Source organism: Sinohyriopsis cumingii, chromosome 1 (genome assembly GCF_028554795.1).
Source record: "Sinohyriopsis cumingii isolate HCF-2022 chromosome 1, ASM2855479v2, whole genome shotgun sequence".
In the NCBI taxonomy this organism is placed as follows: Eukaryota; Metazoa; Mollusca; class Bivalvia; order Unionida; family Unionidae; genus Sinohyriopsis; species Sinohyriopsis cumingii.
This window is the reverse complement of record NC_142961.1, coordinates 184,189,942-184,334,120: the sequence shown is the minus strand read 5'-3', so window position 1 is coordinate 184,334,120 and position 144,179 is coordinate 184,189,942. Positions and strand designations below refer to the sequence as shown.

General features: G+C 37.3%; 2 protein-coding genes and 1 pseudogene across 3 annotated transcripts; 1 reads left to right on the top strand and 2 right to left on the bottom strand.

Moving 5' to 3' along the window:
• Positions 1-28,014: 28,014 nt before the first annotated feature.
• Positions 28,015-127,277, bottom strand: LOC149808519 (uncharacterized). The gene is made up of 9 exons (XM_089978388.1): positions 126,957-127,277; positions 85,696-85,781; positions 81,971-82,279; positions 68,550-68,668; positions 61,527-61,650; positions 53,633-53,773; positions 45,267-45,341; positions 42,639-42,716; positions 28,015-36,290 (listed from the first exon to the last, which is right to left on the bottom strand). Exons 1-9 carry the CDS (start codon positions 126,968-126,970, stop codon positions 33,439-33,441), a joined length of 3,798 nt encoding a protein of 1,265 aa, XP_089834514.1. The 5' UTR covers positions 126,971-127,277; the 3' UTR covers positions 28,015-33,438.
• LOC149808521 (uncharacterized) lies at positions 101,002-104,386 on the top strand. Its single transcript, XM_089978384.1, has 3 exons — positions 101,002-102,492; positions 102,728-102,871; positions 103,108-104,386. The coding sequence occupies exons 1-3, from the start codon at positions 102,153-102,155 to the stop codon at positions 103,197-103,199; spliced, it is 576 nt and encodes a 191-aa protein (XP_089834510.1). The 5' UTR covers positions 101,002-102,152; the 3' UTR covers positions 103,200-104,386.
• On the bottom strand, positions 104,233-105,393 carry LOC149808520 (uncharacterized; annotated as a pseudogene). Its single transcript, XR_016425314.1, has 2 exons — positions 105,186-105,393; positions 104,233-104,926 (listed from the first exon to the last, which is right to left on the bottom strand). The product of XR_016425314.1 is annotated as an uncharacterized LOC149808520 (transcript).
• Positions 127,278-144,179: the final 16,902 nt, after the last annotated feature.

Here is a 144,179-nt window from a genome sequence, read left to right as displayed (position 1 = left end):
GTATCATCACCATTTCCCCGAGTTTGATGCTTGCCCATAATGATGCAGTTATCGTTGGATTTATCCTGAATAAATTCAGGGATAACTCTGTCGTAGTTGAGACATCTTCGTAACTCTTGATACTGCTAAATAAACTAAATTTGATCATTCGATAATCCAAATCATAGTATCAGATCTAGTTAATCCCTGGGATGAACAGATAGTTATAGCATAACCTAGGGTCCAGCATGATGCTGCAGCCGATAGTGCTTTCTCATCCACAGCCACATCGTCGACAACAATATCATTCATTACAAGTTTTTGTTATTCGTCGGTTCCAGGTATCGAAACATCAATAATTGTTTTACGTATATATGGTGGGCGGTAACACAATTGGACATGTAGACTAGATATTTCTCTCGATGAAGCAGAAATAATCCCTGCTGGAGTGAATGACGAACAAATTTCCGTGATGCAACTAGCAGGTCACTAGTATGCCAAAACATCCAAAACACCTCATTTGTTGTTTAGGCTGCAGTCGTATTAAAGTTTTAAATTCTTTCAACGATTCAGCCATTGACTTCTGGTCCTCGAGCATTTCCTCATAACCATCGACAGAGTCTTTTAACCAGCGATGTGGGAATTGGCCAACAAAAGGTTGGGGTTGGCCGTGATCGCCCTACATAACCACATTTGTATTTTTCGTCAACAACCATTGAATAAACAGTTTTAACACGTCTAAGGATACAGTGCAAATCTCATCCCAGATAATAATTTTAAGGATATATTTCTCACCCATTCGCTCTGGGTACCATGAATCTCCCTTCCATCGAAAGAAACTGTAATAGGTATGTGACTTAAACCCTGTAATATTCTGTGAACGCAAGCATGCATTTGCACCTGGTGTCTTTGATTATAAAATCAAGTTCAGCCTCGTCGATAATTAATCGATAATTAATCGTGTACAACTTCGTAGATGATGCGATGAGGCTCCTTGTGTAAATTTAACAATGATTTTCTTACCCAAATCCTTTGCAAGTGAAATCTCAATACCGCTATTGTCACTTCCAGTTGCTAGCAATTGGGCTTCTGGAATCCAAACTTGTTTTTGTGGTCGATACGAAATTATTGCCTCACTCACTCTCACCGATAACAATATTTCCGCATCAAGCATATATCGTAATAATACAATTAGAACCCAACCACAGTAAACGTTGGGATTTATCGCCTGATTGGGTATATTAAAATGTCTTTCAAACCAAGCAACAATAACAGGATGAATCCCCTTAGCAAATTCAAATGGCTTAACGAATGTAAATCCGTTCAACACGAAATCAGGTAGGGGTCCATTTTTGATACCTTAGTCATCTCATGGGTAGGATACCCAAATCGTTTAAAATACGGTGCACACTCACCAATCACAAGAAAACTTCCAGGGTAACATGCAACCATATTAACGGAGATAACTTCGATGAAATTATATTTCGTATTCCACAACCCAACATGCCCAAACTCGATATACGCTTGCTGAATATTTTCGAAAAATCCTTTTGACGTTGGTCTCCATGATTTTTATCTGAGCTAAATGTGCGACCACATACGGAACAGCAAAACAATTACACAGTAATCGTTTTATCTGTTTGTTGTCGTCGATATATTTTAGTGCTACTTCAGTCATCGTTGTATGAAGAGATTCAGCACGATAAAGATCACCTTATGGTCGCACAAATCGGTCAAATCGCCGATCCTCGTCATCACTCTGGAACAATCACACAGACAGTGGATAGGTTTTACTGATCGCATGAATATTTTCAAATATATCATCACCTGTATTAGCACTATCACTGCAAGCATTGGGAACATATCTAACTCGTTCATCTCGTGGAAATATTGTTAGATTTGACGTTCAGACGTGTGCGTTACGGTAAATTATTGTGATCGGAGCTCTTTTTCAAGTATGTAGCGCTGTACAAAACCGTGTCTGTTTTTGTTTTAACCGTTATTGGAAATCTTAAGGTCATTTCTAACTCAGCAATATCGCTAAGTGTGGCCCCATTTGATCGCCTTCCATTGATTTATTTTATCATATCGTAACGCTGTCATACCCTTGAATCGTAACGCTTTCGAAAAGTGTTTTTTTGTGCCTCTCTAGTCGACACAATCTAAAATTCTCCCCGGGGTCATTAGCGACACAAGCAGCAGTGCAAACACGTTGACATCAGGCTATTTTAATGGTTAAATAGCACAAATGACTGCAGTCGTCGGTTCTGCTTTCTCGAAGTAAGATTTGTCAGACCCAGTTAACATTCCAGGTCTAGAATTTCTATCTAACGTAGCAAACCTGCCCCCCACACACACACCTCTGGTGCTCGTACCAATGCGGTTTCTGAATCGCAGTGTCACATTTATCACGGATAATCCAAGTTACATAGTCATTGTCGTCAACGGCAGCGATAAATTTTATTCTAAACTTCTAGCTATCAATGTTGACCATACATGAATTTCCCCATCACGTCTCAACTCGTTATTGGCCCCCCACCCCACCCTCGGATGCGAGCAAGTAAGTTTCGATGACCCCCATTTGCTAGCACACTACGGTCCACGTCTTCTGGACCCGCTGTTGGGGGAGTTATGGTAAATTTGTAAAGATCAAATCGCCCGCTCCGAGGGCCGAGGGCCCCCGGTCCCGACCGCAGATAAACGTATAAATTCCTCTATTGTATGACTAAGGAAAATGTATATCTTTAAATTAAAATTCAATTTAATAAACAAATGGCTCAACCGAAGAATAGTGGTAAATGGTTGCCAATTGGAACTACCACCCTGTGTGCAAAGCACTTATTGTGAGTATCACATGCGAAGTGTGCGAAGGGAGAGGACCAAAACCGTGTTTGAAATGTAACAGGGGGATCCTGGGGCGACGGCTTTGTGCTTGGCGTGTGGGGCTAGAAAATACAGAGCGCTAAAATGGTATTATGTAAAGAAAAATGATGGCAGAGCCATTAATGACTCCAACAAAAACATCCCAATCAAAGATGCTGGCATCAAGGAGGCTTGCGATTATCTCGCTAGATTTTCGGGCTCATCCATTGCGACCTACACTTATATATATATATATATATATATATATATATATATATATATATATATATATATATATATATATATATATATATCTATTTTTGCACCCCCTTGTGCAAGAACAAGGACACGACGAGTATCGTTACACGACCCTATCTCGCAAATAAAGACTGATCTATAGTATTTCATTTCTAGTGTCCAATAGATAACTATTTTGTAATGTGAGGCAAAAGTGTGTACGGGAATACACTGGATTTACGGAAACTAGATTAATCAGGTGGCCGGGTAAGCCTCTGGTATAAAGGAATAAAGAATATATCTTTGTGCTGCTTGTTTCGAATTTTCAAGGTCTACGTGATATCTTCCATCGACAAAATCAGCGACTAAGTTAACAGAAATCGTGAAAGTGATTGCGACAACGCCAAGGTATATAGGTCGTCCACCCTCACCATCTCCGGCGATGACGTTATTGTGTTTGAGTATCAATTGGGGGTAATACCATGTTGTATGAGGCGACGTTTTTCGGAAATTATTCATCGAGGATATCGTCGTACGTCATCGAGTCCATGTCTAGTCTCGGGATTTGGTAATTCACCCTCACGGGTTTCCGATTGTCCTAAAATGATCAATAAATAATTGTTGATAGTCATCAACACCACCTTTGTGCACCGATAACAATAACATCCCAAATTAACGCACCACATCAGCGACCTGCTTTTGAAAATATCCTGCATGCACTCTTAGTTGGTTTAGATGATATATCGTCACCATTTTTGTTTCTTTGAGATTAGCATTTGGATACTCAAACTCATACTGTCGGAATAAATTTCTTAAATTATCACGTCAGTTTTTGAATTCGCGCATTATTAGCTCGATAAATACCATACTCGAAAAAGTTTTGTCGTCGCTAATTCCAATCTCATCCTTGTATAACCATTAATCCTACGTTCCATCCACTTCCTTCAGCTAATATATCAAATCTATCCACTCCACGTTCTTATTCATCTCCTCTATCTTCGTTCTCCGTGTATCACGATCATCATTCTCAATAAAAACCGCATACAGATCTCCTCCCCACTGACGATGAGATATGTATGCGGGGGTCTTGATGAACTGGTATATATATATATATATATATATATATATATATATATATATATATATATATATATATATATATATATATATATATATACCTTTGAAAATCAGAATAATGTGTTTGTGGCAGCCCCTGATGAACCGGTTGGGTTTCTGGCCATCCCAGCACAGCTCGAATCGTGATTGATTTATATCAACGGCATAATCAGGGATGGATATGTCTATGGCAACACTCAACGTTCGCTGGTAAACACGTGTTGCAATTTTAGATTCTGTGATTGGTTTAATTCTACGTTGAAATTCATCATTGATTTGTTCGATTTGATAAGTGCCCATGGGAATGCCGACCACTTGCCAATCGGGGGTTCCATCAGATTTATATTTATACGCAAATACCAGTGGGTTATTGGCTGTTAATCAACCTAATGATTTTGATCTAATATTGGGCCAACTATTATACACACGCAATTGTGCCAGTGCTATTTCAAAAGACCAACCGTTCGGTGTTCGAATCTGTGTAGGAAAACTAATATCTCATTATGGTTGCTTTGAAGCCTCTGATATCATTACAGTTGTGGATGGTGCTGTATTAGCAGCTTTTTGTTCTAGTAATACTCGAATTTCGCGGTCTGCCATCAACATTTATTATTTTATATCCTTGATTATAATTGTGATCTTACCGAGGCCAGCTGTGGAGGCACTAAGGGGTGTATCCACAATTGCGTCATAGTAAATTTTATTCACCGTATTAGATACACAATCGGTAATTATACATACGATATCAGTGATGATAATCTGGCGTACGCAGGCGTTGCCGTTGATAGCAATTCTGTGTACTCATGTAATATATCAGTCGCGCATGTCGATAATTTCTTGACTATGATACTAGCGATGTCAGCAATACCTGTTATTACAACCATACCGATTACCACCACTGGGCCTATCACGTAACTGGCGGATAATGTATCGATTCACGACATCGTTTCAGCGACTACGGCCGAAGAATCGTATAGAACAACGTCAACAACTACAATACGTGTCCCGTATTTTTTCTCTTTATTTTTGTTTGTTTGTTTTGTTACATACTCGTCGATGATATCGCTCAGCGATTTTTGCCAATCACAGGCTTCGTCGAGTCTATCAGTGGAGCCGTAGTTCATTGACTTGGGTGAAAAGATGGACATTATACTAAAATATTAATACTTTAAGTGATCAATTGAAGCACTGATTCTATAAATTGCAGACACCACCAGTAGGCGGCTGCGTTTAATTTTTCATTATCGGGGTCCAGTATAAATGTTTCTTCGGTACCTTGATTTAATACGATTGACACAGTTCAAGAAAAACGATCGGTTGAATGGTGCCACGGACAACTTGTACACACTAGTGACCTAAGCGGTATGTTTGAGGGTGTTAATATCTTTTGACCATGTTGTGAGTCCTGATGCTACTGTGTATACAACGTTGATGGGCGGAGCCGCGTGTGGAACACTAATCGCTTTTATCTATTCTTCGATTTATACAAGTCTAATGTTGGTCACCATCGGATTTCCAAAGAACACAACAGCGACTATATTGATGTTTCTGCGAAAATTTGTAAACGCGGTAGTATGGCCAGTATAATCTGATCTAAAATCATCTGATTCGTCATTAAAAATCATCAACGTAGTCCTCATCGCATTACCGCTGTTGTCGACATAATATTTTTTGCAGGGTCGTCGCCAGAGTCTGGTTCTCTCACATTAGCAATATTATTCCCACTCGTGTCGAGTTCGCTAGCCATCGTGTCACCGGTTGATCGCAGTCGATTAGCAACACTTTTTATAATCTTGTTTTTGATAGATAAGATTGATACACTGGACTCTCTGATTTTCTCATCATCAGTAAATACTGGAATATTATCCGATGTGGCACCAAGAACTCATCAGCGAGTTCAACGTTGGATGTCATTAACCTGCCGTGCTGGTCCTGAAAAATAACTTCATCTCGATCAACCCCAACAAGGCTTGTAAGATCAGAAACATCATCTTTCCTTGCATATTTTTCACAAATCAGCACCACCGAGACTAGGGTTTTAACCCTACTTCTAGCGCTAGAAGAATATCTCTCATAAATATGTACCATATTATAAATTTTTAACCCGTTTGAAACGACCAGCTGTATACTTGTGCCCAGCTTGGGGGTGGGGGGCAGTTGGGGCAATCTTGATACAGCATCAAGTACAGCAAGTACTTCTAGATCACATACAGGCGGATATGTTATTGTTTATGTTGGCAACATGGAATACCACATATGTGAGTCGCTCTTCATTCTACTGATAAAGTCCATACGAATCAAAATAAAAATACCACTTGGGTCAACAGCATATGCAACCCAGTGAGTGACAGTACCGGTTTGTGAGTCCAGATTAATGGTACCAGTTTTCACACGGTTTGATTTGTCAGATAAATGATCGTGCATAAAAACGCCTCGAAAGTTTTTAATGTTTAATCGACGAGCAGCTTAAAAAAAATCAAAATTAGACATAGGAAACTTTGTTTGTTGAAGTTTCATGTACCTTACAATCTGAGACCCCGACCGTACCACGACGTTGGATTTCCAGGCAGTCTTAGACCACGCCCGCTCTTTTTCGCCCCCCCCCCCCCCCCCCCTTTGGGAAGAAGAATGTTTTAATCTGTACCCATTAGCTTTCTTTAATGTCATTCCAGCCGCAGTTTTAACAGCACCAAGTTCAGCTGCTTTTGCAATAGCTGATGGGGCCCCGAGTGGCCGAGTGGTCTAAAGCCCTCTCCGTTACGGATCACTGCCTCTGTCTGCGCCGGTTCTAGTCTCGGATTCAACCAATGTGGGTATGTGAGAAAGCTTGCCAGTAGCTTCTCTTGGGTCGGTAGTTCTTCCCGGGGTTTTCCCCGGTTCTTTCTCCAAGCAGCAGAGAGGGTGAACAGACCACTTAAGGGAATGGTCACCCTTGTGTTTAGACCAAAAAAATGGTGACCCTTCATAGAGGTCAATACCACGTCTACGATTATTGTTTGTCCCAAACAGAGTTGTAGACGAACCCCCTCTGCTGCTCAATAATCTTGGGAATCTTCATCTGAATCATGGGAATCTTTTGTTTTGTTCTTCAAGTAATATTCAAGTTCTGATGGCGGTTTTTCTATTTTGGGATTTATGTTCTTTCTTTTTCTGTAATAGTTCATCAATCTTCTGTATCGATCTCCACCGCAATTTTTGCAAATCTGATATAATCCTCTAACGCCGTTGTTACATCCAACACAACTTCGTGAACCAGCATGAAGATTTTTCTTTAAAATATAATTATGTTTTTTGCAATATTCTCCACGACACCTTTTGTTGCATTTATCTGTTGTTCCTTGAATTAACCACGCACAGTTGTTCATTATATTAATGATATCTGTTTAATTAAATTTACACCCCTTCTGCTGATATCAATTAAAAAATTGTTATATTTAAAATAACGGTATATCCAGAATCTCATACTGCAAGAATAGCACGAGAACGATTAGAAGCAATTAAAAAATTTCTTCCTGTCAGAGACTCATTTAGAAAAAATCTACAAGCGCAGCAAGAAGCACAAGTTGAGTACAAAGAAGAAACTAAAAAACTGTTTAAACCCGTCACTGCAGCTACTGAAAAAGTTACAACTGTCATCAAAGAGGATCTTCTTCCGGTATCAAAACAAACAGCAGAACAAACTGAAAAAATAGCAAGAAGAAATAAACAGACAAAGAAGATTTTACGAGATCTTCCACCTGGCATAGCCAGGGAAATAGCTGCGGCTCAACCTCCACCTGTTGGTGAGGAAATACTTGAAAGTATTGGAAAACTTCGTACTGAAGTCGCCGACATGCAAAAAGAACATGCACCTGAACCCGAACTAGTAGAACAAAAACTTAGAATTGATTGCAAAATTTTGGAAGGGGGTTGTTGAAGAAATTAGAAATACTAGAAGAGAAAAATTACCCGAAGCAATATTAAATATTATATTTAATAAATCTAGTATTTTAAAACCCCATTATGAAAAAGTAAATGATGATAATCTTATTAAATATATATATCGCGTATATTACAACAAAAAACAAGCTAGAGGTCAAGAATATGAAATTATTAATGAAGAAGTAAAAAGACTTTATAGAGAGAGACTGAAACAACTAAAACAAGAACAACTCGCCCAGTATCAACTTCCTCCAACTTTACAACAAATAGAACAACAGCAATTGATGTTAAAACCATCTAGAGAGAAAAGGAAGCAGATGGCAAAGGAAATGAAGCGAAAAGCAGAAGAAAAATGGAAACAAGAAGAAGAAATATTTAGAGATATAGAAACTAAACAACAGGAGAAATTACGTTCACTGGGTAAAGAAAGAGATCCTGACGATGATCCTCCAAGCGCTGTAGGAAGTGGGTTCCTGACTACATCAGAAGGAAATAATTTTATTTGTCCTGATAATATCCTCAATGACGTGTCACGGTTAAAAGTTCTCGTAGGAGGAAAACGTGCCGCAAATAATTCACCAGAAATAATTAATGAAGCAGCTGATATTTGTCGGCGATTATTTCAAGGTGGTATCATGGATATCGGAGTTTACCGAGAACTTATCGATGAACTTGTTGATGACTAGTTGTTAAATAAATGGTAAATTAAAAAAGATGATCATACATAATATTCATCGTAAACCCGTACAGGTCAGAGCGGTGAACTCACGATTACCAATCTACAGAGCTACTTACGGAGATGGACTTGATGATGTTGTGCGAGGATTATTCACAAGGATAGCTCCAAAAGCAGCACCCGCTGCAAAACAAATATCGATGAAAGCTATCGGTATTGTTCGTGAAAAAGCTCCTGGAGCAATTGTCAATGTTGCTGGTAAGGCGTTTTCGGCAATCAAAGAAAGACTAGCACGATTATTGCGACGAAAACAACAACCACCAGTGAAACTAGCAAGTACTGAAATTATGCCCGCAGACGTAAGTAAAATAATAAATCAGGCTGCAAATGAAAAACTAGCGGAATTATCTGAAGAGGCAGAAAGAAATATAACATCAAATTTGATAGATCAAAGACTCAGTGAATCAGGAAATAGTATTTCAAGCATGATATCAGGAAGTGGAGTTTCCAAACACGGTTTTCGTGTTAGACGAAAATAATTATAATAAGATGTTTAAACGTGAATCCGATGAAGCATTTGATATGGAGGCACCTGTTCTTAAAGATGAATCGGTACGTGATTATCAGTTTTATTCTTATGAGGCACGAATACCAGATCAACGTGGAAGAATTGAACTACAAGTTCATGATACAAGTAGATACTTTTTACCCGCTGTGGCTTTTCTTGAGGTAGATTGTACAGTTGTAAAAACGGATGATACTAATTACGGAGGTGCAGTAAAAGTTGGTTTTGTCAACAATGGGATTATGGCGTTGTTTGATAGCGCCACTTATATGATCGATGGAACAAATATTGAATCGATTCAGAAAGATGTAGACGTTGCTACAACAATAATAGGATTAGCAAGATATTCTGATGATTATACAAGATCAGCAGGTCCTACAATGATATTTGTGAAAGATAACTCCAATAACCCTGAAAGCGATCCGTATAATATAAGACGACCAAGAAATTTTGCCAATAACGCTGATGCTGATGTGTGGCCAGTGGTTCATGGTTCTAGCGAAAATTTCAACTTGGGATTTGCAGCACGTAAAAATATGTTACTAGGAGACAATAGAAGATTTTCATGTGCAATTCCACTATCGCATATTTTTGGATTTTGTAGAAATTTTAGAAAGGTTATTTTTGGAGCTAGACACACGGTTGTTCTTGTGCGAAAAGGTGATGATAACGATGCTCTGTGGAGACCTGTTGGTGATGCTGGTAAAGTAATATTGTCTAAACTTTCACTATGGATGCCGGTAATGACTCCAACGATCGCAGTAGAACAAAAATTAATTTCTTTCATGGACACTGGTGGTAAATCCTTGTTGTCATGGTTAACAACAAGCACAGATAGTATGCAAACTAACGTTAACGGTCAGTTTACATGGCATATAGCATCACAACAGGGTGTTTCTGCACCGCGACATATTTTTGTTGCGTTTCAGGAAACTAATCGATTAGGCTCACAAACTCACTCTCATATGATATTTGTTGAACTAGGTATCACAGATATTTCTTTACGGATAAATGGACAACAAGAACCAGCAGAAAATATACAGCTAAATTATGAGCAGAATCGTATAGGACGTGCATATCATCGTTTAATGTCATTCATGGGACGTGATCAAAATGTTGATACTGGATTGCAAATATCACAATATGATTTCAGAACTTTGTATCCGATTTATCATTTTTCACTGGAACATCTTGATCTATCAAAACAATCTGTCGTTGATGTACATCTTAAAGCAACATTGAATACAGGTGGTCCTAATTATAGAGCAATCGCGGTCATACTCAGCGATAAAGCCATGTTACTTGAAGGTGGCAGTGGTCGAATGAGAGTCGTTGATGCACCAGTGGAAAATCTCTAATTATTCAGAAAAATATTATTTATATAAAAATGTCGTATAGTCATGTTAATGTTACTCTGACTCCCGGTCAGGTCAAAAAGCTTCAATCAAAAACCACCAGCAAATGCGGAACTAAAATATCACTAAAACCAGGTCAGATGGGTGGTGGTCCAAACAAATTATCGTTGACAAATAATCAGATTAAACCTTTCAATAAAGCCCTAGAAACAAAAAGTGGAGTTCAATTACGTCTTTCTCCGAGCGCCATCAAAGACATGGTTAAAACGGGTGGTATATTTCCACTTCTTGCGGCTATTCCAGCGTTAATAGGTGCTGCCGCTCCAGCCGTAGCAAAAGCAGCCGCGTTAGGTGCTGTTGGAATAGCTGCTGGAATGACTCTAAAGAAAGCAACAGGAAATGGGTACAAAAAAAGGGACGCGGTCTAAGATTACCGGGATCTCGCTGGGGAAGCGGTCTGAGGCTCCTACGTTAGATGTTTCAGCATCAAATTTTGATTTACTTGATGCTGCTAAACGATTAAAAATAAAAGCCTTTAGAGGTGTTTTTATGCGACATCAATTACCAAAACAACCGAATAAACTCGAAACAGCTATTATTAATCTCGACGAACGTTCCGGACCTGGTACTCATTGGGTATCATACGCGGTTGATCCACGTGGAATCGTTTATTTTGATTCATACGGGTTAGCTCCACCTGCTGAATTTATCAAGTATGTCGCACCACTCCACGCAAGAACCTCTGCTTGTAAAGTTTGGTATTCAACGCTACCCACACAAACAATGACAGATCCGCCAATATGCGGCCGTGAGGTAATTAATGTACTCGACGCTATATCAAAATCATCCAAACCGCCACATAAAGTTGTGCATGATTATACAAGCAACCGATTCGTTGCGCGTACAGCGTTTTAAATAGATCTTTGATCTTAATCGCGTGAAAAATACCGGTGACACAATGACAGGTGAACTCAGCATGAACGGAAATAAAATAGTAGTTTTAAGAGATCCAACATCCGACGAAGATGCAGCAACAAAAATATACGTCGACACCGTAGATGGTAAATTATCCACGTTGCAGGCTGAGTATGACGTTCACGTGGGCGCTTTTGCAAGATTTCGCACAAACCATCAAAGAACCGCAGAAGAATTCTTCGGCATTCCGCACTCCGTTGACATGAAACTTTCTGATATCAAGACGAACATCGACACGATCAAACAAACACAGCAAAACATCGTAGCGGGGATTCCTGATATCGTTAATAAAACCAATTTTATTAAAATTCCGGCCGGAATAACTCCTGGGCATATCACAAACATCGTATGTACTGTATCATCGGGATTCGTAACATGGTCGCAGCAAAATAAAACCATAAAATATACCGCAACAGTCACTGGCGTGTACAGGTTGTCTGTGTTCAGTGGTGCCCGATTTGAGATATTTACAACGTATCCATGGCGTCATTCAACGGATAGGTTTTCCGGAGTTGTATCTGTTATATTAAATAGCAGAACCGAAGAAATTTTTATCCTGGAAGCAGATGATAAGAAATTAACCGCAACATCTTACTGGTGGTGTTTGGAATTTGTAGCTGAAACACCTCAATTGGTTACTGCATAAAAATATATGGACGGTGCACAATACAGATACAATCAAGCGCGTGAATGGCAGGCGGCGCTAAAAGATCTAGTCGAACAATATACAGTAAAAGTATAAAAATATCGACGACGATTTGTTACCGTGGACGTGATTGTTTATTCAGTATCCGATGTTGTTGCTGGAACCTGTGTTATATTACCAGCGGTGACAATGATGGCACCAGCAGCCGTAATTATTTGTATTTCAGCAGCAACAACGATTGCAGGTGTGCTTAATATCATCACAAAAAAATATGCACCTGCATGAATGAAAAATTATCCGATTACATGATAAGATTGCATACAGCGACGGTCGCATACTCGAAGTTATCCTCGTTGTTATGAGCGAGTCTCAGTGATGGAATTATATCTGATGTCGCGTTTTCTATCATGACTAAAATATACGACGAAGGTATCGGTATTAAAGACATAAATACTAATAATGACAGAATTACTCCAGCAGATCGTGACTAACACAACTCCGCCAAAGATAACGATGATCTCGGTAAGTTCAACTAATCCTGAATTTAGTATTAATTTTCCTACTGTAATTCCAGTAAAAGAAATAGCATTAGCTCAATTGCGGGTACATTACAGCTGGCCAAATATCAGATCAAAATCATTTAATGGTACACCAGCAAATAATTTGCTTGTATTTGCTAACAAGAACAAACCAGATGGTACTCCTGACTGGATAGATGTTGGAATACCCACTGGTAGTTATGAGATCGAACAAATCAATGAAGAATTTCAACGTAGAATAAAATCAGTAACCGGAAAAGAAGCAAAAATATCAATTAACGTTCATGAACCGACGCTGTCCTCGACGGTTGAGATACATTCTCCTGATTATGCCGTTGATATCTATCAATCCACGATAAGATCCGTACTAGGTTGGCCGGATGTTCCCCCGGTGTATGAAGGACCACCAGAACCGAGAAAATCTGATTTTACGTCAACAAGTAGCTCTCGTCACAAAGTTACAATGACAGGTATTTGGTGGTGGTGGCGTGGAGTTCACACTTGGGATATTAGTTTGGATGATTTACTTGGTTATGGTGGTGGCTTATTTTCAGGTTTACCAGAAAGTACATTCCGTAACCATAATAATGAAGAAGAAATTAAAAGAACTATTGACAGTTCCAATCTTGATCATAAAGATCAACTAAATAAACTGCGTGAACACCTCAATGAGTATCTTTTCGATATAACATCTCACGAGTCACGAGGGGAAATTATCAAACAAATAGAAATTCTGAATTATATCGCAGAAGCTATGGAATGCACTCACAACAAAATTATAGACATAATTTTAAAATCATCTCCTGCTCCAAAAAGTTTTTAATTGATAAATATAAAATCAAGGAATCTGATATACCGACGTTCAAATTTCCCGATTATGACCCGGACGCTCGGAGAAAATCTGTCAATGATGTCATTGATGAATATTTTCCTAAAATACTCGATGCGTGGAAAAAACTAACACTACCTCCAACTGTTCTCAGATATAATAATGATCGACATGGCGGCGGCAGGCAGGTTTCTCCGGGAATCGTTAATATAACCAGCACGATTGTGGTCAATCTGGTTTGTGACGTAGTCGATGGCAGCTATCAAATAGACCTCGGAAAATCAAATCAGGCTCAACAAGGATACACTATATACATTTACACCACAAGTTCCCCCTGGAAGTTTAATCGTGCAAGAACCAACTAATCCTCTGTATCTGCGGTGTCACAATAATATGTTAACACGAATAAATTTTAAGCTCACAGACCACCTTAATCGCTTAATTGACATGCGTGGAGAAGAGCTTGTGATAAATCTGTATGTAAAATCTTAATTAATCCAGTAAATGTTATATAATGTACCAGCACGTGATTGTCTTTATACATGACAAAGAAGCACTTGAAAACGCCATCAGAACAGTGTTTTCAAAACACAGAGCAATTTAGCGTTAATTTAGTTATTGATGAATACGGAAGGGAGAACAGTTAGATGAGCTCCGCCGAGAACATATTATCGAGATCATCTGTAGAGAGATCAGATTCTAAATTATACACACTCCTATATTAAACTCGATCAATTTAAAAAAGATAATATTTCAGAATAAATAAATATAATCACTGATGGGATAAATTACACAAATTAATCAATTTTGTACAATCTGAAATGAATCAATCCGATGGGGTGGTTGGTACTGAAAATTACAAAAATCAATCAGTTTGTTAATTCTGATGGGGTAATTGGTACTGAAAATTATACAAATCAATCAGTTTTCCAAAAAATACTACAAAAAAAATATTCTATTATTATTCTGAAATATTTTTATCATTATTCTGAAATATTTTATTTTTTATGAACCAATCTGATGGGGTGGTTGCTACTCAAAAGTATACAAATTAATCAGTTTTCCAAAAAGTATTTTATTATTATTCTGAAATATTTTTTTTTATGTAAATTAATTCTGATGTGATATACAGTGAGGGAAATTATACTACTACTCAGTCGTTACCCGCTGACATAATTTTTTTAAGTATCTTATGCGGGTACTGATTGTTTCTTTTGTTTCGTATTCGCTAGATAATCCCGACCTGATCTTTTCTACTGCAACAGAAAGAGGAATAAATTCATTTACTTGATCATCGTTCACCATAGCCAGTGACTGAAACATAGCTGCCTGAATCCGCTTTATGAACTTATTTTGAGATGATAGAACATACTTATTTTCATTTTTAAGTTCTTCTAACGTTTCAAAATCAAATATTATTTTTTCAGGATTTAGTTCATCAGATATATTAATTCCGTTTCCTTCTAGTTTTTTAATAGCAGAAATAATGTCTTTGATATTTTCATGGTTCATTATATAATATATAAATCTTTAAAATAAAAAAAAAATTATCCCTAGAACCCCTATCGAGTCTTTAGCGAGTTCAAGGTACAGGTACACGAAACACTACCCCGCTATGAGAGCCCCTAACCCGTCAAACAACAAGATATACAATGAAATGGATATATACAATGAAATGGATATATACAATGAAATGGATATATACAATGAATGAATGACGGCACAAACATATATTATGAAACGAGTTTTTTTAGCAAGTTCATTAAGTATCAATGAAATGGGTATGTACAATGAAATGGGTATGTACAATGAAATGGGTATGTACAATGAATGAAGGACAGTACAAACATATAATGAATGAAGGACATACGCTCAGAAAAAACCCACCCACAATAATCAAGCCCGTGGGTGATACGAAAATATGTATCAACCACCGGTTGATACGTGGTTGAGTTTTGCTGATGGGGGGATTTGGCCGAGCCCCCAATTATTATAAAAATCGCAATTATGCGCAAACCACCGACATGTTGTCAGCCATGGGGATTCGATCCTGGACCGCGAGCGTCACAGTCCAATACGATACCGATTGAGCTATCAAATCTTGTTACAAACATATGTTTCGGAAGTTAATATATAGCTAATAATCATTGAAAAGGAACTAGTTTCGAATATATTTACTCAAAATACAATTCTGAATTCAAGAAATACGTTTATATGATATATTTTCACCAAACAAAGCTAAATTAAGGAATTTCCTATTTACTATACCACGCCATGTATAATAGAACATCCGGTCTAGATCATCTAATTGCTAGATTTTTTTATCCTTTCTATGACTGGTCAACGGGAGTTTACTCGATAAATAAATAATCACACATACATACACAGTCTCGCATTATATTTCTGCACTGAACAAGGAAAATGCAACTGATTTTTAATTCCAAACGCTATCGTGGACCTACGAGTCAGTACGTTGTACATTGGATCTAAAATTAACCCACCACACGATACAGACTAGACGCGGGATTCTACACTCAGTAGGCTGGAATATACATGTCGGTTTTCTGTAGGTTAGATGAAATATACATGTATTCTATGTGTTGCGCTGTTCTAATAGGGCAGAAAAATACACGAACTGTATATTTTTGTAAGTTAGAAATCATAAATCCTTTCTGTAATGCATAGTGTTCAACTTGCTCCACCAGACATCACAGACCTTGGATGTTGTATATGATTATAACCATAAATTACCTCCCTTTCATGAGTCAAAAAATAAGTAGTTTAACAATGACAATTTCTGACCCCCAAAAATAAATATAATTCGAGTTGGTGATGATAGTTAACAGTACTGAAAGGTGATTTTCTGCTTATATTTTTTGAGAAAGCAGATCTGGTTATATTTTCTGCTACTCTTTGTACTGAAGACGGATTAATATCAAAGTATTTCGCAGCAGAACGTATCGAACGAAATATAATTACTTCGCCAGTTTCTGTGTTTGTAGAATTTACCGCCCTCTTTCCGATTGTTTTACATCTTCCAGTATTACCACATGCAGAGTTCACGCTTTGTGTGACAACACGAAGGTTGGATAAGGAGTTCTTCTGAGGATCCCCGTCAACATGATCAATAACAAGATCATCTTTGATCACTCCGAAGAAACACTCATACGTGAATCTATGACACAGATATCTTTTCTTCCCAACTGTAAATCTAAGATAGCCAGTATTAGAAACAACGCCAACCGGTCTCTTCAACCTACAGTGTCTGATCATGTCATTACCATCTGATTCATAGTTTGTTATTGTGGGATGTGCGACAAATATATTTTGCTCCATATATGCAATAATATTATTTGTTTAAATCATTGTTTGTCTGAAATCTTGATATATAATCCTCCACGGATTTTATAGCGTTTTCACTATTATTAATTTTTTTGTCATAATATCTTTTAAGTTCTCTGAACCGTTTTCCACCGCACTTTCCACATAATCCTGTTTTTCTTCGCACCCCAACACCACATCGCAGACACGGTATTGGTCCTAGACTTCCTCGTCGTATGCTTTGTAAGTGCATCCAATAAAATTCCTTTCTGCAGGATTTGTTGCATTGATTTACTAAACCGATCATCAACCATCTGCATTCAGACATTGTATATATATAATTTTCTTTATTTAAATATTTGTTTTAATTATACGAATGAGTTTGAGAGATTATCCCAAACTAGGCCTGTTAAATATAAATTCAACCTCGACAGACTATCTTCTGATTTACCAGTACGAGATTTGGTTGATCCGAAAAATAAAAGTTTGATCAATAAAATTCACGACGCCAAGAAAGAATTTTACACGGATGGTGCATCTCATGCATGGTCAACGTTCAAGATTATACGCAATACTGTCAAGGACGCCACAATGAATGACAAGCGAGCGGCAACTATCATTAACTACATCGCTGAGTATGAGGGCAATCAAAAATATTTCTTCAGAGTAAAATTTATTGTATTAACAGAAACAAGTAGTTGGATTATCCGTGACAAATGTGATCCTGTCCTTGGCAATAATAAAATTGCCATATTAAGTAAAAATTCCAGACCGGGTCTATTGACGGGTATTGACAAACCGTATTATGAGCGAGCATATCCTGTAACAGCGGTTATTTATGGAATCTATGAGATAAATACAAAACCCAACGTTGATAAACTGACACCCATGAAATTTTCAAGGTTAAATTGTGTAGCCGAGCGAGTAATAGAACACTTTACAAACGCGGTGCGTGGAAATGGATTAACTGATTTAAGACGTAAAAAAATAAACTCGTGGGCTGATTCAGTTAAGTTTACCGATGCTACAATAAAAGATGTTGCTGAGTTAGGAAAAATATTAAAATTTCCAATAACCGTAGCGACAATAACGGGAGAAGTACAGTATATATCAAAATATAAATCGAAAGGAGCTTCAATAAATATTATTGATCATAACGCGCACGAATGGACCACCGCAGTAATAATATTTCCACGTGATCGAACTATTAGATTTTACCCACCAGATAATTCTGGGGCAGATATGTTTGATTTTATCAGCGAAATAAGTAAAAACGATCCTGTATCGGTATGGTTATTTAAAAGTAATGAGGAAGGTGAATTTGATCAGTTTGTTAGCCCAAACGGTGAAATATATCGCACAGAATATCTCCACGACGAGATGAAAAATCTTGCGGAGCAGTTTTCCAAGTACAAACACGCGGAAAATACTGACAAATTACTAACTAAGTGTTTTACCGTTCCATCTGTTGCGGCTCATTTCGCTAGAGAAAGAAATTCATGGAAACCAAAACGATTTGATTTACTCGAGGACGTACGCGCAAGTTGCGTCGAATACGGACACGGCGGATTGGGGAATACCAAATATAATTACAACGATGTTATTTCGGTTGATATCGTTTCATGTTATCCGGGAAGTTTTCTAGGATACGGAGATTGTTCTGTATACTTTAAAAGATTCGGTCACCCTACAAACGAGATGACGCGAGTGGCAATTAATGGACCATTACCTGATTTTGATCTGACTGGATTCGCTTGTGTTGAATCATTCGAGCTTAAGGAAAATCTTCACAAGATTTGTTATGTTTGGTTTGGCAGACATTTTTGTGAAAAACGTGGGGCACTTATAGTTTTATTACGATATATGCTAGATTGTGCGGTACTGACATCGTTGGTGGTCAGTGAGGCAATTATATCATATCACGCGCAGACCGAAGTTTGGTTGCCCATGTCAGATTCTATCAGTGGTGATGAAGTTATTAGCGAGTTTAAGGAAAAATGTCCTGATGTTTCCGAAGATGATATTATCAAAGAAGCTCCTAAGATTCTCGAGATTAAACTCAAAACGGCAAAAGATCTCGGTAGAAAAATTATAGGTAAATTTACTCAAGGTGGTGCATATGATCATAAAAGACATCACACACGATTAATTTTAGATGATGCCGAGTACGATTTTATAATCGCTGATACAACAACGAAAAATATATTTGTAAATCGAGAAAATGTTTATTTATCCGACGGAACAAAATTGGGTACGATCGGTAGTTACATAAATGATATCTCCCCACAGAATAATCATCTAAGATCTTCCATGTTGGCTTATGTTTCTATAAATTTATTATCGATGATTAATAGATTTCCTGAGACCGCAGTCAGAGTCGCAACAGATTCGTTTTATATTTCGAGTAAATATTTAGAGTCTGTTATGAAAGTTACAAGTAATGATGAACGATGGAGTTCGTGGAGAATAAAAAAGGAAATATTACACAATTATACAGAATCAGCAGATGTTCCAATGAGACATTTTTATCGTAAGTGTAATAAAATATCAGAAATGTCGAAAGCGCCATCGTTGAGTAATCCAATAACTAGATATAAGACAGTATATCTCAATGGACCTGGTGGATGCGGCAAAACGACTCGAGCGATTAATGTTTTTAGAAATTCAGATATGATCGTGCTGACACCCACACATAGACTTGCACGCGAGATGAAACAACGGCAAGTACAATCGTGTACGTATCATAGTTTCTTTCGGTGGCGCGGAGGTACATGGACTCCTGAACGAATGGGAGAAAAGTATATACCTAAAATAATTATTTGGGACGAGATATGTACGGTGTCATTGGATACATTAAAAATGTTTCTTGATTGGTTGTTGACGAAAAATACCGCTATAATAATGTGTGGCGATCATGGTCAACCGCCGCCTTTTGTTGGACCATCTGCACATGATTGGTTAAAAAAAATTCGTCGATTATTACGAAGAAATAGATGATGATCATAGAGCTCTCGATGCAAATTAAAAGGAATTTAAAAAATTAATCAGATTACAATCAAACAAAATTCAGTGTGAAATAATACGCGGAGTAATCTCACAGACCTCAATGAGTGATTTTTTTGAAATTATGGAGACCCACCGATTTGATCGTAGCAAGTAGAAAAATAATCAGAGACGACTTACAACAGCAGTTATTTCAGCTGCATAAAGAAAAATATTCAGAATTACCCGTACCGTTGTGTTATAGACCATCAGATACACGAAAACAGAATATTAATGTTGATATTCCAGGACAGACTGAGAATCAAAATCTCGTATTAAATGATATTGTCGGTGTTGATATCAGTGTAGTCGAAGTTGCATTACACGCTGACAAATCTCCATGGGTGTTGCAATACGCTATGACGATCCACTCGTCTCAGGGATTAACTATTTCTGACACACGAGTCTGGATTGTAGACGATCACATCGAGTGGTCAAATTTAGTTTATTTAGCGGTATCGAGGGTGAGAAATATATCTCAATTACGTAGAATTATAATTCCTGAAATAGTTAATAAATTCAACGTCATTGATGATTATATAATAAGAAAAAAATTAATCGGATACAAACAATCTGATAAAAAAAATAAACGCGACTTTGATCTTGATGTTGAATTTATTATTGAGTTAAAACATCAGCAGAATAATCATTGCACAAGTTGCAATTGTATAATGCTGTGGAGGTATTCGAGTAATGATTCAAGACAATTTACCGTAGACAGAAAAGATAATACTCGCGGTCATACACGAGAAAATACCATGTTGACCTGTCTTGAGTGTAATCGACGTCGGGGTGCTGGCACCCTTGGCACTAGTGCTAGTTAAGTGATCGCGGTGGTAATTGTGTATCCGTGGGGATTATTTGTAGTTGCTCACGTACAAATCCACGTTGAGGAGCAGCCGAATCTAATCTGTAGATTGCAGGTCTACCTGGCGATCTTGTCACGGTGGATATTTTGTGTGTGTTAACACTCCAAATAGGATCAGTCGCTCTCGCGCTACCACCTTCAAGTTCACCCGGTTCATATAAATATCTAACTGTAACATCACCCAATATTTTTTTTGTTTTTCAGTACCTTTTCGTTGTGTTGGTATATTTTTTTGTGACTGCGCTAATGGGTTTCGTGTTGGTTGTTCGTGTGATTTCGCTATTTAATGCAGCTATCACGCTTGGTAATCTTGCAACCCATTCGCGAGATCTCGTATCCTGAATAAATTCCTTAGCATATTGATATCCAAATAACCGCTCAGCAAGTGTTCGATTAAATCGCTCAAGAATTGCCTTATCACGGTGAATTGCAGTATGACCTCGTCGTATTTTGGTATTATGTCGTTTCATCAACGATGATACTGGACCAAGAAATTCCTTACCAGGATCAACCTGTAGCAGCTGTGGCCATCGCAGACCACCTTGTGGTCCACCACCTCGTTGATAAATTCGTTCAAACGCATCGACTACTTCAGATGATGTTTTCGTTGATAGCGGCTCTGCCTCTTTATATCTACTTGCAACATCAACTACAGTTAACGCGTACTTGTACGTTTTTCCACGCACAGTATCATGTGGTAAAAACAGAATATCAGCTAATTGAACTTCATTAGGAAGACTAACATCGAAATACGCATACTGAATTCGTTTCGGTGGTGGTAGATAAATTTGCCATATTGCCTGTTTGGATAACCACGCGCTAGCAGTAGAATGTTTAACCGCTGCTGCATCAGCGAGTTTACCAATTGCTGCTTTGCCTCTCCAATATCCTCTTGGTGAATAATAAATTCATTCCATTATATATTACCAGACCCAAACGCTAATTTACTTTTCATCACAGATCTTACTAACCAATTAGCTAATGATTCTCTGATATTTTTTTTTATGGAATTTAACGCTTGAATTAATTTCACATCTGCAATATGTCTTTCTTGTAGATTTTTACTCTTATATGCAACATCATGAATATGACAAGCTCGATCAATAGCGTTTACTGGTTCCTCGCCTGGTTTTGGTTGATCCTGATTATCGAGCCTGATATCGAGTCGAGTACCAGGACCGCAATACTTATGTCCTGGTAGATGTTTTTCTCCTGGGTGTTTAGCCCATGGAGCACCTGGAAACTTTGACATCAAATTAGCAACATCACCACCGCGCTTATTAGGCAAAAATGAAAATTTCTTTCTACCGCACACAGAACATTTTCCACCATACGCTATTTTTTTTATTTTTTTTTTTTATAACTGTAGCTAAATCAGTAGTCGGAGTTTTAACTCTACAGCGTAAACAATATAAATTCATGTTATAATATATATGGATATAATTGATTTCTCTGCAACTCGGCAGCGAGAACCTGTTAAGCATCATCCTGCGCTACCTAATTCCATCAGAATGATTATCATAGGACCATCTGCATCGGGTAAGACGCAGTTATTACTTAATCTGATAATGAGATGGTTGAAATGGGATAAGTTGTATTTGGTAGCACCATCCGCTGATGATCAACGATGTTATGAAGTATTAAAAGATTTTAACGAAAATGCAAGATTACTGGACGAAGATAATGATGTTATAGAGCTTATAACAGATATTGATGAAGCACCGTCCGTTGATGTTTTAGACGGATTTATTAATAATTTAGTTGTGTATGATGATGTGATGCTGGATAAACAATCAAATCCAGCCAGGATATTTTCTCGCGGCAGACATAAAAATACAGATGTTATCTATGTTACTCAACGATATACACAAATACCAAAAGTAATCAGGGACAATTGTAATATTACACGCTGCGAAATATTCATCAAACTTGGTGCAGCGGTGACATGGATATAATTAAATTCAGAAATTTCTTTTCACGAGCGCAAGCTACTCCGCATGGATTTATAACAATAAATTTACATGATCCTAGAACAAGATATCGTGTGGGTCTTGATAAAATATTTGGATAAATTAATAAATTTAATTAAACAGATATCATTAATATAATGAACAACTGTGCGTGGTTAATTCAAGGAACAACACATAAATGCAACAAAAGGTGTCGTGGAGAATATTGTGAAAAACATAATTATATTTTAAAGAAAAATCCTCATGCTGGTTCACGAAGTTGTTTTGGATGTAATAACGGCGTTAGAGGATTATATCAGATTTGCAAAAATTGCGGTGGAGATCGATACAGAAGTTTAATGAACTATTACAGAAAAAGAAAGAACATAAATCCAAACATAGAAAAACCGCCATCAGAACTTGAATATTGCTTGAAGAACAAAACAAAAGATTCCCATGATTCAGATGAAGATTCCCAAGATTATTGAGCAGCAGAGGGGGTTCGTCTACAACTCTGTTTGGGACAAACAATAATCGTAGACGTGGTATTGACCTCTATGAAGGGTCACTATTTTTTTTGGGGCTAAACACAAGGGTGACCATTCCCTTAAGTGGTCTGTTCACCCTCTCTGCTGCTCTCCACCATTAATAATGGCCGCCATGTATAGCCTATCATGTGGTGAAAAATGAGTTAAACCCCACAACAACAACAACAACAACAATAACTGAAACTACAATGCCTAATAACGCAAAAAAGTGCAAATATGCCCCCCAGTTCATTCCGAGTCTTTAATAGCAGCTGAAGAATCACTGAGTAATACACCAATCGCTTTATCGTTTGGTGTCATTAAAGTGTTTGAGTAGACGTTCGGTCAGTGTTAGTTTATTAGGGCCGTGTAATGCCGATGATTTCAGCGTTATTTTTTTTCCAGAAGTTTTAGGTTGCCTATCGTAGCTTTTTAATCTGACCAAGAGTCAGAGTAATATTTACGGGATTATGACATTATAAATATCAACGGCGATTTAATTACTGATCGAATGGGATCAAAAATGATCAGATTTCGCCGGCGAAATTTGTTTACATTTTTTCCACTGGGACATCAATGACTCTCATTCGCCCACCCACCCACTCAAACAGAATTGTTTTGTCGGACAGAATACCAACCATGGCTTTGTAAACACCTCCTACCAACGCACCACATACACGAGCTCGAAATTGTATATGAACAACAGATTCCCTAAATAAATCTAGGTGTTCCTATGAGAAGTAATAGTACCGCATTGTGGCATTTGTAGACCAGAATCTACATTTTGATCACGTCCCATGAAAGTTATCAAACGATGATATATGCACGTGCAACATGGATATGTTCAAAATTCAATAATATGTCCTCGGAGGCTTCTTGATGCCAGTGTAAAATATCATTGTACTGCGTTCTTGTGAGTTTACTCATGCAGTATCTTGGAAAGCAATACATATATGTTGCGGGGCACAGACACCTTGCTGTGATATTTGCAGCGTGAATAAACCCTTAATTGTACTTTGAACACTATCTGTGGTCATCATCAACCACGTCAACGTTGATTTACAACCTTGGTCCATAAATGATAGCAATTGTTGCTCTTTGGTCAGCGACGGTGTCATTGTTGGCATCCACAGTATGAGTTTTATCAGTAATACTTTACAAGTATCACCCCCACCAGGGCGTCAAATTGCATCATCATCTATAGCTTTTCTTACAAGTACAACTGTATGCTTGGCTCCGAAATGTATCTTTCTTGACACTTCTGCAAAATTCAAAAATGTGGGACAGTGGAATTGGACATGACAATGTTCTACTGACACCTTCCTGCATTGCTAATCGTGCAGTAAATCCAAAGTTGAATTGTCTATCTATTAGTACCATGAACCACCGGAGCCACATCGGCGTCATCAGCCGCGGCTGTATGTTTTGGGAGTCATCTTATATCATACTGTATATCATTAGGATGATCACTGGTGTCCTTGACAAACATCACTGACAGACCGGCTGACCTTGAATAATCATGGTAATATCTTGCTAGCCCCAAAATTGTCGTGGCAACGTCGACGTTTTTCAGGCATCATTCACTGTTTCTTCCGTCAATGCTATACGTGGCACTGTTGAACAACGTCATGATGCTATTATTAACAAAACCAACTTTAACATACTTCACATATTCAGTATCATCTGTTCCTAAAAGGTCGCCATCAACTTCAATAAATGCTTCAGCGGGCAAGAAATAGCTACTTGCATCCTGTACTTGCAGTTTAATTCGTCCACGCTGATTTGGCATACGAAAAATATTGATAATCACGTATCGAATTATCTTTAAGGATACATCCTTGAACATTTTATTATTAATTCACGGTGGGTCAACCCAATTTCCGCTACTAGACTTGCGTCTTTATTTTTCTCACCTACATTTTTCTCTCTTTTATTCCAACAGTGGTAAGGGTAAACCATCTAACGCTGCTAGCCGCGCATTTGCAGCTTGATTTATTACTCTACTGATGTTTGCGGGCATCACATCTAAGTGTAACTGACCATAGTTTTCGTCTGCCTATTAATCATGTTAGTCGTTCCTTGATAGCTGAAAATGCTTTACTAGCAACACCGAAGACTGTTATAATACCTTTATCACGAACAACATCAGTAGCTTTAATTACTAGTTGCTTTGCATTCGGTGTCAATTTTGGGGCCATCCTTCCAAATAAACCTTGAACAACATCACCGAATCCATCTCCTACGATAGATTTATATACAGGCAATCGTGAATGTATCCCTCTGACCATGGTAGGTCTACACTGAGTATTATGTATGATCATGTTATTGTTCTGTCAGTCATCTAATTGTGATCAATCAATGTAACACTTGTCTGCAATTTAATCGCTAAGTGACCGATAAACACTAATATTTATGGCACGACCGGTGAATAATCGCTGACAAATAGCATTTGCTTCATTGATGATTTCTGGGGAAATCGCCCACCAATCAAAATTTCTAGTCGTTCTACATCAGCAAGGACATTGCTCTTCGCCCAACAAGCAGAATGTCTAGTCGTTCAACATCAGCAAGGACAAAGTTGATCGTGGTTTCCTAGCAAATCATTCACTGGATTATTACGGACGACCAACCCACTACCTAAGGGTGGTGGTGATGGTTGTCTCTTTTGTCGAGATTGCCGCTTGGGGGGGGGGGGGGAATCGATGTTTTAGCAATCTCTTGCATTTCATTAACTTCAACAAAATCTTTTTCTTATATTTTCCACTCATTGCTGAAATATCCTTGTACTCACGAAATACCCTAGCAACCCACTCTTGTTCTGGGTGTTATGAAATTCTGGTTTTAGAAGCTGATGCCGGAGCTGATATCTCGTCTCAGCAATTGCAACTGGATCACCAATAACCTGTATATAGCCTTCCGGTGTAAAATATCTAGTTTATATTTGTGACTCGACAATATTTTTTACATCCCGAATTTCAGTACGTGTTTGTTTCACAGAAACAGAATCTATAGCTTCTCTAATCTGTTCTGGTAATGTTTCAATATCTCTTAATGCTGTAATCAACTCAATCATCTTTTTAGTTGGCTCTACAGTTGGTTTAAATAATTCTGCTGCAGTTTCTGCAAATGCCTATCTTGCTTCCTGTCTCGCCTGTAATTGTTTCTTCACAGAATCACGGACAGGGAGATATTTATTAATCACATGTAATTCACCAATGAGTTAGTCTGGGTGTACAGGATTCAATAGTTAGTGCAGAATCACTCATTGCTATCAAAATTTATTGACTTAATTTCAGACCATACTCACTCCACACACACACACACGCACTCACACGTGCACTTACTCAATGTTGCTATGGCCGGATGGACTAAATCCCAAAATCACACTTTACGGTCAAAGGATTTACTTTCCCTAGCAACAACAACAAATTCGGACATCTGCAATAACTAAAAATGTCCCTCGGTCAATGAGCTCGCTAGGCAGGAAATATTTTACCTATACCTGTACACAATACCAGGGCCTCAGGCAATATGTTAGTGCTGCAGCGAACTGCCTTGTTTAGCTTGCTGTACAGGCATTTGATTTCACTTACAATAGGAGGATTTGGGTTCCCATAGTAGTAGTGAGGATGGACTGATGGTATGACTGTATCAAGTTCAATAAACGGTCTAAAGAAATGAAAATACCCAGTAGCGCAGCACAATAGTGGACAGATTAGCATAGAAACAGTGATTTTACAAAATAAATACCAAAACGAGGCTGTAGGGTCTGACCTCCCTACTGCTACTCAAAAGACACAATTCAATGACAACAGCGAAATACATTAGCCTATACTATCGTTTTACTCACCAATAACTCAACACACAATTTTTCTAGCTCTAAACATAATGCGAAGAAAACATAATTTGCTTGATAAATGAATACGATATTGAGTCAATTTATTGTAATAACTACTTAACTAAAACATGTATATGTGTCTCATTGTTTTTGACTTTGAGTTTAGTTTGCTCTGGTTAATTTGCTGTCTCATGTTTCATATTCAAAGTGCAATTCCTCCAAACTGGTTTCCTTCCTTCAAAAATCTAAATGTCAAAGTTAACTTAATTTCCCAGAGTGATCTGCAATATTTCAGTGCGAAGATTATTAAATCTGTAAGGTAAGGTTTGCATGTTCGATATCCACCAAGACCACCCAGGTTGACTTTCTCAGTGTGTGCTTTTCTAAGGTTCCTTAACTGCCATTTCCTAAGCGTAATGTGTCCAGAATGTTGTTAAAAGCAAACCCCCCTTCCCCAAAACAATAATAAATTAAAGGAAATTAACCATGGTCATCAGAAATCTTCAACATAAAGTACAGCAATTATCATGATGTAGTGCCTGGCAACTGAATTATCTCCCTTCTACCACGGTACAATATACTTGTGAGTTCATTTCAAGACTTAAAAACAATAATACATGCTTTGATATCTCTGCAGTATTAAATCCAGTTATTATTAAGCTGATAATTGTTCCTATGGATCAGTTGTTTTCATTTTAAAGAGTGACGCAAATCGAACTAACCTTTGTGACACTGTGTTAAGGCCAAAATACAAAGAACGCAGCTGTCACATTATTTATTAAGGTTTATTACTTGAATTACAATTTGTATCTAATAGTTGGGACAGTAAAACAAAATGCTTTATGGTGTAGACAACAATATCAAAGAAATCACCCTAGCTCAGCTATGTGCAGATTCCTCCGAGTATGGTACAGATATCAAACAGTATGATATACAATCGATAAAGGCATGTCTTATGCAACCTGTGGGCTGAACATGCCTGCCCTAACATGTTCACCGTATGGAACTGCCAGTTAAGAGAACAACCATTTCATTTTCGCTGGGAAGGACATGGAATTATTTGGACAAAACATTTCTGCCTCGCATAATTGTCACATTATTAGAATTGTAGTATAATTGTCATTTATAAGAAATAAAAAATAAATGCCATGGGTGAACACACTCAACTTATTGGAAATTCTACACGTAACTCCGTGAATGACATTTTCTCATTGTAATGATTGCTGTACAGTAGAATTACAGTAAAATAATAATGTACCAATATCAACAACACAATACAAATATGTCATGATTAGTCTTCAAATGACACATTTGATGTGTGCAATCAACCAGATATGATGACATTTTCCTATCATTTTTCCACCATTTGATAATAAAGACACAAATATAGACAAAATAATTTTTGAAAACTTTATTTACAAAACAGGTAGTCAAATTATTATTATTTTATCAATGGCTAATACCTCTCTCTCTACAAAACTCTAAAGCAGAAACTATAACTATCCAACCATGTCAGCAACCTAATTAAATACAATAGCTTGACCTAAACACAAAAGGCAAACATTAAACAACATGTATCAAGCAAAAAGAATGTATCTGAATTACTTTGCATGATGCATTTATGCAATATATTTCAACACAATCAAAACCTATACTGATGAAGTGTGCACCATTTTGAGTAAAAATGATGAAAATGGGGAAAATAAATATCTTTTCCAAAATCAATATTTACAAAATGAGAAAATGGTACCAAAAAGAAACAACATTACTACAGCTACTTAGTTTCACACCTGCTACTGTCTGCATGAAAATTAAATGATTTGCATCTTGAGTTATGGGTATAGTTTGTCAAAATACAGCTAAAAGGACAAACAAATGACAGAACATTTCATCTCTACAAACAACAAAATAATCTAAAAATGACAGCCTAAGAAAACTAACAGAGATTTATACAAGATACAAACCAAATGTACAGTTGGGGCATTTTTAAACAGAAAATGGCATATGCTTATAAAATACAATATTTTTTATCATACATGAAAGGCAGTGACTCTTTTGTTACAAAATAAAATTTGCCTTCCAATATGGTTCAGTCCTCACATTTTTTCTACACTGTGATTTTGAAGATGTTTGTGCTTTACGCAAAGAATCAAACTATCTTACTCAGCTAAACAAAGTTCATCTGTACTTAATAAATGCACTAAAATTCTTCAGAATCAAGCTATATATGTATGATAAACTACATATTTCAAGAGATGTCATCTTTAAAAATAAGAGCAAAAGAAAATAAACAAATGCTCCTAGTTCAGCTGAAATTTGTTTAACAAAATGGCAACCTTCTTTTAAAAAATGCCTACATTGTCATGATTACATTGTCAGGATTACATTGCATACTTTACAAAAAAGATATGGGGAACACTTGATTGTGAGACACGAAAAACTTTAAATATCAATGAATCGTAAAGTAAAACATGAGGTTAATAAAATTTAAAGCTCTCATGATACATGTTTTATTGAGGGATTATATTTTTCTACCTAAAACAGTTTCTTAAACTAACATCTGCCCAGTCTTTTGTACCATGGATAACTTACCCAAGGTACAAGGATTTAGGAAACCGAAGGCAAATTTGAAAATATTTTCTGTTTATTATAGTATTTCTGTTTTGAATTGTGCTTAGCCTTTGCTACAAACATTTATAACATTTTTTTAAGGCTTCCCATGTATAGTTTATCTTTATTAATTATTATTTATTTCTATTTTTGTGTTTTGATTCACTGCTTTCAAAAATGTAAACATCCACAACTTTTTGGGTTCTTTCTCAAACAACCTTCTGTAAATCCTGTAACTGTTGCCTCATGTGTATTTTCCTCCTTTCAGTTTTCGAATTGCCATAGACATAAAAGACAGTTACAAACTGAATTGTCAATATATATATATATATATATATATATATATATATATATATATATATATATATATATAGTGAAATGATTAATGCAACCTCTGAAGTAGAAGTACATGAAGTTAACAAAGTTTTACCAGAGGATATCTATTTAAAGCTGTAAAAAATAAAAAGCTGCATCTTAACAGCAATCAGTGCAATTACAGATTTTATTCCCTTGGCAAGCACATAACTTTGCTATTTTGGGTGATATACAGGGCATTATTTATTGATATGATGTGTTCAGCTTATACCTAATACCGTACAATTTAAATAATGGGGTGGAGGGAGAGGCAAGAAGTATTATGGAGAAAAAGAAACTCCACTTAGTTTGGACCATACAACCTTACAAAACATGGGGTTATTGTACATATGATATTATCCTATCTACCGCAGATACCCATTTCACAACTAAATTTGCATAATAGTAGGCATTTCTGCCGAATTGCAAAGGAAGTTGACATGATGGATGTCTGAAAAAATTAACTGTGGCAACAAGGGGGAATAAAGCTATTTATCTCACATAATAGTACAAAATTTGTTCATGTGACTCGAATCTTAGTCTTGGTTCCCATACGTACAGTGCCATTTGGGCAATTATGGGCATAATTTTTATTAATTTCACATTGTATGGTTAATTGCTAAATCCTGTATAAATACACACTTGTTCATATTTTGTTGGATTAACCAATACAGTAAAATGTATAGCTATGTGAACAAGTGTTTACATGCTACTCTTTTATGAAGACTGTGTTAAAAGGTGTTTAAAATTAGCTTTCTTGAGAAAAGAGCCATGAACAATATATACTGAAATATTGGGGGTCATCTCAATATAACCTGCTGTCTGAATTGTGCTATCCACCAACATACTAACAACACTCGTTGCACTTATGACTGTATGGAATTTGCCATAAATTACAAATAAATCTAAAGAAAACTTATGAAAAAAGCATACATAATTCTTGCTACAGAACAATTATAATCACATACAAAGTTGTACATAAAATATTAGGGAAATCTCTGGTGAATGTTGTCTTGTGAAACAGTGCCCAAGACTTTTGGGACTCAAGCTGAATTTTTATAGCAAATATCAGGTTAATGTATTCTTCAGAACTTTCTCAGTATCATGGACACATCTCGTATACATTTTGTATATATTACTTCAAAAAAAGTTCAAATATAACTGCTTGCATGGACTTGAAATATTATCAGGTTATTAAACTGGGATATAATGGAACTCTCATTAAAATGTCTCTTAACGCTGAGAACACATGCATTATACAAAAGGTATCCATAACCCCATATATATTATATACAAAGATGTGTATATATTTGGTTAGACAGAACAGTAGTATTATAACTCTTCTGACTTGAGTGTAATGTTTCATTCAGGCCTGATATTGTTTATCTGGTGTGGAAGAGCTGAGTACTTTAGAAGTGAAGCAAACGTGTAAATATAAACTCAGTGGATACCATCTTTTTCTATTCACTAAAATGGCAGCAAAATGGTGATTAGATCCCTCAACCAGCAAATCCTGGTTGAAACCCTATCCAATAATGTGTGATGTCAAACTGAACCTAAATCGATTAATTGCTTTTAAAAACAAATTATTTTTATCTACATTTATCACTCAGCCAAATTAGGATAACTTTATTTGATAGTCATATACAAAACATCTGATGCAGTTTCTTGGATCTTATTTAATGCTTAATGATGTTTTTACTTGTAAGAACCATAAATACTTTCACATCAGCCTTCATAGTGTAAATCTGAATAGTAAATGAAAGGTCCATATCTACCAAAGTTGAATTTTGGGTCAGGGATTTTAAATAAATGAAATGGTGGCAACACCAGTGTTTTAAAAAATCACCCTTTGCACAATTTTTATGGAGCATGTCCTTAGATACATTTCACCCAAGAATTATCAATACTGCTTTAGACAATCTTAAAAAGTAAAAAATTTATTTTACTTCTTATTGCTATGTAGGCCATTTAGTTGCTAGAAGTTAGGGAAGTGTACTTGAACGTTTGGTATAATATTTTCAAAGAAAGACTCAAATAAATAAATTGGTCCCACAATTTTACAGAATACTAAAATGGGTTCTCCATCTGGTCACTGTAGACAAACAATTGTACGACTGACACGGCACCAAGTCATTAAGCTCATATGATTTAGTCAGGTTTGTGAATTAGTTGGCTGTAAAAATATGCATAATGTAACATGGTCCACAGTTCTTTTCTTAGAACAAACTGCTTGACATATATAGTTCGTCTATCACGTCGATGAGGACCACTTTATTCATCCAGTGTTTTAGTGGGAACAAATATTATGTGGGTGTGTAGGTGAACCTTGAATGTTCTTTGGCATTGTGGACATGGGATGGTAGCAACGTTGATCGTGGGTTACTGGCTCAGGATTTCCGGGCATGCCTCCATTGCTCTGCCGCAGCTGTACTGTTGGCCTTGCAAGCTGCAGCACCTTTAGTGATTGACGAGTGCCAAACGACCCCATCCTGGGCAGTCTGCTGCCACGTGTCACAGCTTCCTTATATCATTTTCTCTGTTCTCCTTTATTGAATTTACCTTGTTCAAGCTTGCCACAAAAGATCTTTTTTGGAAGCTGGTGGTCTGGCATGTGAGCTACATGGCCTGCCCATCGCAACCGTGATTGCATTAAGATGGAGTAGATACTGGGCAGGGTTGCTTAGGCAAGAACCTCAGTATCCAGAATCCTGTCTTGATACTCGATGATGATGAGTCTTCTGAGGCAAGTTGTGTGGAAAAGTTCAACTGGCGCTGGTACACTGCCCAAGTTTCACAGGCGTATAATAGCATAGGGAGTACTATCACTCTGTACACCTTCAACTTTGTAGACTAATGCCTCTTCTGTTCCAGACCTTCGCATGTCGTCTACCAAAGGCTGCGCTAGTCTTTGCAATGCTGGCATTAACTTCATCACTGATTATGATGTTTTGGGACTGAGTACTGACAAGATAGGTGAACTAGACAGAGTGTTGCTTGGCGTACATTTCATTCAATACACTGCAATGTCTGGAAAACAATTTCATTAAGTGACATTTGTGGATCCCAACTTTTATCCAAGACCTGTGAAGTAAATTCTTCAGGCAATATTGTTGGCACATCTCTATACATCATAAAAAGTATGGTTATATATATGCACAGAGACTGCAAATCAATTGTTTGTGACAGCTATTTTGAAACACATTTCTGTTTTTTGGAAATTCTCTATTCAACTTGCAGAGACATCTTTTGATGTTGCAACCATATCCAAGGAAAGCATACTACCTTCCCCAATATTTGATGCCTGTGTATTCATCACATGAAGGGAAGAATGTTTCAATGCATCAAAGAAATGTGAAAATCCATTCCTGGATATTTTACAAGAGATCAATTGCAACTTTTTCAGTTTGGGCAATGACATGATTTTGTTTGCTAACTTTGTCCACAATTCTTCTTCCAGTTCTATTTCTATCATCTCAAGAAGCATCAGTTTTGATAACTTTTGTACCTTGATAAAACAAGTCTTCATCTCCAAATGAGCCAGTGATATTTCTTTTAATTTGGTTAGCTTGCCAATTATTTTGCACAGTTCCTTCCAAGATGAATCTGGTAATGTAATTTTGCATATGGTCAATTTCCTAAGCTTGTGTAGAGCTTTAAAGCCAGAGAATTCCACTGAATCATTTCCAGCATGAATGCAACAAATGGACAGAATAGTTAGGTTTTTACACCTGCCAATTCCTTGGAAGAGGTCATTCAGGACCAGACCTGATTGATACACCTGATCTACATGTAAAATATTGGGAGACAAAGTCTCTAACTGCTTACTAAGTACTAACCAAGACTTTTCAGACATTGTATTCTTTGTGAGCAGTACTGTCTTGGGGATATTACAACTTTTTATGGAACTCTTCACTCTGTGGTGCATACAGTCACACAATATTCTATCACTGGTATTAATTGTTGGTATCTCTTCCATGTCTGTCTCTTTCAAATTCAAGAGATCTAAAATTTCCAGCTTTGGACACTTGCATAGACTATTAATTAATGTAGATAAATGCTTTCCAATTGTAAGATTATACAAGCGGACTGTGCCTAGTTTTGTCATATGCGCAATACCATTTGCTAGACTTTCCCAGGAGAGAAATGCCTTCCAGTCATCCACTGTAAGTATTTGTTCATCAGCATCATCTTTGGGGCAAAGTTCAAGCGTAAGGAGATCCTTGCAAGAGCCAAGTGCCTCCACAATGTATCCTGTTGTTCTTACGTCAATCTTTACAGACTTTAGCACAAATTTACGTAGTTCAGAAAAAATTCCTTTGCTCCATTCCTGTTCTTCATGTAGCAATAATGTACAATTTTCTACATCTACTAGAAGAGCTTGTAACTTGGGCAATATGGGCAGTCGGAATATGCATTCATTTCTATTTTCATTATCCTGCAGAAGAAAGACTGTAAGTTCTTTTGTGAATTTCAACCCCTCAGTAAGAATTGAAAGTTTTGCACTGCTTAGCTCATCTGTGTACATTAATGTCTGAAGCCATTTGACTGGCGTCCCACCCTGTAACAGGGGGTCCTTACATTCTATATTGCATATTACTTTTTGGTCTATCAACATACGTTCTGTATCCATATCTTTCTTATTATTTTCATTAAAAAGCTTAAGCTCACTTATACCCTTTATGACTTCCTGTCCAATATTTGGTGCAAGTTGACACAGCATGTGAATCATATAACTATTTTCGACAACAGCCTTTGTCGAGGTCATATATTTTGTACATGAATCTTGCTTTTCCAATGCTATCGATGAAGCTACAAAAAAATCAAAGAACAGAGGATGACTGAATGTAATGTGGGCTCTTTTTCTTTCCATTTGTTCCCTAAATGTTTTTTTCAAAATTCCCATTTCAACACACAACTCAACATCAATCCCATTGTCCATTGTGTTGGGTTGATTTTCTGCAATGTTCTTGTCAGCACTGACCTGCATCTGCGAATACCAGAGCTTTTCAGCTTCACTACTGACAACCTTCAACAGATAGCCATGATCTCTCAGGTATTGCTTATGCTTTGTTTTTGCAATATATTTGGATATATCAAAGTGCTGCTGCTCCAAAACTTTGTAAATATTCGTCTTGTACTTTTCCCTGGTCATAGCACGTCGCAGGTAATATTCAATAATAGAAAGAAGGACATCTGTTAGGTCAACTGAAAGAGCTTTACTCTCAATCCAAAACATTATCAAAGACAAGCACAGTAGAGGGAGATGACACATGTTGAGTACTTGGATATTTTTTGCAAACTTCCAAAAGAGATCCACTTTTAGTTTTTCGACACGTCGTTCACTGAGAATGTGTAAAACTTTCTTTGCATATTCCTTATATCTACTGGGACTCATTCCCTGTATCTGGAATATTCGTAGTGGTTTCATTTGCAAACAATCTAAACCACTGGACCTGGATGTAACAACTATCGAACATTGTATGTTCTCCCTTAATAAGTTCAAACTCTGCTCGTGATCGCATGTCACCTCATCAAAACCGTCAATCAAAAGAAGAATGGATGCCATAGGTTGCGAACTACAACTAATGATGTATTCAAAGTAATCAGCGGCATTAACAAATAAAGTATTCCTTACGTATTCCAGGAAGGATAAACCTTCTCCTTTATTTTGTAATGTGATATACAAAAGAATGTCGAACTTTGCAAGCTCTGGAACACCCAAGTCGCTTTCTTTAAAATTCATTTCATTATTGTCATGATACTCACACCACTTGTTAACTAGATTCTTGCACCAACTAGATTTTCCACTTCCACATTCACCAAGAATCATGGCCGGTATTGGCCAAACACTGTCTGCAGTACCTACAGTCTTATCATCACTACCCAGTATTTCCTTGCACGATGCAACTGTTGGATTGATATATTCCATACCTTCAACATTTTCTCCCAGGCTAATGATATCCAAGTCACAGTACACGTTTGAAACATCTTCAAAGTTCTCTTCATAGCAAGGAGAAAGGGATACAGCTGTCATAGTTCTATATTGGTTAATTAAATGTCTTTTTATGGCTTGCACACCTGTAAAATTAAAAAACTCTGATCATTTCTAACTCATTTATACAGACATTAGTGGTGTCAACCTTAAAATATCCTCAACTGATTGACCATTGGAAATTCTTTTCATTTTAGCATGAAATTGGAATAGAAAATGCATTGTGGGGGTTACTACCAGATGCTCAGGTGTATAAAAGACAGTGTTTTTTATTGGCTTTTTCCTAGGTGTGTATGCAGAAGGGTGAACATTTTACTTCTTTGTTTTTATGTGGCATGCTGTGTACCCAGGATTATCATGTCCTGGCCACTTTATACTCCAAATCTGAAACTTATAATACTTATTGTGATGCGTCATCTGTCACTGTACAGTCTAAACTGGTCTACTTTAAATCTAAGGCCAGAAAGTCTAAAATACAATCACAAAATCTGGTTCCAAACCAGACAATTTGTGAACGCAACAAAAATCGGTTTAAAAAATTACATTTCTTTTGCTGTATTATTTACTGTGACTAGAAAGTCTACATTATTTGGTGTCAGTGCTGAATTACATCTTTCTCCTTTTCTGTACTACTACCTTCTTTGATGTAATGTAAATGATGTTAATGTTACAGAGCCTGGAAGAAGGGTACAATCTCTGGATACATAAAAGTGGCATGTGGGGTTAAGGAATTAAATGTTTCATGTTATTTAAATCATGCTACTGACATATATGTGCCATCTAAAGAGGAGATACAAGTATTTTATCAATTGACATTTATGCTCTTTATTTAACACCAGATACATTTTCTCAAGAACAGAAATTATATGAAACTGCTAGAAAGCCTCATTTTCACCATGTACAGGTAACAGGTCAAGTTATTCACATGTATCTTAGACATGTATATAAATGATAAATTATTAAATCAAGCTACATAATAATGCCAAACACGACACACACACTCACACAAATAAGACATGGACATTGTCAACGGATTTTATTTTTAAAAAATATCATGAATATTTTAGCTGCCAATTGCTGGTCTTTTGTCCTATAATGTAAAACTCTTTCTATGACACAAACTGCCATCTCAGTCTCTGCTAATTAGATTATTATTATATTAAGTAAAAACTATCATGTCTTCTCGAAGATCCTAGAACATTCATGCTGCTTATTTTGCTTTTCACAAATATATCAATGCACATGAAGCAATTTATTTTGTATTGTATAGAAAAAAGCTTGTGAAAATATTCATCCACCACTGCACAATAATATTCACCTTATTTACTTTACAAAGAGATCATGAAAAAGGAAATATATTTATCCAATTCACATAGCACAACCAAGTTTGTAAAGTTCATTGATTTAATTTGGAGGCCAATGGTAACAGTCCAAACCATTATTATACAAGAAACCTAATTTGTAGTGCTTAGAAGTATCACACCATGATTGCCATTCACCTTTTCTTCAAGAAATGAAATTATCTTTGCTTTGATGTAGATAGAGATGTCAAAATTTTCAGAAATTTCTACCGGGTACCCATCAATCCTAATGATCAGCTACCCAGGTACCCAATCAATAAGAAATTGTATTACATGTGAACTTGAACAGATTTCTTGTAAGTTCACACATGCCAAGAGAGGTATAAGCGTAATTTACTACTAATATATGTGGCAAAAAGCTTAATCTGAGCATGAAAAGAACAATCTAAAAATTTTGTCACATATCGGCTAAATCCATGTGGGTTAGTAGTTAAAACAAAAGTATAAACACAAAAGAAATGGATAAATTATTTATGCACATTTTTTTCAGTAAATTAGGAAACTCCAATAATACTTGCCCCATCACATTAACTAACCTAACCCTAAAACTGCTTCGTCCTGAATCCAGCCCTGATAAAAAAAGATGCAAACTCGTCTTTTGTGTCTGTATCATATAAACTAGGGGCAATAACTCTTGCCCATTACCTCCTCTTCCCACCACAAGGCAGTTTTAGTTTCTAAGCTTAGTGATATACCAGTGAGGATGTGTGTGTAGCAGGGTATTTGAGAGAGTTTTCAAGTAATGTGATTAGGTATGTATTCTCGAAGAAATATAATTTACTTAAAATTGCTTTATCCTTCAAATATGTTCCATGATCACTTTGGCATGAGGAATGGAATTGAAACAAAGTAATTAAAAAAAATTTGGGATGAGTGAATTTACAAAACAGTTTGAACATAATACACCTCTCCCTCGATAATTCGCGCCTGGATAACTCGCGATCCTGCTTATAACGTGGTGTCCATCTTGGCTCCTGATTTTTTTCCAGAGAAAATATATTTAAAATCTTTAAAATATGCTGAACATGATAAGAATTGGTAAATTAAACCTTGATACATTGCTCGTTTTATCATCGAAAATGGTGATTAATGCCCGTAAAAATAGCATCCATATTTTGAAATTTGCAAGTTCTAAAAAAGAATTAATTTCAGAGATCTCGAAAAACATTTAATTACGTGTATTCGGAGGCCAATTTTTGATCTGGGATGCAGAAAATCACTGAGACGGGAGTCCTCCATACGCATGTAATTGGTGCGCGGGGAAAATTCAAAGATTTGCCAGTCCTGCTTCAGCCACCTGCTTTATGGGAAAATGTTTTGATCAGTTAGCTGTGCTGATATTTACAATGACAGAATTTAGTGACTGAAAGACTCCTTGATGTACACACATGTTGCCATTTTATAAGAGTACATAAAAAAAAGAACATGATGCAATAGCTAGGCGGCTAATTCAAAGGCTTTGACTGGTGGCCGGGTGAGAAAATGTACTGATATTTAGTGATTGAATACAGAGGCAGAAAGACCAAGTTTTAAAATCCTAGCGAAACCTCTGTTTAAAGATGTAATATATTATGTAAGTTTTTTATGATAAATAGTTGTGAGTATACTGTAAATAAACAGTCTAGTGAAATAGCGATCAATGAAAACTTCTGGTAAATGCTAACAGGTGGCAACAGAAAATGAAATAAACACCAATTAAACGTCTTCCTCTGTGAAAGCCATGTTCTAATCCTGTAATTCCGTTTCAGTGTAAACATTATAATCGCAACATATTCTGTTCATTGAAAACATGAAAAGAGTCAATCGACCATCACATCGAAACCCCTGAGTACATACTTTTGTGAGAACCTAATTACATGCCAGCTTTGTTTTGATCAACAACTTGGGGAAGTGTTTGTTGCATTATAAAATCGATTACAAGAGACCTGTGTTGTTGTATCACTTCGTATATGTCTTTTGTATCAAATAAAGCAAGGTCGGCACAAAGAAAAAATTCAAAGGCATGCAAATCGGAGCATAAGGTCTTGTGGTCACTACCATTATCAAAATTCATTTTATTTGACCAATCGAAAATGGTTTCACATTTTTTATGTACTTAACATCATTAAAGTATATATTATCAATCCATCATTCGTAAATGTGACCATGAAGAGTAAAGGAATCAAGCGAAAGGCGTACTCAGTGACTGAAAAGCTGTGCATTATAGATAGGGTTCATAATGGTGAAGCGAAAGCCAAAGTTTGCAATGAACTACAAATTTCTGAGTCGACACTTCGAGGTTGGCTTAAAGATGAGCAGAAACTTCAGGATTACATATATGTTGTTGATACAGATGATGGGAAAAAAAGAAAACGAGCACAGACTCCACAAGATACCGAATTAGATGGTGCTGTGTACACGTGGTTCACACAGCAACGTGAACAAGGTGTTCCCATCTCTGGAACAATTCTAAAGGCTCAAGCAGAGAAAATGGCAAAAATTATGGACAATGAATCACATTTTAGGGCAAGCCAAGGATGGCTTTGGAGATTTCAGCGCCGACATGAAATTAAACAGAATTCGTTGTTGGGAGAGATACGCTCAGCGAATCAGGAAGCTGCGTGTAATTATCCAAACCAGCCCAGAGAGATAATCATCAGTAAACAATACGCAGAAGATCAAATTTACAACTGTGATAAGGCTGGTCTTTGCTACAGAATGATGCCAGACAAAACTCTTGCTTCCAAAGATGACCCGCACAAAAAGGAGGGCTTCAAGCTCAACAAAGAGAGATTAACACTTTTGTTTTGTGTGAACAAAACTGGTACACACAAGATTAAACCGTTATGTATTGGCAAATACAAGTCCCCTCGTTGTTTCCGTCATATGAACATGGACAGTCTTCCATTTGTATACAGAAACAGTGGAAATGCGTGGATGACTGCGATCATATTTACGGAGTGGTTTTTCAAGATGTTTGTACCAGCCGTCAGAAACCACCAGCGATCCAGGGACATAGAGGAGAAAGCTATACTTTTATTGGATAATTGCCTAGCCCACCCCCCTGCTGATTCACTCATAACAAGTGATGGAAAGATCCGGGTGGAATACCTCCCAAAAAATACAACATCTATAATTCAGCCACTGGATCAAGGAATTATTAGCACTTTTAAACAGAATTACTGTCGGCTGTTAATACAGTCAATGCTGGACAGTGGAGAAAGTGTTACAACCTTTCTCAAAAGTGTGAATTTAAAAGAGGCTATATTCATGGGTGGTCAGGCTTGGAAAGCAATCACTCCTAAGACCATAGAGGGGTGCTGGATTAAGGGTCTTGGAGCTGCCTTCGACGTAAAGCAAAACAGTAACAGAGACAGCGACGATGTTAGTGACTTTGAAGGTTACAGTGAAACTGATGTCATTAATGCCGAGGCTGTTTGGGAGAAATTCATACAGACTCATAGTCCTGAGATGCGCATTTCTCTTGATGATATGGAGGAGTGGATTTGTGCTGACGACGATTGCCCCACAGCTGAATACATGTCAGATGAAGCAATAGTTAATTCAATAACGAACAAATTTGCAGCAGAAGACGATTCTAACGGGAGTACCACAAGTGTTGAAAGTGATGCAGATGCAGATGGAGATGTTGCACCACCTCCCCCCTCTGCACAAGAAGCAATCAAATATTTTGATATTGCCATAAGGTGGCTGGAGACCCAAACTCATGACTACGTAAAACTCATGCAGTTGAGAAATCTGAGGGATTTTGCTCGGCGGCAGAGAAACCAAGGAGTAACACAAAAAAAATTAACTGATTTTGTCAAAAAGTGAATTGATATTTGTCAAGCATGGCACAAATGGCAAGTATTAACTTGTTCTAATTTATGTTGTTTTAAATTTGTAGACTCATTAAATTCATGTTAGTACTGATTAACCCTTGTTTTTTGTTTTCCCTTTTACTTCTATCGCAATCAAATCTATCTATCGTTCGATCGAAAACAATTTCTCGAAAAGAGTCGATCTTTTGTATATAAAAAAGTGTCTAATTTGGATCAAACAATAAAACTAGAATGTATCCAATTCAACATAAAAATCAGTGACATAGTACACAATGTGTGAAGTGGTACATATGTTAAACGAACGGAAACATGGAATAATGTTTTCAATGATCGCCTCAATATACTGTAATTTATCCTGAAATTAATGTTGCTCTATAACTTAATAATAAAGAAAGTACACCGTTACGAAGAGATATTTATTCACAGTTAATCTCAGCAGGATTATAAGGTGAGTATTCAACACTATAATATGCCTACCCCCCCCCCTTATTTTTCCTTTATGTCATCGATCACTTTATTGGTTTTGGGCTTATTTTATAGGTCCCTCAATAACTCATGCCTCACTTATAGTGCGGTCAATATTTCTGGACCCCGATGTGCGTGAGTTATTGAGGGAGTGGTGTACATACACTGGCAAGCTGGTTATTTTGGTTTCTCCTTCGTTTATAATTAACAGAGTTTGCTTTTGTTTTCCGACAACAATCCAAGCCAGTTATCGTATGCGTTTAAACCTTGAAACTGGCTTAAAAGGGAAATTTGTCTTGCGACCAAGCACTTTGATGTTTTATTTCCTTGTACTCCATAACATTAGCATGATTACCATATCTGTATAAATGGTAATGGTTTTTATCATCAAAGCAAACTAAGACGAGTTTTCACAATATTACAATTATTTTCAAAACATTATTTCTAAAACGTCTTCTTTGAATTTTATACATCAATTGATTAGAAGGCAACAAAATGTTGAAGGTGTCCAAAGACTTATAAAACAAAATCAATTCTTATAATTTTGTGTCCCTACATAAGGTCAGAAAAATAATTTAGAAAATAAATGTAGGCGTCCTAAGACTTATAGTGTTCCATGATATATGATCATTTTGGTAATGTCAGATTTTAAAATATTTTTGTTTATTTCTGCATAAAAAAATTTGTTAGTAAAATCAGAGTTTGACTTAAAAGTGAGTATATATGGTATGTAACTCAACCTCATGAAAGAAAATAGATAGTCATATTACAATATACTTCAGATTACCTTTCGGTGAGGTGTCCTCTCCCACTACGGCATCTTTTACATTGGCATTACACATTGCAGCCTTTGCTTCTGCTGGTGCTAAGAAAGAAATTAATATCACTTACTAGCTTTTCTTCTAAATATATTATAGGCAAATTTAGTGACCAGATATATATGTCAAGGTTTCTTTTGTTGTGCATTTTTATAGTTGTTTAATAAATCTGCATCCACTGCATTACACAAGTATCTGGAAGAATGAGAATAAATAAGTCCTACAAGACCCATGACGATCCAGAAACACGGTTCTAATAGCTATTCCAACATGCTTTCATTTATTTCTATAAAATCACAAACATTGATAGGATACTTAAAATAGCATTACTGTAGTATCATCAATTTTCATGGGGGACCAATTTTTCGTGGTTTTAGTTGTTGCCCCAAACCCACGAATTTAAATCTCCAACGAAAAATGAGGCACATAGGATGATGACCCCCCCCAATGTTGTCTTACAGTGTTTCATTCCTAGAGAGCTACTAGTATCAAGGTCAATACTGTAATCTGATAACTAAATATTAGCTTTTTTATTTGTTTGTTTTATTTTTTATTTTTACCTTTTGAAACAAGAATTATAAATGATTTTATATGGTTTCAATGTATCTGAAAGCCATAATTTTACACTCACTTCCTTAAATCGATAAGTGCGGTAGGGATAGAGAGAAAACAGAGAAAAAGCATAAGGTATTCAAACAATAGCAATACTGAAAATGAAAGAAAATATAATACAAAATGACAGCATATGAAAATTAAATTTAATACTTATTCAAATCGATCCTTCATTCCAGCACAATTGTAGTTGAAACATTTAAATCCTTTTAAAAGCATTTTATCCGGCATGCATTTTTAATCCAAAAGAACAACAATCCTGCAAAATACTATAACTAATTTTTGAAACACTATTAGTAATGAAACACTATGTATATACACTAATTACAGCAGAGTATTAAAGCTAGCACTTCACATATTTTTGGACAAAGCCACTGTATCAACATCGTGTCAATAAAATCTCACGGTACTCACAAATGCTACTCAGGTAAATAGTCCCCAAATTGCTGAATTAAATAAGTCCAGCTTTCTCAAAACTAGTGAAAATTAGGTCCGATCTTTTACTCATTGTCACATAAGGTGCAATTATCCATTATCCATTCAGCGGGGGGGGGGGGGGTCTTAGTTGAATTTTACCATTTTACCACCTTAAGCCACTGTGTTAATGCCTTGATCGTCAGAAAGTACTGATGGTGCAGCTTGATGGACAGTGGTTTAAGTAAGAGATCATTCATATGTACTTTAATAACTGACTGGCCTAGTGTTGTTGGCTGTACACTAATAAACAATTGACCTAGTGATGTTAGCTGCATTGGCTTCCATCGATGTAAGAACTCAAACGAAAATGTGGCAAAAGTGATTAGTCTTGACAGATGTTTTATTTCTGCTCATTAAGATGGAAGTATTGTTTTAGTGTTGTTGGCTGTGTCGCTTCGACATGTTATTCACTTGGTCAAAAACATGGTGTAAGTTTTGAACTTGAGAGGTCTTTGATTTGTGCTCATACAGTTGTAGTATTGTTTTAAACATTAAAGTGAATGCCGTTTGCGTCAGCATAGTTTTATTCTTTTGTATTCTTTAATTTGGGTATTTTGAGGTTAAACCATAAAATTAAATACCTACTAATATGCAAATTTGGCAGGCCAAACCACAAATTATAGTACCCATGAAAATTACTTTTATTTACAGTATTTTCATCAGCCTATGCACAAGAGTACATCCAAGAGTATCACCATCTGCTACCTGTCGTTTTTCTTTTTTCAGTCATGGCTACTTAGACTGTAACTTTTGATCACCCAACTGCCAAGTCTTTTATATCATTAAGGGACAAATAACCTGTAAGTTTGGTGAAGACAAGTTTACAAAAATCAAGTCATCATACAAAAATGAAATTGCCCAACTTTGGTTCACGTCAGCTCCAAAATAAAATTACTTCTTTCACTCTTAAAGATGATATGTATACATGCATTGTTTAGTCGAGTAACATACAATAAAATCATCCAACCAGATATAAACCCATATTACGTCATCCGATGACAGTAACCATGTCATCTAACATTCATTCTAAATTTCAAGATGGCTCCCTTACGCTTTTTCAATAGGAAATGACCTCTTTTGAGACATAACAAACATAATAAAAGCAATATTTATAGATGTGTTTCAACATTACAAATCACAGATAAAGAAAAACAATTTCTGATGAAAACATACTCAACATTTTTATTGTCACAAAAATGAACTATGAGCACATTCTCAAAAGCACAAGATAAGAATTTGGGAATGAATGCAAACAAGTCTTGTAATGAACACTGACCAAGGATTTGGAATAATCAGCTCTTGTTATCTTAACAGACAAAGAACAACAACATGAAACAGAGGCTACAAGTTATAAGGTCTATTTAAACTGTATGAATAGATTATTTACTATTTCATTCCTTTTATAAGGAAAAGGATCATTAACTAAAATAAGGCATTCCTCTGTGTAACTTAACTTTAAATAAGAAAATGCATATGGCACAACCATCTTATAATATACTTCTGATTACCTTCAGCTGAGGTCTCCTGTACTATCAAGGCAGTTATTTCAGGATTGTACTCTATAGTCATTTCTCTTGTTGACACTAAAAAAAGAAATTAATTTAATTTACAACTTATTCTTACTGAAATGTTATAAGCAAATTTAGAGACTAGATATTTGTAAGGGGTATTTTACTGTGAATTTTGTATGGTTGTTTAATGCACTATATTCCCACTGTGCAAGTATCTGCAAGAATGGGGGGTCTATATGTACTTTACGAGTCAAGATGATCTAGAAACAACATTCTGATAGCCACACCAACTACATGTATGTAATGCAAGTAAACATGTTCTTGGCATCTGATGTCAACAAGCTGTAGAAATACAATTCATGGAGTCAATATGATGTATAGAAGACATGTTTAATATCAGAAATGTATTTATCATTTGTCATGTGACTTCAACATTAGTGCTGACCCTTGTTTTGTCAACGTTCTCTTTCCTTCAGTATTAAAAGTCTACATTATATATCCTCTAACACTTTCTTTTGGGTGTTATGATAATCATCAGCAGGAGAGAAATTAATAATATACTGAACTACATTCATACAATTTTAAATCATTAAAGGAAATGCTAATCTTTTATTTGTGGGATGTAAAGATGGTTCTCAAAGAATTCATTATTAAAGAAAATTCCCAAGTGTCTGGCATTTATGTTGAAATTTTAGCACTATATACAAAGCTGTAAGAAAAAGTTAAATATCTGCATTAAAAATGGAACTGAATGAAACTAGCAACATTAAAGATTACACATCAAGTCATCTTTGGACAAATGAAACAACATAAGGAAATGTCTCAATCAATGCAGATCTGTATAAAGTCAGACCTGTCTACATGATTCATCCATGGGAAATGGCAAATGTGGCCTTTGTAATTAGGTGACCTCAAAAGGAAAGCCTAACACACAAGCGTCATTCAAAACAAATTTATGTACTATGAACCAAATAGCATTATCATTATTATTAGTAGTTTATTATTATTAGTAGTTTATCATTATTATTATTATTTCACAGGAATATTTATTAGCAGTAATAGTATGCTACCTAGATACATGTAGTTTTAGCTATTTGGCAAAAAAAAAAAAAAAAAAAAACTCAATAAATTCCACACAAGGATACTGCCTCTTCACTTGGTATTTATTTTACATGCTAATCACAAGAGTCATTGTCTTCTCCCTTGTAGAGAAATAACTGAACATTTATCAGTACCAGACTCTGCTTGTCATTTATTGTCTCATACAAAAGCAATCTCATAGTTTAAATGCATCCCCATCAAATCAAGAAAACTGCAGCTATGTACATGAACTAATACACGTATATATATATGCACACATGTGCAAACATTTATCTCATTATCAGTTGAAATGGCTCCTAAATAAATTATTAATTTACAGCTTACATGTAATTGTGAAACACACAACTGACTTTTTGTTAGGGCAGTTGGAATAATTAGGCATGAAAACAGGTATTCACACATTAAGCAATTGACAGATTAGGCAGTTGCTCAAACTCACTGAGATTAAAAGACAGTCCGATTTGTTTGCTACCTTTCCCACTCATTTTTATACTTCATCATTTATATTAGTGTTTAGGGTCAGAGTCAACTACCAATCAGAAAGGTGAAATTCACTGATCCCATGCATTGGCAGCATACAGTAGTCAGCTACCAGAAGGCATAGCAAACGTAAATGATGCTACTGTTATGTATATTTAATTTAATTGTTTGTTTGTTAGGTTTTATTTTAAAACTATGTTTCATTACATGCTATTCTAATGTTACATTGTATGATGGCCTTGACCTTGTCCAAAATTGGGTTCATTTCTGCTTGACCTGATTGACAATTGTTTCTACTTAATACCTAATAAACAACTAATATATAGCTAAATTCTTCTCTCTATGTATGGGTTTAATACCAGGATCATTATTAACAGAAGAGGTAAATATGTTTATTTGGGTCAAAGTGTTTTGGAGTTTCCTAACTGAATTTTACATGATCTAGTTTACTGTGTTGTGTTAGATCATTAAGAAGGTTATTTTCCATTAGGTAATGGTCTTTTTATATAGAAAATACTAATTGTGACCTAAGTTCAAGCAGAGAATTATATAATCTTGTGATTGTGAGGATTGGGTCATTTGTGCTTTAACATCTAGCACTTTTAATTTGTATTATGTTGTGACCAGTGTTTTTATTTTCTTCAAATTATTGAATTCAAGTGATTATTTTCTTTGGAAATACAAAAGTGCTCTGATAAAATTCTTGGATAAAGATGTCCACTGGAATTTATACTGAATTCATGCATGGAATTTTATATTCCTTTTATTCAACAAAAGACTTGACACATCAACACTCCATAAGCTATTAAAAACACATCATCACCTTCAGTTTTGGATTTATTTGGGACTTGTGTTTTGTTTTATTCAGGACTCTAAATTGTTAGGACTTGTGTCTGTAATTCTTGGATTATTCTGGGATTTAATTTGCAATAATGTAAGTTCTTTTTTCTCATTTTCACTTTGTATTCTAGGGAAATAAATTATTTTTTAAATTTTACAAAGCTTGTTGTCTTTCAGTCTTTTCTGTTACTTATTTTACAAGCATAAGCTTGTAACATTACACTGAGTCATACCTGCATGAAATCGAAAGGAAAATGATTTATTCTTTATGTCTTTCATCTGCTCTCAGATGAGACGAAACTGCAGCACTGATGAAATATAACACGGTACTCACCATTTACACTTAACTGCATATATCTCACAATCCACATGTCAGGGTTCCAACAATCCCATGACATTAGCAATAAACCCCTTTCCCATGTTGTGGTACATAAGTATCATTATTTTAAATGAAAGTTACATACTGTTTTTGAAAGAACAAAATGATGCATAGTTCTCAACATATGATTTCAAGAATGACCAGAAACCTGGTGCTTTTGCAGCCACTTGGAGAAAATTTGATTCATCAAGAATAGGGCATATCTACGATGGTTTTGTTGTATCACATGATTATTGTATATACATATGCTCTCTGCTTGAAAATTAGGGCTTCGTCAGACACCTAAGAGTTTCACTGGATTACAGTTAGTGTAATCAAAACCTGAAATATTTAAACATCAATTCACATAATATGCCTTTATATATACAATGCTTTTCTCATCAATCAAAAGAAGTTTAATTTGCATATTTGGTGCATTCACTGCTGATACATTCCAGGGATGACGGAGGGCAAGTTGAAACCACTGCTTGTTTGAGAAACACATGGCTTCTGGCTGCCATAGACAGGTGACTGCTGCTAACATGACATTTATATAGGAAATTTGTCTGAGGGGAGGGGATCAGAATGGACGCTGTGACCAGATGACCACTCAATACAGGTGACTGTTCAGACAGGTTTGACTGTGTGTGTGTGTATATATATATATATATATATATATATATATATATATATATATATATATATATATGTATATATATATATATATATATATATATATATATATATATATATATATATATATATATATATATACACACACACATATAAAACAAAAAAATATATATGGAATTGGTTTTTTTTGTTGAAGGCTTTCATGACAGCAATTAAAAGCATGGCAATAATATCATTTCCTGTAATAATCAGCATTTGAATTACTACAAACCGGAACGACCACTGTGTGCTATCAGATATTACTACCCAGGTAGTAATAAGTGAACCACCAACAAAACTACATGCCCCCTCAAATGCAAGCATCTGCATAGTGTTCATGTCTTTGTCGGTAAACAGTTATGTTTTTAACTTCTTGAAAGCAAAAAAATATAACTCAGAAAGAAACACAGATGAAAATGAAGATGTACGGATGTTCACTGAAGACATTGGATTAACACCTGCCAAATGTAAGGCCTTCTATTCTGCACAGTAACTTGAGTAGGTACTTGACACAAAATGTTTTCCCTCCGTAAAAATCAGGACCTTGATGTGGTATGTGTATTCAATAACCTGTCTAAAGAATGTAATATGCTTTTTGCTCATCTAATAATGACCTTATTTAAAGAGGGTAACACAATTAGCTAAAAACTAATCTACCTTGAGGCCCTCATACAAAGGAATTCATTTATTTAAGCTGCATCTCTGAAGCCACTGGATATATTGGGTTTGGAAGAAGGAAATAGAGTGGGCATTTCTAATCTCTGCTGGAATACTATTCCAGAGCAGAGTTCCAGAGTATTGGAAACTTTTTTTAAATAACTCCTTATTTGGTTTGAGAATTTTATACTGTTTGGTAGACATGGATCGCAGGTGGGGAGTATTAAAAGGTAGCCTATACTGGAATAGTGATTGTAAATATTCAGGAGCACTATTCTGAGATATCCTGTACATTAATTTGGCTTCTCTCAAACAGATTCGGTCTTTAATAGGTAATATTTTTAACCTACCAGCTAAACTTTCCTTGCTTTCTTTCTGGATTGATATTAGCCCAAATGCTCTTTTTTGAAGATGTGCCAGCTTTGCTATGTTTTTATCATTTGAATTACCCCATACTGTACTACAGTAGTCCAAATAGGGTTGTATGTAACTGTTATAAAATAGTTTCCTGTGCCTTTCAGGGAGAAAATGTCTTATCCTACTGAGAAGCCATAAACTTGAATTGACGTTTTTACTGGTATGTTTGATATGTTCAGTCCATGATAGGTTATTATCTACCAGAACACCAAGTAGCCTATCATGACAGACTATTTGCAGATTTGTATCCTTCCATGTCAGACATAGTTCATCACTATCAAGATTTGTCCTTCTTTGCCATGTTGAGATAAGTAATATTTTAGTTTTACCAGTATTTACCACCATGCCATTACATGTGCACCAGTTTTCCAGTCTGTTTAGTGCATTCTGTAAAGAAATTTCGAGCTCATGCTTTGTGTTTTGGATGTCTGACAATGTTGTGTCATCTGCATAGAGATCTGTAGATGATATTGAGTCTCTTAGTAAAAGTGGTAGGTCATTAATAAATAAAATGAATAGTAGTGGACCTAGAATTGAGCCTTGTGGTACTCCATATCTAACTGTTTCAGGTTCAGACAGAACATTATTTATGTAAACATGTTGTGTTCTCTCATTTAAGTACGAAGTAAACCATCTAATTGTTCTTTCATCACACTGGTAGATTTTCAGTTTCTTCAAAAGGATTTCATGATCCACCATGTCAAAAGCTTTCCTGAAATCTACAAATACAGTTCCTATTATTCTACCTTGGTCAAGTGCTTGAAGCCATTTATCAGTTAGGGAGATCAAGGCAGTCTCACAGGAATGGTTCTGTCTAAAGCCTGATTGATTAGGGTGTAACAGCAAGTATTTGGTTAAATATGACATGAACGAGTCACATGCTATCAATGGATCAATTATAAAATTGGATGTGCACTTGAATAACTGGCTGAGACTGTGTGTGTGCTGTACTCAACAGAACATAAATGACCTATTGTCACCATACTCAACCCATAGCCAAGACTTTTTCAGCGAATCTGGAAAGCCCAAATTGTTTATTTTTATTTTTGGACCTGGAACATTTAAAGCCCTGCTGTGCAACTTGTTTTGTCACATATGAATTCCCTGTGAACCTTGTTTCTCGTCTTCAACCATCCTTAAACTCATAACCTTTAGAAAATATGGTAATTGAATAATATTGATGCTTAGTTTTAGCTATGGTTGAGTGAGAACAGTCAAATGTTTGATTGACAAAGTGCAAGTTTAGACTGGTGATCTGCATACTGCATACTCGGACCACCCACATGGGCTGATATCATTGCTTAAAATGTATCTTTCGTAATGTACTATATAACAATATAATATAATTATTATATAGTATATGTATGACTGATAGTTAAATTCAAAGGAACAACATGAGCCCCTGTGGGACCACCATAATTTTCAGGTCCTGATTAAAGTGTGACATTACAATAACATCTCACGCAGCAGTAATGACGTGATGCTAAATAAACTTTCAGCTGTTGAAGAACTGAAAATGCTATAAGACACCTTTTGCCATCAAAAATAAGGCTTCTTTTTTTTTCTCTAACAGACGCTGTGGTCACATATCACAGCCATGTTGACATTGTGCCATCCTGGTCTCCATTACAGCTACATTTAAAAATGAATATTGATATGGTGCAGACCAAGAGATAATGAGTCAACATGACAGATCCAATTACTTCAGGACTTGCATTGACAATACATTAAAAGGATTCCCATCTTGGCAATGTATTGTGTCTTTTGTCAAGTTAGTATATACAGGATGGGATGAGGTGAGTAATCATTCACTCCTGTTTTAAGTTCAACCTTTGGAATCATTTACTGTTGTTTTCTGATATGATCTGCGAGGAATCTTTACTTAAATATTCAGTGGAATTACAAAGTACTCATTGACGTTTTGGACTAAAACACTACTCTGGGATTATTGTTAATTCATTCAGAGACATTCTGGATTACATCAATGTGATACATCAACCAATTCAATATTATTGGAATTCATTTGGAATACTCTTTACCTTTGGAGTTGTGATAGAACATTTAGTGTGTATCTTTGGATTTTTAACTCAGCTTTAACAATTTGAGACATATCGCTATGATGTCTGCAGTGTCGCAGTTTATAGTGATCTCTAGCACTAGAACATCATGCATCAGGCATGTAGCATCATGTCCCACCTAGTCATATTAATCTAACACCAGGCCAATCAGTCCTAACACTAACCTCTTAATGCTGAGTGCCAAGCAAGGCAGCTGTTAGTACCATTTTTATATGTCTTTGATATGACGCAGCAGGGGTTCAAGCCAGCAATCTGAGGCAGATGCTCTAACCACTTAGGTCACAAGAGCAGTCATTAGGACATTTAGGATTATTTTGGATTTAATAAACAATACTTAAGTTTCTCTCAAATGTTCACTGTGTAACTTTGAGAAATTAATTGTAAATTTAATAAACTTTATGGTTTTGGCTACTTTCTGTTTCTAAATTTAAGACCACAGAGTCATAAAACAATTATATTATTAAGTGGACTAAATCACAAATAAACTTTTGAATCCATTAAAATCCATAATGCTTGACATTTTAAATCCATGATAAATTCATGAATTCAAGTACAGGTCACATCCCAATAAAAATTGTTCAGAATGATCCAATTCACAATGTCCCACAATATCTTAAATTCGATACATCTTATTAAAAACAATGAAAGTTAAGTCCACATTTTTGTTATTCACAAGTTCCTATAAACATCACTACCTAATGTCATCTGGTACAAAGTCCAGGAAGTCTTCCACATTCAAGTTTTGAAATCCTCCATCTTATGTTGTCAGTGTAAATCGCCATCATCCAGTCAAAAATATCATCCAACTAGGCTTACAAAGTTACAAACTCTACTATTCACTAAAACCTTTGAAAATATCAGTTGTGAATTAATTCTAACTTATGGTAATGGAAAATATAAATCAATCAAAGTTTCTGTTGCATCAAAAATAGTGTTTTACAGCAAAACATGAAATATAATAGAAGTACAGGTTGTTCAGACATGAAGGAAACTGGAAGCAATATACTTACTAGTAGACAATCACAGTAAACAACAGATACCTCACGTTATGTAATATTTAATTATTAAGTAATATTTTCAAATTATTACAATCCAGATAGCTGCAGCTACAAGCACTGTCTAATGAATATGTCATGAAACTGATCAACACAGTGTATACCATAAACAAATTTCTGAATGGGTATGAACAATTAAAATTATCTGAATTGACAGTATTTCTGTGTACTACAAACCTCTCTTGAATTACAAAATTACACCTGGATTTATCAAAGTTTTGTATATGTTGTAACATGACCACTACTTTGCAAGAATAAAAATTTCAGCATAAAAACCTGACCTATAAGCAAATATATAGGGTAGTTCATGTTAATTAAAAGAAGAACAGCAACTGTTACAACAGAAAACTGATTTAATTCTTAGATTAAGAAGGTTTATATCAACCTAGATATATTGTTTTCTATATCAAACCTTTTAGTATATTTAAATTTATTCCTTTTATTGGGAACTGGACCATTTCTTAGAAATAAATGATCTTACAAATCTTGAAAAATGCTTTGTTCAGTTTGCTGAACTTTGAAACTTTCTCACATAACTTTAATAAATATATCCTCAAAGCTACTTACAAAACGTGGTTTTCTGAATTTGAAAAAATTACTAATTGGATGCAATACTATGGAACAATACAGAAAACTTTTCCATATATTGTTTAGCATGGTTGGTTTAGTCTGATTTAGTAATTCGAAAATTATCAATATACTTACTGCATGATTTCCTTCTGATGTATTCCTTCTTCCTAAAACACACCAACACAATGGCTGTGAACACAATCAATACAACAGAGATAGTAATGGCTGCTGTTGTCCCATCAGGCATAGAACTGCTTTGATTTTGAGGCTGTATTTCTGAAAATTTAAATACAGTATCCAGTAAGAACAGCAGTGTTGACAGTAAAACGGACTGACAGGTTATTTATATATGATAGGTAGGTAGGCAACAGGTGGTAGGAAGATATAAAGTGCAGCATTTGCCTGATTTAATAAATAATTACATGCATAAAAAGAGAGATTTGCCAGTTCCAATAAATGACTGCATCAATACAATTCTACATATACCTAATATGTCATACTGATCTGCATGGTAACAGAGTTATGTCAAATCTCATCCAGAAAAGCTGCTGCCATCTCCTGCTTTATACCAGAGAGATCTATCTTTCTTGGTTACATTAAATAAACTGGATTTTTGATTGACTGAAGCAAATGTCTCCTGAAGTTAAAAACTCCTCTGTTTCTCTCTGTCAAGATCTCCTTGTCTACAAATCAAACTCTTTTAATAACAGAAAACAGATTGACATTTATAGAGACCATTCTAGTTGATTTACCTTGTCCATTACATCCTCCTCAATTAATCTTTCCATCACAAACAAATATACATTAGAAAAATCTGAAATCTATTACTGATGAATATTTCAATAACTTTTTTGAAGAGGTGTAAATAAGTATTTAGAACAGCTTGTTGTGCTATGTATTTAAGTGTGGATAAGTCACAATTGATTCTCTGACAAAGGTCAAATGGAGAAATGCTATGGGCAAGATTGCATTATCTTTAGCAAATGATCCAGTAGTTACAGATAAAGATATAAGTAAGTCTGGTAAAAGGTCAGCCAAAAATACTGTGCAATATGATGTCCCCCAGAAAATGCGTTTCTTGTCTTAGTTTTGTTTCTACCATTCCATCACTGCACATTATGAAATCCTTTTAAAGATACTAAAAATTTGCCAGTGACGAAAGTACAATCAGTTGGTTTACTTCATACTTAAGTGAGAGAACACAACATGTTTATATAAATAATGTTCTATATGAACATGGAACAATCGGATATGGAGTACTACAAGGATCAATTCTAGGTCAATTACTACTGTTACGTATATCTGATTTAATATATATATATTTTAATTTAATTGTTTGTTTGTCAATTTTAAATTTTTATTTTTCTTACATGCTATCGTAATGTAAATTTATTCACTAGAGATGATACGTTTTCAGAAAAATGTTTGACCTTGACTGTTAGTTTGTAAACAACATGTGTTGATCTAAATTCTGACCTGGATTCAGAATTAGTAAACAAAGTTCTATTTTATTTTAAAATGATTGGTTGTTGTCAAGGTCATGATGGGACTGTGTGGGTTAAGAAGTAAACACTTCTTTTATATTTTTATTTTGGGAATAAAATCATTGGTTTAATCAAGGCCATATACTGTGTATGTGCAATTCTGGTTTTTCCATAACTACGCATTTGTTAGTTACAAGTTATGTGTAGAGAGAGATTTCTCAGTTTTCGGGCTTTTACACTTGGTATCAAGTTGTTTTCTTTGTTGTAGCCAGATTTTGACTTAATTATCTTCAAATCATTTGGATTCCAAAAGGATTCATTCTTTATTCTCTGGAAATATTTTAAGAGTGCTTACACAGATTTTGGAAAGACACTGTTTACAAGTTTAATTTGGATTTCCAATACTGGAGTGCCATTATTTGTATTTCTACAAAAAACTGTAGATAAGCACAGTACTGACTACAGTATATATCGTCATCCATCTTGGATTTTACATCAGGATTCGAATTTTAAATTATTAGAACATTTATTCCTAGGACTTTTGCAATATAATTCATGGATTATTCTTAGATTATTTTTGGATTTGATTCTTGAAATGCGTAAGTTCTTCTCTTTTTTTTATCTTTTACAGAAAAATAAATTATTTGTTACATTTTAGAAACTTGCTGTTTTCACTTATTCTGCTTTACTGTTTACTCGAGCCTAAACAAATAACAAAGTAACTGGGCACTCGTCCTTGGTTATTTGTATTTTGGCTAAAATATTTCAGAAAACTTTGTGTTTTTGAAATTTGAATTCCCCATGTTTTTTAAATCTTTAATGAGATTGACAAGCTTTTTCTAAAATGGAATCAAAAGTGAAAATCTTTCTTTCAAATCCTACCCAGGAACAATTAGATCTTTTCAAAAAAGATGATTTGATTCAACTTGCCAGAAAATACGATCTTTCTGGAGTAAAGGCTTCCTAAAGGAAACAGGAAATAAGAAATATTTTGGTTCAGTATTTGGTAGAAAAGGGTTTTTTTCGGATAAAAGTGCTTTGGTTTCAGTTAGTATGTCTGTATCAGACTGACACAAAAATGAAGGAATTAGAATTAAAATACCAGATTGAATTGGAGTTGAGGCAGCTGGAGCTTCAGAAAGATAAAGAAGAAAAACAAATAATAATAATAATAATAATAATAATAATAATAATGACCTTATTTAAAGAGGGTAACACAATTAGCTAAAAACTAATCTACCTTGAGGCCCTCATACAAAGGAATTTATTTATTTAAGCTGCATCTCTGAAGCTAATGCAGTTACAGTTGGAGAAAGAGAACAAACAAATGAAATTACAAGCAGAAGAAAAAGAAAAAGAAAGACAAATGCAAGAAGAAAAACAAATTGCAGTTACAATATGAAAAAGAGGAGAGAGAAAAACAGGAAAGAGAGAAAGAAAAACAAATGCATTTGCAAGCAGAAGAAAAAAAGAAAGAAAGACAAATGCAATTACAAGAAAACAAATGCTGTTACAAGAAAAACAAATGTGATTAGATAAGGAAGAAAGAGAGAAAAAGAGGAAATATTAATGTAAAATGAAAGAAATGGAACTGGCAAGTGAAAAACAATTCATACTTCAAATTTAAATTTAAGTTTGGATCTTGCAAAGAACATTAGGTTAGTGATCCCTTTCAGAGAAAGAGAAGTAGACAAATATTTTATTCGTTTTGAAAATGTTGCTGAAAATTTGAAACAGCCAAGGCAGCACCGGACTTAGTTACTACAATGTGTATTCATTGGTAAAGCTAGTGATATTTATAATTCACTGTCAGTTCACAAAAGTGAGACTATGATGTGGTTAAAGAATGTATCCTAAGGGGTTATGAGTTAGTCCTGAAGCTTATCGGCAAAAACTCAGAAACTATAGAAAAGAAGCTGGACAAACTCATGTCGAATTTGCATGAGAAAAAGAGCAATTATTTGATAGATGGTGCTTAGCCAAGAAAGTTGAGCGAGATTATGAAAGTCTCAAACAACTTGTATTACCTGAAGATTTCAAAAACTGTCCATAGTGACATTAAGTCTTGTCTTGATGAACATCAGATTGAAATCTTGGAAAATGCTGCTCGTGCTGCTGATGAGTATTCTTCAACTCATAAAGTTCCTTTTGTAAATACGACTTCTACTCTATAGTCTTTTGGCAGAAAGGTATTTCAGCCTAATACAAGCCCCTCTAAACCTCAAACTGGCACAACTTCTAGAAATCAAACTTCAGAGAAGCTTTATTCAAGATCCTTGTCTCTTCCTATGTGTTCTTATTGCAAGAAAAAAGAACATGTAATTTCTGATTGCTACAAACTGAAAAATAGGCATCAGAATCAAGACAAACCTATTCCAAACGCTCTTATTTCTAAGAGGTCAAGGTCACAGTCATGTAATCAAAGCAAGACATTTGTTGGGTCTAACAAACCCCAGTCTGATCTGATTATGGAGAATTATGAACCATTCATATCGATGGGTTCTATATCACTCTTGGGTGATTCTGCCAATCCTATCCCTATTAAAAGTTTAAGGGACTTGGGAACTTCTCAGGTCTTTTATTGTCGGATACTTTGCCTTTTTCTGAGAAGTGTTCTTCTAATGAGAGTGTTCTTATTCAGGGAGTAGAGTGCAACTTTGTTAATGTTCCTCTCCATTGTGTAAAGTTGTTATCAGACTTAGTTTCAGGACCTGTGACAGTCAGAATGGTCTCTGTTTTACCCGTTCAGTGCATTCATTTATTACGAGGCAACGACCTAGCTGGAGACAAGGTTGTGGTTATTCCACTTGTAACTGACAAGCCTTGCTTGGATCAGAAAGTCGATCCAATTGAAAAAGAATTCCCTGATGTATTTACAGATTGTGCAGTTACCAGAGCTATGGCAAAGAAAGTTCTTGAGAATGATGTTGATAAGGGCAGTATTCCTTTAGCAGACAATGTATTGGTCAGGCTTTTGATGAGGTCACTTTCACTCCTTGTTTGGATCAATCAAAAGGTATTGATCACAGTGATCCTCTTTTAACGACTCACTCTCTTTATTCTAATCAGGGTGTTAAACGACAATCACTTGTTGTCGAAAAGGAAAAAGATCCTGTTTGTTTCAGAAGGCCATTAGTGAAACTGAAGCTAATGGAGTTCCTGTCTGCTATTTCATTAAAAATGGAATTCTTATGAGAAAATGGAGACCTCCCGAGGTACCTGCTGATGATGAATGGTCAGTGAACTATCAGATTCCAGTTCCAAAACCTTACAGACAGGAAATACTAAGTATGGCCCATGAAACTCAATTGGCTGATATTTAGGAATCAATAAAACTTATCACAAGATCTTAACTCATTTCTATTGGCCAAAAATCAAAAGTGATGTTGCCAAATACTGTAGATCTTGTCATACTTGTCAAATGGTAGGAAAACCAAATCAAAAAATACCCAAGGCTCATCTACAACCTATTCTTGCCTTTGACAAACCATTTAGTATAATTATGGTAGATTGTGTTGGTCCCCTACCTAAGACCAAGTCAGGTAACCAATACCTGTTGACCATTATGTATGCGTCAACAAGATTTCAAGAGGCAATTCCCTTGAGAAATATAAAATCTAAAATAAGAGTAAAAGCATTGATAAGGTCTTTTACTCAATTTGGCCTTTTGAACTCTATCCAATCAGGTCAAGGGTCAAATTGCAGGTCTGGAACTTTCCAGCCTATTGTGCTTGAATTTGACATTCAGCAATTCAAGTCAGAAGTGCATTTATGAATTGACAGAACTAAAATGGAGAGAGCTTTTGAGTTTTGTAATAGTGGAGTTCTGTTTCTCTTGCTCATTTTTCAAATCTTTTTCAGATTAGATATTACGGCCCATAAAAGGTTAGGAAGAAAATGAATGAGTGAAATTATATCATTAGTGCTCCTGGGATCTAAATAAATTACAGGAGTACCAGTATATTGAAAGAGATAGCCAAGTTAAACATGCAATTAATTAGTTGGACCTGTCCCAATCAGTGAAGATTTAAGTGAAGGAATATCATCAGATTCTACTGACACTGGAGTGACAAATCTTCAGAATTCAGAAATTATGAAAGATCTGGACCAGAAACTTTCACATTTGCAAGAGCAAGAAAGAAATGAACTTAAACAGTTATTATTTGAATATGAACACTTATTTCCAGATATTCATACAAGGACAAACAAAATTTACCATGACGATGAAATTATAAATTCTAAACCTGTCAAACAACACCCGTACAGGATGAACCCTCTCAAACAGGAAGGCTTGAAAAAGGAAATTCGATATTTGCTGGAGAATGATTTTATAGAGCCCAGTAAAAGTGACTGGAATTCACCATGAATACTTGTTCCAAACCAGATAAAACTTTCTGTATGTGAAATGATAATAGGAAAGTGAATAGTGTGACAAAAACAGATTCATTCCCATTACCAAGAATCAATGACTGTATTGATAAGATTGGGTATGCCAAGTATGTCACCAAATTTGACCTTCTGAAAGGATTTTGGCAGATTCCACTAACAGAAAGAGCAAAGGAAATTTCGGCATTCATGACTCCAGATGGACTTTATCAATATAAAGTAATGCCGTTTGTGATGAAAGGGTTGCCGAGTACATTTCAATGCCTCATGAATATGATCACCTCTGGTCTAGACAATTGTGATGCTTACATCGATGATGTCATCATCTACAATGACACCTTGAAAGAACATTTAGCAGCGATTCGGGAATTCTTTGACAGACTCACAGATGCATGTTTGACAATTATTTTATCCAACAGTGAGTTCTGCCATGCTAGTGTATCTTTTCTAGGACATATTGTGGGACATGGATAAGTTAAACCTATAGATGCTAAGTTCGAGGGTATCTCTGAATTTCCCATGTATAGAAATGTATTATTTCATATACACTTTTTGTAATTCATAAGATTACTTCGTATGTTTTTCTTAAAACTCATGTATTAATCTATGGTAAAAAGAAAGCTTTATCATATAAATCGGTTTTTTTATGGGGGAAGAGGTTACGTATATCTGATTTAATATATATATATTTTAATTTAATTGTTTGTTTGTCAGTTTTAAATTTTTATTTTTCTTACTTGCTATTGTAATGTAAATTTATTCACTAGAGATTTTACCTTTTCAGAAAATTGTTTAATCTTGACTGTCAGTTTATAAACAACAGGTTTTTGATCTAAATTCTGACCTGAATTCAGAATTAGTAAACATCTTCTTTTATGGGGGAAGATGTAAGGTATATCTGATGTGTAGAGAGAGATTTCTCAGTTTTTGGGCTTTTACACTTGGTATCAAGTTGTTTTCTTTGTTGTTGCCCGATTTTGGATTTCAAAAGGATTAATTCTTTATAAACTCTTTCTGTGTTACTGTTTATTTGAGCCTAAACATGTAACACTATTTATATTATTTATTAATGACCTGTCACTTTTTCTAGGGGACTCAATTTCATCAAATGATCTCTATGCAGATGACATAACATTGTCAGACACCCAAAACACAAAACGTGAACTTGAAATTTCTTTAAAGGATGCCCTAAACAAACTGGACAACTTGTGTACATGCAATGGCTTGGTGGTAAATACTGGGAAAACTAAAATATTACTTATCTCAACACTGCAAAAATGAACCAATCTTGATAGTGATGAACTATGTCTGACTTGGTGTTTTGGTTGATAATAAAATATCATAGACTAAACATATCAAACATGTCAGTAAAAAAGTTAAGTCAAGTTTATGGCTTCTCAGTAGGATAACACATTTTCTCCCAGAATGGCACAGAAAACTATTATAACAGTTACATACAACCCCATTTCGATTGCTGTAATACAGTATTGGGTAATTCAAATGACAAAAATATAGCAAAGTTAGTACATCCTCAAAGAAGAGCATTTGGGCTAATATCAATCCAAGAAGAAAGCAAGGAAAATTTAGCTGATAAGTTAAAAATATTGCCTATTAAAGACCTAATCTGTTTGAGAAAAGCCAAATTAATGTACATGATATCCAAAAATAGTGCTCCTGAATATTTACAATCACTGTTCCAGTATAGGCTACCTGGTAATACTCCCCACCTAGGAGCCATGTCTACCAAAGAGTAAAAAATTCCCAAACCAAATAAGGAATTATTCAAAATAAGTTTCCAATACTCTGTAACTTTGTTTTAGGATAGTAATCCAGTTGAAATTAGAAATACCCACTCTATTTCCTTCCTCCAAACCCATATATCCAATGGCTTCAATGATGTACTTCAATGAAAATGAAAACAACTGTGTTTGTATTCATTAACTGCATTATATTGACTATATGGTTTCACTATGAATGGGTTGAGTATCCATTTGGTGAAGGTAAAGAAAGTAAATATATTGTCTATGTCTGTTCATACCTGTGCATTTGTATCTAAATATCTTCCTTTGCATGAGGGCCTCAAGGTAGATTGGCTCTTCATCTGTGTTACTCTCTTTAAATAAAGTCATTATTGTTATTATTATTATTATTATTATTACCTGTGTGATTTGAACACAGACTGTCAACATCCCCCTTGAAACACCGTACTGATTTTCCATCAGCACAAACAGTATAGATTCCTGGAATGGGTCTTGATTCGAAATAGATGACACTGGTGTTGCCCTGAAAGGAGATACAAAATAAAGTGTAATGAAAGATACATAAAACTTGTTCCAGTTTGTGATTGTCTTTAGTATGGACCAGACAAGATGAAGCTAAATTTGCAAATATACCTACTAAGTAAATCCATATTAGAGTAGAGACTTGAGATCAACAGCACATGTTCTGATTCAGCAAATAAGATACGAAAACACAGAAAACCATTACACATACTACAGCTATCCAAAATGTGGAGTGGAGTGGGTGGGGTTAAAATAAATTTTAACAATGTAATACTTACCTGCCCCTACTGTCTTAATTACCATTTTCAGAAAGAATCACCCTCATTCAAATTTAAAAATTTCATCCTAAATCAGAAAATTCCAGAGCATACAGAACTATAGGAAACAAAGACCCAGTCTGAGCCCACAACATAGGCCCATAGGTATAACAAAGACCCAGTCTGAGCCCACATCATATTCAGTAGTTATGCTCTTTTCACTTGGACTCTGGTTACTTTTATGGGACATCAGAGTGGAGGTGCAAGTAAGAAATCTTGAAACAGCAACTGTTAGGTATTACAGTTATAAAATTAGTTTTACTCCTCCTCAAAAAAACTACATTAAAATGGGAGTAGTACAATGTCTATTGTCTTGCTCAATTTGTCAGGGTAGCTGGAAGCTGATGTCCTCAACTAAACGGGTATGAAAATGATGTTCATACACTTATGGTAGGGGTTTCCACTACAGTAACTGTAAGTTGGCTGTAGCTTTGGCCACTTTTTATGTCTCATCTATTGGGCAAGGAAAAACTGCCTTCACTTTGTAGTAGAAGGATAAAGTAGTACATAACCAGCAATGTGTAGCTTTCATGACATCCTATCATAAATGACCCTGACAGGTCCATGAAGCAGCAATAGCCTGACTTCAATTCTCACAAAGGAAAGGTCCCTGTCACTGGTGGACTGTTAAGTATCTTGATAGTGAAAACAATCCATTCATAAATGGTGGATGCAAACAATACCAGTGGAACCCTTAATAGGTAGAAACTTACATTTCCTACCTTCTCTTCTCCCTATAAGAGCAGCCAAACAGAACTGTAAAGCCTAACTGGGAATGGCTTGTCTATCTTGATCATTCCCCATGCAGACACAACTGAGACTGGTGATCTAAACTGGAAGTTAAGCTATGGAAGGCATTTGGTTCTTTGCAAAAACCCATGCTTCGCAAAGAAGAGAAATGCACTCATAATTACCACTGAACCATAAACTACTTTTCCATACAGACAAGGTATGAAGTTCACTCTTCTCAGATGCTATGGAGAGCAGAGAGTTTTAAGGGTCTTGAAAGAAGAGCTTCACTCATTGGTTCATTAGGGAAATTAAACAAAGCCCATAAAACAAATGAAAGATTCCATCTAGGCACCTGATGATTTCTTTCATAATATGGATAATATTTAACATAAATTTATTAAAACTACATAATGAATCAGCATTATTATCAGCAACTGTATGTTTTTAAATGTTAGTGACCATTTGCATTTATCACAAAACAACAAAAGATACATCATTGTTTCATGTTCCATTAAACTGGTATTAAAACATTAGGGTAGAAAATGTAACTTGTAAAACAATGACAGACAAACAAAACTTTATTTTCATAAAATATTCAGGAGCCTGCAATTAAAAGGTTAGGCACTGGAAGCAAACTACGCCACATCTTTTAATAATATTTTGCATACACAGAGTGTTGTGTCAAAAGAGGAATTCTGAAACGTGGCATTGGTGCTTGATCTGTGATTTGTTGTAACATCTAGACAAGCTCTCTGAGAAAATTATCCCAGATAAGTATTTAAATGTCAAAGACGATATAAAATCATGCTTGTCTCTAGCATCCAAAGTTGCACTAACAACTGATAGTTATTTAGTCTCTGGGGTTGAAACCAACAAAGGTTTGGAATGACTGGCATTAATAAACGTGTACTATATTATTCATCCATCTTTCAAATCAAAGCAAGATATCTGTGTACAATTTTGATTACATGCATTTTTTATTATTTTTGTTCCTTGTCATGAACTTTTAACCAATTTAGTTTGCTGACCAAAAGACGTTTCTGATCAGGCAAAATAATGCAAGTACTATAACTCTTATGCAAATTTTTATTTCCTACTCAGAGAAGTTTTTACTCATGCTGATGAATTTTTATTAAAGTGAGTGTTTTGGTGTAATAAAAAGCAACATGATTTTATTTTCTTGTTCAGTATTATTACTTGGAACCAAATTGCACATTATTACAGTACAAAATAAGCAAAATCAACATTAGAATTGTAAATGCTGTCAATGACCAATATATATTGATACGTATTGCAATACAAACATACATAAAATAATGCAATATATTACAGTACATTTTTCCTGGCAATAACCACTATTAATTGTAACATAGGTATAAGGCGAATGGTATTTGAACTTTTCCAAGTAAGATATTGATCAACAACCTTAGTGTAGGTGTGGAACATGGAGGTTTTAGTTATATAGTTATAATATTTTTAATTTATTCGTACTTTTGTTGACTGTTCATGTTATATGATACTTTTAACAGTTCTGGTCAATTTGTGCTGGGGAAAACAGGAGTAAAGTATCTGTCGCTGAAATACATTGATGCCAACTACCGGATCTGACATGGATGAGGTTCAAACCCAAGATCCACAATTATGAGAGAAATGCCATGACTACTCAGCTACCAAAGTACCCTGTTAATATTTTTTTAAAAATATATACCAACTTTTGAAGGAAATGCATAAGTTGAACAAACATGCAGAAGGCAGGCCTGACATTAACAATGGTCTAATTTTACCATCATCAAAAACTTGTGATCTTTATCTGTGTGCTTAAACACATCTTTGGTTCACCATACTGTTAGATATTAATTGTTAATGTCAAACTATCCAGAAAACTTGTGATAAAAACAAGGATCTATGCAAATACTTCAAAGAATAACAAATAAACAAAAAATCAACATAACTAGAAACAAATCTGAATGCCTTACAATCACAGGCAAGTTTTATTTCATGTATTTAACTAACACTGGTCTTCAACAGAAAGTTTCATGCTGAAATGAATCCAATAATATTTGTAAGTAAGTACTAAAACTAAATAATTTCAGAGTACACTTTCTTAAGGATAACCATTACTGTGGCTGTAGACTTACTGGGAAAATGTTGCATGAGGGGTACATGTTTTTCTCTGGTCGAGATGTCTGAGGGACAATTCTGTGTGCCTTTGTCCCCTTATAATAATCAATATACAGTAATACCTCGTGCATTCGCGTTTCCGGATTCGCAAAATTTTCATTGGTACCCTCTACGTACAAGTTTTCTTTTTTTTATTGAATTGTACCTTCGTTATATGACTTCTGTGACATATGAAGTTTACCTAGTTTACCTTCCTGACAATGACAAAGAAAACGTCAGTCATTAAGTTTACAGTCCCATTTGTTACTTGGTTTTACCTTACTGTGAGTGCAAAAGAAAACAGCAGCCAATGAATTAGTATAGGGGTAATATTAGTACATGTATACATGTACCGTACTGTAAATGCGTTAGTGTGGCAAATACCCATTAGGCAATACTGTACTCTATTTTTATGTCAACCATTTATTTCTCTTTTTAAGGGTAATGTATTAAGCTAACTTTTAAATGAAATTAAAGTGCTTTGGGAGCATGATTTGGGTCATATTTAGGGTTTAAACCCTAGAAATAAGCATTTATTAGCATTTTTCGTGACTTGTACCAAACATTCGCGATTCCTCCTGATCCGCGACTGGTTCTGGAACCTAACCTTGTGAATGTTCAAGGTATTACTGTATGGGGATTTATTTAACTGTTGGGGACACTAGCTGTCTGGAGTGGGGGAATATACCCTGGGCTCACTCAAGGTGTAACAGTGATGATTTTATAATCAAAGAAAGCTACTGTGGTAAAATGTATGTGAACATTGAACAGTTAAAATGACAACAAAACACTATATACTGTAAAGGCAGCTTAATTATTACAAATAACTCTAACAAGTAAAACTAAAATTCTGTGCTATCCTCTTAAAATACTAATGAACAAGAATCATGTTACTACAACTGCCAATTCTGTTCCATAAATGTTACGCAAGATGCACATGTTAATTAGAAGTAATTAGATTATATACAATCAGTATTTATTTTAATTTGATCAGGTATTTGTACAGAAAAAATTGAAGTGAGTTCTGTCCTCTTAAAAAACACAGAAATCACTTAAAATAATTAAGTTTCATGACTGCCATTTTGGTTCTATGAATGTTACATGAGATGCAAACAGGCTGGTCAGAAGGTTTGATTGTACTGCAAGAAGACCAAATGGCAATATTAAGGCTGATTACAGGTTTGTACATTATTATATATTAGTACAGAATCTCCATTATGTTTCTTAACATTACGGCTCTTTAATGAAGACACACAACAATGTAACATGGACGGACACTTCTGTTCCATAAATGTTTTGTGAGTCTGGTTTTGAGGTCAGTCATAAACAATTCTCTCAAGAGAGTGCCTAAAAAGTACTGGTGTTTCCTCAAAGAATTCTTTCCTTCTTATGATCATTTATTTGTAATTAAAGATAAACGATTTATGTTAAGTCTATTGCTACCCATTTAAAGAATTCTCTTATTTGTCAAATATTATGTACCTTACCAGTTCACATATTAAGAGTCATGTGACATCCTTATGGACATCCTCAGCATGTATCCTGATCAACTGTAAATAAATCTGATGGATCCTGACAACAGGAGAGCAAGTGTGCCATGTGTAAAGTGAACATACACAAGCATTTGATAGTAGACTGTGCACACAGCCAGAGACCAGAGAAGAAAGTCTGCCACTGAGCATGGAGATGAACAGCTAGGATCAAGGTTTTGTTATAATGCTCCAAACAGAAGATTATTCACTTTGCATTATACACCCTGGACAGAGACTGTCTCTTAGCCTGGATATGAAGAACAGGCCTTCTGGACTGCAATACCACATCCCTCTTCTGAGGTAATGTCCTGAGTAGGTAGGTCTTCCAACAGTCTAAGTATATTACTGAACCATGATCACTGGGATGACTGACGGGCTATCAAACTGAGCTGTGCATTGGAAGTCTTGAATATTTATGGAGCTGTTGTGGAATCATCATTAGGGGTGAGAAGGCATACATGTATAGACAATCCCACACAGTCTGAGGATGTCCAATATACAGGCCCTCTGACATGGTAATGGGGAGATAAACGAGGAGAGCTTGTTGTTCAGTTTCTCTAGTAGCAAGTCCAATAAGGATTTACCCACCACTACCCCCATCTGAACAGGGATCCGATAGAAACTAGTGCAAAGACCACTCCATCAGGAATACATAGCTTCTCCTGGACTGCCTGACAGAAAATTTATCTTTCCAAAAATAATGCATACCCAGAGGATCATGCCCTTCAATGCTTCCCTGGAAGGAAAGTTCTAAACCTCTACACAATGGAAATGAACATGTGTACCCCCCAGTCCTGAAGTCTGCTACTACCAAAGTGTTGACAGAAGCAGCCAGCACACAATGACTCTTAAAAAGGTTTTTCCCACCCCTGTAGGGATAAGAAGACTCATTTTCAAATTGTTTGTGTGAAGATCAGCAATCTTTCCTTGGACAACGAACCCTAGGAACTAACCTATCTAGCTCAAAGTGAGCACTCCAACCTGAATCTAACACATCAATGTAGAGATAGGAGTGGGATTTAGGGGAGGGCATTGGGACTTTGTACAGTCTCAATTGGTCAACTAACTCAAGTGGTTATTAATATCTGGTCCTAGAGAAACCTGAGCTGAAAAGCGACACATGTGCCATCTCCTGATCACACAAAGGAAAAAGCAGATAAAGCTCTAGCACATACTCCCAAGGTGAATCACGTCTGTCATGGAGTTAAAGGTCTTCAGGGGGACAGATACAGGTGAGTCAATTAGGCCTTGGCATAAGAGTCACCAAAAGAGCCAGGATTCTGTCTATCCTGTCCAGTGAAATACAAACTCACCCTAACCTGGTTAGAAAGTTAAATACTACATAAATGAAAGTGAAAGGGATTAGTTTCAATCTGCCTAGGTTTGGAATAAATCCAAGACAGGTCACTGTGTACCAGCAACTGAACAGATCTTGCAAAATAAACTCTTTGCAGGCTCTTGTACAATGACCAGTCATTAAATACTAAAGGATGGGGATCCACAGAACCCTAAGATAAGAGGCTACTCCCATCACCCTGGTTAAACCCCTGGGTTTAGAGGCTGGAATGAATGAAAGGACATGAAATTGGAAAACCTCTCAATCCAGGCAAAAACCCAAAGATATTTTCTGTGAGGAGGAATAAGTGGGATGTGATGATGTGCATCCTGAAGGTCAATGGAGACACTCCAATTGCTGTACTTTACAGTGTTCTGATGGAAGTGCTAATCTCCATGTGGAATAGTTCATCATGAAAAAATTTGTTTAGGTAATGCAGAAAGACTGATGAAAAGCCAAATCTTTCTGGTGTTTCTGGATACTGGAAAAAATCATGGAACAGATGACTGGAAACTAGTCATTTTCTATCCTCATTAGTGTGTCGATCTACTGAAAGGTATCTACTTCTTTCCATTTTGAACCAGATTTTACTAGTGAAAATGAATAGAGAGTGTTCCAAAAATGAGATGGCAGCCCTCCTTTAAAATAGCAAGAACCCACGTATCTTATTTGATGCTCAACCAAACCTCATTTGGGAAATTGAGAGGGTCCTGCAAATATCCTCCCTTGTGTTCCAAATGTATATTTGAGGTCCTTTCCAGTCATTTCATGTTAATGATAGCTTAAGAACATATACACAACAAATGCAACCCAAAGGACCTACCGGTATATTTTTCCATTTTGATGTTGCCATTGGGATCCCACAAACATCTGGAGGTAACTTTGGCCTCAAAGCATTGCTTTCTCGAATTATGTTAGGGATACACTGGTTTGTTGGTGGAACTGAAATTAAAATTACAGACTGTAACTAGAAAAAATGTTTTTAACTTTCATGATACATCAGTCAAATTTGGCAGGTAATTTGGACACAGGTGTGTAGCTTCTGCAGTAAATTTTCTTTTCTAACTATGGAAGGGGTTAAAGGTTAAAATAATGCATCAAATGCTCTTTCTTCTCACAGTCTATTATGTTCTTTATTTTCATTTGAATACAATTACAACCATGATGCCATGGGAATTAAATTAAAGACTTTTTAGATCTCATCACTGCAAAAGTTTTTATTCTGCTTTTGATAATAGCATTCAACCTCAGCAGTGACTTCCTTATGCGACAATCATGGGACATAAATTGGCTACAAGTTTCCCAACTTTAGTGCAACCCCCATTAACCTGCAATCTCTCTGAGCACTGAAACAGAATTTTAACATAAAAAGATACATCTCAACCTTTATCTTCGGAATGATTTTTTTCCCCCTTTTGTTACAGTTCTAAGATAACTCAAGATGTATCATGGGCTGGGAGTGGTGGATAAGGGTAAAAAAATGTAAGACTTTTGCTGTACCAATATACATATCGATACAAGAAGTGGAAACTAGATGCACACTATACTTACTACATGCCAGTTATTTAATCTTCAACAGTCATGAATAATTAGTCTGTTGCTTTGTTATTCTTTAAATTGATAATTCCTCTGAGACAGCTGTTCATTTTTGTTAGTAAAAACTTAAACTGACTTATGAAAACACTCACTTGCCTTCTACAAATTAACAAAAAATAACGTAGTTCATAAGAACCCTTCCTGCCAGTTCAGCAGAAAGGAGGCATTCCAAATGTATAATGAAGTACTTTTCTCATAATTTATTAACCACATTTATGCAAACTTTTATCAACAATCAGAAATTACATTAATTCACCTTATTCCCTTCATGAATATACACATTAGTAGAGCAGTATTGTGTGTCTTCACATGAAAAACATTTGTTTAAAGCTGTACATATTGTAGTGATGCAAAAACTTTTAGAGATAATTTCATAGTACATTCTGTCATGGTCAGCATGTCACGTAACCATTATGACTGATGTACAGACTCACCATTTCCTGGCAACTTAACCTCCCCTGTTCGTAAGCATGAGTGGATTTTAATATGGACCCACTCAGTTAACAATCAGAGATAGCTAGAGAACAATGTTAATGCAAGGCCAATAGTGGTAAATGATAAGAACTGAGACAAACCAGAGAAAATATTAGGAAGCCTTGGGCCATTTGAAAGAGGTGTCATGAAATGATAATTTCCAGAACAATTAATGAAGGTGGACTAGGCAGAATTAATATGACTTCAATGGGAGTCACAAAATATTTGCCAGAGAAGTAATCCTGATTGGCTAAGCTAAAATGGGAGGGGATCCAAGACATAATTCAGGCTTTTAAGAAATTAGCCTAATGAACTTAGTCAGCCTAATTTTCCAAAATCCAGAATTTAGCTCAGAGAAATAGAAAAAGGGAGGGACACAAAAGGAGAAAGATTAATTTTCATATAAAGGTGTGAGTCTCGAATAAATGCAAGGAAAAAAATAGCTCCATACTGTACCATACAGTGGAAAGATCAGTCTAGAACCAAGACTGTTGGTGACACAAAGAGGTTAGAGGAAGAGAGAAGGAAAGAAACACTGAAATGCCAACCTATCACCAAAGTGACTTGAGACATGAAGCAACCAGGTGATGCTGACATGCCAGCAATTTGAGTTTGATCAGCCACTTTATTCTGTGATGCAATTTGTTCTATTGGTAAAACAGAATAATTCAATGAATTTCAAGTCAACACTTTGACAATATACATAGTTCATTCCACAAAGCATCGCAAATTTAAACTTAAGAATATGATGTTGAGACAGTTAACTTTAAAGATTTAAAACATGTTTTACACTTTGTTGGTACATGAATACCGACAGCCTCATCTGTTTCCAGTACAGAGACAAATTTTATCAGTGAAACTCCAGCATATACTGGTGTAATGGAGCCTCTGATGATCAACAAAAACAATTGATTTTCACACAATTTTGGTCAGTTACATTTTGTTACTAGTCAGAGTCAACACTAACAAAAGAAACCGATTTTAAATAAAGTACAGTTCTACATGTTCCTGTACTAAAGATGGCTTAGATTTTGATGACAAAACTATTGCCTTGCTGAGGCTACCAAAGGGATGAGGCTATTCACTGGGAAATAAAAACAAATTTAAACCACTGACATTGTTACAGTAACTTAAGTGTTGTCTCATTTAAAAGACCTCCAATCTTCTTTTTCTTCTGCCACCTGGCATGACTGAATTATTTTTTTTTATTGTGCATTAGAAATGCCATTTATTTTTAAAAACAAAACTCCTCAATTTTGATACTTCAGATGCATAATTATTGTTCTGCAACAAATTTGTCAACTAAACCCTGATATCCTGGGACCTAGTTATGTCAATGATTTTCTGACACTCCCAATGTAATCAAGATAATTGGTTTGACTGTATTTCATTTTATTGTTTATTCAATACCATGATCGATTATATCCTAGATAATGATAACCAAAAGCAATAAGAAGTGGGGGAGCTCATATCATCTTGACTCATATAAAAATATACTCAACGCAGCATACAATTTTAATTTAGCCATTCATGATTGTTATGACACAGATCACGCCTGTAGAGAAATCATAGCACTGTATTTCAGAGATTACACTTTGCATAAATCTGGGTTCTTCAGTCTGACATGAATTTGATTAGCACAGAACAATACACAGATAAGGACTAAACTCAAAAACAATCAACAGATTAATCCTTATACAACTAGAGGTGTTCCTTTTTGAAGATTTTGACTTCAATAAGAGCTCCAAGAGAGTGGAGCAGGAAGAGAGAGAGAGAGATATTAAAGTGTTAGATAAATGTTTATGGTTGTTTCCTCCACCGACTCCTTTTTTTCTACTCCTCCCTTATTTTGGTGACAAAAGAGGAGGGAGCTCCTGGAAGAATGTCTGCTTAACTCATCCATGGGGAACAAATTTGGAATGTCTCTTTTTATGCAGAGATATTTAATCAGTGACTGAATGTGCTGAAGGGCCAAACAAAATTAGCAGATATCAAATCCAACAAGTTTGTCAACCTGCATCGATTTTTTAAAAATGTTATAGATGGCAGTGGGTGGTGTCAATAATTTACCTTCTTCACTAAAATAAGTACATGTGGTTGTGGCAGATTTTTGCAGAAGGTACAATGCAATAAATTTTGCTCATGTACAATTTCATACCCTTTCAATGTCCAGCTAATAATGTGGACATTATTTACTAGTCAACTGATTGCGTCTAATAACACCACCAAGATCAGCAAACATGTTGGCGGCTTTTGTTTTTTGATGTTTATTAAATTGTGAGAATCTTTTATCAATTACTGCGTTGGCTGCTGCTTGTTTGTGTACGCAGTTAAAGAAGAAACACATGTCGGCTATTGTTTGAGGAACGATTGTATACAGAAATAATTGAAGACAATCACAAAGACGACTTACTGGCTTTACTCATGGATCAGTAACAAGCAACATTTCCAATCATGTTTATTTTGGCATAACACTTCAAGAACCTGGTGAAATTGTTAAATTTCAGAAGCCAAGCCACGATCATATTATATTCGAAATTCATACTCGAACTCTTCCCAAAAGGATAATAAACGTTTTACTCACTATTTCTCGTACCTTAAAAATAAGTATTTTCCCAGGTACAAGAAAAAGACACGTACATTATTTAAAATTTCAGGAACCATGCTACAATCATATTCTATATCATATTATACTTGAATTCATACATGACCTCTTCCCCAAAATGATAATAATTTGTTTGTTGCGCAATAACGAGTTCATAAGTAAACCCCATACACATATAAAACCCAATAACTAAGTGCAGTAGGCCTGCAATGGCCACGAGTCACTTTTATAAAATAAATATAAAAAATTAAAGCTGAACACATGTACAATTTCATACCCTTTCAATGTCCAGCTAATAAAGTGGTCATTATTTACTGGTCAACTGATTGCATCTAATAACACCGCCAAGACCAGAAAACATGTTGGCGGCTTTCGTCTTTTTATGTTTATTAACCCTTTAAGCCCCGATCCCGTCTGTAGGCGTGATCCGGTTTCTGCATTCAATGGCCGATCCCGCCTGTAGTCGTGATTTTTTTTACTGCATTCAATGGCCGATCCCGTCTCCAAGCGTGATGAATGTGTGTTAGATTCAACGGCTCTGATTGGTTAGAAATGGGTTTATTCCAAGAACTAACAACTATTAAACCAATCAGAAATGATTTTACTTTCATTTGCGGAAATTTGAATTGTTCAGAAGCTAAGGGCTCCTGTTTTGAAAGCGGTTTAACTACACGTGTTCTGGTCATGAAAAATCATAAATGATGGCGGACGTAAGAGTGATTTTTGATGAGAGCAAAAATGAGGAGTTTCTCAGGTTTGATCTTGAAAATACTGAGCAAGCTGAGGAAAGATATGTTCAGCAGTTGGATATTTTGTGAGATTTCGATTCGGACATAGAAGTTTCTGAGATTGAATCGTCCGAAGATGAGGATGCTGACAGCGCTGATGATCGAGTTCTTGCAGATAAACATTGCACATAATTTTGTAAATTCTGTATAAATAAGTCGTGAAAGACTTGGACAAATAGGGAAAAAAAAAAAACATCACTGTGTAGACAAATTCATTTGCAATAAATGGTGAAACTTTCTTGGATTTTAATTGGATATAAGCAGAGAAATTAAGGTAAGAGTGAATGCATGTGCACGATGTTTACAAAATTTTTCAAACAGGTAAAAACTCTGGGGCACACGCAGCTAGACACAGCTTAGCGCTGCTGGGGCATAGCAGCAGTGATACTGATAACGGGTCTGGGGCTGAATGAGTTAAATTGTGAGAATCTTTTATCAACCACTCCACTGGCTGCTGCTTGTTTGTGTGTGCAGTTGAAGAAGAAACACATGTTGACTATTGTTTGAGGAACGAATGTATACAGAATTAATTGAAAACAATCACAAGGATGACTTACTGACTTTACTCATGGACCAATAATAAATAGCATTTCCGAAAATGTTTATTTTGGCATAACACTTCAAGAACCTGGTGATATTGTTAAATTTCAGAAGCTATGCCATGATCGTATTATATTAAAATTCATACATGAACTCTTCCCCAGAATGATAATAAACGTTTTACACACTATTTCTCGTATCTAAAATAAAAATATTAAAAAATTCCCGGAACGAGAAAAATACACATGTATTTAAAATTTCAGGAATCACGCCAAGATCATATAAAATTTGATTTCATACCCTTTCAATTTCCAGCTAATAAAGCGGACATTATTTACTGGTCAACTGATTGCGTCTAATAACACCACCAAGCCCAGCAAACATGCTGGCGGCTTTTTTTACTGGATCAGTAATAAGTAACATTTTCGATAATGTTTATTTTTGGCATAACACTTTAAGAACCTGGTGATATTATTAAATTTCAGAAGCTATGCCACGATCGTATTATATTAAAATTTATACGCAAACTCTTCCCCCCAAATGATAATAAATGTTTTACCCCCTATTTCAGGAACCACGCCACAATCATATTCAATTGGAATCCATACCCGATCTCCTCTCCATAATGATACAAATTTATTTATACACTATTTCATGTACTTTGGGAGAAAAAAAATTTCTTTCATGTGCGAATTTACAAAATTTTGGGAGCCACAGCACAACCCTGTTATATCCAAATTTGCGTTAAATCGGGGCGCGTTATAGCAAGGTTGCACTGTATATATATATATATATATATATATATATATATATATATATATATATATATATATATATATATATTGTTTATGAATACTGCATAATAAAACTGGTCCCATAAAAAGCCAACAAATAATATATATATATGTATGTATGTATGTATGTACTGTATGTATGCATGCATGTATGTATGTATGTATAATAGAGAATTACAGAATGTGATTTTGTTGACCAGGTTTGATGTCCAAATAAATGTTAGTATTTTCAGGAAATAATAACAAACCTACACTCCTTATTACTTGTGGCTGCCAGTGCAGAAATCTCCTCATTTCACATGAATACGCATAAACCTACTTATCCAACCACTGCTAGCTCAAGTAACATTTTCTTGCCATGAGCTAATCATAGTTTCTCCTTTAAACACAACCACTTAACTATCAATAAAATGGGCACTTGATGACGTATTTCTGTTTATGCATACTCATGAAAAACAAGAAAATCTCAGCTGCCATGGGTAGTAAAGGAATGTAGCAGATTATCTCCTGTGGCTTGCCATTTATAGTTTTCAAGAAAGATATAAATACACATTAGACATTCCAGTGTTTCATTGTGTCTGCTGTGTGGGAGTCATGACTACTATCATCACAATGCTCAGTTTATCATCAAGAAAGCAGTCACTGACATTCAAATTATTTCAGAAAGTATAACAATACACATTTTAAAAATCATGTGGAGATCATCAGAACCAAAGAAAACATTCATGAACTGTTACTACAGTGGTAGATTTTTAATTTTTCTAAAAGTTCACGATCAGTAAGATAAAATGCTTTCTGAAAATCAACCATAATACTCCCAACTAACTTTTCTTCATCTAAAGCCAGGAACCATGTGTCAACCACAAATCAATATTATTATCTACATGTATAATGCACTGTCAAGATTGATCACCTGCAGAATGTGACCAGTGACCAAAACTTTAGGCAAAATAACTGACTGGATACAGCTATGAATGACAACACAAAAGCAGAGATAAACACCACTGACCCTCATTAAATCCTTTGTTAACCATGACCACTTAGAGGGTCCAGGCTGAAGTAGAGTGAACACTGCTATCAACAACCACTGGTCCAGGCTGAGGTAGAGTGAACACTGCTATCAACAACCACGGGTCCAGGCTGAGGTAGAGTGAACACTACTTTCAACAACCATGGGTCCAGGCTGAGGTAGAGTGAACACTGCTATCAACAACCACAGGTCCAGGCTGAGATAGAGTGAACACTGCTATCAACAACCATGGGTCCAGGCTGAGGTAGAGTGAACACTGCTATCAACAACCACGGGTCCAGGCTGAGGTAGAGTGAACACTGCTATCAACAACCACGGGTCCAGGCTGAGGTAGAGTGAACACTGCTATCAACAACCATGGGTCCAGGCTGAGGTAGAGTGAACACTGCCATCAAAAACCACATGTCCAGGATCAGGTAGAGTGAACACTGTTATCATCAACCACGGGTCCAGGCTGAGGTAGAGGGAACACTGCTATCAACAACCATGGATCCAGGCTGAGGTAGAGTGAACACTGCTATCAACAACCACAGGTCCAGGCTGAGGTAGAGTGAACACTGCTATCAACAACCATGGGTCCAGGCTGAGGTAGAGTGAACACTGCTATCAACAACCACGGGTCCAGGCTGAGGTAGAGTGAACACTGCTATCAACAACCACGGGTCCAGGCTGAGGTAGAGTGAACACTGCTATCAACAACCACAGGTCCAGGCTGAAGTAGAGTGAACACTGCTATCAACAACCACGGGTCCAGGCTGAGGTAGAGTGAACACTGCTATCAACAACCACGGGTCCAGGCTGAGGTAGAGTGAACACTGCTATCAACAACCACGGGTCCAGGCTGAGGTAGAGTGAACACTGCTATCAACAACCACGGGTCCAGGCTGAGGTAGAGTGAACACTGCTATCAACAACCACGGGTCCAGGCTGAGGTAGAGTGAACACTGCTATCAACAACCACGGGTCCAGGCTGAGGTAGAGTGAACACTGCTATCAACAACCACGGGTCCAGGCTGAGGTAGAGTGAACACTGCTATCAACAACCACGGGTCCAGGCTGAGGTAGAGTGAACACTGCTATCAACAACCACGGGTCCAGGCTGAGGTAGAGTGAACACTGCTATCAACAACCACGGGTCCAGGCTGAGGTAGAGTGAACACTGCTATCAACAACCACGGGTCCAGGCTGAGGTAGAGTGAACACTGCTATCAACAACCACGGGTCCAGGCTGAGGTAGAGTGAACACTGCTATCAACAACCACGGGTCCAGGCTGAGGTAGAGTGAACACTGCTATCAACAACCACGGGTCCAGGCTGAGGTAGAGTGAACACTGCTATCAACAACCACGGGTCCAGGCTGAGGTAGAGTGAACACTGCTATCAACAACCACGGGTCCAGGCTGAGGTAGAGTGAACACTGCTATCAACAACCACGGGTCCAGGCTGAGGTAGAGTGAACACTGCTATCAACAGTGTTTAACACATTAACCTTCTTGTTTAATTCTTTGCAACCATTTAGGAGGGCCTGATCTAAACAAAACAGAAGTTGAGTCTTGTTACCAGTTTCTGAAATCTAAAGATCATGCAAGTAGCATTATATGCTAAAGACTGTAAACCATGCTAAAGTTCATCACAAACTGCCACTTTAATGCTGAAGTCAGGTAAATCCTGATTATGATTAATCACTCTATCTTGATTGATTGCAGACAAGGATGTGCATCGTCAAATTTACAGCTAGTGTTGTTTATTTATCTTTGGAAAAAAATCACACAATGCCAATGTTATATTCAGAAACTTTCTTAAAGAGCTTCAATATAGCAGTCAAGTATGTTGTTTGCCATTGGAATCAATCAGAAATGCCAAGGGTCAATGAGGTCTTTGTCTTGAAAGAATGATTATAATTTTCTGGTTGTCATTTTAAAAGGTTTATGCAGTTTGTTACTTTTCTTATGTTACAGTTATTTAAACACCAGAAATCCTGAAATTTAACAGCTCTCTTGAAAATTACTGTGGCAGCCATATATTTGTGAAATTTTAAATCAAGGAAAATAAAGCAAATTGTGAGAGAAATAAAAGCAATAATCTACCCAATAATTAAATGTACTGAAAGCACTTTGAAAATCCAGAGAAGAGTAATTTGAATAATTCCAAATCAAAATACTGCAGAATGCTTGATTGATTGATTGATTGTATTTTATGGCACATCAGCACTGTTTGGCTATTTAGCGCCACACAAAAGGTTGTATGTAGGATTATTTAAAAGTGATAAAAGGTTCCTTATCGACCAGCAATAATGAAATCAAACAGTTAAAAGCAAAAGGATAAGATGTTAGGGGTAATATATAAAGCTTACCAATCAATGGGAAATGTAAATGGTGCGTGTTAATGATGATTTAGATGAAAAGGTATGGAGTACGAAGGATGGTATATACATTACATAAAAATACTCAAGGTGATAACATAAAATTTATATCTTAGAATAAATGTTTACTTCATTCAGGAATTTTAGAATACAAGAGACATTTATTAAATCAAAAAGTTCATTCACGTCATGCACATTGTAGTACTGATCGCAAGTAGGATGGAGATTGAAACACTCTATTATAAAGTGCTTAACAGTGAATGGTTCACTGCAAGAAATGCACTATGGTGGGTCTTCGCCTATTAGCATGTGGGAGTGGTTTATGTTAGTATGATTGATTTGAATTCTTGCAATGACCACCTCGTCCCTGAAGATGGTTCTGTAGGAAAAAGTCCATTCAATGGCTTGATTGCATGAAGTTTGTTTTTCATTGTATCATTCCACTTCTGACGTACAGACACTTTGATACTAGGTTTAAAATCAGTATACAGTATTTTAGAAACAGATGGTTCTTGCAATAGGCCATTTTAGCAAGTACAATCTGCTTTTTCATTGCCTTTAATACCAATATGGCTGGGTGGCTGGGTAACCAACTGTATATTATATTGTGGGAGCTAATCAGCTCAGTATTTTTGTTTGAGAATATTGGTTAGTAATGGGCTTTCCAATTTTCTCATGTGTAGTGACTTAAGTACTGATAATGAGTCCAAAAAAAACACAATTCTGTTTAAAATGTTTTCTTTCTATATATTGCAGAGCAAGGCCTATTGCTCTGATTTTGCCTGAAAAAATTGATGTACCATTTGGTAAGCGAACTTTTGTTGTGTGATTTCCACTAACGAAGGCTGCAGCAGCCATTTCCTCATCCTTTGATCCAACAGTATCAATTCTTCTGTAAGTTTTAAATTCGATGAGGTTTCATAATATGAGTTGTGGAAGATGGAAATGTCTGTCTCCGATTTTTTCCATCGTGTAGCAAAAAAAAGGACTTTTGGTTGCTCATGTAGCCAGAGAGGTGTTTCAGAACTGCATGCTTTCTGATTTCTAGGACGATCAATTTTTGTACTGTCAAGGCTGGATGATATGCTAATGTCAAAGAAAGGTATAGCATATGGTTTGTTTTTGGTATAATGTTTTGAATTTGGATTGAAATACAGCTGAAGAAAAGCAGGGTTCAGAGGTTTTATCATTATTTGAGAGCATACTGAGCAGAAAGCATTTCTCTACGATGTGATAAAGTTAGTTCATTCGCTTCAGCAAGAAGGCTTTCACATGGGGATGTCTCAAATGCTCCCAGAGCGAGTTATTTCCTTGATGACAAATAGGGTCAAGCATCTTCAAACATGACTTTCTGGATGAACCACAAACAGTGCAAGCACAGTCCAGTTTGGAGCGAATAAACATTCTATATAAATTGAGGATGACTCTTCTATCAGCACCCGTCAGTGTGCATTACTACTTTAAGAAAATCTATAGATTTCAAAATGTAGCTTTCAAGTTCTTTGTGTGTGGAATGAAGGTCAATTCTCTTTTGAAGATAATACCAATAAAAAAAAAAACTTCAACAACTGGTATAGATGTTCCATCCAGCGTGAGTTTAGGTTTGTCATATGGCTTTGTAACTGACAGAAATGCATGCATACTGTTTTTGATTTAGAAAATTTGAAGCCATTAGCATTGGCCAAATTTTGAATCTTGTTCATATTTTGTTGTAGTTGTCTTTCAATTGCATGCATGTGCTTTGATCAGTAATATTTTAAGCAATCATCAGCATATAGAGAACAATCCTGAACAGGAGCCAAACATTTAGTGATGCTATTAATTTTGATGTTGAAAAGTGTCACAGATCAAATACTGCCCTGGGGCACACCCATCTCTTGCTCGTACATATCTTGAATTCCCTGTATGAGAGACGGTAGAGCCCACTTGTACCTTGAATTCTCTGACAGAAAGTTTGATATGAAAGTGGGCAGATGGCCTTTTAGATCCAGATCATGTAGATCATTCAGTATCCCATACTCCCATGTCATGTCATAGGCCTTTTCTAAATCAAAGAGAACCTCTACTAAATGTTCCTTCTTGATAAAAGCGTCACAAATCAATGTTTCCAGCCTAACCAAAGGGTCATTGGTGCTATGGCCATATCAAAATCCACTTTGAAAAGGAGACATTAAATTATTAATATTGCGGTTGAAATAAGTAAATTATAAGAGCACTCTTGAATGGGATCACCATGTCTTTGTGTCTAAGTTCAGTGGGCAATTCATTCCACATTGCTGGGCCCTGGTACCCATAAGAATGCTGTCCATATGACTTCATTTTCTTAGTGGGAATCATGAGTCAGAAGAGGAGCATAAGTATCTTGCTGGTGAGGTCAGATAAGTATGTTGGACTGGAGTCCGTCAGTGAAACATAGCACAGAGAACAAATTTTGTGTTTGATTCTGGATCAAATGGACAGCCAATGTAGGGTACAGAGCAGCGGGGAAGCGTGCTCTGATCATGATACTCTAAGTATGATCCGAGCAGCTGTGTTTTGACCTTTTCTGATGTTTCTGAAACAGATATCGAGATGAACCAGACAGAATTGAGTTACATTAGTCCAGTCTTGAAAGTAATAATGAACACACAAGTGTTTTGTGGTATCAACTGAAAGATATTTGCAAATGGAGCTGATGTGTCTCAGCTCAAGATATGCAGCCTTGCATATGTTCATGACATGTTGGTGCAATGTGAGAGTACCGTCCAGAGTAACACCTAGGTTTCATACTGACTGCATGAATTTAATGTTGGTGCTGCTGATATTTATTGTTTGAGATAAAGGATGTCAATGAGAAAGTCTTTGTGTTGTGATCAGAATGGCCTCAGTTTTATCATTATTCATCTGCAGCTTGTTACAAGTCATCCATGATATCACATAAGAAATGCACCTCTCTACACCTTGGATGGTAGCATCAACTTCAGTTGGGTGGCTAGATTTGTATATTTGGGTGTTGTCAGCATACAATTGGTGAGACACCGGATGATGATCTATGACACTTGAGAGTGGCTGAGTGTATAAAATGAAGAAAACAAGTCCAAGGACAGACCCCTGTGGAACACCACAACATAGATTAACTGGGCTGGAGTGTATTCCATTTGCAGACAATTTGTGTCCTGTTGACCAAGTAGGACTTGAACCACAGTAAGGCTGTATCACGAATGCCAAAGGGAGCAGTAATTTTAACTGTGATTAGATCATGTACAATTTCCACAGGTACAATATCTAATGAAATTTCAGCCACAGTACATGAAAGTAACATCAAGGTATACCCACATTCTCTCTATTGCACATGTTGTAAATGTAAACAACTTCACTGTACACCTACCACCACTTTCTCACGAATTTGTAATATCTGTAGAGCGTCACCATAGTACAGACCCTGAGGAAAGCATTCAATAACAGTGTTTTGTGTTTGGTGGCTATAAAGTGTCTGAACAATTGGGCAAATATGATGACCAAACAAACTTATTCAACAAAGACTGTACTGATTGTTCATTATCTCGGATTTAAAATTAGGTGGCAACATCTGTATTGATTATCCATCAAAAAACTATGTAAACTACATCTACTGTCCTTTGACTTCTACTTCATTAAGGTGTTTATTTGGCAACTTAATGGAATAACAAAGACAAGTTAATATACCATACTGGAGTATTCCCTTGACCAATGTCCAGTTGTTTCAAGTATCAAAACTTTTAATACAGGAGTTCCAGGTACTGTGATGTAATATTCAAATCTAAATGTGACCATTTAATGATTGATGTAAATCTTTATTGCAATACAAAAAACTATTTTGAGATGAAATAAATCAAATATTTTAACAATAACTATGACAAAGAATAATTGCATGTGTAGTAATTGGTGTATTTTTCCTTTGTAAACCCTGCTGAATTTTAATCTTGAAAACTGGTCATCTTACACAAACCTATTAAGAAGAGTCAGCCTGTCTTGAAAAGCCAATCGTGTTGGCCAAAGGGGTGGTCTCTCAAGACAGGTTTATCTGTAGTACCTACCTAGCACCTCCAGATGCAATGTGTACTCTATGAACTTCTGTGTTGACCCACTAGTTAAGACTAGTGTGTAGGTACCGGCGTCAGATTGTGTGGCATTTCGAATCTTAATACTGTTCTCCCCAATAGCCATCAATCTGTCCCCATACAAGTTGTTGGGTTCAAAATTTGTCTTTTCCATCCACGAAGCAACACGAATACCATTTTCTTTGTTCCATGTTTTGGCTCTGATATCACCAGCAGAATCGGAGGGTGTATTTGGGAAGAGCAAATTTGCATCTTGAAATTCACAAACCGTTTCCAAGCTTTCACCTTTAAACAGAAATATATTTCTCAGTATACATGCATGTAACATGATTATCAACAACATACGGAACTAATTTTGACACTGTTAGGAGTAGATTACTGTGACCTTGAGCCTTGAAACTGCATGTAATTCAGATTGTAATGTATACTAAATATAATACATTTGCTGCAAAGTGTGCACTTAGAAAATACAAACACATGAAATAGAATGCCACTGTTAAGTGATGAGGTATAATATAATTAACAAACCTCAAAACACTTCATTTTTTCCTTCATATAATAAACATGGATTCAAAAAATCCAAATCTTGAGAACAAATTACAGTACTATTGGATACAATGCATAATGGTTGAAATATTAAAACTTTTGGTATGAAGGAGTGGCATTTCTAAGAATGAATGATGCCAGATTCCATAGCTGAACACACCCAGCAGGGAGATAAAGACATAGTGCGATTTTTAAAAACATTGATATACTCTCAAGTACCTGACAAACATTTTATGTATGTGCAATGCAACTCAGGTCAAATACAAAGCAGGCCAAAAGCAACTTGACATTGTAATTACAAGTAACAGAACAGAACATTTACATTTATATGTGCACCCTATGATGAATAGTCCTCTATGCAGGCACTAGTATGGCATGGTTGATTCTGGAGAATATAATGCATTTCAGAGATTTCAACCTTGATTAAAGTACGCAGTTTCAAAATAAATTTAATAAAGAGAAACCATTATTTCATATCAGCCTTTCTATTAATCTGGTCCATAGATGTCTTATTAACTCCTTCACCCCCGAGGCAAACAGCAAAGTGTCCCCTTAAAACAGAAGGATACCAAGATTAGTATTAGCCTTACCAGTGACTGTATTCCCAAGAATCACTGACAGCACTTGACAAGGATACCAAGAGTAGTGTCAGCCTTACCAGTGACTGTACTCCTGAGAATCACTGACAGCACTTGACTTGCTGATTTTTATTGCTACTTGCAATAAAATTGTTATTTTTTGTTTTGTATTCAATTAAGTTGAAATTTGACACCTTTTCAATAAAATTAAAATTATGAACTTACTTGTATAAATTTCTTGCAAGAAATAAAACTCAGGCATAAAGGTAAATATAAATGATTTACTTACCAATTCACTTCTTATGTCATTAATAATCCAAACAAATGTTTTCCCTCTGGAATAATATCTAAGTACGACATAAAGCACGTCTGAAGACTTACAACAGGAACGAAATAAACAAGAATGACTCCAAAATAGGAATGAATTTGACTGCTCAGTTCTCTCCTTATATACACCTTCTATTGAAACTATATTTCAAAACAAACCCCATCTTACTACTCAATGTATCTTGAATTTGCCTGTTCATGTGAGCTGGCCACACCAATGGGACATTACTTACTTCTTCTGGAACCGTCCAAACACCATTAACCAATGAGAAATTATCCCAAGGTCATCTTAAGATTATTAGTACTTGTCAAGACATACATAAACATCTATTTATAGATCCTATGTAAATAAATTCTATGTAATTTTACACTCTATAACAGATCCAGGCCTTGTAGGCAAAATATATTCTATACAACTTACAGCCATGAATAAAAATTACAAACATTTTATAAAAAATGTGTACCAGGACTTACAATAGTATAAATATACATAACAATACAGCAAAGAAATCCAAGGGAGGCAACTATGTTACAGTGAATATAGCCATATCAGAAAGCTAATAACTCCTTTATAATCAAATTGATTCTTCTTCTACAAGTCATGGTGGCATAAAAAAATGTAATGTAAATAGACAACCTTGTTTTAGCATGTATTTAATGTGTTCTGTTCTAGTGACATCAGTGATGATTTCATACTTCATGCATGAAACAAATTAGTTACTTTTAGTGATGCTAACATGAACATTCACTTAACAAGACTCAGATATTATTTGTGATGCTGTACGGAATGAATTGTCAACAAGTGCACCTCAAGATAAAGCAAAATATAATACTGACATACACATGTTTGGTTTCATGTCAATGTACCTCTATTTCCAAGGATCTCAAGAAAACAACTGTTGTCAACTTAAGGATTTTAAATGCATTTTTACTGCAAATAATTCTCATCTACTCAAACTAAGGAATAAAGATTCACAAGACTCTAATTTCAATCTTGTATAGCTTTTACAGCTCTGCAATGGTATGATTTATCAGCATCTAATTCCTAGCAGTAAAATTAGCATTTAATGTCATGTACTATGAAACACCTAATGCACAAAATAATTGTACTATTAAAAATTACTAAACACTTGCACATGAGAATATATCCAACGAGTTCCTTATTAAAAAATTGTACAAGGGAAATTTTATAAATCTAATCGCATGGGTGTGGTTCAGTATGAAAAATATACAACTGAAGAATTGTATACCACTCCAGCAGTAACTTGCACACTCACTAATAGTGCGCTGTATGTTTCTGGCCCCCAGTGAGTGCGAGTTATCAAAGAAGTGGTGTGTTATGAAAAAATATTTTATGTGCACCTTAATTTAAACGAGAAATCTTTTGTCAACATTAAGAATAAATATGTACAGTTCTGTAGCTTTGTTCTGATAAGCAAAGTCCGCTTTTGCCCTCAATGTATCCACTTAACATTGTTATATCTTCTATATTCCTTACTGATTGCAGTTTGCTCTATCAAATGTTTCCCACTCAGACAATTCAGTTTGCATGCATATGGAATGAATTGACATAGCTTAACCAGAATGGTCAAAAGATTCTTTGGCTGTTTTTCTTATATTTGTATTGTATTTTTGAACTCAATATCATGTTATATGGATAAAGCACAATTTTGTTTATTTTTATCTCAAAAATCTAACTTTTGCAAAGAGGAATCTGACATCACACAAATTATGAGTGTCTGCATATACTGCAATAACTGTTTTATTGTTCATGATTTCCAATTGGCAGTATGACTAGCTCTCAAATACAGACTGATTTCAAGTAATCCTGTTATAAAACAAATAATGCTTGTGTCCAATTTATATTCTATGCTGGCTAGAGTTTGGGGGTAGGGCATCATCCTAGTAAAAATCTGGCTGTCCTAAAACTTTGTCCAAGTGTGCATGTGCTCTTACATCAGAAAAGTATACTTTATCACACAAATGACACTTGCTTCGCAATTACTGCAAAGCCATACTTAGGGCTTAAAATTACTTAATATAGAACACATTTTTCATTGCTTGTCTTATAAAATCATTTCAATTATTTGGTCTCTTAATAGCTTAAACTTTTAGGATATAAAATTTCATGATACATGTAGTCTTACCTTTAATTTCACTGATGCATGAATTTTCTGACACAAGACTTTCCTTTCTATTATCAAACAGGAATGGCATTGTAAGAAGAAATCAATATATGCATATACATACCTCTACTTTTTGAAACAATCAAGAGAATTAAGCACATTGCAATACGAGAAAATGGATTTTTTCTGGGCAGCAACTCTCCTCCAAGTCTGTAAATGAAAAAAAAAATTATCATGATAGTTATGACAATGATTATTATTATAGTTTTATTATTGCTACTGCAAGCATGGTTAGCATTTTTATGACCAGGATACTAGCCAAATCAATGCAGTTGTTATTTCCTATAGTTTCTTGCATGCACTTTGATAGTTAGTCCTTTGGTATTGTTATTATCTAAGTAAGATCAAGGTCAGGTTCCATTTCAAGCAATAGTAACGAATGTTCTGGATTTTGAAGTTACACAGAATTCTTACCTTCCCATTTTTAATCACTTTCATTGCTTTATGGTCATCCCTCTAGCCAGGTCATTTCCCCCCATATTTCTGTAACTGTTGTTGTTATCGTTATTGTTGTAGGGTTTAATGCCATTTTTCAGCACAAGATAACCTATACATGGCAGCTAGTATAACTGGTGGAGGGAGAATCCTAGAAAACCCCGAGAAGAACCACCGACCCACGTGAAACTACTGGCAGGCTTTCTCACATACCCATGTTAGCCGAGCCTGAGACTTGAACCCACGCAGACTGAGATCATTTCCAAATGCTGTGACCCTGATAGTCTACCTTTCTAACTTCTACTGTTCCTACTGTTTCTGCAGTATTACTTTACCAAGGAGTGTTGGATTTTGTCCAGCACCTTTACAGAGATGAGATCTCAACTAGCTTTTTTTCCAGCATTCCACATTATCATCATTAATATAGAACTCTGATGTATAGTCCTAGACTCCAGGTTTTTGTTTCAACACAATTCTCCAAGCTGATCAAGCATTTGTTTATACTGTCCTTCAAACTGGCATTAACTTTCTAGTCATTTTATTCAGATATTCAAGAATGAAGGGGGTGGGCAGTTAACAATGCATTTTGTTTGCCTAATAATTCAGACTGCTTCGACACTGATGTAGACTGAAACTATTTTTAGACTCTAATGTTTCCTCACACTTTAATATTTTCTCATCCTATCTTTTATATGATAATGTTCTATTCAATTTGTCAAAAGATATTATACCTTCCAAAAAGAAATTTTGTGTAAATTGATTGTGTACAACTATGAGGCTACCATGAACTGTGTAGCCACTATATTACAGTCCAAAAATTAATTTATTGTGCAGGAGGACTTGTCATGTTTCATACAAAATGAAAGTCATAGGATACTTCTGGGGTTTTTATGATCCCATCTGATGAATTTTATAAACTTGGCAATAATTCTACCACAGTATGTATCACATGCAAAAGCTTTATTTTTAACAGGTAAAAAAGACAAGACACTAAATGATGCATTAGGGACTATTTTGCCTGTTCATAGATGATTATTGTATTATTTGCTGACATTGTTGTGCATTAACAGATATTTGGCTTTCATTTTGTTATACAGTAAAACTTCAAAACCCACAGTCATGGAACAAAATATTAGTTGCTTTATGTACATGACCAGAATAAAGAGTTTTGATTAGCATTAAAAAGATGCAACTTGGACACCAAAAAGATGTGGCCAGTCTGCACAGGGAGCAGGGTTATAGAAGGCCAGGCAATCAGAATGCCTTGTGGCTTTTCTACTAAATTCCCATACTGCTGTCCACACTTTATAACTGATTCTACTGAAGGGAGACAGACTGCCATTTATCTTACCAGTAAATAGATCATTAACTTTTAAGCTTGGTACCTCAGCTGAACAGAGATTAATGCCTAACAGTCAATGATCCAAGCATTCTGACTTTTTGCACATTAATATATGTTTCAAATAGTTTTGGAGAGTTCACAATCATTTTTGTACTCATAAAAACATGTACAATGTGATATATTGGCATTGCCACAAAAATCTATAGTCCTAATGTTTTGTTCTTCAATCCAGTTGTTATCACAGCATATAAACTGATGTGATATATAACATATTTCTCACCCATGTGACAGAGAAATCTACTCGTTTTGCTAACCTTACTTTTCTTGTCTCAATCTAGTCATCTCAGACAAGGTGTCCACGTGCTCAGAACTACCTTTTTTTAAAAAAACCTTGTCGTCATCTGCTGTGCCTGACGTAGTTGTACTAAAATTAAACGACAACAACAGCAACAAATCTATAACAAAAACGTAGTAACTTCTTAAAGTAAATCCATCTTTGAGAACACACAATAAAAACCATTTCGAGAGAGAAAAAGACACAAACGCACACAATGTCGAACTTTTTGGTATTATGCTATTTCGTTCCACACAGCATGGTCAATTTTATCAATATGCAGGCCTAGCTCAGTACATTTTTCAGGTCAGTGTCATTAAATGACCTGAAAAATGTCTGTACTACAGATAGGATAAAATTCTAAAGACTATAGACCTATACATTTCATAGCCTCTCAACTCTCTTAACAACTACGGAACACTTAGTAACAGCTAGAAATGTGTTATATAAAACATGTTTTATTCTAGTTTTGTTAATCATCTCCACTGTGCCTCGGTTGAATCAAAAATATAACTACAATATTTAAAAACTAATAATGCACTTACCAGCCAGAAAGAATCATTTATCCATCAATACCATAATCCATAAGCAAATTTCACTGTAGCACTTGCCATATTTCCAGGACAGAAAAATAAATGTTCAAAGAATCAGTGAACTTGAAAGTTTAGCACATGGTTATCCACTACAGTCCGTTTTTGGAGGGTCTATTATACAAGGGGTAAATTTAAAATCAATATTAAGGACAATACAAGTATGTCACACAGTTTCACCTCCTCCAAAGAAAAAACTAGTTATATACGATAGTGACACAGATCTCTAAATACCCATGAATAATCTGAAGAAAGATGTTACTCTTCGTTACAGCTTGTACTAAGTATAACTACAGTAGAGCCGAGTAGCCAATATCGTTTTATTATTTACAATATAACTTTTCAAAATTGGAACTGGTGAAAATAAAACAGTTTCTTGTAATAAATAATAATTATTTATTGTCAATTTCATATAACATCCATATATTAAATGTGATAATACGTCATTATTATGCAACGTTTTATGTTGCTATTTTTCTTTGCTCACGTGTATAAACTGTGTACTTCAGACACAATGGTCACACCAGAGCCCTCATTAACATATTTATATTCATGCGCCGCATGTAAACATTGAATGTGAACACTAGTGCAGAATTCTTTTTAATTTAAAGGAAAATATTGGGGGAGAAAAATATTCTATGTTGGGGTTTGGACCGAGACAAGGATCCCAGTCACGGGTTTATATTATATGTCTCCCCACTCAGGCAAGCCTCGTGGGGAGACAAATAATATAAACCCGTGACTGAGATTTCCTTGTCTCGGTCCTAACCCCAACATAGATTCTATATGTATTATTATACCCGTAACCACTTCCAGTTTCTAATATTCACAAGACACAATATAATTCAGAACAGTTATCAAATTCACATAACAAAATCTCTGTATCTTGCAGGCTTATTTATTAGACATCCACTCCTTGTTCAAATCCCTCCTGTCTTGTTTTGCTCATAGATGACTAATAGCATCTTGTCATTCAGGCTCCTTGATGACTATTGGCATCTTGTCATTCAGGCTCATTAATGACTATTAGCATCTTGTCATTCAGGCTCATTGATGACTTGGCATCTTGTCATTCAGGCTCATTGATGACTATTGGAATCTTGTCATCCAGGCTCACTGACGACTATTAGCATCTTGTCATTCAGGCTCATAGATACTAATGGCACCTTGTCATTCAAGTTCACTGATGACTATTGGCATCTTGTCATTCAGGCTCTTTGATGACTACTGGCATTTTGTCATTCAATTCAGTGACCTCCTTTTTAGTATCCTCGTATGTATCATAATCTCTGGTAATGTCTCTTGTTTATAACAGATGACTTTGGTTACTCCTGTATAGAGCACCATCCTGGGTTTCACATCTTACAACCTTGGAGTACTACTTTTTCTGATGACTACAGCTGGTTCCCCAAGATCTTGTCTTCTGATTCTAACTTTGCCTCCAAAAGTCAGATCTGGATGCTCTTTAGCAGTTCTGTCATACTGTTTCTTTTCCTGATTTTTCTTTCCACCCAGTTTCCACTTAGGGTTTCTTTCTTTTATAATGTGTGGATGTAGATATATGTTGGTAGTAGGTAAAGTCAATCGAAGTCTTCAACTCATCAGTATTTGTGCTGGAGATCCTATATCATTAATTGGTGTATTTCAGTACTCCAACAGTGTTTTATCTACCCATGCATCATGCGTCAAATACGCAAACCTTTCCAATCTGACGTACAAAATCTGTTGCCGGTATGTAAATTGACGCACCTAAATGTTGTTTCACTGATCAACACAAAACAAAGATTTGGTCTAACTACTTTAATGGCTAGGTCTCAACTCTCCCAAACAGAGAAAACGTGCACACCAGTTTCTTACATTAATGTTATCATAAGACACAGTAATAACTTAGTGTAGAGCATGGAGTTGACCTTATGTGACCTGTACCTGTTGGATCATTTGTAGAAACAGGATGTTAGAATCGTACATTACCACACCAAAGAAAGAGTCAGAAAATAAACACGTGGTTTTAAATGATTCTCGTGAGAAACTATTATTTATTGCATACCCTTGTCACACAATGAAACAACAATTTCCATTCGCTCAATTGTATGCCTTACGTTGTTCCAAGATACAGTCAGCGTTTGACTGAAAATGGCATAAAGGCATAAAAAATTAAAATAAATCTGAAACAAATTATCTTCCGAACCCCATTTACGACCGACCAATGATAAGTGTAATGTTATTGAACCAGTGGAGCAATCATCATCCTAAGATGAGATAACAGTTACTCATAAGATAAAACAATTTTATGCAGCAATGGTTGAAAACATACAGCTGGCTACATTTTCAAAAAGAAGTCAAGTCGACTATCTGTCCAGAACAGGGATCTTAACCACCTTTAGGAATCGGCTTTGGATTGAGAAACAGAAGTCTGATGCTTATCAAGATTGATGAGGAAGACAGAAGTACCTTAAATTTTGAGGAAGCTTTGAAGATTTTTGTTGTTGTTGTTGTTGTTGTAGGGTCTAACGCTATTTTTCACCAAAAGATAGGCTACACATGGCAGCCAGTATAACTGGCTAAGGAAGAACCTTGGAAAACACCAGGAAGAACCACCAACCCACGAGAAGCTACTGGCAGGCTTTCTCACATAGCCACGTTAGCCGAGCCTGAGACTCAAACCCATGAAGATACAGGTGAGATGGCGGTGATCTGGAACAGTAAGTGCTTTAGATTCCTTGGCCACTCGGGGCCCCAAGCTTTGCTGAATTGGAAGAAAACAAAAGAGAGAAGAATCTATGAACTTAAAAACATGAAATGATTTGTTAAATTGTGAACAGTTTACTGAGTCAGAGTTACATACAGAAGACTTACTCACTGAAAACAAGGCATGTTGTGTGGGATAAGCTCTTCTCTGCCTGCTGGTCAGATTAATACATTCTAGTCACTACTACCTAGTGTAATGTTTTCTTGTATAAAAATATTTAGAAAACATGCCATGGCTTTAGTTACATTATATAACTAATATTTTTGTCGTGTATTTAAACAATATAAAAAAATTTTAAACTAATGAAGACTGATCATCGGCATGAATAAGACTCATAGGTTTTGATTTCGACTCACAGTTTTTTGCCCTGATGAGTCAAATGACTTACATGAAGCCATCTGTAGATAAAAGACTGCTCCAATATCAATAAGTATGAATCTTTTCCATCTCTCTTTGCCTTATTGATAATTCCTTTTGACAGTTCGAATGGTTCTTTCTGCTAAACCATTAAACTGTGGATACTTGGGACTTGATGTAGTGTGTTTGAATCCCTTGGTTTTTGCAAACTGACCATATTCTTTTGAGGAGAACTGTGGTCCATTATCAGTCCTTACTTCTCGTGTTATTCCATGTCTTTCAAAAACTGACTTTGTGATTATAGTGCTTGCTCGTGTATTTTCTAACTTGGCAAATTCAAAATATCTGGAGCAACAGTCTACTATCAAGACATAGTTGTAATTATTTGACATAAATAAATCTCTTCCAACCATTTCCCATGGTGCAGTAGGTTGTGTAGACAACAATGGTTCTTTTTTATTTGACTTTCTGTATTCCTGGCAAGTAGAACAAATTCAGTACTATGTCTGCAATCTTCGCATTCATGCCAGGCCAATACATAATGTCTCTTGCTCTTTGCTTTGTCTTCTCAATGCCCATATTACTTTTGTGCAACTCTTAGCATTTCTTTCTGAAGAACATCTGGAATTACAATCTTCTCTCCTTTTATAACTAATCTGTCCATTTCTGAAAGTTCATCTCCACAGTTCCAGAAATTTCTTATTTCAAACGGTACCATACGATTATCATTTGGCCATCCCTTTTGAATCATTTCTCGTAATTTGGTCATTTTATTATCATGTTTAGTTCCATTCTTTATTGCTTCTAACTGTGTATCTGTAATCTTTATATTTGACATGATCATGTGCACATATCACTCAATTTCACTATCCATGTTCATCTCAGATGTGTTGGTCTGCCTGTATGCTCTTGACAAAGTACAGTCGAACCCACTTATCTCGACCTCGGTTAACTCGCCAACCCTATTAAGTCGACGTTTTTGAAGTGGAACCGCCAAATTCTCTCTTTGTCTTAGCATTTTCTCATCGGTTATGTCGATTCTTTTATGTCGCCGAACCCTAATATCTCGAGCACAAAAGAAGGCCAAATTTGCCACTTAATGTCGGTTATCTCGATCCCCATGACCAATCGCTGGCTTTTGAAAATGTTAGTTATCGATGCCACTTCACCATCTCACTACCGTATTTTTGCGTATATAAGACGCGTCTTATACAAAGTTTTACGTACCCCTCACCCAGGGTGCGTCTTATATTAGTGGGCATCTTATCTAAGTATTTTTTAACACAAACGAACAGTACAGTGTGTGATATTGAAGGACGATTATTGCGGTCGATATTCACGTTTCATGATTTTCATTCCTAGTTGTATAAACAATTGGGTAAGTGTTCAGTAATTACCCACGTGTACCAATCCAATGCATGGCCTGGGATCATCCTGGGCTTCGCCAATGTCGCAAATTGCGATTTTTTTCCCTTTATTGGCGACAAAAATGTCCCATCTGGCGATTTTTTTGGCGACAGACTTTTTGGTTATTTAATTTGTACAAACAATCATGGATTTGGACTGGATAAATTAAAAGGGAGAACGAAAGGAAGCCACAAACTTGACTAAGCAATGCATTGGAATCAATCAGTACACAAATGATCCTTTGTTTGTATCGACAACCCCATCTTAGCAGTGCATTGTTACATCATAATCTGCTTATGCTGACATCTGGGCCGAGTACTGTATGCTGTGACAGTCAATCATGCTACCGTACTATACCTACAACTGGCTGACTTCTGAAGACGCGAATAGAACAGATAAAATTAATGGAATGGCTAATCCTTCTGCTACAGAAAATTCGATGGTATGGTTCTTTTGTAGGAGATGAAACTGTTTTAGACAGCACAAATAATATTGAAGCATTTGTTTTCAAGCAGACTGTTAAAGGCAAAAAGCAACAAAGCATTTTAGACTTTGTAAAGAAACCATAGTAACCGCGTGTACGATACTTTTCAGAGCTGTGTCAGAGTGAAATGACTCGCGAATTTAATTTTGACACTGGTTAGCTTTTTGTAAAAACGAACTACACCCCGCACGTTTTTTGTGATTTTGTGAGCGATCTTTGTGTTTGCAATGTTGGAGAATATAATAAAGGTTTGTATCAAGAATTGACGGTGGTTTGTATTGTATACTGGTAAATCTCTGCTGTTAGTTGGTGCACATATGCCTTTTGTTGTTAGCAAACATGTATGTACATTTTTATAGCATGCCGATAGCTTCATCAAACAAATCGCGGCAACGCTGTTGTGTAAAAAAACCTCCAAAAACACGTGCATGTACATTCTCATTTATTAACGCACATCATGTACATAAAGAAATTTCAAGCACATGTTAATATATTGCCGCCATATTGGTTTTCGTTTATCTTGATCATCGGTTATCTCAACGCTTTTTGGCAAACCCCTAGGCTGGCGATATAACCGGGTTCAACTATATTGGCTACAATTAACTCTTTTCCTGGACAATATGTTAAGTCAGAACGGTACTTCTGCAATACTAAAAGCATTCTCTTAAGTCTAGGTGGTGGGGCAGATAGAGATTTCTTGAGGATTAATTCCAAAGGTTTATGATTCAATTCAAATTGTACCTGATGACCATAAGTATACTGATTAAATCTTTCAAGACCAAATAACACAGCAACAGGTTCTTTTTTATCTGTGCATACCTTGTTTCTGCATCTATCAAAGACCTATATGCAAATGCTACTGATTTGCCTGACTGTATTAACACTGCTCCAAGTCCTGATTTTGATGCATCACAACTAACAATGACAGGCTTCTTAATATCGAAGTATTTCAACACATGTTCTTTGCTTAGAATCTTTTTTATCTCTTCATATGCATGTTTCTGTGCAGTTTCCCCAAACAAATTCTGAGTTCACTTTTCAAAAGTGTTCTTGATTGGCTCTGTAACTGTAGACATATTTGGGATCAATTTCACTAGGTAGCTGACTGTACCCAGTAATCTTTTAATTCCTTTCTTGTCTGTCGGAGCAGGCATTTCTGTGATTGCTATTATTTTTTCTGGGTCAGGTTTAATACCTGATGATGTCAATATGTGTCCCACATAGCAAACTTCTGTTAGTCCAAATTGGTATTTTTTCAAATTCAGTGTCAGATTTATTTCCTGGCATCCCTTTAAAACATTTTTCTGTTTTCCATCATGATCTTCCTTTAAAGTTCCCCAAACAATTATGTCATTAATATCAGTCTCCACCCCAAACAAGTCCTTAAAACACTGTGCCATGCGTTTCTGAAACACTTCTAGAGCAGATTTAATACCAAAAGGCATTCTCAGGTAGCAGTATCTACCAAACGGGGTGTTAAATGTCAATAACTGGCTTTCCTCATCCAGAGGTATTTGCCATTAACCATGATTGGCATTTAGTTTGAAGAAAACCTTAGCTCCAGCCATCCTTGTGGTTATATTTTCAACTGTAGGAAGTTGATATGTTCTCACTTGATAGCTTGATTCAAATTTCTTGGATCTAGACAAATTCATAGTTTTCCCGACTTGGGTTTTCCAACATCTACCAATTCTCTTGGTTCATCTATCTTTCGTATTACATTTTTCCATTCCATCTCTTCCAAAGTTGATTTAAGTGTTTCTTGTGAAGCTGTAGGAACCTTCCATGATGGATTGATGGCAGGTTTCACACTTTTGTCAACTGCGACATTATATTTTTGTTTCAGGCATCCTAGACCCTTGAACACACTTGGAATTTCTTTCATGATACGATTGCCCTTATTCCTGTGAACATTGCAAACTACTTGTATTAAGTGCAAATCTTGAGATGCTTTGAACCCAAGAATAGGCGGTTGGTTTGTTTTTGTGATATAAAAATCAAGTTTTTGATTCATGCAGTTTAATTTGCAATTGCAAATGACAATTAGTTTGTCACCAGTGTAGCTTGTGAGACAGGTCATGGTTCGTTTTACTTCAACATTGTCAATGTTCATTGTTTCAAAAATGTGATTTGGAATGGTGCTTACTTGCGAGCCAGTATCAATTTTAAATCTGACATCAGTACCATGAAGAGTCAGATCATAGCATTCTTTGTCAATGATTTCAGTGTTTGTCTTTGTCACTGTTCCTACAAAAGATGTTTGTTCCTTTTCACTGGAGTATTCTTGCATACCATGCACCCGTTTTTTCTTGCAGCATTTCAGAAAATGATGCTGTTTTCTACATGTCTAGCAAGTTTTTCCATAGGCTGGACACCTACCTTTTCTATTCATTTGCCACATTTACCACAGTTGAATAATCTGAAGTCTGATTTCATACATAACTTTCCGCTTTCTTTGGTTATGCCATTTTCTTTTCTTTTTTCTTCATGTTCACACCATGAACTTCTGATGCAGCTGCTTCATTTGCATATTTTGAATCTGCTTTTTGGATTCTTCATCTGCTCTGCAAATAGCCAGTGCTTTTTGTAATGTCAGCTGATGTTCTGGTAAAAGTCTTTACTTTAACTTTTTCAGAATTAGTCCCACAGACAATTCTATCTCTAATCATTTCATCCTGTAGAATTTCAAATTTGCAGTTCTTTTGCAATCACTTTAAGTTCAGTTACATATTGGTCAATGGTTTCATTCTTTTGTTGGAGTCTTGTATTGAATATGTGCCTTTCTACTGTAATGTTCTGCTTGGGACTGCAATAGTCCTCAAATTTCTTGATAAGTGGAACAATTATTTCAGCTTCAAATGTAAATTGTTGTAAAACTGTCTCTACCATCCTGACCAATAATATCTACGAAAAAACTGAATTTTTCTTTGTCTTCTTTATCTGCAAGTGCAAGATCTAAGTAAAACTGCATAGTCTGCTTCCACCCCCTCCAAGTTTATGCTAGATATTGGGAATTAAAGTCCATTTCAGGTGGCTGATTGAGTTTTTCCATGTCACAATTAACACATAAACTTGTGCATCCAAATTTCAGTATTGTTAGAGAGATAAACTTCTTAAAGGTATAAATCCAAGCTATTCCAAAATTTTCATTTCTGACACCATGTTATGTTTTGCTAAATGAAACAAAACATGGTTTGGTCTAGTACATGTACTAATATTAGTACCTTTCTTCCTATCTCGTGGACGGGGTACTAACATAAGCATATACGTGTCAATGGAGCAAGCCGGGTGTGATTCACACCCAGAGCTCTTTTAGTCTAATATCAACAATTTGAACATATTCCTTGAATAAATGAAATAAATTGTGTAGTCCTCTTATTTAATACCAGAAGTATAGAAAATCATTGTAGAAATAGTTGTAAAATCTCGTTTACCTTTTTTATCTGATATTTTTGTTTAGATCGTCCTCGATATTAGTTCAAATAATGATTACTTCCGTTCTCAGTCTCGTTTGTTTGTGTGCCATATAAGGACATTGAGGCCTTATTTGGAAAAGTAAACAAATCGTAGTAAAAATATGGCATGGTTGGAGTCAGAAATTCTGCGCATTAAAAGTAAATACGGTTTATCTGCAACTCTGACATTCCACCAAGAAGCCATTATTTGCCACATGAGTGATAATAACATAGTGTAGAATATCCAAATATGGTCTGGCAAGCCTTATGTAGAAAAGGGGTCACAGCGAGAGTCTCGCTTTATGTCATGGTGGACAGTGTGGTTAGTGTAACCATGCCAATTTATTTTATCGATAATAACATAGCGTAGAATATCCAAATATGGTCTGGCAAGCCTTTAGTAGAAAAGGGGTCACAGCGAGAGTCTCACTTTATGTCATGGTGGACACATGTGGTTAGTGTAACCATGCCAATTTATTTTATCGTGTAAGGGCTTAATAAATTCAAAATAAGCCAAACTTCTTTCACAACATGATTATACTTATGTTGCAGATTTCTACACTGTTTGTTTTTTCTGACTTTAGTGATGATTTTTTTTGCTCCATTACATGATATGGGATCAGTTCGTAGCCTCAAGCACAACAAATCAAGCTGAGGCTACGACATCATAGCCAGGTTTGGTCAAACTACTTTAATGGCTAGATTACAACTGACTCAAAACAGAGAAAACACATGCAAACTAGTTTTTCATGCTAATGTTATCATAAGGCATATAGGGTTACAACTGAGTGAGAGCCTGGAACTGACCTTAGGTGACCTGTAACTGTCAGACCATTTGTAGCAACAGAATATTAATACCATATATTACCATACAAGCCGGATCCCAACACTCCACTAGATTCGACTTCAGCCTGATGGAGTCCCGTAGAAAGACTTTGTAACCATAATGGTGAAAATAAAGGTTAATTCACCAGATTCAATTCATGCGATGGTCATCTGAGAGTTATGAGTTGGTACGTTACTGTATTTTGAATGCATGGAGTTGAATGCCTGAGCTAAATATCTGTACCAAATTTATTATGATATGCAAAATGCAACTTGAAATATCAGCGTTGATTCTTAAATAGGTCGCGCAAGAAAGGAGAGAAGTGCCCTTGTATTACTGTATGACTTAGTCAAATTGTATTCAACGGTATGAGCCCCGCTGTCTTCCCGCTATAATAACAGCGGCCTAGTCATACATGTAAGACCTCGGCAGTGATATTATGTTTTGGGTTTTAAAACAAAAATAACATGTGCTATGTCATAGATTGTAGGTCTAACAGCTGCCTCGAAGTAAAACTGCCAACACTCACACCAGGGCCACACAATTTTGGCAAATATGGCATCAGTTAAATTAGAATTTCCAGTGTGTTTTCTATCATTTGAATTGTAGTACTTGTCTATATATTATTGCATTTAATATTTTTAAATCAGCACTTTAAGTTACGGTCAGATGCCTATCAATGTAAGCTACTGATTGACCCATTTGATAAAATTAGACTTTCGAAATAGGTGCATGAGGTCGTGAGAAATGTGGGGCACTAATCAAGGATAGGCATAGCTACGATGTCGTAGCCTCAACATGATTTGTTGTGGTTGAGGCTACTAACTGATCCCATATCTTGTAATGAAGCACAAAAAAATCATCCCTACAATCAGAAAAACTGTGTAGAAATCTACTACATAAGTATAATCATGGTGTGAAAGAAGTTTGGCTTATTTTGAATTATTAAGCCCTTACACGATAAAATAAATTGGCACAGTTACACTAATAGGACACATGGTACTAATTATACGGAAGAACTGTGAACCAGTCTAGAAATGGGTGAACAAATAATAGAGTATTTACAGGTTTGGTGGTCCATAATTGGTTAATAATGAAAATTAAAATTTTAGTAAAAATATCTTTTGAGAGCTTATCCTATATGTAAATTTTAAAAAATATAGACAAATTTTGACTGATGCAATTTAAGTATTTTTCAGGCTTGACTCAGAAGTACTCAATAATGAAAGTAGCACCTGATTCATAGTGCAGAATCAATAACATGTGTTTCATGCACATGTAGATAAACAAAATGCCATGGCTCATATGGTGTTCTCCACACATAAGCTTGCACCAAGGTTAGATGTGCATGGAGAATTATAGGTCTTATCATCAGCACCCAGAAATTTTAAGTTATTGAATTTTGAATATGATAGTGTTTCCATATGTTTACTATTGGAGTTGAATTAGTACCGTGAGTCCACTAACCACACCGTGTCCGCCATGACACATAACGCGAGACTCTCGCCGTGACCCCTTTTCTACCTAAGGCTTGCCAGACCATATTTGGATGTTCTACGCTACGTTATTATCAATCAAGTGGCGAATAATGGCTTCTTGGTGGAATGTCAGAGTTGCAGATAAACCGTATTTACTTTTAATGCGCAGAATTTCTGACTCAAACTGCGCCATATTTTTACAACGATTTGTTTACGTTTCCAAAAAAGGCGTCAATGTCCTTATATGGCACACAAACAAATGAGGCGGAGAACGTAGTAATCATTATTTGAACTAATATGGTGGACGATCTAAACGAAAATATCACATAAAAGAGGTAAACGAGATTTTACAACTATTTCTATATGATTTTCGATACTTCCGGTATTAGATAACAGGACTACTCAATTTATTTCAGTATATGCAAGAAATATGTCCAAATTGTTGATATTAGGCTAAAAGAACACCGGGTGTGAATCACACCCGGATTGCTCCATTGACACGTATATGCTCATGTTAGTACTCTGTCCACAAGGTAGGAGTAAGGGTACTAATATTAGTACTATAATCCGTTGTTTTCACGTGACGTCACAAAACGTGTGTACTTCCATATCTGCCATTTTCGGTCCCCAGCCCCGCAAACTGGCACCTAATAGAATTGTTCTTCCCGCATAATTACGAAGGCACTTCTCATTTTGTGCGTAAGAATATAATAATACATCACATTATGTTCTGCCTGTCAACCGCATGAGACCGAGTGCGTGACTTTTCTACTTGTTTTCCTCATGTAAAACATTTAAATTTCAACCATCTGTGTTATTCTATCATAAACAATGAGATCGCTTTATAAACAAACGCATACACAAATGGATACACAAACAAGTAGAAACATGTAATGATTTTCAATTTTCGTGGGAAGAAATCAATCATTTGGTTATTGTTCAAGTTAAAAAGCTAACTGTTAATGTATAATTTCGTATTTCTAAAAGCATTTCAGGAATACTTCGCTTTGACATTCAACAAAAAGTCATGATCCGTTAGGCATGTGTTTAGTTTGAATACACTGAAGATGAAACTTCTCTGAATGGTTATAGCTTTCATTCAATATCATCATACGTACATCATCTCCACCACAAATACAATTATCTGACCATACTAATTAAATTGGTTTGTCAGCTGTCTTTGGCACAAACACCTGTTGACGCGAAAAGTATTTGTACATAAAAGTTCTAGCATAAAACACATACAATGAAATTTTAATTCGTAACTGATAATGTATCTCGAAAATCATTGTCCGGAAATACTCTTTCAAAATGACAAGCTTAGTGATATGGTATGAAACACTTTAAGAATGTCAATATTGTCTGTCTGTAAAAAAAATAATAACTGCATTTCTATTTGATAGCAATATGCACGATTACAGTTCAACTTCACTATTCTGTCTTACGATATAAGAAAGGGAACCTCCAGCTTTATTTTTATTTTCGTGTTAAAGGGCACTTAATTTCAAGTATAATCTATGTATCGTTTCGATGAAGTAAATGTCCTTGTGGACAGTTGGATCAGATTATCTTGAATATACGTAGTGCCAACCTTCCAGGCTCACAATTAGTGAAAATAGGGATAAAAAGTCGTGAATTTGGACAAGAATTCGTGAAAAATACCATGACAATAACTCCATCCACTCTGACCGTAAATACTACACTATATCAAATTCGCAATATAAAACTAAAACACTACATATATGCAGAAATATTTATTTATCAAGAGATGATACTGTGGCAGACTTGAACTTCCTCAACTGCTTGATCGTAAATTTGTTTTCTAAACAGTTCAGACTTCTTGCCGGCTGGTTGATCTTGGTGACTAAAATTACTGACAAATTTTCTGCAGCTGAAAAGGCCCTGAAGTCTTATTCTTCCTCACAAGAGAAAATACACTTTCGCTTGCACTGTTGCTGTGAGGAATGCACAGGAGCTGAAGCACTTTTGGTCCTTCCACAGGAAAATTTGGAATCGATTTTCGAGTCCGGCAACATTTGTCAGAACAAATGTTTAGCATGGTCTCCAGCTGATAAAGGTATATTGTGTTCGACAAGAAAACTCACAAATAATGCTTCAGCGTTGGTAGCCTGCATTTCTTCCGCCAATTGTTTAAAATATTCCGGAGCTGAAATCTGCGAATTCTTAGTTTTCCCGACTTCTACGTGTTTTCTGCAACCGACGTGCTTCCTCACATCGTCTCTGCGATGGCGCACTGAGTGCAAAAAGCATGATGAATATCAATGTTTAATGTCAGAATGCACGGCCAATTTTTTATATATTCCAAATTAAACTTCACTTTTTGAGTAATAGAGTTCTTTTCTCTAAGTGGTGAAGACGTTTTCAAAATCGTACATGCGATGCTGAACCGTAACTCAAATCAGTGTTGGTGACGCATGCGCGGAGCAAAATTCCGGTTAGGCCCCAGTTTCTCTCAAAAGCATTTGTAAAACTACTCTTATACATACAGATTAAAATAGGCTAAAATGCTTGCTACCGGGCCAACTGTACTAATCGGCTGTAGATCTACTAATATCGCGACCAGCAGTACTGGACCGTTTCGGCAACTGCGAATATCACGACTAGCGCTTAATGGGAAATCGGTTATTTTATTAAAGATTTAAAATAATTGAGGATTGGAGAATTCGTGAATTTTTGGCTTGTGGCGTGAATCCGTGAATCGCTGAAAAAGTCGTGAAATTCACACCAAATTCGTGAGGGTTGGCAGCTATGAATATACATGACTAATGTTGACAAAGGTTTGGTAGGAACTAAAGATGGCGGCGCAAGGTGTGCGCGCGTTGCATTATGGGTATTTGCGTACTCGATCTTGATGTCTGTGAAAACAACCCATAGGCATAGACAGGACTAGCTACGATGTCGTAGCCTCAACTTGATTTGTTGTCCACGAGGTGATGTGTGATGTGTGATTTGGATTTTTAACGTAGCTTTAACAATTTTTCAGTCATATCGCTACGATGTCTGCAATGTGGCAGTTTATAGTGATGTCTAGCACTGGGGCATCATGCCACAGACATGTAGCATGATTCTTGCAGTCGGACATCCGGGGAATTGTCACGTGACATTCATCGCAACGCAGCCGCCATATTTGTTTGGGGGAAAACAAGTAATCACAATCCATTGTAAAATTCCTAAGAGCTGTTGTGCACCAGGTTGTCATTCCAACAAGAGGAAAAATCAGGCTCAGAAGTTTTATATCATACCCAATCAATCCTCACGAAGAGAAAGATGGTTACATGCAATCAGCAGAGCAAAGCTAAATCCTGACGGCAGCATAAATAAAAATAAACGCTGGTCTCCAAGATGCGGACACTGTTACGTTTGTTCAGCACATTTCATTCCTGGTAAGTATTATGCTAATTTATATCCCTTCATTTAAACCGTTATCTGATTTACTGTAAATAATGAGAAATGGAATTAAATTTTTTATAATAAAACGTGTTCTACCGCACCCTGAAGTCAATTTCGTTTCACTAAGTACCCGTTCACAACACTAAAGTGGAGTTTCTGCAATAAATGTCTTGATAGTGCAGAAGAACATTCTACATCTGAAATAAGTTTTCCGTTCTAATTTTTCAGGTCTCAAAGTCAACGACTCAACACATCCAGATTATGTGCCCTCCATATTTCCAAGCACCACAAGTAGACAAGATGGTGGGACAGAAATGTCAAAAGTAAAGGTTGACCGCTTTAAACGGGCTGCAAAGATATCAAGTGGTGCAGGTATCTCTCTCTCTCATATATATATATATATACATATATATATATATATAGAGAGAGAGAGAGAGAGAGAGAGAGATTTGTATAAAATGTGCACACAAATTTACAAAACATTGGTACAAGTTTGTATATTGTATAACTTTAAATTAATCAAGATGAACAATTTGGTCAATAAATATTGAGATTTGTGAAAGTTCATAACGTTCCCATAAGTAATATATATATGCTTCTTTTAACAGTGAAATTGGCTGAACCATGTCAGGCAACGAAGAAGTTGAAGTTAATGGATGACAACAAACAAATGGATATACCATCTTGTTACTTCAGATGACAATGACACAGGAATCACAACACCTGGAAACAAAGTCACCTGAAGTTGAGTTAATTTCAACTGCACCACATCTTATGCCAATGAAACAACCATTGGAAAAATCTGAGAGAGAAATGCTATATATGGAAATTGACAATCTCAGAAAAGAAAGAAATGATGCCTTACAGAAAACGTCAAGTCTGGAACATATAATTAGTGCTACCTCTCTTTCATCAGCTTCTGTAGAGGGAAACAATGATGCCTGCCAGATGATGACTGGCATTAGCTGGGATATAATTTTACAGCTGTTTACTTTTTTAAGTACATGTATTACCAGTAAATGGTCAAATAAAGCCAGCCTGCCACTAAAGGAACAACTGTTTTTAACACTTGTGAAACTACATCATAATGTGTCTCAAATCAACAACAATTGACTGCTTCTGGAAATGGATTGATCTCATGCATGTAAAAATTGGATTCATGATCAAGGGGACTGATAGAGAGACAATATTCAGCACAATACCGCCAGTGTTCAAATCCAAATTTCCTCGTCTGACTTCAATAATAGATTGTTTTGAAATATTCATTGAAGCACCCAAAAATTTATTGGCAAGGGCACAATGTTATAGTTCATACAACAAACACTGCACAGTTAAAGTTTTTATTTATTGTACACCTCTTGGGTCCATCAGTTACATATCTAATGCATGGGGAGGCAGAGAACGTGTGATCGGATTGATGAAAAATAGATTTACTGTATTGAAAGGGACTTTACCAATCAGATGTGTCAAAAGCATTAAAGATGAAAGCGTTGAATCGGTGTTATAGAGTTGTGACAAAATAATAAAGGTGTGTGCTGCCCTAACTAATTTGTGGACTGGGATTGTGTTTAAAGAGTAAACCGGATCACAGAATATATGTTTGAGATTTTTATTTCAATTGTTGCATTTCATGATGACATGTCAAATACATTATAAAAGAAATTTAAACATAATCCATGACAATAATTATTTACATGTACATGTATACTGTGACACAAATATTACAGAAATGTATTTTAATGCAATATTTTTATCATTAAACACACTCATATATGTAAATTACTACATTAAGCTGTTTTATTATGTCAATACATTAATCACATTGAATACATTGAAATTCATTGACAAAATGAAAAGAAATGCCTCATGAGTTGTTATTTTTGTACACAGCTGACTGTATTTACATGCATCATAGTTTTGTTCATTGTTATTAAACAAACTTAATAGTAAAGTGTTGTCTGTTTCATTTTTTTGCCAATTTCCATAAATTGAATCACACATCTTGTTTAAATCGACGCCTTCAATTTTCTCATTTTTTGCCGAATAAAAGCTTCGGAAGGACGGTGACAACTTACTAGATGTTGGCTCAGGTCCAAGAGAAACAAACTGACCACTGTACTCTTTAAAGGCACTCAAACCAACACAAGGTTCATCCAAACTAGCCAGTACTTTCAGAAATCGATTCTGCTCTTCAGCGGTTGCTGGTTCTGGCATCTTTCTCATCTTTTTCTTAGATCTTTTTAGGGCCTCTTTGGCAGCAGTCTTATAAAATTGTATCTCTGCTGTTTTTTGGGTTCTACTTTCTTCACAAAACATGCATTCCATTCACATGGGCGGTCTGTGCAGGTGCTCGATGTATATCCCAGTCGCACTGCAGTTTCTATTTTAAACAGTAATGCACCAATGTGGGAACAAGTCTCTCCTAACCTATAATAAAGCAATAAAATGTTTTGTTAACATTATGATATAATATACTTAATTTGGTGCAACTATAGTCTTAAAATATGCATATGTATAACTATAAGGTTACAGATTTAGATTCTTTCTTTAAATTTATTGGGCTGTTTACAGAGTTCAACATTTATCCCAGATTTTCCAGTATACAATGAAAAGAAATTGTTTGAGTAGGTGACAGTGTCCTTATTGTCTAAATTTATGTCATAGTAACTAAGTTACATGTACTTACTCAGCCATACAGTTACAATGTGCTGCAATAACAGGTCCTGATTTTTTTAATGCAACCCATGGGTGGTGGGGTTCTTCAGTCACTCTCCAAGAAGGCTTCACATCAGCTTTCAAAACATAATGTCCACTGTCAGTCTTCAGATGGAAAACAGTCTGAACCCACCCTGACACAAAAAAATGTGTGCCTCTAGAGACCTATAGTTCTTCATTAAATCTTCTGCCTTTGCTATTGTAGATAGCATAACATTCATAATTAATTTAAGTATTGCAACCTCATCTGTCCCCAAAATATGGAAAACTGCAAAAGTAACTCCTATTCACAAATCTGGTTCTAAGGATGATGCTGATAACTACCGACCAATTTCAATACTACCAAACTTGTCAAAATTGATTGAAAAACATGTCCATGACTCATTCATGTCATATTTAGCCAAATACTTGCTGTTACACCCTAATCAATCCGGCTTTAGACAGAACCATTCCTGTGAGACTGCCTTGATCTCCCTAACTGATAAATGGCTTCAAGCACTTGACCAAGGTAGAATAATAGGAACTGTATTTGTAGATTTCAGGAAAGCTTTTGACATGGTGGATCATGAAATCCTTTTGAAGAAACTGAAAATCTACCAGTGTGATGAAAGAACAATTAGATGGTTTACTTCATACTTAAATGAGAGAACACAACATGTTTACATAAATAATGTTCCGTCTGAACCTGAAACAATTAGATATGGAGTACCACAAGGCTCAATTCTAGGTCCACTACTATTCATTTTATTTATTAATGACCTACCACTTTTACTAAGAGACTCAATATCATCTACAGATCTCTATGCAGATGACACAACATTGTCAGACATCCAAAACACAAAGCATGAGCTCGAAATTTCTTTACAGAATGCACTAAACAAACTGGAAAACTGGTGCACATGTAATGGCATGGTGGTAAATACTGGTAAAACTAAAATATTACTTATCTCAACACGGCAAAGAAGGACAAATCTTGATAGTGATGAACTATGTCTGACATGGAAGGATACAAATCTGCAAATAGTCTGTCATGATAGGCTACTTGGTGTTCTGGTAGATAATAACCTATCATGGACTGAACATATCAAACATACCAGTAAAAACGTCAATTCAAGTTTATGGCTTCTCAGTAGGATAAGACATTTTCTCCCTGAAAGGCACAGGAAACTATTTTATAACAGTTACATACAACCCTATTTGGACTACTGTAGTACAGTATGGGGTAATTCAAATGATAAAAACATAGCAAAGCTGGCACATCTTCAAAAAAGAGCATTTGGGCTAATATCAATCCAGAAAGAAAGCAAGGAAAGTTTAGCTGGTAGGTTAAAAATATTACCTATTAAAGACCGAATCTGTTTGAGAAAAGCCAAATTAATGTACAGGATATCTCAGAATAGTGCTCCTGAATATTTACAATCACTATTCCAGTATAGGCTACCTGGTAATACTCCCCACCTGCGATCCATGTCTACCAAACAGTATAAAATTCCCAAACCAAATAAGGAGTTATTTAAAAAAAAGTTTCCAATACTCTGGAACTCTGCTCTGGAATAGTATTCCAGCTGAGATTAGAAATGCCCACTCTATTTCCTTCTTCCAAACCCAATATATTCAGTGGCTTCAGAGATGCAGCTTAAATAAATAAATTCCTTTGTATGAGGGCCTCAAGGTAGATTAGTTTTAAGCTAATTGTGTTATCCTCTTTAAATAAGGTCATTATTATTATTATTATTATTATTGCCTCAGCAGAATAAATACCTGTAAATGAAAATGATAAGTTGTTTTAAATTTGAATAATTATGTAAAAACAATTAGTTGAATCTATTAAATGAAAATGTAAAAGATACACAGACAATACCTTCTTTCTATTCTACAAATTCTTACACTACTAGCTTTATCAACATGGTATTTACAAGCACCACTATTCACTATTTACAAGCATCAATTTATTGTAGTTTACCATTATTTGCAACATTTAATAATATTATTATTTACATTCAAAGAAATACGTTAATTCACCCGTCAAATAAAATAAATACTTACGTGGATGTTTAATCAGGTAGTTATAAACATCGTGGTATTCAGTAGCTGGCTATTGTTTCGGGTCATTGATCCAGGTATCAGCGGGCACCTTATAAGGACAAATATCCATTGCAATCAACTTCAGTTTTACCAAGTACCTCTGTTGTGCGTCCAAAGCCAAATTGTCTTGATATTGGTAAGCAGCAGGGGGTGCGAATCGGACATTTTGTCCAATCGTCATTTGGCTTAATTAATACTTTCTGCACTCAGCGGATCCGGTGTCGTCAGCGCCCGGTAAAAAAAAACGACGTCGTCGTCGGGGGGTCGTCCAATCGTCATTTGGTTTAATTAATACTTTCTGCGCGCCGATCCCAGCATCGTCAGCGTCCGGTAAAAAAGCGCGACGACCGCGTCGATGTCATTGCCCCCCCCTGCTGCTAAGAAGTTATTTACAATGATCTTACAAACAGAGTGATCACTAACTCCTCCTCTTGTAGATCAATTAGGTTATTTGACTGATCGGTAAGTCTGAAATTAATTCTCGTTAAAAACCGATTATGGCATCGCATATAGACCGGATTAATCGGGCTCTCAACGATTAAGAATCCGGGAGGGGCTGTTGGTGAAAATGAATAAAGGATATACCCCTGTTGAGCTTGATTTGATTGCTTGGTATCTACCTGGTAACTCCCTTCGATAACATCACACACTAGATTGATTGCTATCACCGATGCGATATTTACGTTGTATGGAGCAATATGCCTACCACCATCTCCATTATCGTGTCTGAGGATAGTTGATGGACCGAGAAAATCATTAAGAGACTTTCTTAGTTCTGGCGCGTTGTATCCTGGAAACTTGAAATCGGGTAAATCGGCTTCTGTGATATTATACTCGGTTAGGAATTTTTGTTTATTATCATCGCTGTTAGCGGATATTATTTTAACGATTCGTTCATTGATATATTCCATGTCTGATATAAGTCGATTCAACACCTCAACATGTTTTTGTGCTTTTGTTTTCCGTAGTTGTTCTAGTTGCAATCGGTAATTACGATTAATCTCGATAAAAAAACTATCGATATCATTTAAATTAACTGTGACTATGGTGAACGATTCAGGAGTTTCCTTATACTGAAAATACCATTGCATGGTATTCCTGTCTTGAAATATAAACCAACTGGGTAATAACGTGTTTTTTTATAATAGACAAATCATCTCGATACCCGGGATTAATTTCATGATACGATTGCGCATTTGTGTGCAAGTCCGCGGGGATTTTATGAGGTGGATTCTTGGGCCAACCTAGTATGGTTCTTATTGAACTGTTATAAATATCAACCATATACCCCGGTGTGCTTATTTCAATCGTCGACGATAACGTCGGTTCATGAACCGTAATGGCGATTTTTGATTCTTTTCCTGTGATCGATTTTATCCTGCGTTGAAATTCTTTATTGATTTGTTCTACTTGGTATGACCCAGTTGGTATTGTAACCTCCTTCCAGTCTGGGGTCCCATTGGGTTTATTTGTCCATGCAAAAATCAGCGAGTTATTAGGTTGTTGTCCGTTAAATGCTTCCGCTCGGATATTAGGCCAACTGTGATATACTCGCAATTTTGCCAGCGCTATTTCCTTCACTGGAATCGGAGAAGGGAAGTTTACACTGAATTCTGGCTTCATTGATGTTATCGATATCATACTTGTTTGTACCGGAGTGGTGTTCTCCGCGATCCGTTGAAGTAATTGAAACCCTTCGGGGTTCAGCGACATTATTATTATTCGCTGTTTCTAGTGTTTAATTTCAACACCGAATATTAACAACCTGCTTGTTTTCAGGAGAATGTTTTAAGCCCATTGAAGTGGTTTCAGCGATGTGGTTTCCAGCTTCCAGTTGAAAATCCTCGATTTTTGACATCGCGGAGTCATACAACTGGACCATCGTGGAGAATTCAACATCGGATATAAACGAATTATCTATCGCCAACGAGATCAACCCGGATAATTTCGAGTACGCGTCGGATACTATTTGATGTTTTACTGTATACTCGTTGAGTTTTTTCTGAGAACACGATGATATCTTTCTAGTGATTGCGTTGGCAACTCCAGCAATTGTTGTCGCTGCGGAGATAGCGATTGGAACAGCGATCGGGGCCATCATGGTCACCATGGATAAAATGACACCGGTACCAGCTACTATACCTGACACCGAATACACGGCCGCGTGGATGGCGGTTATTTTTCGGCGGTATTTTTTTATTTTTACACGGTATTGTTCGGAAAGCGTTTTCAAGTTCGAGGAGAATTCTTTTACGGTATCGAATCGATATTGATGTGACGTCGGTGATACCTCTGATTCAATTACCTTGGTGGTCATTTTTATTTTAAAAGAGCTAGTGTTTTTAATTACTTAGATCCACTACAAATTCCACATACCATGTAATGTTTGCCCTGGTTAAATTTCTATCAACGGCTCTAATTGTAAACGGTTCAGTTGCGTCCTTGTCTATAATTGTTGATATTGTATTGTTAAACCCGAATGAACTCGACGATGATATATTAAACTGCATCATTGAAACCAGTGTCAATCCATAAATGCCCTTAACAGTTGCGGTAATATTTACTATATTCTGTGTAGGAGTCCAAGTGAATGATCCATGCCGAATCGTGTATACTGTGTTGATGGTGTTATCCCCCTTAATCGCTGCAACATCACTTTTGATTGTTCCTATTTCCTGTCCAGTGATATTTCTTCCACCAAATAATTTTTGTTCATCAATGAATGTTTTAATTTCAGCTAGGGTCAGTTTAGATATAGCCGGGTTTCCAAAACAATCCGTGCTAAGCTCGTTAATCTTAAGTCGTTGTTGAGCAGAAATATGATCGCGGATGCTATGATAAGTCATCGGGAAGTATTGGGGGTCGACAACACCCGGAAAAAAATTCTCGATGATCTCATTAACCTTAAGGCGCTGTTGGTCTGTTATATGCAAGTAGATTTTAGCAAATTTCATGGTATCTCCGGGTTTCAAAACCCCCTCGAAGAATTTATCAACAACGTCGTTGGCGATTTTTTGTTTGCCCATGAACTCTTTTAAGTAAGAAAGACTCTCTTGAATTTTTTCAAGGTCTATGTCGTTAACCTCGGCGGGGGTAAACAATTTACTTTTTTTGTTGTTATAAAAGAAGTTAGTAAAAAGGTCTCTGAGATTAATCCGTTCAAGGTCTTTAATATACCCGTTGCTGTGGTTATGACTGTCAATGAACGTTTTAATTTCAGCAAGAGTCGGTGTAGATATAGCCGGGTTTCCAAAAAACCTATCAGCGATGTCGATGGTGGGGTTATGTTTGTCGACGGACGCTTGGAGTTCTATGACCCTCCTAATGTATGTAGGAAGGGGGCCATCTGGGGATGTTTGTTCATTTATGAACGTTTTAATTTCAGCGAGGGTCATAACAACCGTGGCCGGGTCTCCAAAAAACTTATTAACGATGTTTCTGCGAAAACTATTATACTTTCGTATATATTCTTTCAGCTCACTAGCATGCTTGGCAATCGCGTCTGTGATCATGGATACAAGTTCACCCGGTTTCAATTTACCATCGCTGGAATACAGCGCTATACTGTTTTCAGCGACATCGCTCTTCCGTGTTAAAACGTCATCCAGCGACACATTACTGGATTTTAATTTACCCTGGCGGTCTTGAAATACAACTATTTCGCCCGGGTCAACACTGGTTAGATTTAACGTATCAGCGATTTCATCCTCGATTAGTTTTTTTATGTCATCGGTGGCGAGCATTTCCGTGGATTCTTTCAGCGCCGAAACCGGTCGTCCCCAGATATCAATCATTATTATTGTAAAAAAAAACTGTTTTTAATTAACCCGCCGGGCCTCTACGACCCCACTAGTGTATTCGTTTACAACCACATGAGGTGGTTTCCGCAATGATGAAATTGCCGCGAGTACGTTCAATACCTCACGGCCGCATATCGGTGGGTCACTTAATTGTTGTGTTGGCAGCGTGGAATAAAAAACCAGGGCTGAACATGCCCGGATATACCGCATGAACTCGTTTGGCGGGGCTAACCCGTATGAATCAAAATAGACGATCGCACACGGATCAATTGCGTATGCAACCCAATGAGTTCCCGCTCCGGAGGATTTATCGAGGTTAATTATACCGGTTTCAATATTCCTTGGTTTTGTCGGTAATTGATCCCTCATAAAAACACCTCTGAAGTTTTTCATCGCTAACGCGTTTGCGGCATCTATTAAATCAAAATTAGACATAGGAGTCATTGACTCCTCAACCATAGACTCTTGCGTTAATAAACGGTTCCCGGTAGTCTTAGACCCTTCCCCGAGTACCATGAATACGGGGTTCCCGGTAGTCTTAGACCCTTTCCGGCTACGGGTCGTCCTCGTTTCTTTTTTTTATAGCCTTTCCCGGTTGCCTTCTTTAATGCCATTCCCACCGCGGTACCAACGGCTCCTAACGCCGCCGCCTTCGCCACTGCTGGGGCCGCCGCGGAAATCAACGCTGGAATCGCAGCTAACAGCGGAAATATCCCACCGGTCTTTTCCATGTTTTTAATCGCTGCGGCCAAAAAATCTATTTGAACACCCTTTTTATTCCTCATCGCATCATTGAAATGTTTTATTTGACGCGCCGTCAACGATATCTTATGATTACCACCTGCCATCTGTGACGGCTTTAACGTTATTGTGGTTCCACATTGTTTAGCCGACTTTGATCGTAATTTCTTGACTTGACCATCGGTCAACTCTACACCGACAACACTATACGACATTTTTATTGTAAACGCGTTTATGTTTTCAATTACATGTTTTCCACTGGTGCATCAACGATTCTCATTCGTCCACCAACACCTTCCAACAGCATTGATTTATCGCTGAGAATGACAGCAACCGCTCTATAATCAACACCACCCGGGGCTATACGAGCTCGGAAGTGTATATCAACGACGGATTGTCTCGTTAAATCAAGATGTTCCAGCGAAAAGTAATAAATCGGATACAGGTTTTTAAAATCAAGTTGTGATATTTGCAAACCAGTGTCGACGTTTTGATCACGCGCCATAAATGACGGCATCCGATGATACACACGAGCAATATGGTTGTTGTCGTAATTAAGCTGTATATCCTCGGATGGTTCCTGTTGTCCGTTTATTCTCAGCGAAACCTCCCTGACTCCTAATCGATCAAATATCATATGGCTGCGTTCTTGATTACCCAATCGATCCCTATTCTGTAGCGCTATAAATACATGACGCGGGGCTGAAACGCCTTGTTTTGATGCCAGGTGCCATGTAAATGTATCAGCGACATTATCCTCTTTAGCATCAGTTGTTACCGCTAGCCAACTCAACAACGATTTCCCTCCCTGTTCCATAAATGATAACAATCGTGCTTCCGTGGTAACTGATGGAGTCAACACTGGCATCCACAATGCTATTTTAGTTAAAACGACTTTACCGTTATCGACGCCAACAGCACGCCATATTGCATTGTTATCATCGCCCCTTCGCGTTAGCGCGATTGTATGCTTAGCCCCATAGATAACTTTTCTGACATTTCTACAAAATCCGAATATGTGATGGAGTGGAATCGCGCATGAAAACTGTCGGCGTTGTCCTTGCAATGTTGCTACTCGTGTTGCAAACCCTAGATTAAAATTATCGTTAGTACTTTTTATAACAGTGAAATCAGCGCCTGGTTTTGCTCTGCGGTCTGGGTTAGCTGCTTCAGCCTGGTCAACTGCGTTATCTTTTCCCGTCACCACGTTAATGTACTGAATATGATCAGCGTTATTAGTGGTATCCTTTGCGAACATCATAGATGGGCCCGCCGATCTTGTATAATCATCTGAGTATCTTGCTAGCTCAATTATCGTCGTTGCAACATCAACCTCGCGTTCTATTGATTCAATTTCTCGCCCGTCAATAAGATATCTGGCACTCTCAAATAACGCCATGATACCGTTGTTGACAAAACCAACTCGAACACGACCGTCATTTGCGTATGGTGCATTATCGGCAGCATTTGTTACAAGTTCTCCCTCAATTTCGATAAACGCTTCACACGGCAAAAAGTATTTACTGGTATCTTGGACTTGAAGTTCAATTCGCGATCGTAGGTCGGCTTGTGGTGGTTGATAGGAATAAAATTGATAATCACGGACAGAATCATCCCTGCGCACTGGGGCATCCATATCAAACGCGGGATCAGCGGTTCGCGCAAACATTTTATTATTTATCATGTTGATGTTTTCAATTGCAATTCATCAACGTCGTTTTCGTCGTAAATTCTTTGAATCCTGTTTAAGACCACTCCCCGCTATCGCGTTCATGAGCGCGTTGGTTGTTGCATCAGTGGACGGCTCCGCCATCATCGGCGAGGCCATCGACGCTAGTTTTTTTTCCACCGCGTTATTTATTACCCTGCTGACATTTGCAGGCATCACTGTTGTAGAATGCAGCGGCGGAGCCGCCAGCGGCGTTTGTTTTTTTCTTCTCACCAACGACATTAGTTTGTCCTTTGCTGCAGAAAACACCTTTCCGGCAACATCTCCAATAGCGCTGATTCCCTTATCACGAATAACATCAATGGCCTTCATAGATAATTGTTTAGCTAACGGCGCCACTTTTGGAGCCATTCTTGTAAATAACCCCGCAATGGTGCTACCGAGACCGTCTCCGTACCACGCGCGGTATACAGGCAATCGTGAGTTTACCACGTAGACGCTGACTGGTTTATCATGGTTGTAGTGTATAATCATCTTTATTATAAAAACACCAGTGTTTTCCAATTAGTGATTGGTCAATCGCTGTAATGACCGTGGTCATCAAAACCGTCCACGAGTTCGTCTATGAGCGTTCGATATACATTAATGTCCATGATACCACCGGCAAATAACCGCCTGCAAATATCATCGGCCTCATTGATTATTTCCGGAGAGTTATTTCCGGCTCGTTTTCCTCCGATTAGTACTTCCAGCCGTGATATATCACTGAGAACATTACCAGGACAAGTAACGTCTTTACCAACAGAGTATCCTTTTCCTTTTTTTGGTTTCCTACTTTTAACATTCTCGAGGAATGCGTCGTAAATGGGATCACCATGACGTGATAATTCGTCTTTATATCTACTTGCTAAATACACTATTCTTGTCCATTTTTCCACCGAATTTATATTTTTCTCGTAGCCGCTATTGATATGCTCATCTCGTGTGCCCTTAGCAAAATTTGTAACAGTAAAATTAACTAATTCTTCATCGTCAAGATTTCTGATTGTGTCTATTGTGCTCTTTTTAAGTACATTACGGGGTATATTCCCCTCTTTCTCTATTTCTTCCGGTATTTCTTCCGGTATTTCTTCTTCTGGTTCTCTTGCGGTGGCGCCTAGTTCTTCTTCATCGGCCATTGTAACATAAGGTTCTTGTGGGTCCGTTATAGCGAGTGGTGGCGGCCTCTCCCTCCGTTGGTGTGTTGTAGCAACCTCTATTTTCGCAGGAAGTGTTTCCAGAGACTCTTTTGTTTGCTCGGTCTGAGCCGCTATCTTTTCAAGCGCACCGAGGACGGGCACAGTTGCACTCGTTATCGGAGCAAAGAGTTGTTCACTTCCAACAGCAAAATCAGTTTGTAGTTGTTGCCGCGTTTGAAGTTGTTTTCGGACCCTGTCTCGTAACGGTATGAACTTTTTAAGCGCTGCTAGCCGCTCTCTGGCTAGCCGAGTAGTAAGTGATTCGCCTACCATTATTGCAAATTGCTCCGTAATTTCTAATTTCCCTGTGGCAGAACACCTGTCGCATCAGACGCACGTTACCACGACCTATCGGGGAAAAAAAAATGTATACAACGTAAAAATTCACTTCCGTACGCTACGTGAACAGGTATGCCATTAAATTGGGGGCTCCACGGAGTTTTCGTCTATAATCCTTCTAATGTTTTTGATCTTACTAGAAATCTCCCGCCGTCGTTCATAAACACGTCCGAGTTTTTTTCGTATTATTTCAACGGCAGTAAATAGTCCAATGAATGCATTTACGTCATTGTGGTACAGGTTTTCATTAATCGTATGTTGTAATCGTTTTATAAAAGCGTACTCGCGGGCCAGAGTAAAACGCCCCCGTTTCGATTGTTCATTAATAATTTCATAATCGGATAATATTCTTTCGCTGTTGAGACCATCAGATAATTCAATTCCTTTAACTAATTCTTCATCTTCAAAAAATTCCTTGATTTTTTAATTTTGAAATCTCGGTTAATATATTATTGATGTCTTCGATATTCATATTCTTATAAACATCTTATTTCTAAATAAAAAAAAATGGACGGCACACCCGTTTGGCAACCCCGCTGGCGCCCTATGACGTCAGAGAGGCCCATCGGTTACTTAATTAAGGACATTCACATCTTGGAACCCCTTGGGTGCCTTCGCATCCATCTGAGCCCAAGGAAACCCCGAAACATACATCTCCGGGAGGGAGGCCTAGGGTGACAAACGTCATCGTAGACCGCCCAGAAGATATGCTTGGGGGGACGTACGGATATATTTACAATGAAATGATGGGACGGCACAAGACAGCACAAACATAAAACGGCGGGGCGGAACTCTACGGCCGATTCGACCAATCAAAAGCAACCCAATTAAATTAACGCGGTTGCATGATTGTGAATAAAAGACAACCACATGCCCGGGTCAAGTGCGTGGGTTAGTTTTGATTGATCGAATCGGCTTTCGAAAGCCCCAGGCTTATAACGAGTCGTCTTAAAGATAAGGTGACTAATACAACCGCGTCAGTCACAAGGTGTGTGTTAATTTGAATTCCCTTGAATCGTTAAATCCTTGAATACTTATTAATGGTGTTTCACAGCATTTAAATGAAACCAAAAATTTGAATAAAACATTAAAAAAAAGAATACAGCTGTTAGATAACAGCATGTATTTCATTAGTTTTCATCGTAAAATGATTAATTAATCGTAACATTAATTGGACTTCAAGGGACGTAACTCTTGTCATGCGACGCTATCACAAAACGAGTTATCTCCCTTTGATGTTATATATGAAAATCGAATTCTGTGACCCGTCTTTTTTGAGATCGCTGTTTGATATACTCGTTCTGCTACTTTTCGTACTGAGGCTCTACAAATATCGAAATATTTTCCTGCCTCATTCATCAACTGAAATATTTTTTCCTCGTGCGTTGATGTATCAAACGATTTGACCCCCCTTGCTTGCTTTGAAAACTTACCAGTTTGGCCTTTTTTATTATTTTCACTCTGAGAGATGGCTTGCAGATTACACAGTCTGTTATTTTGAGGACATCCATCAATGTGATCAATAACAAGACCGTCGTTGATCAATCCGTTAAACGCTTCATAGATTATTCTATGAACGTAATAGCTTTTTTTCCCGGCACCAAACATCAAATACCCCTGATTATTTACGGTACCAACCGGCTTCTTCAGTCTGCGGTTTCTAACAACGCCGTCGTGAGATGCCTCGTAATTAACGAGCACAGGATGCGGCTGAAATTCTTGGTTCATTTGTATAATAATACTACTTGTCTAATTCATTATTTGTTTAATTATAAACCTTTCAATGTAGTCCTGAGGAGTTTTGATGATTTTGTCCTTGACGGAGTCAGCGGTGGGGTCAATGACGGCGTTTTTTATTCGCTTGTCATAATAGCGTTTTAGTTCCCTGTATCGTTTGCCGCCACAATTGATACATAATTGTGATTTACCACGCACCCCAACGTGGCAAACCAAGCACGGGAGGGGGCCATTTGAACCATTACGAACGCTTTGTAAATGATACCCGCAGAATTCACCTCTACATGATTTATTGCACGGGGTTGTCGACCCAATCATCAACCATTTGCAGTGATTCATTATACTATATTCTTTTATTTAAATACTTGTTTTAATTATATGGAGGAGGAGTTCAAGAAACTATCAGCAATTAAGCCCTGGAAAAATATTAAGTTCAATCTCGATAGAGCCCTCAAGGATGCACCAAAAGCGTTAATAAACGATAGAACCCTGTTGAATAAAATACGCGATTGTATCAATGAATTCAAGCGTGATGGTGCATCTCATAGTTGGTCAACATTTCGAATTGATGGTGTTGTTGATGCTACCATGAACGACAACCGCGCAGCAACGATAATATCACAACTTGACGGTAAAAAGTATTTCTTCAGAGTAAAATTCATTGTCCGGGTGGAATCAGGTAATTGGATCATACGTGATAAATTTGAACCAGTTCTCAGCGACAAGAAAATAGTTATTGTTAGCCGCGACTCCAAGCCGGGGTTGTTAACCGGAATTGACAGACCATACTATGAACGAGCGTATCCTGAAACAGCAGTTGTTTATGGAATATACCCGTTAAATAAGAAACCTGATATCGGAAAACTAGCGCCGATGAAACAGTCAACGGGGATAAATTGTGTAGCAGAACGAGTAATAGAGCATTTTACAAATGCGTGTCGAGGAAATAAACTGACTGATTTACGACGTAGCAAAATCAACCAGTGGGAGGAGACAGTGCGCGAGCGAGGAGCAACCATCAGCAACATAGCGAGATTAGAAACGTCGTTGAGATTTCCAATAACCGTTACAACGATAACCGGTGAAGTATTATACGAATCAAAGTATAAATCAAAGGGAGCCCCAATCAAAATTATTGATCATAACGAACACGCATGGACGTCCGCGGTCACAATATTTCCACGGGATAGAACAGTAGAGTATATCCCGGGGGAATTCCTGGGAGAGGATGGTTTTCTCGCGGAGAGGAAACTATTTGATGCTATTGCCTGCTTGTGTAAAAACGACCCTGTATCAGTGTGGTTACTTCGCAGCGCTGAAAACGATGCGGATACCTTTGATCAGTTTGTAAGACCAAACGGTGAATTATATCGCACTGAAGCGTTTCACAACAAGATGAAAAAAAACGCCATGGAATTTGAAGAGCATGATGAACAACTGCCAACAAATTGTTTTACGATTCCATCGGTTGCGGCTCATGTTGCAGCAAGGAAAAATGCGTGGAGACCAACGCGCAAGGAATTTCTACCGGATGTACAATCCAGTTGTTTGGAATACTATCACGGTGGACTATGGAACACTGAATACAACCGCGACGCTATGATTTCCGTTGATATGGTTGCCTGTTATCCAGCGAGTTTTCTCGGGTATGGATCCGCCGCTGAGTACTTTAAACGATTTGGACACCCCAGACATGAAATGACTCGTGTTGCTATTAATGGACCACTGCCTGATTTTGATTTAACCGGATTCGCTCGCATAGTATCATTTGAATTCGCGGCAGGACTTCATCGCTGTTGCTAAATTTGGATTGGTAGACACATGACTGAAAAGAAGTGGCTGCCAATAGCGCTGCTACGGTTTATGATTGATTGTAGCATGCTTGTATCGTTGATTGTCAGTGACGCGATTATATCATACCGGGCGCAGACTGAATTCTGGTTACCAGAACCGGAGCGTCTAGATAGCATAATTGACGAGTCCAGAAAACACATTGATGCCAACGAGGAATATATCATCGAATGGTCCAAAAATATATTCAACCAACGAAACCGCGAGGCAAAAGATCTCGGTAGAAGAATAATTGGTAAGTTCACACAAGGTGGAAAAAACTGCGACTACAAACGATATTGCTCACGGCTGATTATAGATGACGCAGAACATGATTTCGTAATCAAGGACGCAGTGGCAAAAAATAGATACGTGAACTGCAAAACAGCTTTCTTGTCCAATGGAACAAGGTTGGGTACAGTTGTTACCTACAGCGATGGAGACAGCCCGGCATATCCACATTTGAGGGCGTCTATGCTGGGTTACGCCGCTATCAATTTATTCTCGATGATAAATAGATTTCCCGACACCGCGGTTAGAGTTGCGATTGATTCATTTTACATAGACGTAAAGTATAAGGGAAACATAGCCGAGTTTACTAGTCCGGACGAGAGTTGGGGTACATGGAGAATTAAAAAAGAAATACGACGCGATTATTCCCCGTCAGCAGATGTCACCGTTGAAAATAATTACTTACGCGGTGATAATCTATCAGAATGGTCTAATGCACCACCGTGTTCTGATCCAATTTGTAGATATAAAACAGTTTATTTAAGCGGCTGTGGCGGGTCAGGAAAGACGACTCGGGCAATTGAATTGTTTCGAACGCGGGCAAGTATAATCGTGCTTACACCGACCCATAGACTAGCGCGAGAGATGAAACAACGAAATGTTGACGCCGTTACTTATCACAGCTTTTTTCGATACAGCGGCGGTGAGTGGACTCCTGATCGAATGGGTGAAAAATTTATTCCTGAGGTTATCATCTGGGATGAGATATGTACTGTTTCGTTAGATGTTTTACAAATGTTTCTTGAGTGGTTGCTGCGCGCGAATACAGTGGTGATAATGTGCGGAGATCATGGCCAACCACCACCATTTGTCGGCGAGGGTCCACATGATTGGTTAAAGGGTTTTGTGGACTATTATGAAGAAACCGATACTGATTACCGAGCACTTGATGAACAACTGCGCGAGGTTAAAAAATTAATCAGATTACAGCCGGATAGAGTTCAATGTGAAATAATCCGCGAGGTGATTCCGGAAACGCCGTTAAATGAATTCTGGGAAACATGGAGACCAAACGATTTGATTGTAGCGAGTAGAAAGATAGTCAGAGACACACTTCAGCAAAAGTTGTTTACGTTGCATAAGGAAAAGTTTCCAACGCGCCCAGTGCCGTTATGTTATAGACCCGCGGACACACGGCGGCAGAACATTGAAGTTGAAATCCCGGGCCCGACAGCTTCAGGGACAAAAAAACAAATTCTTGTGCTGAATGATATTGTGCTCGTTGATATCAGCGTCGTCGAGGACGCGCTACGTGCTGATAAATCCCCGTGGACGCTAGGATACGCAACGACAATACATTCCTCGCAGGGATTAACCATCACGGATACAATTGTTTGGATGGTTGATAATCGCATCGAATGGTCAAATCTAGTCTATCTTGCAGTGTCCCGAGTACGGAGGATAAATCAGCTTCGAAGAATTGTTATTGACGAAGTCACCGACAAAGTCACCGACAACGACATCATCGATGCAAGCGTCATTGATAGAAAACTCTCGGGTTACCGCCAACAGGATAAAAAAAAACAGCGGCGTTTTGATATTGATGCCGAATTAATAACTGCGTTACGACAACAACAGAATAATCACTGCGCGAGTTGCAATTGTGTAATGCGCTGGCGTTATTCGGATAAAGACGCTCGCCAATTTACCGTGGACAGGATCGATAACAGTCTCGGTCATATCCGTGGTAATGTGAGGTTAACTTGTCTTGAGTGCAATAGACCCAACGGCGCTAGTTAAGGCCACGTGGGGGTAATTGAGTATCATCAGGTATCACTTGTAGTTGCTCGCGAGTAAATCCGCGCTGAGGAGCAGTTGAATCCAGTCTATAAATCGGTGGTCTACCAGTTGATCGTGTTATCGTTGATATGTTATGTGTGGTAACACTCCAAATAGGATCAGTAGCTCTTTTTTAACCGCCTTCAAGCTCTCCTGGTTCATACAGATATCTAACAGTGACATCGCCGAGAATCGGCTTGGAAACGCTATCTATTTTTGATCTTCCGGGTATATACTTTTTTTTAATCGCGTCGCTGGGCTTCATGTTGATTGCTCGGGTAATCTCGTTATTTAACGCTGCAATTACGCCTGGCAACCTTTTGACCCATTCACGAGATCGTTTTTCTTGGATGAATTCCTTCGCGTATTGATACCCAAATAACCGTTCAGCAAGAGTCCGATTGAATCGTTCAACAATTGCCTGATCACGATGTAGCGCAGTATGACCTCGTCGTACCGCGACGTTATGATGTTTCAACGCTGATAAAACAGCACCGCGAAATTCATTGCCAGGATCAACTTGTAATAGATTTGGCCAGCGCAGAGGACCCCTTCGGTAAATCCGCTCAAACGCATCGGCTACTTCAGTTGCTGACTTTGTTTTTAACGGCTCCGCTTGTTTGTATCGACTCGCAACATCAACTACGGTTAGCGCGTATTTGTAACCGTTGTCATGCGGCAGAAATAGTATATCAGCCTGATGAACTTCATTAGGTACGCTGACATCAAAGCGCGAAAAGTTGATTTGTTTAGGCGGTGGTAGATAAATTTGCCATATAGCCTGTTTGGATAACCAATTAGCCGCAACGGCCTTTGTTACCTTTGCAGCGCTTGCGAGTTTACCAATTGCGGCCTTCCCCTTCCAGTATCCTCTCGGAGAATAATAGATGGATTCCATGTTGTTATTATAAATGCTAGCGTTTTCAATTACCAGCGCGAGAAGCTCCGCTTCCAATCATTAATTTACCTTTCATAGCCGATTTTACCAACCATGAAGCCAACTTTTCTTTGAGGGATTTATCAGGAATGGTATTTAACGCGTGAATTAATTTTACATCCGCAATATGACGCTGTTGCAGATCGCTACTTTTGTAGTAAGCAACATCATGAGCATGACACGCCCTATCGATAGCGTTTATTGGATACTCACCGGGTTTGGGCTGATTTTGATCATCGAGTCTGATATCTAATCGTGTTCCGGGGCCACAGTAGCTATATCCTGGGAGGTGCTTTTCTCCTGGATACTTTGCCCACGGGGTTCCGGGGAGTTTAGATAACTTGGCTGCAATATCACCTCCTCGCTTTTTTTTAAAACATCCCCGGGTCTAATAGAAATAAATCTAAATTTCTTTGTACCGCATCGTGCACACTTACCAGTAAGTGCCGATCTGTTATTTCTTGTTGTAACGGTTGTCATATCATTTGTGCCAGTACGCACTCTACACTTCACACAATATAAATCCATAATTTATGTATAGAGATATGAATATAATTGATTTTTCGGCGACTAAAACAAGAGAACCAGTTAAGCATGTTGCAGCGTTACCAAACTCGATCCGGATGATTATCATCGGACCATCTGGATCCGGCAAGACGCAATTCTTACTCAATTTAATAATGAGATGGATGAAGTGGGATAAGTTGTATTTAATTGTCCCTAGCGTGGATGATCAACGATGCTACGAGGTGTTGAAAGATTTTAATGAGAATGCATCAGCGATCGCTGAAAAAAATGTTATTGAGTTTATTACAGATATCAATGATGCACCAGGTATTGATGATATTGATGGCGACGTTAACAATCTAGTCGTGTACGATGATGTTATGTTAGACAATCAAAAAAAACCAGCTAGGATATTTTCCAGAGGCAGGCATAAAAACACCGACGTGATATATGTCACTCAACGATACACTCAGATTCCAAAAGTAATCAGAGACAACTGTAATATTCTTGCTGTATTCAACGGCGTTGATACACACACGCTACGAAATATTTGGCAGACATGGTGCGGCGGTGACATGGACTTTAATGGTTTTCGAAACATTTTTAGTCATGCTCAGTCGACCCCACATGATCCTCAGACACAATATCGTATCGGACTTGACCAAATATTCGGTTAGTTGTAAATAATTTTCATTGTAAATAGCCCCTTAGCAGCAGGGGGGGCAATGACATCGACGCAGTCGTCGCGCTTTTTTACCGGACGCTGACGACGCTGGGATCGGCACGCAGAAAGTATTAATTAAACCAAATGACGATTGGACGACCCCCCGACGACGGCGTCGTTTTTTTTTACCGGGCGCTGACGACACCGGATCCACTGAGTGCAGAAAGTATTAATTAAGCCAAATGACGATTGGACAAAATGTCCGATTCGCCCCCCCTGCTGCTTGGTAAGACATTTCAATTAAATTTAACAATTAATCTAATACAATAACTGAATTCTTCGAATTTCGATCTTTCACAAACGTGTCCCCCAAACAAATATGGCGGACTAGTTGCTATGTTGAGCACGTGACTCGATGACGTCGGTCCGACTGCGAGAATGTCCCACCCAGTCACATTATCCTGACACCGGGCCGACCAGTCCTAACACTAACCTCTTAAGGACACACGGTACTAATTATACGGAAGAACTGTGAACCAGTCTAGAAATGGGTGAAGAAATGATAGAGTATTTACAGGTTTGGTGGTCCATAATTGGTTAATAATGAAAATTAAAATTTTAGGAAAAATATCTTTTGAGAGCTTGTCCTATATGTAATGTAAAAAAAATATTGACAAATTTCTACTGATGCAATTTTAGCATTTTTACAGGCTTGACTCAGGAGTACTCAATACTGAAAGTAGCACCTGATTCATTTGGTGCAGAATCAATAACACGTGTTTCATGCACATGTATGTAAACAAATTGCCGCGGGTCATATGGTGTTCTCCACACATAAGCTTGCACCAAGGTTAGATGTGCACGAAAAATTATAGGTGTCATTATTAGCACCCATAAATTTTAAGTTATTGAATTTTGAATATGACAGTGTTTCCATATGTTTACCATTGGAGTGGAATTAGTACCGTGAGTCCTATATGCGACCTATACCATAATAGGAGCTTGTTGTTTCCATGGTTACCACGTGCATCCAGGGTATCAATTTGGTGGTTTTTACATATGACAATCATAATGGAGTCTTTTTATCATGGTTTGCATGTGATTTTGGAGAAAAATTCTATACCAAAGACAGATGGGGATGGTTTTATACACTGAAGAGTGGAAGTAGATAGCTCAGGCCATAGGGAAGAGAGCACAGTATGGCCTGATGGCAGAATTTCATATGATGGTACCCATAGATTGGCTTGTATGGTTAAATACCATTTAACACATGCAATAATTCCCCAAAATGGGGTGGGGTGGGGTAGATTTTATATGTAAGCCACTTATGTCACAATCACTTATGTATCAGTACTGATCATTTAACTTTCGAGACACACTCAGCAGATCAAAGCAGAGAACATTGTAAAAATAAGGACTGTGCACAAAACTGCACATGCTGCATTGCCTCAACCTGTAAATTGAATTATTATATGTCGAGTCACATTGAATATCAATTATACCGGTCTTATTTCTTATCCTAGAATTAAACTCCTTGACACCTATTCTATGTTCAGCATGTTTCTCATATTGGTACATTACATTTTTGGGCAAACAGTATTGGAACTTTTCTGCATTCCTTTTGTTGAGGGAGTAGGGAGGGACATTTTCACTTAAAATAATAGTTTTCAATCCTTCATTCCCAATATAAGTCTCCCCAACCTCCCTTCATACAGTTGAAACATTCTTGATGTATAACTGCATGGTGAACATACTGCTCTCTCCCACCAAACCAGATCTCTTTTTTCTTCATGTACCAAGTCCCATGATAGAAAACCTTTATACTCAGGGTGTTGCAACTTGTGGTCTCAGAACACATTATTCCAAATCTCAGCATTTGATTACTGCGTGCACTAAGTGATATGGGTTTTGTTCACCATATATGTTGTTGTGAATAAATGAAAACAAGCTTCATGTCAGAAATATGGTTTCATATTTGAAACAAAAGCTATTTATTAAACCTACATTGCTCTGTTCTTACCATCAAGTATTAGTAAGGAATCATTTAGCTGTAAATTAGAGCTTGCTATTTGGTTTGCCAATTCAAGGCGTATTACCTCCCCTTTGACTGTAATTGAGTGATTGCAATGTTTGCTTTGTTTCTCTTTTGTTCAATAATGTATGCATTTTTTCAGCTTTATATTAAAAAGTAAGTAATTTAACACTGCTTATAGTGGAAAGTAGCCACAGTAATGATTTTGAGACTTTTTCTTAACTTTTTATTAGCTTTGGGTAAATGTAGGTATATATTTATGTATTAGACAACTTCAATATGCAATTCAATTCTATTACTTAAATTTAACAAGTAGTGTATTCAGTGACAATTGTTATCTGTGTCTGCATATTGCATAGAGACATGAACTTGTCTTGGCATAGCAAAGTTTTTCACACATTTCTCCACCTCCAGCATACTTAATAGCTTGAGTCATTACAGTTTGTGCATACACTTTCTGTCTCCAACATCAATGATCAATGTCAGCATTATAGGAACTTTAGATAGCTTTTTCAAATTTGTCTCTTGCTGTCCTTATGTAACATACCTCATGTTGATGTGTTATTTGGGTTGATACACATCCCCTCCCCCCCCCCGTTGTGGGGAACATTACCAGGCTTGAAGAAATTACTCTGTCTATTCTTTGCTTATTCACCCTTCCCCATAGTTTTATACTAAAAAGTAGCACTATGTTATTTAATTATTCAGTATAATAAAGCTTATGGAACTCTTCCTTGGCTTTTATATCTTTTTATTAACATTTGGGGGTCATGAATCACATGTGATGATAGTTTAAATAAGTTTGGAATGTCAGCATCTCTTGATGCTTCATGGGTGTGTGTATTTGTTTTAGTCACAAAAGGGCAATGGCCTCTTATCATTTTGACCTGTCATGTGGCACACTTATTTGTTTTGTTTGATTGATGTGAATAGGGATGCACTGTATCTTATTTCTGTGAGAGTCAGCAAGAAAAGAAATGCAATTTTGAAATTTAAAACATTTAAAACTTGTCTTATAGCAAGTGAGAGATGAAAATACAATGCGTCATGTAATTTGATACCCTGTGATGTCATACTTGCTGATGTCAGCATGCTTGTGTTTCTTTTGTGTAGCATGCATGCCATAGAAAGATAACATGAAGATACAAAGGCAGAAAACAATTATTTTAATAACAAGAATAAGCCATTAATAAGTACAATACAACACAGCAACATGTAATGCGGATGCAATTTAACTATAGATACTGGTATCACATAAAATGCTACTGCACTATTATCCATGCAGAAGCATGGCCAATTCTTTCTTACAATTATGCTCTAATATCAAGGAGTAAAATACAACTTTTTCCCAAAAAATTAAATCTGGTTATAGGACTCACGCATCCGCATCACATGTTGCTGTGTTGTATTGTACTTATAGGACACACGGTACTAATTATACGGAAGAACTGTGAACCAGTCTAGAAATGGGTGAACAAATAATAGAGTATTTACAGGTTTGGTGGTCCATAATTGGTTAATAATGAAAATTAAAATTTTAGTAAAAATATCTTTTGAGAGCTTATCCTATATGTAAATTTTAAAAAATATAGACAAATTTTGACTGATGCAATTTAAGTATTTTTACAGGCTTGATTCAGAAGTACTCAATAATGAAAGTAGCACCTGATTCATAGTGCAGAATCAATAACATGTGTTTCATGCACATGTAGATAAACAAAATGCCATGGCTCATATGGTGTTCTCCACACATAAGCCTGCACCAAGGTTAGATGTGCACGAAAAATTATAGGTGTCATTATCAGCACCCATAAATTTTAAGTTATTGAATTTTGAATATGACAGTGTTTCCATATGTTTACCTTTGGAGTGGAATTAGTACCGTGAGTCCTTAATGCTGAGCGCCAAGCGAGCCCGCTATTAGTACCATTTTTTAAGTCTCTGGTATGACTCGGCCGGGGATCGAACCCACGACCTCCCGCATCCGAGGCGGACGCTCTAACCATTAGGCCACCGGAGCGGTCTGTCCACGAGTGCGAGTAAGGGTACTAATATTAGTACTAAGAGAGGGCGTGCAACGAATACACTCTTACCTCATTTTTTTCATCCTGGTCAGAACAGTTTGAAATTCTAACCCTGCGTCGCCTCTAAAAGAATGCTTTCTAGTTTGCTTGTATGTAGTTTCGTTATAATTCCATATGCTAAGACCAAACCGAAACCGACATTTCTGGATTTTTCGGTATCTGTATCTATATTCCAGCCACTACTGAATAACTGACATAAAAATAAAATACCAGCATGCAAATTACAATGGTACGCTTAATATGCGCACATTTGTCAAGGTCATTGCAAACGGATAAGTTTAGATTAGCATTCATGATTCGCAATTCTAAAACGCTAGATTCCTTCCGAAGAAAATGTTATACCCCTAACATCACGCATGCGCTCAGTTACATTCTAGTTTCGTTTTCAAGAAGGGTCTCACTGGACAGTTTATTTGGTTAATTTTTATCCGACACTGGCCAATTTGAGAAATGAGAATTTTACGCTGAAGATACAGATAAAAACAAGCTAACGATTTTTGCAAAAAGCATACATGTGAGATTTTGATTGAGGCAATCAGGTTAATTTCTTATACAAATGGTGGCTTTTATACTGAACTAACACTGTCACCATCCCCTCTTTTTTTTTACATTCATTTTTTGGCAGCTAATTTGAAATTTTTCCATGACAAGGCGGCTAAATTATTAGTACGTACATTAAGCATGAATAAAGTTCACTAGTATTGGAATATTGCTAAATAACCTTCGTGAGGGATATTTCAACAGATGATGATCTCGATCACATACACGCTTGGAATCATACTTTGAAAGACGTATTGGAAATAGGAAAAAGTTGATGTTATTTATATCTAATGCAATCAAATAAACATACCTTCAAACGTATGCAGCGAATAAAAGTAGTTTTTCTCTAACATAAGAAACGTCAAAATTCTGAGTCCGTAACTATATGATAATTACCGTTTTTAACCCGTAATATATAATTGGAAAAGATTGCAATGATACACATTAGTTTTTATAACATCAAAATACAATTCTAAATTATTCCTTTCTTTGTACGAAGTAAACCTCACTATTGTAATCACATTCGTGCATAATCATCAGATTTTCTTCAAAATTCCATGAAAATTATTGCGAATAATAAAAATTTCTTATACCGATAAAGTTCATTATTATATTATATACAGATTCTTGGGTATTAACGAGCTTAATTCCGTCAAAGATGGAGTTTCCATTTCATGCATGTTTTAATAGACCCCAGTGGTTTTATTTATCTGTAAATTGCGTGATTAGTAATGTCAGCGAGATTTATTCCGTCCAAATATAAATGTATTTCATTTCATAAAACCTTTGGTAAATATAAAGTATAAATGACTCATAAATTTAAAATTATTTCATGTTTTATTTCTATTTGTGTAAATATTGTTATATTACATTAAATAACATACATAATGAGCATGTGCAATTAAACATTGAAAGTGTAAAGTTAATAAAACTTCCCTTTATTTTGGTGTAATTACAAACGGATTAGGTCTGGTGGATGAACAAGAATAATTATTTTACATTAAATAATATAAATATACTGTGCACGGAAGATGGCTGCTCTATAATGTTTCACGAAATAATTCATTATTTGTGCAAAAAGTATTACATATTCCTGCGTTACTTCCTCGCTGAGCAAAGGAAAAGGTGATAATAAAGTTTAGAAGCATGTGCAAATAGGGTAACGGTTAAACAAGTAGGGATATATATATATATATATATATATATATTATGGACTGACGTTCGAGACGATATTGTAATGGCTTCTTTGTGCCCAGTTTATGAAAGACGTTTATTTTGGACCCAAGGACTTGACCATTTCCGACGAACTTTCGTTTGTACATTGTTTACGTGAACGGATTAAACCCTGGATTATTATTTGAGCGGACCCGGCTGCTATACTGCTATATCTTGAAGATGACGCAACTGCGTTTTCGTAATTTTCAAGCGATTTCCGATTATTTCTACACAGAAATTATGCACTATATGCCTATATAATTTCCACTAGATGATACGAGTACATGGACAACAAAGGGCGGTATTATAGGCACATAAATGAAGGAAACAAAGATATTATTTATCCTGTACTAATTATCTTACGCGTTGCTTAAAAATCCAATGATTTGTCGTTCATAGACGATTTTCACCGGGGGAAATTTAGCGATTACCTATATAGTTGCTAAATCCCCCCCCCCCCCCCCGTTAAATACACGTTCTACTTTTGTATAAACTCCTGTATTTAGAACCGTAACCCCCAAAAATACGATGCCCCCTTTTTATATAGGCTGTCCCCAAAGAAACTCTTTTCCCGGGAAACACTTCCCTTGGAGTGGACCATAAAGTTCGTCTACTCTACACAGTAAGAACGTTCTCTATAGGAAATAACTAATTTCCCTCGGGTTAAATTTAGCAATTACATATATAGACGCTAAATTTAGCAATTACATATATAGACGCTAAATTTACCCCGCTTAGTTCAATACATGCTCCACTTTCTTCCAAACTCTTGTGAGTAGTATAAGGGGTGAGATTAGCGACAATGGGAATTAGCATTAAAAACACCCCCTGGGTAAGATTAGCGACAATGGAAATTTAACATTAACCACCCTGGGTAAGATTAGCGACAATGGAAATTTAACATGGGCAAAAAACCCTGGGTAAGATTAGCGACAATGGAATTTAACATTGGAGAAAGGAAAAAAAAAGGAAATATTGAGATTAGCGACAAAGGCATTCGAACAATGGAAAAAAAAATATCGATTCTAGGGACAAAGGCAATTGAACATGGGGAATAGAGTTTGGGTCTGTCTAGGGACAAGGGGAATTGAACATGGGAATAGAGTTTGGGTTTGTCTAGGGACAAAGGGGAATTGAACATGGGATTTTTTTTTTAAATTTTTTTTAAATTTAAATTTTAATTTAAAAAAGGGGTAGACAATTGAAAAGTCATTCTCTTTTCGAGAAATATGGGTGGCCCTGAAAAGGGCCTTTGGTTTTTCTGCTTTTTCTTCTTCTGCTTCTAATTTCTTCTTTTTCTCCACCAACTTCTTATTTTCTCTCCTACACTCTTTTTCTTCTTTTTTTTTTCTCCTCCTCTTCTTTCTTCTTCTCTTCCTCCTCTTCTTTCTTCCTCTTCTCATTTTCTTCTTCTTTTTCAATTTTTTCATTCCATTTTCGTATTCTTATCCTTTCCTCTTCATCCTCATTCTCCTCCTTTATCTCTTTCATGACACCACTTATTATGTCCTTTACTTTTCTCAAGTTATTATTTCCCATCTTTAGTCGATGGGGACTATAGGAATAGTGGTCTTCATTGAGTCTCACTAACATCTGCTCCATTATTCCTAAATTGTCTAAAACGTCTTGTAATTTTTGCATTTTGTCAAGGTGGTTCGAAGCCATCTTCTTTGTAGAATGGTTTGAACGACGAATACTGTGGGTTCTTATACGAAAAGCGCGGACGTGAAGGAAAACATCCCCAAGACATAAAATTGATCTTACCTAGATCATGACCAAACAACGCGCGAACGTGAAGGAAAACATCCCCTACTTTTCTCATTTCATATAATATACTATCCACATAAGTGAAGCAACAATAAACAAACCCCAAATCTACTATTTACACACGCAAATCATTAAAACAAAATCCATAATCTACTATCCACACAATCGTACGTGAGCGGTTACAAAACCCAAACTATACTCTTCAAATACGCTAAGAAACAATAAACAAAATCCATAATCTACTATCCACACAATCGTACGTGAGCGGTTACAAAACCCAAACTATACTCTCCACATACGCTAAGAAACAATAAACAAAATCCATAATCTACTATCCACACAATCGTACGTGAGCGGTTACAAAACCCAAACTATACTCTTCAAATACGCTAAGAAACAATAAACAAAATCCATAATCTACTATCCACACAATCGTACGTGAGCGGTTACAAAACCCAAACTATACTCTCCACATACGCTAAGAAACAATAAACAAAATCCATAATCTACTATCCACACAATCGTACGTGAGCGGTTACAAAACCCAAACTATACTCTTCACATACGCTAAGAAACAATAAAGAAACCCATAATCTACCATTCACACAAACTTACGTGAGCAGTTACAAACACAAACACACAAACACATACACTCGCACTATGAAAAAAGAGTTAGTGTTTATATTCACACTACTCTACCTACACACACATACACACACACACACACACACACACACACGCATTGGCAAATTGATGGTTATTTCTTTTCTAGAGTTTTGGGTAGCCCTGAAAAGGGCTGTTTTTTTTTTTAACTTCATGGACACCTGGTTAATGGTGGCACCTTCCAGGCCTGGCGCCACATACACATCTTGTTCCCCAGTTGCTTTTTACTTTTTTGGGGGAGAGAGCAGAGGCAGGATATGTGGCTTCAGAATCCCAATTTTCGGTTTCTGGGATTGTGAAATTTCTTCTTCTTTTCTCCTTTTCCTCCTCCTCTTCTTTGTATCTTCTCTCCTCCTCTTCTTTGTATCTTCTCTCCTCTTCTTTGTATCTTCTTTCCTCCTCTTCTTTATTTCTTCTTTCCTCCTCCTCTCTCATCTTTCCTTCTTCCACAATGGCCTCCGCGGCCAGTTCGTTCAACAGGCGCCTGGCATATTCCAGATGCACATGAAGTTCCAACAGTTTCGCCAGTCTCGTGTTCATTCTGGTGTTGATCAATCAACAAGGGTAGCTGGACTGCCGAACGAGTTTCAATTTATACTAAAACTGCGGACGTGAAGGAAAACATCCCCCTAAAAAACATAAAATTGACCTTACCCAGATCATGACCAAAAAACAACGCGCGGACCTAAAAGAAACACTCACTCACTTTTTTATACTACCCATTCCTATTCTAAAAATTTTTTTCATTAATCACTCCAATATACTATTCACATACGCAAAGCAATTCAATCAAACCCCCCAAATCTACTCTCCCCACACCTCAAGCAGCCAAAAAAAACATGATCTTAATCTACTATCCACACCAACGTACGTGAGATGTTACAAACACAAACACACAAACACATACCCTCACACTATAAAAAAGAGTTAGTGTTTATATTCACGCTACTCTACATACACACATTGGCAAATCGATTGTTATTTCTTTTCTAGAGTATTGGGTAGCCCTGAAAAGGGCTGTTTTTTTTTTTGTTTGCTATGGCAATCTTTTAGTTTCTAAGAATGCGACGTCCTTTGAGGATAGACTTTCTGACGATAGGTCTGCTTCTTCGGAAAGAGAAGAAGAACTCTTTGGTGTCGATACGACAATCGACAAAGCCTCTGTCAGCTTCAGGTTGCTGCTGCTGTTGCTGCTGTTGTTGTTGCTGTTGCTACTGTCTCTGAAGTCTGTACTTCTCTGTCCATTCTTCTTTCTCCCCGTTCACTTCTTCTCTGAAGAGCTCTTCTATCTGGTCTTCAGTGACTTTTAACATTCTCACATTCTCTATCTCTTCTGGCTTCGGTATCAGACTGTGTCTGACCCTATGCAAATTCACGTAGGCTTCGTTTAGCTTAGCTAGTTTGGAGCACATCTTCGTAGGAGGATGAGTTGACAATGGATGGTTAGACTGGAAACTACCCCGGTTCTTACAAGTCAAAGCGCGGACGTGAAGGAAAACATCCCTCCACGGTTTTCGAGCCGGAACGATCAATGAGTGTCATGAGAGAGATAGAGAGAAGTCAAAGAGCATGAATCAACATTCTTATAGCCAAACAAAAGACAAAGGCATTTTTTTTTCAAAACACAACATTTTTTATTCAAAATCACTTAACACTAACAAACAGCTCTAACATTTTTTAACAATAATCCAACAATATAACAGCAAACATTTTTTTCAAATCACAAACATTTTTTTCAACTCACACATTATTTTGGACAGGGTTGACAACGTTGTGAATGAAATTGTGCTTTCCACTGTTGGAAGTCATTAGGCCATTGATGGACACTACGTTTCCTAGCTTGAGACAAAAGATAAGCATAATGGTCACAAAACCATTGATCTACTTTCACATCGTTTCTTGAAGAAGAACGAGGATCAAAATGAGTCACTAAATGTTCTAAGGAATAGCCCAGGCTGCGATGATGCAGAAAATACACACAGTACTGTCCACACACCAAGGAATCTGTGCCTTGTAATTTCACATTTTTGAATCGGGTGGTCTGAGCATTTCTTCTTATAAAGTCAATGATATCGTCTTCCAAAGGGGGCAATCCGTACGAATCAAAATATTCCACACATCCTTCTTGAGGAAAGTAGACGGCTACCCAGTGGGTTCCTGGGAAATGACTGTCGTCCGTGTTGATGACATAAGCTAGATGATCTTGAGGTTTGCGATGAGGGAGTTCATCTTTAGCACAGACGACAGGATTCCAAGAAGCCGTATACGAACTGTGGTTCAAAAGGTAATAAAGTTCCCAGGTATCCATGTTTTGTTTTTTTCTTCTTCACAGGTAACAATAAGTCATCAATTCGATCCTGACTTTTTGCTTGAAAATGTCTGACAAATAACCGTTTCTTCGTTTCGTCTCCTCACTCTGATTCAGGAGAGCTTCGATACGATGGATCTCTTGTGTGGTTAATGGTGCACAAGAATGTTCACGCAAGTCTTTATACCACTGGTGCAACACGACTTCGTCCGAGATGAGACTCCAAGCTTCGTCCAGATACTCGTCCAATTTTTCTTCTTGACTCAGCATTAGGCATTTATCGTGTTGAATTTGACTGGGATGATCGTTTTGACATCCACAGCAATTTTTCTTGATCAATTCCGTCATTTTCTCGACCAAGTGTTTGGCAAAACAGGAGACTAAATGGGCTTCTTGTTCTGGCCATCTTGACTTCATCATGATAACTTCTTCTTTCACAGTCTCCTCACATTCCATGTCTAAAGTTTCTCCACTAGGTAAAGAGGGATAACAATCTTCCATGGTTTCTAGTAATCTAGAATGACTTCTCTCAAACTGTTGATTTCTATCGTATTATCGAATTCGGCATACAGGATGACGTTCACCGTTTCATCAGGGATTCGGTTTGCAAACTGAATTTCCACACGAATCTGACCGGATTTTTTTGTGGAAATGTCCCTCGTCGCTGCCTTGGTCTGGAGTGAAATCAAAAGCGCACAAAGCATAGCCTCCTGCATAATCCTCGTACGTAATGCCGTGACTGGTGTTGGTTCCTAACTGACCGGTGGCTTCGTAGAAGGACAAGTACGACCTCAAGTAATTCTTCTTGGTGAAGTCAGGTTCGAAAGATCGGGTACACAAGTTTTTACCATCGCGACTGACTTCGATCTTGGACACGCCAAAGTGTCGAAAGTAGAAAGGATTTTTATCGGCAGCTCCGTTGAAGGCTGTATTCTCGACGATACCAACGATCAAACGTTTGGGTAACTGTCCTTGGAACAGATGATCTTCGATCATGGATCGTTGCCCCTTGGGAATGGTGAAGGTTTTCACTTCCACGCGTCGTATCGGATACTTGGCAGTCGTTCTGCTCAACGTCTGACTGATGTCGTTTCCCACTTTAGGTAACACTTCCACGCGTCGTACGTAGAGCCTGGCTTCCTCGATGACAGTTTTGCAAGCAATAGTACTTATCAAATGGAAAGCGGCACTACTACGATTCAGTCTCAGGCGAACATTCACTCCGTTCAGCAAATACTTTTCTTGTAACCACATGTCCAAATGCAAACGATCCATCAGTTCCAAACTGTGTCCGTCTTTGATTCTGTCTCTTCGTTCTACAAATCCCGCATTGTGTTCTTTGGTTGTATTAATTTCGAATTCTTCAAACTGGCCTGCATCATCAGCTTCCCATACAACACAGGCATTGAGATGAGTGTTCTTGGCGTCTATTCCGTACGTCAAGAGATTTTCCAGGTACGCTCGATAAGGGTAAGTATCCATGCTGCTACTGACTAGTTTGTTATTCAAGTACAAGTCCACTCCACTGAACAAGGAATACATGCAATTGTTGACGGGAGCTATTACCTCATCACCATCTAGGGGCGTATTATCCTCATTGACAACGTTGACTTTCAGGTACAAGTAAATGCTATTCAGATCGATGTAATCTTCGGGCTGTCCTTTGATTTCAAACTCGATGGGAGCTTAGGCTGTCAAAGAGGAGACGGGGTGAAATTCCACCCACTGGGATTCTTGCATGGTCATCATGGTGGGTGGCATGGCAAACAAATCCAGTTCCGACTTGGAACAAGCGCAAGACTCTCGGTGCATCATTTTTTGTTCTTTCTCAATAATCGAAAACGTCTAGGTCTCGAACGGTTCTTCTTTTCTTTGCCTTTCTAGTTTTGGACGTGTGAAGTCTGGGAAAGGATGTTTTCTTCGTCGTCTCTTTCTGCCTTGTCCTTGCTGAATGCCTGACTCGGTAGCGTGCAGGGCATTTATAGGTGTTGCTCGTCGGCCCAAAAGGTCTTTACCCGTTTGCAGCAAGACATTTTTACCTGCCCTCATGAAAGCTTCTTTGGGGTTTTGTTTGTCGATGATGACATTTTGGAGAAATTCTTTGCCTTGTGTCAGTGCCGCATCTTTCAAGGCGTGCAATCCTCGTGTCACCATCGGTTTCAACACCGGGTCCACCTAACGAAAGGCCGATTTTAACATATCTCCTAAACCGTGTCCTCGCTGTCGAGCAACCCCTCGGTACACTGGATACATGACTTACGAGTCGTGAGAGAACCGTTTTCGAAAATGGAGTTCACCGTGACTTTTCCTTTGGTGAATGGAATATTTTGTCCCAGATGTCCGTTTATAGCAATGGTGACCGTGTCCAAATACGACTTGCTGACAGGTAAATAGTGAGGATGTACAAATTCGCGGTGAACGTGATAAGTGTTTCCACCTTCCTCGTCAGCGTTCGTGGCAGAATCCACTTTGAAAGGAATGACAAGCAGTAACGGCACAGAGGTGTGTCCCACCGCGTTATACTCCACCACATCGGAGTACACAAACATCAAATTCAGTCCTTGGTTCAGTTCTACCGGGGCACGAAATAACTTGCTAAAAGACTCGTTGTCGTAAACGACTGGCAATTCCGTTTTCTTGAGCATGGCCATTCTCAAGTCCATGTCTCCGCCCAACATGTCAAACAATTCAGGACAAAATAAAATGGACACGATTTTACTCCCGTCAAATTTCATCAAGAAGCGACGAGCTGCTTTGTGGAATTCCATAGTGACTCTTTTTTTGACACTTTCCAAAGCTTTCAGAAACACGACATTAAACCTGGAGGCAATAGTGCTCACCAAATGTTGACCACTAAAATAATAGCCTGGGGGAATGAACAAGTGATAGGTGGTGTACTTTTGATTTTTTGTGCCAGGGGTTTTCTTGTCATATTTGCCATGGGTATCCAGGTACTGTTGCATTTGCTCGTCATAAACTTCCACATCAAAAAAGTTTTGATTGGGAAGGACATTGAGGACTTGGGTCGGGTGAATGATTTCCACTAAAGCCACTTCCCAATGGGCTTCGTGATCTAATGGGATGGCTTGAGGTAATTTGGCCGTGTAACAGCACAACGTGTTCTTGGGAAACACCTACATGGAACTGTCACTGGGTAAGGTTAAGTAAAATTGGTTTTGGTGACTCATAATTCCAGAGTTCTGTGGCTGTCCGAGGGGTTACTGGACGTCAGAGGTGTGTTTCCGCCCAAAATGGGGTTGTTGTTGTTGTTATTGGAGTGGTGACTGGCACTAGCACTGGACACAAGGTTCCCGTGGTTCCCGTTCGAGGAGAATTTCAGGGAGGGATTGGGAAGCAGGTAACCGATGCAACTGCTCAATAAAATGGTCCACAATTGTTTGTCTCCTTGTTGCAAATTCAAATTGGCAATGGCTGCCCCGATGACACAATACACAACGAAGATTTGGCAGAAAAAGACGATTTGCGTTTTAGGCACACGTTCTCCGCACCACACCCACAAAGGTTGTTTTTGTAAATCTTGCAGAGAAGAACTAGGTGAAGGAGTGGTCGACGTAGCTGCGTCTGTGTGAAAGGGCATGATGGTCACTTCTTTTTATAGTCAATGACTTGCGAAGCGTCGATCCAAGAATTAAAACTGGGTGGATGTCCTTTCCAACGTACTTTGACTTCGTTTGACACGTCGTTTGCCCACTTTACGGGTTCTGCGTTCGAGAATGCTTTCGATGTCGTACACGTCGTCTTCTTTTTTGGTGACACGTTGTAACTCGGGCAAATAAAACGTTCCTTTGAGCACTTCTCCGTTCATGTCTTCCAATTTATAGATGGTAGGATGACGCCCATGCACTCGTCCAGTGACACGAAACAATTCGGTCGTCCAGTTAGGTAAGTAACCTTTGTCAAAAGTGCGTTTGGTTTTGCCAATGGGCACCCAATCTCCTACGGTCAACTCTCCACTTTTCTTGGGGACAGCCCTCGTCGGGGACGTACCATACAGGCGCTCAAACACCAACACTTCGTTGTCGGGAGTCACTTCTTGCGGGGCACGTCCGATGCTTCGATGGTAAGATTGGTTGTACGTCTGCACCAGGTGTGGTAAATGTCGATGTACTTCAGAGTGTGGTGTTGCGTAAAATATTTCCACATGTGTTCTTTCAAAGTGCGTTGAAAACGTTCCACGATGCTGGCTTTGGTTTCAGGATTCTCGGTGGTAAAAAAATGAATGTCACGTTTCTTTAATTCTCTTTGGAAAGCTTGGTTCAGAAATTCGGTACTTTTGTCCGTTTGCCATCGAAGAGGGTGACGACCGCTTTGTTTCAACACTCGTTGCAGGGCTCGCACCAACTCGCTGCTCGATTTGGAAGTCAAGGGCACGACCCAGGCAAATTTGGAAAAGACGTCGATGACACAAAACAAATATTTGTAGCCACGATTGTAGCTGGCCAAATGAGAGACATCGGCTAAGTCGGCCTGCCATTGATGATCGATGCCTTCCACTTGGGTGCGACTTCTGGAAAACGTTGGTCGAATGGGTTTGTGTAAAGTGTAAGTAGTTTGTTCTTGTAACCATCGTTGCACTTGAGGTAAAAGGAGACTTTTCAGTCGCGTTTTGGCAGCACGATACAATTTTTGAACTCCTGCGTAACCTGCAGGATGGGAGGGATCGTAGTAAATGCTGGCTAACACTTTTTCCATTTTTTTTTGTATTTGTGTGTTAATAAGACACCCACTCTTGGAGGATACTACTCTTTTTCTCTTGGGGTATTTTCTTCGATTGCAACGCTTTGCGTGTGCGACCGGCAATAGGTGTCGAGGAGGAGAATGTGTGAACAGGGGATATCGGTTCTTGTTTCACTTCTGTCTTCACTTCTGTCTTCACTTTCTTTTTCTCTTGTGAGGAAGAAGGGGTGGCCATCATCTTTTTAATCCATCCAGTTCTGGAGGTAGGTGGTGTTGTTAACTTGCGTACTTTTTCTGGTGGAGTTTGAAACCCTTCTTCTTCTTCTTCTCCTTTATCTGTCTTGGTCACTGGTAGTGGTGGTACTGGTACTGTTGATGGTGCTGGACTTTTCATCAAGGTCTTAAAATCTTTCAGAGTGGGTAGAGCTGCTTCGTCTAAGGCTTTCTGGTGAAAGAGCTGCAGTCGTTGCAAGAGTTGACCGTACTTTTGCGATTTTTCTGTTTCGGACAAATCTTGGCGATTCATCAAGGACTCCAATTCGTGTTGCAACTGGGACATCTCGCTCAAATGGGGATTGGGAGGTAAATGCGGGATGCGTTGTTCTTCCCAACGATGGTATTCCATCCATCGTTTGTAAGGCACTAAAGCTAGTTTTCGTCCTTCCATGGGGTTGTCAGGGGTCGATTCTGAGATCTTGGGACTTCCGAGGGCCTTTTTATCTTGCTCCCACCAGTCCTCCCAACATGGTTCCCAAGACTCCTTTCAGTAAGGGACCTAACAAGAGGGGTAACATGCCTCCACGTTGGACCAACATCTTCTTTTGATGAATGGGAATTCTCTTTTGAACCATTTGGCGAAGAACGTGACGATGTTTGCCTAAGCATTGTTTCTGGTGTTTGGACAAAGGGATCGAGCCTTTCAAGACGTTCAAACAGCATTCGCACACGGTATCGATGACCTCTTTGGAGGCTGATTGAATGAGTTTTTTTCTTAGGGGTGGAGAAGCTTTGGACAGGACAGATAACATGTCCCCATGTTTGACTAAACTAGGAGGCAGACCTTTTCTTTTCTTTCCTTGGGGCTGTTTAGAACAGGGATGTTTTCTGGAGGGTGACATCTTTGAGTCTTCAGCACCAAAAACACTGATACCCCGACTTGGTCACAGGCCTTTGTTGTACTGGAACGCGTCGCCACTGATTGTCTTTACGTCGTATCAACTTCAGGACAGGCATCACACGTCGTACAGGGGTACGTAACGGACTAAATCGAGCCAGTTCTTGCTTGGACAAATCCAGTAAACTTTGTAACATGTCCGATCTTTCTTGGACTTTGATTTTGGGAGAAGGTACTTTGTGAGCAGCAGCCACTGCCACTAAATTGGAGGGTCCTGCCACTGGGGAAGTTCTTGGGGTCATCAACGGAGAAGTTCTTGGTGTGATCAACGTCTCCAAGTACTCTTCAGTTCTTAATGTCATCAACGGAGAAGTGGATGAACGTGAGGCTGCCGGAGACGCAGTCACCGCCGTGGCAGGTCGTGGTTTGCGAGTGTAAGGTTGCGTCCTGGCCGAAGTGCCTCTCTTTCGACTAGTTTTCTTCTGTGGGCTTTTCTTTTTCTGGGGACTTTTTCTCTGTTTCTTTTTCTGGGGGCTTCTTTTCTTTTTCCGGGGTGGTGTCTGGTAAGAGGAGGGTCCCGCCACTGGAGAAGTTCTCCTTGGGGACCTGGTCTTTTTCTTCTTCTTGGAGCTTCGTTTGACTTTTTTCTTGGGGAGAAGTTTGGGGGCATTAGGATACAATCTTAAGAGAGAGCAAATGATGACCCCTCCTAGAGTACCGCTCCCTCCAAGTTTCAAAATGATTTGTTTTTTGGTTTGGGTGTCGATGCGGGGATCGGCCAGTTGGGTCAAAGCGACTTTGTTTCGATCAAAAAAGCGTTTGGTTTGATGAGGAATCTGAATGATTCCTTGGAGTAATTGACGTGCCGTCACCGTGAACCATCGTAAGACTTCTTTGAGACTAGCTTCTAAGACACGAGCTCGTATCTGTGGATTTTTGTCTCGACTGATGCCATACAAGGCACGAATCAATTTGACGGGAAGATGCGACTGAAGGGACGTCATGTTGACGTTGTGTGAGACAGACGAAAAGGGTCTGAGGTTTTTATAGATTTTTTTGTGGAGTGAAATGAAGTCGAGGACGGAGACGTGTACAGGACAGGCCCTCCGTCTTGGCACCAGTGGTGAAACAAGTGGGTACGAAATCGCAAATCATCGGGGGTCGTAGGTTTCAAATCGACGAGTAAATAGGCGTGTGGCGTTTGAGTGGCATCGTCGTACGCCTGAGTCAGCCAAGGCGTTCCTAACTGTTTGGCTAAGACTTGCACTTGCGATTTATCTCGAGGGCTTTTAAACAAGACCACGTAATGCGCATTGAGACTGATGGTGCGATGGGCTTTACTTTGTTGAAACAAATATTGGGTGATGTAAACGACACTGGCATTACGGTGATGCCCTTTGCGCGTGAACCACAGTTTAATTTCTTCTTCGTCTTCTCCTAACATGTCGTCGAAAATGACCAAATGGGTTTGACGGGAGTCAGAGACGATGCCGTCGTCTTCTTTAGGAATGCCTTCCACAAACACGATGGAATCGCCTTGACTTTGTCGCAAGAGGCTGCACGCAACACCACACGATCCGCTGAGGTGGCCGATTGATCAAATGATGTTTATGTTCGATTAAACGTTTGACGAATTCGGTTTTGCCTGAACCGCTAGGTCCAGCAATGAGCATGTTAAAGGGATGGCGAAGATACAAAGCCTCCCAACTGGCACGATCTAAGTGTTCGTCGATGACTTTGACAGTAGAGGAAGAGGGAGCAGAGACAGCAGAGGTAGCCATAGTGTTAGGAATGTCACTTGTGACACGAAAACAAACAAGACAAGAGTTTATATACTTTTTTCAGGACACGTTTATTGAATGTTTTAAACATGAATACGAAAGACAAAAATACATAAGAGCCAAAGGCTTAAGTACAAGGATAAAAGGCACATGATAACCATCAACGTGGAATAAACACAAGTGTCTGTACAACATGTTTTGGGTAATGTTCTGACCAGTTCTATAGAGGGTAAGGTCACACAAGTGTCCTCCCGAAAGGGCCTTTCAGGCCTGTCCACGACAGTCCTGTCCTGGGTAACGGGTTCTTCTGGCACCGTCACTAACACTGGTTGAAAAGTAACTTTTTTCCTTGAACAACTCTCGTGCATACTGGGCCACTTCTTGGGTCCAAGCCTCAAAATCCCATTCTTTCCAGGCACGGACATCTGTCCAATGGGGGTGTAAGTCACAAGCTACACACACATCGTCATACACGTCTTGGGTAGGTAAAAGTTGACGAATCTTTTTTTCCCGTAGAGGTCGAGAAGTATCCAGATGAAAACGCAAGGCTTTGAGCAAAAGGAGTCTTTCGTGACCATTTAATGCCATTGGGGTGGTAAGTACTGTTCGTAAAGAGTCCACAAAGAATCGGCTGGTAAACGAAATCCCAGAAAACAAGTCACTAAGACACACACCACTTGTCGACCCAAATTGAATGGATACAGTTCTTGTAATAATCGATGGTAATGATCCACGGTTTGAATATGGTCATTGAGTTCCTTCCACGGAATCTGTTCAATAACATGTGACATAATCCGTGGCATGGCAGCCTGATTTTATAGTCTCTTTGTTTCGGAAGCAAGAAAGGTAATTTCTAACTAGACATCTTCGTTCTCCAGTAGGGAATCTAAATCTTGCATACTGTAACCGAAACGTCAGAGTTTGTCTAGATGTTTCGTCTTCCGCTAAGCAGATTCCACGTAAAATATGTTGGTAATCCTTTAACTCGTCTTCCTCAATACGTTGCAGTAGGTGAATCTCGAAGTAACCAAAATTACGAACGTTTAGTTCATTCACTAACTGAAAGTGTTCAACAAGGTCTGACCACTGAAACAATTTCTGACGAATCAGTCCTCTTATACCATTCAGGTACCAGTGGTTAAAGATCTGGTGACGTAACGGATGCAACTGTTCTTTACATTTGACTTGTATTTTGACCAGCTCTCGGTAAAAGCGTTCTCTCAACTCCACAGGCAAAGCACGAATGTTCTCTAGCAAAGTATCCATGAATAGGTCAGTCCGTTCAATTCACAATCTTCTTCTAGAACAAAAGTAATCCACATAGTAAGTAATCTCTTATCAATGTCATTCAGGGTAACGTCCAAGAATCTGACTGAACTCTTTTGATGTAAACGATCTAGAGTGATATAATAGGACGAATGCACACTTGACCCAGAGAAATCTAACACACTGGTTGACTTTTTTCACTTTCCTCTTCTGAATTTCTCGGCACAAAAGTTCTACAGTGACCCATTGAGATTTCACTCTGGCAAACCCCTGCCAAACTTCTTTGTAAATCTTCTCTTGCAGTTCTTTAGGTAACGTAACCAGCGTAGGGCTTTGACCGAGTATTGACGTTTGACATAGTTGGTCGTTTGAGGACTGATGACAGCCACGGTGTTTTCAGGCATGAATCGTTGCCGGTACACTAAGGAACACGCTTTGGCAATGGTGCAAGCTTCTTTCAAAGGATCGACCCCTCAGTGTTCCATGAACAGTTCTCGAAATTTTCCACAGCAACGTCGTAAAATGTCCACGTCGGAACGACAATACTTTAGCATTTCTTCCTGAAAGTCGAAAGGGTCGGAGGCGTGAGCCTGGTACCAAGCGTAGAAAGCTTCTTGTTGTTCGGTACGCATGTTGTCAGGGTCGTAATAGTGAGCCTCAGGTAAATGGGGTAGAACGGCATGTTGATTGGCTTCCGTATTGAAAAAGTGTGGAAAGTACCCTTTAGCCATTTCTGTCATTCCAAACGTTTTAGGCATTCGGCTCAAAGGCATGGCGAAGTAACTCATCCAATCTTTAAACTGTACTTGTCCCACTTGCATGAAAATGATTTTGGCTCCGTTCAAAGTCACTTTAGGACGCTCGGTGCCTTGCTCCGTATAGTATCTCAAAAGAAACTGTCCATCGTATCCGGAGAAATTGTGAGCCATCACCGTGGCATGACGATGACAATCTCCGTAACGTTCGATGTCCTCTTGGCTCCACGTCTTGTCGATGGGGTCTAAGACCCATCGGGCAAAATCGGTTAGCGTGTTCGGTCCCCGAAATATTTTTTTCCCGTCCTCCAGGAATCTTGTTGCAGTGAGGGCAATGACTGAAGATAGGTTCTTGAATGCACTTCTCGCACGCTCGATGAGCCACGCAGAAATTAGGAACGTGTATGCCAGTCTCTTGCATGCATTCGAAATCGAAAAAGATGAAATTGCCTTTCTTCTTGTGTCCATCCTCTTTCTCTAGTGGGGGTTGGTATTTTTGCACGTAGCATTGAAGTTCCAAGTCCACGATGTGGTGACAAATGTGACACTTTTTCTTTCCTAAACATACGTGTGCTTTGTCACTGTTGGTACGTATGCCTTGTCCACACGTAGGGCACAATCTCAGCAGTTGACAAGCACATTTCTGCTGTGAACCTTGCGTCTTCAAATGTTGTTGGTAACAGGTAGGGCTGACAAACGTGCGCAGACAAGTTGAGCAAGGCACTGGTCCTTCGCTCAGACAGGGTGGAGAGGCTAAACATCCTGAGCATTTCAATCCGCAATGCTTGTGTTGCTCTCGATTGTTATAACCATGGTCACATTTCTCACAGTAATAACATATCCCAAGAATCCGGTGATACTGGTAATGGTATCGAAATGGTCATCGTGATAATAGACATGAATGTATTTTCCGTCCTTAAAGTCTTTCCCTCGAAACAACAGAGGTCCGCGCACTTTTTGAGGGTGCACTTTCAAGGGGTATCGTGGAGCTAGGGCATCTTGCAATTTTTGCATCTCAGGAATGCCACAAGGTTTGTCTTTGGACAGTCCGGCTTGTTGTAACAGGAGTTCTGCTTCATTTCGTTGTTTGGCTCGGTCGGATTGTTGAATAGTTTTCCAGGCTCT

Excerpts from the sequence above, each read along its gene's own strand:
- LOC149808519 (XM_089978388.1), bottom strand. Across the intron at positions 61,651-68,549 it reads CAAAATGGAAAAATATACCG|GGCAACACCAGTGTCATCTA; the intron begins GTAGGTCCTTTG and ends ATCTCCTTTCAG. Across the intron at positions 45,342-53,632 it reads CATCAGAAGGAAATCATGCA|TGTCAACAAGAGAAATGACT; the intron begins GTAAGTATATTG and ends TTCTTTTTTTAG.
- LOC149808521 (XM_089978384.1), top strand. The coding sequence starts at position 102,153 with ATGCCACAGACATGTAGCATGATTCTTGCAGTCGGACATCCGGGGAAT. Across the intron at positions 102,493-102,727 it reads TTCAGCACATTTCATTCCTG|GTCTCAAAGTCAACGACTCA; the intron begins GTAAGTATTATG and ends CTAATTTTTCAG. Across the intron at positions 102,872-103,107 it reads AAAGATATCAAGTGGTGCAG|TGAAATTGGCTGAACCATGT; the intron begins GTATCTCTCTCT and ends TTCTTTTAACAG.